The following is a 144,179-nucleotide window of genomic DNA, read 5'->3' as shown; positions in this document are numbered from 1 at the left end:
TCAATGCATTTATTACTATTTTAATATTTATTAATTACCTCAATTAAACTAGTTATGACTTTCTTAAACTTATATTATTAATGGCAGAGGGTATCGAAGTCCCTCCACAGTGTCACACAATTGTCACATCATCGCAACGTAAGAAAAGGGGCATCGAAACCCTTCTTCATAACGCCCCGCTGTCGTTTAAAGCCCGTTGGGCGCTCCATTATATATACATATATGTGTGTGTGTGTCTGCGCGCGCGCACTCGTGAGAGAGAGAGAGATGGAGAGAGAGAACGGTGTCGATCGTTCCAAGGCCACCCCCTTCTGCTCCCCACCTTACCGTGCCCCACTACAGTGTTCCGCGCCCTCGGCACCCAAAAGATGCCCCCATACGCGCCCATAGCGTGAAGTCTAACAATTTCTAACTACCTCAATATGAATGACATATTTGAAAGCTGCGTGAAAACATGTTTTGCTTTAAATATATATTATAATTGTTTCAGGCGTGTGTGGAGAATCAACACGCCTTCATTCCTTTTGCTTTTGATACATTTGGGTCTCCTGCTCCTGATGCTGCTACGTTTCTAAAAAGAGTTCAGCGGGTCGTGCATAGTAACTCTACGACGCCAAAGAACGATAATTTTATTTTCAGTAGGATCGGTTTTGTCATTCAAAAGGGGGTGGCGGCGTAGCTTGTTGCCCGCTTACCTGCCTCTTTATTGTAATTGGAAAGTGAATTGAAATGAGTATAAGAATTGACATATACTTCATGTCTGATTTCACATATAACTTGTATCGAATATGCAAACATTTCATTTATTAACATCATATCATTTTTTAACTCGTATAATATACACGGGCTAGTATCCTAGTTATATGAATATGGTAGGGAATTAGAAATGTTATAAGTTCAGGCCGTATTAACTATTATTGAACCTTTTTATTCAAATTTATTGTATTGGTAAACATGTTCATTTCTTAATGGCTGATTTCTTTCATTCACGGTCCTTTTAACACGTATTCTGTTGTCTACAAGGTTACAGAGAAAAGGCTCACATACAATTAAATAAATTAATCATATGTTTTTTTGTGTTAGGAAAAACTAGTATAGCTACTATCATCTCAACAGGCTCATGCTACAATGTTTCTATGTTATGTTAAATTAGTTACTGTATGGTATTTAATTCTGATTCGAGTTAATCTTTGTACTACTAAGCCAAAATTAGTGCCGCTTATGAGAAAATTTTCGAATTTTAAAATAAACTAGGATTTAAAACTGCGCTTCGCGACGGGACCGTTATATCGAACAAAATACATAAGCAAAAACGTTAAATCATAAACTCATCGCAAGTCGATGCGAAGTCAGTTTGTATCAAGTTACGACATCGAAAATAAACAAAAGAAATAAACATGTCAATGCCAAAATACAACAAATTATCATATGTGGAACTAAAAAGACCGACATGTTACTGTTGCGAACCAACACAAATTCGGTTCATATCAGCGGTACCAACACAAATCATTAAAAATAAATTAGTAATCCAAAAAAAATATTTTAAAGGCGAGTAAAGTATCAAATAAAATATATAAACCATGCGATGATGAGATATTTTTAAATCATGAAAAAATCGGTCATTGTAAAGACGAACTATAAAAAAATATGAAAGCAAAGTTTACGAATATCGTTTAACCAACAAATTAAATATATAAAGCCGACACTTGCCCAAGTTTAATGTTTAAAAATATAGTTGGTTAAATATTTTAATTAGTTGATAAAAAAATTATAAAGGAAGTAAAATTATATTTTTATTTATGGAATTATGATTAATGAATTAGTGGTTATAATAATTAATAAAATATTAAAAAATAAATAGTAAAATGAATAGTAAATTTGTGAGAGGGATTTAATCCCCTTTTTAATATATATATTAATAAGGAGTTTAGTATCAAACTAAAAAGACAAAATGGCAAAACAGGTCCTTTATGTTTGCACACTTTTTCATTAGACATTCTTTGGCAAACTTAATGACACAAGACGTATTTCATGTATCAAATTCCTTTCAACTTACGTCCTTTGACATTAACCCAGTTAAAATTTTCTGTTAACTTTGGTCATGTGCTTTGCACATGAGGGTAGTGTGGTCATTTACCCTTTTAAGGACTATTTATGTAATTAGATTAAAGATTGTTCTTTTAATAATCATCTTCATCACCATCCACCCCATCACCACCATCAACTCCGGCCACCACCAACTCTGGTCACCACCATCCTCTCTCTCTAAACTTTGGCCACCATCATTCAACACCATCTTCTCTCTCTAAAAGATTTGTACTATTCATACTATAGAGGATAATATTACAAACACCAAATTCATTAAACCAAATCCAAACACCAAACCAAAACAATTCATTTCCCGTTATTAAAATTCATCTTCTCACAGTGATAACGAAATCTGCACCTCATCTTTTCCCCACCGAGCTTTCACGGCGGTAGGTTTCGCCGGAACCACCATGCGCGGCGGCGGCAGATTGATCACGAATTGAAGGTTTCACGCCACCATTGTCGGATCTGTAAACCATCTAACGCCACCACCGTTTAACCTCGCTGAAACCCCACTAAAACCCCCATATCCAACAAAAGCCCTAACCCGATTGATGACGAATTGAAATTGATTGGCTTGACGGAGTTCCAAATTTGGCGGATTGATGACGAATTGAAGGTGATTGGCTTGCCGGGTGGTGGCGGCGGGTGGCTGGGAGTTGGTGGTTGTGGGTGGGATGGTGGCCCGAGTTGGTGATGGTATTGGTGGTTGCAATGGTGTAGAGAGGGGATTGGTATGAAATTGCTGGTTAGAGAGAGAGAGAGAGAGGATACAACCTTTATCTTTAAATGTTTTTTTTATTTTTATCTCAAAGTTTAAGTTATCAACATAAATAGTCCCTGAAGGAGTAAAATACGAATTTACCCTCATGCATCTTGCAAATGATAAGATTTAACAAGAAAAATTAACTGGGTTAGTGCCAAAGGATATAACGTGATAGGGTTTTAAAACGTAAAGGATGTTTTCTGCTATTTCTTTCGATAAAGGACGTAAACATAAAGGACGTCTTTTGCCATTTTGTTAACTAAAAACCTTGTTGGAATTAACTTGGAAGTTGGTAGCTAGCTATCTAGCAAATTAATAATTAATAATGTCGACTAGGCCTGCAAACGAACCCAAGAAACCCAAACATAACCTGGTATGTTTGTGTGTGTGTGTGTGTGTGTGTGTGTGTGTGTGTATATATACATTTAACTTTACATGAACATGAATACGAACATATATTGAAACAATTTCTTTTATAATGTCCGTTCGTATAAAACCTAAATGAGCAATACATGAATGTAAACTAAGGGGCTCTGTCGGTAACCTACCACATTAGCCATCAAGAGAGTTGACCGATTTAAAGGCTTCATTCAGCATGTTTATAAATTTGACCGGTTAAGTGAGTCTATGACTGATTCAAAGGTTTTCTTTTATTGAACCAAACACACTTTGTTGCTAACTGATTCAGAGGTATTCTTTTAGTAAGCCACACACACTTTTGTGTTGATTGATTTAGATGTAGCCTCAAGAGGCTACGAAAGAGCCCCTAACACAAATTAATGGAACATAACAAACGGACATGATTGAACAAACATATAAATGAACACATATTAACGGGTGACCAAACATACATAAACAAACATAAACGAACACAAATGAATGATTAACCAAACGTAAATAAATGAGTGTAATAAAATGAAAATATATAACCATAAATGAACGAATAACACGTGTGTTCATGTTTGCTCGTTAAAATAAAATGAACATAGTATTTTGTTCAAGTTCATTTGTTTATTAACTCAACGAACTTTCCGTCAAACATCTCATGAACATTCGCTTGCAGGTCTATGTTGACAGTTTAGTATACAATATCGTCAAACTAAGAAAAAGAAACGGGTCTAATTAAGAAATTGGTCTCATAAAAAGTAAATGTGCCCATGGGCATCAGACATTTAATATACGGTAAATGTGAACAAGATACTCCATACCATTATCTAGTGTAGACGCTTTAATTTATAGGCACGGCGCGTCCCTTATATTAATATAGAATAAGCCGAACTGAATTTGTTGTATCAAAATGTCAAAATGGGTCGGCACTGACAGTCGACAATCTAATAAAACCTGACTCCATTAATTGTTATGACAAGATCAAATGAAATAAATCTCTACCTTACACTTGGTGAAGATCAAAGATGAACAAGATTAATTAATGTTAAACCAACTTCCAACTAACAGGTTCCAAACCAATTCTCCTCAGGTTAATTATTCGTTCATACGCAGATGCACACCGACACACACTTCTATAAATTGTAACCTTGGACAGCATATTCTAGCACAAACAAATTTACAAACATACATACATACATACATAAAAAAGCCATATATCATTTCCCACAATTAATACTTTGAAAATGGCAAAGATTGCAATGATGGTTTTATGTGCAGTGGTGACTTGCATGGTGGTGGCTGCACCCTATGCAGAGGCTCTTAGCTGTGGTCAGGTGTCCAGCAGCCTAGCACCATGCATTGTCTACCTAACCAAAGGCGGTGCTGTGCCGCCGGCGTGTTGCAATGGGGTAAAATTGCTCAATAGCGCTGCAAAGACAACCCCAGACTGCCTGTAACTGCTTAAAGAGTGCTTACGGCTCCATCAACGGCATCAACGCCACCAATGCTGCCGGCTTCCCTGGCAAGTGTGGTGTCAGCATCACTTACAAGATCAGCCCAAGCACTGACTGCTCCAAGTATGTACAAATGCTTCTATTTAAACTTATTTATCTGCTCCAATTATATTCATATTAATATGTGCTATGGCATTTGGTGTTTGCAGGGTGCAGTGAGGAGGAGATTATCATGCATGGAAAAAGGGGTGAAGTTTTAGAGGCATATACATATTAATTACAATAGACAAAAGAGCACTGTTTTAATTAGCTTAAAGAAGACATATATGACTGTGTGTGTCTCTTTGCTTTGTGATGCCTTTGGCTTTAAATAGTGTTCTTGTTATATAACTATTTGTGTCTTCATCTTATCTATAAACTTTCCTTTCTACGTAATCTTTTTATTTTCCTCACATGTTATTAATGATATAATCACCAAAACTTAATTTGAAAACTGATCAGCGGAATAATACAATGAGAAGCTTAGGGTCCAAGGAAACAGCTAACATCATGACCTGATATGATCTTAGAGCATTCCTAATCCATTCTTCAAATTTTGTGAGGGGGTTTTTCGTTTTTTAGAGATGGTTAAAAGTGGTTGTAAGAGGAGAAGAGAGAATATGTTACGGTTTATGGTTAAATTTGAAGAAACACAATGTTCACCTTTATAATTTTTTGATATTTTTAAAAGTGGTTGTGAGTGAAGAAGAGAGAAAATGTAATAATAAAAGTATAAAAGAAATATATTATCTATATCTATACTATATATAAAACATGAGTTAGGGACCCTTAAGTTTTAAGAGGTACCAAACTCATTGCTTTATATACAACACATAATGCATCAAAAATATAAATATTAAGGGTAGATTAAGTCTTTACAAACAAATGTTACGTAACTTACATTTTTTTCAAAATATATACTTACAACTTTGGATCCTCAACTTCACTACTTTTTTTGTAAAGTTTAATCATAGTTACACATATGCCTCCTAATTCAAAACTAACTATCCCACGACTTTAATGGCCATAACTTTTTTACACGTTAATATTTTTTCAAAAAAATTACATCATAAAAACGAACATTTTATTCTCTTTAATTTGATTATGATATTGCTATAGTTTTTTAGTTTAGAAAGTTAGCATGCTACGCGCTTACCATTTGGAACCGGGTAACATGTCGAGTCGGGAGAGCACGGGTCATTTGTAAAAGTACATTTGGGTTGGAATGAGTCGATACAAAAAAAATGTTTAATTTTGTTCGGGTTTGATAGAAAGGGGCAAGGTCAGAATGCTGTCAAGTCGGAACAGGTTTAGGGCCAAAACGGGTTGATTTAAAAATATGACTTATTTCAAAATTACTGTATTGTAACATCACGGAAATTTTGAGCCAAAAATGTCAACTTTTCAAAATCTAGGGATCAATTCTGCCAAATTTCCAAACTCCAAGGTTAAAAATGGAAATTCTGATTTCTTGTCTTATCGCGATACGCGACGGGACAGAAGACAAGCCCATCGCGTATCGCGATGGGGCTAGGTCAAAGCTTCTGGAAGACGTCAATAGCGATACGCGATCGCTGTTGAACCCTACGTCATCGTGTATCGCGATGACGTGGTCTGACAGGTTATGATACGTGTGCCACGTGGCACACGGTGGCACCGTCTGCCGCCACGTGTCACCACGTGGCAACACGTCCGCCACGTGTCGCCACGCGGCATAACGTCTGCCACGTGTCGCCACGTGGCAGGTCTACGTGGTGACGCAGATGGCCTGCATCACGCTACGCGATGGGCCTGGCCAGGACGCCATCGTGTATCGCGATGGGGTCCAATTTTTGCCTATAAATAGAAGGCCACGGGTTCATCACAACCCACACCAAAATTTCTCACACTACTCTCTCTCTAACATCTCTCTAAGTCCCGAAGTTTGTGCCATCGATCCACCTCGAAAACCATGCCCGATTCCTCGATTCCCGTGCCATACCTTGATATTCGTACCACCCCCGACGACGTTCCAAATAAGAAGGTGGTGCTGTTTTTACATCCCAACGATCATCTCGAAGAACGTGCCAAGAAGAGTTGGTGTCTCGTTTGGTGTGCTCGAGTGAAGTGTTGATCAAAGCGAGTATTGAAAAAAGATCAAGCGACGTCGAAGTGCTGCCCGAGTGTCTAGGGATTTTAAGCCGAGTAAGGTAGGCATAATGCCCGACCAAAATAATAATAAATTATTATAAAGGCTTAATACCTAAGTCGGAATTATACTCGATGCTTATAAAAAGAGAAAATATAACAAAGGAAAGAAAAGAAGAAAACATTAAGAATATTTATATGTGTATATAAATATGTGTAAAGCTTTGTTATATATATTATTTAAGTAATAATGAGTATTCTTAAATAATAAAGAAAAGAAAGATATACGTTTCTTAAAAAAGAAGAAACATAGGATTTTTATAATAAACTAAAGGTTTATAAACATTACTTTTAAACTAAAGGTTTTCAAGTAAACAAGAATTGAACTAAAGGTTCATCGAGATAAATAAGACTAAAGGTCTTAAGCTGGATTGTATATCCGACTAATAAAAGTTATACTCGTACTATAGGTGCGAGATAGCAAGATAAGGACTCACGGACGGTGTTGGAAACCGATCCCTATCAAAAGGTGAATACGCCCCACTTTTATAAACTTGTTTTCAAACAAACAAATGTGTTATGTGTAAAACTTTACATGAGACTAAATGTCTCTAAAACATTATAAATAAGAGTAAAAGCCTAGCCCTCAGGCTGTAGTATACGTTTGTCTGGATCCTTACATATGTGGTTAAATGCGGTGGGCACAGCACACCACGCTTGGTCACGACCTCCAGCCACGATGGGCCGAACCTAAGTACGTTCGAGTGAGACTGATCATGTGTATATTTATGGTACCTAAGTACGTCGAAACGCTGCGGTGTTTTGTTGGGCTGACCTAGTGTAGAGACTCGAGTTTATAATGATATTGTTTTAACTTTGTTATTCCAAAGCCAAGATGGGCCGAGGCTTGCGTAACCCTCGAGGGGTAACAAAGTAAAAGAAATTATTTTTGCGTCAGCATATTCACCAGCAATCATTGCTGACGTATTTTTATAACATTTTGCAGGTAACCAAGAATAGAGCTTGAAGGAAGAAGGGCTCAAGAATCCGATGGCTCGGATAATTTTGTTTAAATATTAAAATATGATGATTTTGTTAAACAAGTAAACAAGTAAACTTATATGGAACTTTCGTTCCATATTTGTAATGTAAATATTTAATCTTAAATCCACATGTTTTTATAAAGTCTTCCGCTTAAACCCGTAACTCTGATATATTTACAAATGTGGTACCAACTGTCGAGTCACACGCCTAGGCCCAAGATGGGGGTGTGACAGGTTGGTATCAGAGCCATCGATCTTAGCGAATTGGGTATCATAAAATAATACCCAAGCTTCGATCCAAGCATAGGAAAAATATTTTACTTGTTTATTTGAATAGGGATAAGATTGGCTAGTAACCCTTTCTTTCCCTCTCTACATTCTAAACCACCCATCAAAGATGTCTTATGAGAAATTAATGGAGTATTATGATCGTGAAGAAAAAAAAGCAAGAAAATACTACAAATTCCCAAAGGAAATCATGAGTGAAGATTATTTTGAGGCTTTCTTCAACTGTGGCCAATACATTGCACGACCCAAACCAATATACTTCCTTGGAACTGAGCATTGTCCAATTAAATTACCCTATAGTCCGCCGACACAAAGAATCGAACCACCAAGGCACTCAAGCTACCATCCACCAACAATGCCCACATACCATCCCTCTGAAATACCGACGTACCACCCATCGGAGATTCCCACTTACCAACCATCGGAGATACCGCAGTACTTCCCCACTGGATACTTACCAAATCCACACCCATCTTATGCCTTCCTTTCAAATCGACCAATAAAGGAAGAACTAAGATCCCCATCCTCCGACTGGATGCAATGCCACTCCGATCAACGAAGGTGGCATACTGGAAGCGCTACCGCTCTTGAAGTCAACTTGCAACCCAACAATGGCAAAGGGCCGTCCCGCAAACCGAGAATGAGGGTAATGATGCCCTATGAAAGTTTCAAAATGCCCTCGATGATCAACGAGACCATCCAGCTTATGGAAGAGGAAGAACCTATGGAAGAAGAACAACCAGAAGAAGAAGAGGAGGACCCCGAAGAAGAGGAGGATCCTGAGGAAGAGTCTGAGCCGGAAGAAGAGCATCCCGATAATCCTAATGAGATATCAACATCAATGGATGGATCACTCACTTCCCAAAACCCAAGCTACGGTTCTGTCGATCCGTATGTTCAATACCTGGAGCAACTCAGGAACCAAGCTTCGTCAAGCATCCCACCGGTCCAAGGTGTAATTCCAACTAAAGAAGAGCAAGCTGATGAAATCAGTGAGCAAAACAAGGCTGCTAAAACCTTCTTCTACCTTGCATCTGACATGACTGAGGTCCCGTATCCCGAACCGAGGAACCACTATGAGATGGTGACACTGGGTTACCACGACCCACCTCCACAATACGGATACCCCGATAAGGTCCCACGGTCATATGAAGAACACCTGGATCGCACTGTGCACGAAACTGATGATTGGAGGAAGAAGGTGGTTGAAGAAGGGAAGAAAAAGAAGAAGATGGGAGAGACGCTTCTTCGTAAATGCAACAAGTTGACAAGGGTTGTTAAGAAGTTTATGAAGGATTGAGAAAATAGTGATGATGGCGTGATGTCGAGAGATGAAGTTTATGTGATGTTATGTGTATGTGATGTATGGATAGGAATATATATACATCGAGTATGAATGTATATATATGCGTTTGTTGTAATAATCTATACCTTATATGGTATATATAAATGTTGAAATAAATAAAATGTATGTTTAATAAAGAACATTCGTTAAATTTCAGATCTAAAGAATAAAAAGAAAAAAATAAAATGTCTCAACAAAGTAATAACTTTGAGGCTTCCCGAAAGGAAGCCGAAAAACGAGAAGAAAAAGGAAAGGGACCCGTAAACAAATAAGAAGAACCGATCCCTGATAAATACATGAAACAAATTCAAACATTAGTAAAAGATGCTGTAAGGGCCGAAACTGAATTTAGATCCCAATCGAGACAAACGAAACATTCACAATCTGTTCATCCTTCTCGAAAATCCGTTTCAAAACCCCGTTCTAGACCTTCACGTATGGATGAAGTGTACATGAAACAAACGCTGATGGTGGGGTTCGTAAAAAATTCAAGAGACTCAAAATAGGTTGATGTTTGTTCAAAGACTTTAAGTACTATGGGCCGAAAGAATTCCATGGAGATAAAGGAGCCATCACTACCGTGAGGTGGCTTGAAGAGATGGAGACGATTGTGATTACGAGCAAGTGTTCCGAAGAAGAAAAGATTCAATATTCTGCCCTGATGTTTAAGGGTGAGGCTTTAGAATGGTGGAACACATTAATCTTGAGTAGAGGAAGGGAGGTTATGTATAACATGTCATGGAACGAGTTTAAGGAGTTGTTGATGATGAAATTTTGTCCGATGCACGAGACAGACCAAATTCAAACCAAATTCTTGTCTCACAAGGTTGTTGGAACGAACCTTCGTGAGTATAACGCGAAATTTCACGAATACTGTTGATTGGTTCCCCAGCTGGTTACTCCGGAATCCAGCAAAGTTACACGCTATATTTGGGGACTACCACGAGAGATTCGTGAAATGGTGAGGTCACACTTTCCACAAACCACTGACTCCGCGATGGATTTGGCTGGGTACTTGATGGGCGGAATGATCCGTAATATAGAAGAGGACAAGAGGGTCGTGCCAACACAAGACCCAAAGAAGGAAGGAAATACCCGTTTCAAGGGTAAAGGAGTTGACCAACGAAGGTCTGGCTTCAACCCCGGCATCCCACAATGCAAAATCTGTAAGAAATACCATAGGGGTCGATGCCATCTAACTCCACGACTCTGTGAGTCATGTCACAAACCCGGCCACGCCACGGCCGATTGTTGGAAGAAGAAGATGACCTGCTATAATTGTAAAGAAATGGGACATCGCAGTTTCGAGTGCCCCAAGAATAAACCCCAACTGGTGATGCGGGTGGTAGCGGTCAAAAGAACGAGCCCAAGAAGGGCAATGCAAGAGTTTTCGTCCTTGATACGAAGAAAGCGGCCGACATGCCGGAAACCATTACTGGTACGTTCCTTGTTAATAATGCCTATGCTAGAGTCTTGTTTGATTCAGGAGCTAATTTAAGTTTTATAGATTATAAATTTTGTAGTCTATTAAACGAACCTTTAATCAAACTAAATAAAACTCTAAGCGTCGAGACCCGCTAATAGCGAAATCGTTAAAATCTCCGAAGCCTTAGAAAACGGAAAAATCTTATTAGCTGGTTACGTTTTGCCTATTCAATTGCTACCCATGACCCTTGCTGGTTTTGATGTTGTATTGGGTATGGATTGGTTATCCGATAACCATGCCCGTATCCTTTGCAATAGCAAGACCATTGAACTTCGAGCCCATGATAAACGAACTATTCGTATTGAGGGGGATAAAAATGCTGGCCAAGTTAGCCTAATCTCCATGATAACGGCTAACAAATGTTTGAATCAAGGATGCTTAGCATTTATGGTCTACGTCACCGAAGAATCACAACCCAAAGAAATAAAAAACGTTCATGTTGTTTCTGACTATGCCGATGTCTTTCCCGACGAACTTCCTGGTATTTCTCACGATCGTGAAGTAGAATTTAGAATCAATCTCATTCCTGGTACTGCTCCGTATCGCCTCACGCCAACCGAGATGAAAGAACTGAAGAAACAACTTGACGAGCTTCTCGAGAAAGGCTTCATACGACCAAGTTCATCACTATGGGGAGCGCCGATACTCTTTGTCAAAAAGAAGGATGGATCCATGCGAATGTGCATCGACTACCGAGCCCTCAACAAAGTTACAATCAAGAACCGATATCCACTCCCTCGAATCTATGATCTGTTCGATCAACTTCAAGGTGCAAACTTCTTTTCTAAAATCGATCTTCGTTCCGGCTATCACCAACTAAAGGTTCAATCCGAAGATATTCTTAAAACCGCGTTTCGAACAAGGTACTGCCATTATGAGTTCACCTTTATGCCATTTGGACTTACTAATGCGCCGGCTGCATTCATGGACATGATGAATCGTATTTGCAAGCCTTACTTGGATAAATTTTTTATCGTTTTCATCAACGACATACTCATTTATTCTAAGTCTAAGGATGATCATGAAAATCACCTTCGAACATTACTTGAAATTCTTAGAACCGAGAAATTGTATGCCAAGTTCTCAAAATGCGAGTTCTGGCTGCACGTGATGCAATTTCATGGTCATATTATCAACGTCAATGGTATTCAAGTAGACCCCGCTAAGATTAAAGCTATCTCTAAGTGGGAGATCCCAAAGTCGCCAACCGAGATTCGAAGCTTCTTGGGATTGGCCGGCTATTATCGAAGGTTCATCGAAAACTTTTCCCCAATCGCTGTTCCCCTACCCTCCTTGACTCGCAAGAACATCAAATATGAATGGGGAACAAAGCAACAAGAGGCGTTCGATATACTTAAACAAAAGCTTACCCAAGCTCCTATACTGGCCTTGCTAGAAGGTATTGAAGATTTCGTTGTCTTTTGCGATGCGTCTCATTCCGGCTTGGGATGTGTACTAATGCAATGCAAGAAAGTTATCGCTTACGCCTCTCGTCAACTCAAGGTGCACGAAAAGAACTACACGACTCACGATCTAGAGTTAGGCGCTATAATCTTTGCACTTAAGATATGGAGGCACTATCTCTATGGAGTAAGATTTACCGTGTACACCGATCACAAAAGCTTGAAACATATTTTCGATCAAAAAGAGCTTAACATGCGCCAACGACGCTGGATGGAAACTCTAAACGACTATGATTGCGAAATTGTCTATCATGAAGGTAAGGCCAACGTTGTGGCTGATGCCTTAAGTCGTAAAGAGCACGAAAAGACAAAAAGAGTCCGAGCGTTAAGGCTAGAACTTCAAGTTGATCTTTTTGAACAAATCAAATCGGCTCAAATTCAAGCGATCAACGAAAACCAAATCTCCGATGAAAAACATAACGGCACCATTGACTTGCTAGTCAAGGGTGACGATGGTATCCTTAGACTTGGAAATAGAATTTGGGTACCAATCGTTGGAGCTTTGCGTGAGAAAATCTTAAACGAAGCCCATAAGTCTAAATACATGATGCATCCAGGAAGCGACAAAATGTACCATAATCTTAAAGCAAATTATTGGTGGAATGGAATGAAAAGGGATGTCGCTTCGCATGTTGTGAAATGTCTTACTTGTTTGAAAGTCAAGGCTGAACACCAAAAGCCTTCGGGACTGCTCCAGCAACCCGAACTTCCCGTATGGAAGTGGGAGTTAATTACTATGGATTTCATAACCAAACTCCCGAAAACGACTCGACAACATAATGCTATATGGGTAATTGTGGACCGTCTAACAAAATCCGCACATTTTATACCTATCAATGAGTCGTACTCAATGGATAGATTAGCGCGTATTTATGTAAACAACATCGTTGCTTTGCATGGAGTACCGCTATCTATAATCTCTGATCGAGACAGTCATTTCACGTCTCACTTTTGGAAAAGTTTCCAACATGTACTTGGCACAAAACTTAACCTTAGCACCGCCTATCACCCACAAAATGATGGGCAAAAGCAAAAGGACAATTCAAACGTTGGAAGATATGCTCTGCACATGTGTAATAGACTTAGGTGGAAGTTGGGATGACCACTTACCCCTAATGGAATTCTCGAATAACAATAGTTATCACACGAGCATTCAAGCCACACCATTTGAGGCATTATATGGTCGAAAATGTAGGACGCCTGTGTGCTGGTCTGAAACTGGAGATAATCAATTATCTGGATCTGAGATAGTCCAAGAAACCACCGATAAAGTTATTCAAATCCGTGAACGACTTAAAACGGCACGTGATCGTCAAAAGAGTTACGCCAATGTCCGTCGTAAGCCGTTAGAGTTCAATGTCGGTGATAAAGTACTTTTGAAAGTCTCGCAATGGAAAGGCGTAGTTCGCTTCGGCAAGAAAGGAAAGTTAAGTCCTCGATTTATTGAACCCTTTGAGGTACTTGAACGAATTGGAACTGTTGCATACCGATTGCGACTACCCGAGGAAATGCAAGGGATACACGATGTATTCCATATCTCGAATCTGCGTAAATGTTTAGCCGATGAATCTCTTTTGATGCCTTTAAAAGATGTGCAAATAAACGAGAATTTAAAATTCATTGAAAAACCAATTCAAATCAAAGATTCAAAACTAAAGAAAATCAAAAGACGAACCTTGAAAATCGTGAAAGTAAAGTGGGACTCGCGAAGAGGGCCCGAGTATACTTGGGAACTCGAGTCGGAAATGGGAAAGAAATATCCCCACTTATTCTCGTAAAGCAATCTCAAGGACGAGATTTATTTCAAGGTGGGATGATGTAACATCACGGAAATTTTGAGCCAAAAATGTCAACTTTTCAAAATCTAGGGATCAATTTTGCCAAATTTCCAAACTCCAAGGTTAAAAATGGAAATTCTGATTTCTTGTCCTATCGCAATACGTGACGGGACAGAAGACAAGCCCATCGCGTATCGTGATGGGGCTTGGTCAAAGCTTCTGGAAGACGTCAATAGCGATACGCGATCGCTGTTGAAACCTACGTCATCGCGTATCACGATGATGTGATCTGACAGGTTGTGACACGTGTGCCACGTGTCACACGGTGGCACCGTCTGCCGCCTCGTGTCACCTCGTGGCAACACGTCCGCCACGTGTCGCCACGCGGCATAACGTTTGCCACGTGTCACCACGTGGCAGGTCTACGTGGTGACGCAGATAGCCTGCATCGCGCTACGCGATGGGCCTGGCCAGGACGCCATCGCGTATCGCGATGGGGTCCAATTTTTTCCTATAAATAGAAGGCCACGAGTTCATCACAAACCACACCAAAATTTCTCACACTACTCTCTCTCTAACATCTCTCTAAGTCTCGAAGTTTGTGCCATCGATCCACCTCGAAAACCATGCCCGATTCCTCGATTCCCGTGCCATACGTCGATATCCGTACCACCCCCAACGACGTTCCAAATAAGAAGGTGGTGCTATTTTTACATCCCAACGATCATCTCGAAGAACGTGCCAAGAAGAGTTGTCTTCTTGGTGTCTCGTTTGGTATGCTCGAGTGTAGTGTTGATCAAAGCGAGTATTGAAAAGATCAAGCAACGTCGAAGTGCTGCCCGAGTGTCTAAGGATTTTAAGCCGAGTAAGGTAGGCATAATGTCCGACTAAAATAATAATAAATTATTATAAAGGCTTAATACCTAAGTCGGAATTATACTCGATGCTTATAAAAAGAGAAAATATAACAAAGAAAAAAAAGAAGAAAAAATTAAGAATATTTATATGTGTGTATATAAATATGTGTAAAGCTTTGTTATATATATTATTTAAGTAATAATGAGAATTCTTAAATAATAAAGAAAAAAAAGATATACGTTTCTTAAAAAAGAAGAAACGTAGGATTTTTATAATAAACTAAAGGTTTATAAACATTACTTTTAAACTAAAGGTTTTCAAGTAAACAAGAATTGAACTAAAGGTTCATCGAGATAAATAAGACTAAAGGTCTTAAGCTGGATTGTATATCCGACTAATAAAAGTTATACTCGTACTATAGGTGCGAGATAGCAAGATAAGGACTCACGGACGGTGTTGGAAACCGATCCCTATCAAAAGGTGAATACGCCCCACTTTTATAAACTTGTTTTCAAACAAACAAATGTGTTATGTGTAAAATTTTACATGAGACTAAATGTCTCTAAAAACATTATAAATAAGAGTAAAAGCCTAGCCCTCATGCTGTAGTATACGTTTGTCTGGATCCTTACATATGTGGTTAAATGCGGTGGACACATCGCACCACGCTTGGTCACGACCTCCAGCCACGATGGGCCGAACCTAAGTACGTTCGAGTGAGACTGATCATGAGTATATTTATGGTACCTAAGTACGTCGAAATGCTGCGGTGTTTTGCTGGGGTAACCTACTGTAGAGACTCGAGTTTATAATGATATTGTTTTAACTTTGTTATTCTTAAGCCAAGATGGGCCGAGGCTTGCGTAACCCTCGAGGGGTAACAAAGTAAAAAAAATTAGTTTTGCGTCAGCATATTCACCAGCAATCATTGCTGACGTACTTTTATAACATTTTGCAGGTAATTAAGAATAGAGCTTGAAGGACGAAGGACTCAAGAATCCGATGGCTCGGATAATTTTGTTTAAATATTAAAATATGATGATTTTGTTAAACAAGTAAACTTATATGGAACTTTCGTTCCATCTTTGTAATGTAAATATTTAATCTTAAATCCACATGTTTTTATAAAGTCTTCCGCTTAAACCCGTAACTCTGATATATTTACGAATGTGGTACCAACTGTCGAGTCACACGCCTAGGCCCAAGATGGGGGTGTGACATGTATATTTCAGGTTTGTCTTTTGATTTGCGTTACATGTTACGCAGATACCATTGTTTAGATGTATCGGGGTCGATAAACACATCCCCAACGCCACGTAACGCACATAACCCAATCTTGGTAAGAGCTCAACCTAACGCCTTACACCGTTAATCGACATGAATTACACGTGTGGTTTTGGTTAAGCATGTTTTAATGTCGGTAATGTACATTCCCGTCCGGTTACGCGTGTTCAATCTTCGATTACACGCAATTGGCTTTGCACGAGTTACGCGTCCAATTTTAGGCTACGTACGCACTGTCATGAGGTGACGTATGTACCGACACGGACTATGCGTTCAATGTAGGATTGCGTGCGCGCTCCGCTGCATCGCACGGGCACACAACTAGTTTAATTAAAAATGAAAGAGAAAAGATGGGGTTTTTGGTGTAATTAGAGCATTCTTAACCCATCCCCTAAAATCATGTGAGAGGAATTTGAATATTATAGGGTGAGTTATATTTGGCTGTGAATGTAAATTATAGGGTATAGAGAGAAACAATGATTTTTTGTAAATTTGGGGAAACATTGTTTGTCTTTATTTGTTTTTTAATATTTGTTGAATTGGTTCTGAGTAGAGCAGAGAGAAAAACTGTAATGATAAATGTGTAAAATATATTTTTTAACTAAGCATGAGAAAGAATTGTAGTGTTTTTTAAAGTAAGTATAGATATAGGGATGAGGGACGGGCTGAGAATGCTTTAAAAATCACTATAGTTCTCTATCCTGATTAATTAAGTAATATATTTTTATAGTACAATTTTATCTCTCTTATACTCACAACCAAATCAACAAACTGTCTAGCTGGTGAAGATATTTTACCAAATTATATTTTAAATTAAAAGACGTACCCAACCAAATGCTGACATCTTAGCTAGTTTGATAGGGTGGTTGTCGGCTCTCATATAGCTGAGTTAGTACGTTCTCGTCAGGGTTAGCCTGAAGGCTTGGCGGGGTAGTCGATGGCCACAGGCCTGACACTCCGCTAGGCCCGGATTTTTTTTTTCAAAAAAATTTATATGTATTTTTGCCAAAAAATATATATAATCAATGTTTCAACACAATATCATAATCACTAGTTTGGTCTAGTGGTAAAGGGGTATGACATTTAACCAAAAGGTTTTTGGTTCTAGTCTTACTTGATACAATTTTAAGTTTATTTTTATACAAAAGTTTTTTATACAACTCAAATCATAATCAAGTAAGCCAATTTAAAATTAAATTGTTCTATGTGTAGTGGTGGCTGCACCATATGCAGAGGCTCTTATAGCTGTGGTCAGGTTTCCAGCAGCTTAGCACCATGCATTGGCTACCTTACCAAAGGTGGTGTTGTGCCACCAGGATGTTGCAATGGGGTAAAATCACTCAATAGCGCTGCAAAGACAACCCCTGATCGTCAGGCAGCCTGTAACTGCTTAAAGAGTGCTTACGGCTCCATCAACGGCATCAATGCCGCCAATGCCGCCAGTCTCCCCGGAAAGTGTGGTGTCAGCATCCTTACAAGATCAGCCCTGGCGACTGCTCTAAGTATGTTTAAATATTACGCATGTGCTTCTATGTGAACTTTCTTTAAGCTATAGTGTAGTATATGTTAATGTGATACACTTTTGTACTTTGTATTGATGTGCATATGATGAATTTGTGCAGGGTGCAGTGAGGATGAGATAATTACGCATGGAAGAAAGATGGAGTTTATTGAAGCATATAAATTATTATAATAAACATAACGAGCACTGTTTTGTTCGAAGAAGGCATAAAGGACTTTTAATTATCTTTGGTTTGTAATGTCATTTTCTACAAATAGTGCTTGTTATACAACTACATATGTTTCCAGTTTGGTTATAAACCTTCGTTTATGTCATCTTTTCCCTTATAACAATAAGAGCATGTACTTGAGAAAATACAGTGAAAAAGGATCGATCTAAGGCAATTGGCGTAATCTAATCATTAACATATTTTTTTCCTGAAAATGTACGAATTGAACTTGAACCAGCCGACGATAAATGAACTAAAATCTCCCAGAAAAGAACCAAACCTGATTGAACTGCTCACCTAGCTAGCCATGAAAGCAAAAACAAGAGAACTAGCTAAATGACGATAATTTGCTGTTTTGAAGAAAATTTTTTCAAAATAGGAAATTATATAAGTGTGAAATGGTTTCTAGGAAGGAGAAAAGTTGTTGATGGTTTATAGGAGATCCGCCATTTAAAATGGCGGATGTTAAGTAACATGTAGACCATGCCAGATTTTGTCTGGTGAGTTGGACAATTACCAGGTGTCCCGCCATTTCAAATGGCAGATTTGATACTTTTTATTCGTGTTCCGCTATTTGAAATGGCGGATATCCTTTTCTATGATCCACCAGTTTTGACTGGCAGGTCATAATTCCTAACGTAGGCTACCGCTATATGTCAAAATGTATTTTGATAGACATCCGCCGTTTGAAATGACAAATGTCTTCTTGTCATTTTTAATTGTAGATGTGAATAGTGAATGATCTATGCTAGGGCTGACATATCGTGTATACCCGTACACGATAAGACACGAACACGAAATGGGTATACCTGTACACAACACGAAAACTTATCGTGTACCTGTAACCCAAACACGAACACGAACCTGTTAATACCTGATATACACGATAATACACGATAGTACACGATAATAGCTGTTTAGAAACGCATATTTGACAACCTTTTAGCGAAACAAAAGTCGACGAAAGTTCATAAAAGTCTTAAAATAAAACATAAATCCATTCTCCTTAACAAATTTAAGACAAAAACATATAGAATTCTAATCAAAACATATATTGAAAACAATATCAAGTTCTAATCTTCCAACTTCCAAGTTTCAATTGGTCTTTTTTCTCAATCTTCAATTCCAAGCAATCAAACCTACACACAAAATAAGTATAGTCAATTAGTCATATTAATCATGGACAACTGGACATATTCATATACTTTTATCAAGTAACATTATTAGAAAGTTTTAGAGTGAGATACCTTAGGATTGTTCATTGTTTTTAGCGAGCAACACTACTTGAAGCATTTGGAGTTGGTACCTTAGGATTGTTACCGAGTTTGAAGCATTTGATTCACAACTAATGTCGCTTGACATTATATATATCTTCAGTGAGCTCTTCCACACTAACTTTGTTAGAACCTACAAAGTACAAACAAACATATACATTATAAAATTAATATAATATCATGTATAAAACTTACAAAAATCAAGAAAAGATGGACATTACAAAATTCTCCATGTAACCAATCTTTATGCATATTAGAGCCTCAACGGTAGCTTTACTAAGTGAAATAATTAAACTAAAACAGCCCTAAAAATGGATTTTATAATCAAAAGTTCAAAACCAAATAAGTGAAATAATTAAACTAAAACAACCCTAAAGATGGATTTTATATGTTTACCCAAACTGACAAACCCTTTGGTACAAAACAATAATATGAATTAATGACCGATTAAAGATGGATTCAACAATAACTTACCAAGAATGAGTGATGAACGGAACTGGAGGCGACAGGTGAACAGAACTGAAGAATAAACGATGAATCGATTTAGTAATAGCCTGAATGAATGATGAACGGAACAAAACAGTAACTTACCAAGAATGATGAACGGAATTGGAGGCTAGAGAGAGTATAGACGGTTGGACACGAAGGGTGGAGGCCGGATAGAGTATGGCGGCGACGGGTTATGGCCGGCGTGAGAGGGACGGCCGGCGACGGATTTTGGTGATGGCCAGCGTGAGAGGGTTAGGGATAAAGAATGTGTGTGTGACGGCTGTGACTTGTAAGGAAGAATTAGGGTTAGGGATATTTTAATATGAGTTATAACTATATAAATTATATATATTTATTTAATTAAATAACCAGGTATTAACAGATACCTAACAGGTAAACATGTATTATACCTGTTTAGACACGAAAATTAACAGGTAATTTCGTGTCTACCTGTTTAGTACACGAAACCTGTTAAGGTCTTACCTGTTACCTGTTAAAGTCGTGTAGGTACGTGTCGTGTATTCGTGTCTCGTGTATAAATTGTCAGCCCTAATCTATTCAGTGGCGGACCTACCCTTGTGGTAAGGGGGTCGGCCGTCCCTTGTGAAGAAAAAATAAATAGTGTTATTGTAGTCTTAAAATTCTAACCGACCCCTGTGAAATTTTAACACCGACCCCTATGAAATTTCCGAGACCCCATACCTTGTATAATTTCTGAAAGATGGTTAGCTATTTTTTTCGGTCACAGTGGTGCAACGGTGTTGCACAGCTGGACATTGGTGAGAGTGAGACGTTGATGATGAAGATGTAAAAGTGACCTAATAATTTAATATTAGTATATTGGGCTTTTAGTTGGGAAGGGATAAGCCCAGTAAAAAATAATAGGTCCATCACAATTTACAGTCACACTATATTACTATCACACTCAAAGGTATATTAATTAAGAGTTCTTGGTAGTTTTAACTGAACCTTATTAAGGAAAAGTATATATTAATATTTAATGATAAAATTAAAAAATAAATTTAACCACTTATTTTTTACTAATTTAATTACATTGAACCTGGTACATTGTACTGAAACGATATGAAATAAGCCTACCTTCTCTCGTATCGAATTTTTTGGGACCTAGCGAATTAGATCTACATTTATGTTCTGATATGCGTAAACAAATGAGTGATGAAAATATAAGCGATAGTTGTATGCACGTGAAGTCTGATAGTTGTATTTTAATTATACATTTATAATAACGTTTCACGTATTTTTTTTGGTTTTATAATATTTTGTTTTATTATTTTTTTTATTTGACCCGACCCTTTTTGACCCCACTGGAACAACCAAACTGGACCCAAAAAAAATTATATACATATTTGACATGACCTGAACAACCAAACCTGACCAAATTTTTTTTATATAACTGAGTACCAACTTAAAAAATTTCCGACCCCTGTGAGAAAATTTTCTGGATCCGTGTCACACCCCGACTTAGGGCTTAAGCGTGTGACCAATAGTTGGTACCTGTTTTGAAAATATATCAGAGTTTTAGCGGAAGTCTTTATATATTTTTAATCATTAGTTTATTTGTAAACTTTTATTTAATATAATAAAATATTTGATTTATTAGAAAGCTCATCGAATAATAAATATTTGAGGGTTTGATTTATAAGCCTTTGTTTTATTTTATAAAACATTGTTTAAATATTGTTTGCAATATTTTTAATAATTTAAAACTGAGCCATCTCTACCTTGCAGGTGTCTATCTTCTTGGATGACTATAATTCCTTGCTACCTGTACTATCTTTATTTCCTGAAATGTTGGCAGAAAAATACGTTAGCGATATGCTGGTCAATCGTTGACTCTAAAAACATTTTGTAATTCTTTCTTTACTTGACAAGATAGTTTTCTAGAACACACTCAACAGAAACATCTATTATTTCTGGGATTTGTTCCACTTGCCACATGCACACAATTTTCGGTTATCTAGGAGTTGACACCCATTGGAGAACTTATATTATGACCTCTAGTCTGCGGCCACGTAGCCTTGAGTGAAAAACTAGATTGATTATGTTTGGATCCAGACACATGTGTACTCGGTCTGAGTTTTGTTTTTATCATGTTGGGTCCATATTTGGTGGTTTGTACTTAGTATGTTTGTTGGGTTTCGTATTGGGCTATGTATGTAAACCGAGATCCATAAGGATTCTAGGTTGCTAGTTCAGTTTTTGGTGAGCAGAAACGTAAATCATAGCCACCATCTAGAGAGCATTACAGATTGTGTAATCTCATGTACCAAACGGTTTAATAATATAATCGTGTGCATTTGGAGTATTACATCGATATTTATATTATTTCGTATCATTGTTCTTGAATCACCACTGTGTTAGGATTCCGCACTAACATCATTTTCGAGTTGATATCATAGTTGTAGTGATCCAGATTCGGGACTTACATATTCTCTATCTTGTATTTTAATAGGGATCATGTAATCCCAAAATCTTTATTTGACTATCTTTGTTTAAGATAAACAACCTGTTTATCTTGACTGAAAAATGTTTAACGTATTCACCTGTGATTGTCTTTTCTGAATGATGTGGTGATCTCGTCTGAAAACATTTGTGAATGAATGAATGATTGATTGAATGATTGACCTATAATAAAATAAGTTTATGTAAATGTCCGGATCGTCTTTTAATCCGGCTACAGACCTTTAGTCTGATTTTGATAGCTTAAACCTTGATTGATCTATTATATGAATGAAATATTTTTTATATGAAATCTTTCTCTTTATTTGCTAACCATGTGCTATGTTCCTTCTTCAAGAAGAATTTTCTATGATATGTTTCTTCTTCAAGAAGAAACGTCATTTTCTATACTCCTTGTTTATAAAATTTTATATTTCTTAATCAATAAGAAATACTATTTTGACTATAACCTTTGTATGCAAACATTTACTTTTCATTAAACATTTCAACTATATCCTTTGTATGTAAAAGCTTAGGATATAGTTGAACGAAATTTTGGCGGGAAAATTTTTTTTGGGTGATTTTCGGTGAATTTTTGGCGGGAAAATCGGAAAAATTTGTCTTGAACAAAATTTTTCCTAGACGCTTCTTTTGAGTGGGACATCTTTCTTGAGAATTTTGGCGATCATATATTTTCCGAAAAATTTGGCGGGAAAATTAGATCAATTCCTTCAAATACTCAATAGATTCTCCAAAACTCATCTGTAGGCTCCTGGACGGATCGTACACGGGACGTCGCTAACAACGCAGGTGCGGAATCCCTGCGTAGGTAGATACGAGTGTAGAGTATGTAGAGATCGAACACACAAGCAATAAACCAAACACGTTATATTGATAACAAACACGTGACCCGAGGTCACTATTACAGACAATGACACGAACACGTTCACTGAACAACTGAAACGAAAACCCTAAACGACCTTCACTAACTGTTTCTGCTGAAACAGTATATAAACACGACAACTTCGCCATAGGCGAAGTTGTCAATAACTTCGCTGATTCAACAAGTTCGCTATTCAACAAGTTCGCCATAGCGAACTTGTTGACAACTTCGCGTATTACACAAATAAACATAATCAAAACAAAATTGCATTACAGACTCGATTACAAATGCTAGACTATGAACTACTGACACACATGTACCAACAGACTCTCCCTTGGCAGTAGCTTCATATCTTGATCTTCAAATCTTGAGTCTTGTAATCTTGCATCTCTACGCGTGCGCCCCTTCTCTAACACATACCGACACCACCCGTTGATATTTCCTAGCTTGATCCTTCCAAGCAGGAATGTAGAAGATCTTCTTCTCGTTGAGCACTTTCAGATCAGCCTGCGATAGATTAACAAGATGCATCGGGTCGTAAACCCGAAGTACTTCTTGTTCATCCTCATCTTCCATTACCGCCTCAGCTGTCTCACAATCCACGTACCACCATTTTAGATCTTTGAGCACATCCTTGGGCATGAACTTCATCGGTACTTCTTTAAGGCACCGGATCGGTTTGTATTTCATAACCATCCAAGGTTTTCCATCAACTCTCAGACCTCTATCCTTGTCTTCGACAAGTTTTCCCTTTTGTGGTTTCAGTAGCTCAAACTTTTTCTCTTTAACGCACTCTTTCCACACGATCTTCGCAATGATTCTAGCCATGTTGTCTTCACTTCTGTTTATCAATCCCAATCTGGCTAAATCTTTTACTTCACATTCTGGCAGTGTGTTTAGAGATCTCAACTTTCTCTGGAAGTACTGAATGCCATCGTATCTCTTGATCACGAAGAGCCGCAGCTGCTCGTCGTATAACCAGCAGATAATACCTTTCTTGGCTTCCGCGTATCCCTTAATATTGTAACTTTTTCTGAACATCTTAGGGACCGCCGGCTTCTTCGTCTTTACGAACCAGTGGGCACAACCCTCCTTCCATTTCGGTTGTTCCTCCCACTCAGCATCTTCCTCCGCGTTCTCATCACCAAAACCTGGTCTCTCAACCTCCGGAATCTCGTGTTCCACGGAGTCATCAACAATCTCACCTTCTTCTAACACGTTTTCAACCGTAATCTGCTCTCCAATCCTCTCGATCTCATCAACAGGCAGCACATCATCTTCAATCATAAACTCATCATCCTCCTCATCCAGCTCTTTCAATGCGTCGATAACATCTTCAACATCAGCATCATCATCAACCGCTACCACGTCGTCACCAGCTGCATTTGTAGACTCCCCCTCAGCTGTGGAAGCCCCAAGAGCCTGAGAGGTTCTTGGCAGCTCACCACCTGCACCTTCCGGTGCATTGGGATCATCGTCATGATCTTCTCTCCGTTTCGTCCTCAACTCATCACCCCTACACGTCTTCTCCCCCTGAGATGCCAAGAATGCCTTGAAGGCATCTATTACTTTTCCGTGCTCAACCAGGAGGGCTGCTTGTAGTCGATTGGATTCCACTAGGCTTTGAATGGTCTTTGTCTGATCAGCAACAATCTGCTCTAGTGATGTAATCCTCTCGGAATCTGAAGTAGGCGTTGGAGTTGGCGGGACATCAGCAGCAGAAGTGACCGCAGGTGGTACACTTGGTAACCCTGCAGTAGTAGTGATGGTTGACTCCACAAATCGTGCAACTACCACCGGTGGATTAAGCGGTTGGGGTGGTAGAGACACAATTGTTGGGGTCGACGTCTCGACAGCAGTAACCTGTGCTGTGGAAGGAATAAGAGACATACCAGACAAGGCAGGTGGAGCAAAACGTACCAGCCTCGAAGATTCTCCAGCTCCGGAACCCATACCTGTCCGTTCTCTTCGTGAACGTCTGAGCACAATCTGCACTGCCTCCTCTTCATCAACTTCGTCCTCATCCTCGTCTACAGTTCTCGGCCACTTTCCCGTAGTTCTCTCCCGAGACACCATAAGTCGTCTCGCTTCAGCAAACGTTTCGTCTAGATCGGAGTCAGCTACCGAAGTAACTGCTCTAGTAACATCCACAAACTGAGGACCCGAGACATCCATATCAAACACACCATGTACGCCAAAGGCAGCATTAAGATCAACGTCTTCAGCAGTAGACACAGCAGTAGATACCGCAGCTGGCACAGCAGCAGAGGCAACAGTAGATACAACAGGCGCAGCTGATACAGCATGAGGTGCTCCCGCCTGATGTGGTTGGGGGTCTCTGAACTCGTCCCCTCCTGCAGGAACATACTCCGGATTGATGAGAATCCGAATAATGGAGTATGCCTGGGACGCAGCTCAGGCTTGCTACGAGTGCTCGAAGTGCGGCACTGAGCAAAGATACGTTTCGTCACGCATTCGACGTATCTAATCGGGCGTCTCTGCGGTAGCGACGGAGCGACATGATTCAAAATCATTTGTAAGAAACGAGGATACATAGTGAATCGCTCGCGCGCCACAGCCCTTCTCTGACGATCGATCTCGTAGAATATTAGCTGACTAAAAGAATATCTGCGGTTGTAAGTCAGCGCTATCATGGCCAACTGCATCGTCGCGCCCATCCCATCTGTTCCTGCCTTCCTGCCGGACATGCATACAATCAACACATGCATCAGGAAGCGCCACTGATCCAGCAGAAACCCTTTCCTCCTCTGCGAGTCCCCCAGCGGACCCGAATAACCCATCCTCAAATAAGCTCCATCCCGGAAAGGAGCTACGAACTCCGTTGGGTCATCTCTTGTTTCTTCACCGAACTGCAGAGCCAACCGTATGTCTTCCGAGGAAAACTGTATGTTATGACCATTTACGGTTGCTCGCATCACCGGAGGCTCAGGCCTGCAATCATAGTACACTGTCTGCCAAAAGTCTTCAATGTTAGGCAGAGAAATGGGCAGTGTATTTGTGAGCGCGTGAAAGACTCTTGATCGCAGGAGAAACATGATAATCTCCCTGTAGTCTTCTACGCCTCGTGCGTCTGGATCTAAAGTGATGTACTGGTTATGGGCTGGAAAGAATTGTCGTTGATCATCACCGTCGTCACCACCAGCACCTCCAACAGCAGCCATATCTGCACAAAACAAAACAAGTTAGACAATGTGTAAGCAACTCACAAGTTCGCTAAGTACCACGAGCGAAGTTGTGATTAAACCAGTACAGGCGAACTTATAGGTGAGGCGAAGTTGGGAACAACTTCGCTTCAACTGTAAGTTCGTCAAAAAACTGTTAAGTAAATTGGTATAGGCGAAGTTGATGATAACTTCGCCTTATCACAACATCGCCACAGGCGAACTTGAGTTTAAGGCGAAGTTACGGATAACTTCGCCACAGGCGAAATTAAGCTTCAAGGCGAAGTTACGGATAACTTCGCCACAGGCGAAATTAATCTCCTGGCGAAGTTGTGGATAACTTCGCCTAAACCTTAACTTCGCCTGAAACTGAAACGGCGACTGTTCAGATTCAAAGGTTTAGATCCGATGTTTTCGGACCGATTTGACGATCCAGTAGTGAAGAACAACATAGATTAATGATATTGAGACGTAAAGGACGTCCATGAACACGTAATACTCGGTTGAAAAACTAGGTTTTGAAGGTTCGACGACCCGAGGTCTCGAACCGGGTAAAACTATACCGAACGAGTAAGTTTGTGAAAGATATTGACAACACATACCGTCAATGAACACTAGAAACTGAAACAAAGATCGAAATCGGAGAGTAAACAAGATCTTGGATAATATGGTTTTGATAGTATGTTCGCCGGAAAATTGCAATATATGTTACTGTTCCCGTTTTAAAAGCCTTATATAGGGCAGAGTTGGTTCAGGCGAAGTTACGCTTAACTTCGCCTCGGCGAAGTTAAGAACAACTTCGCCGAATTCAACAACTTCGCCCGTAATTTTCAAAATCAACCCTTTAAGTTTGAAAAATCTTGCACTTAACATTAGAAGTTTCCAAAAAGAGTTAAACAAATATGATCAAGACCCAGTAACCAGTTTTACAATAACACAACTACAAAAATAGAAAAACTTATAAAAATTTTCGAAATAAGGGATCAAATTTCAGTCTAGTCAGGGACCACTATGTGTTTAGAAAAGATCCCAACTGGAATCATACTAACTATGTGACTGTCACTTGGATCCGTGTTTAGCTGTATTATGACATAGAGAAACAGGTTGTAAGCATGTAAATAACTTAAATGGTTTTCATCGTTTCTGTGATACGGATTAAGGTTCAGTTAAGCTCAAAATTTTAAGTGGGTACCAACTCAGAGATAATGATGTCTTCTATCTATTCTCAAAGAGTATTTGGCTATACCCAAGTCACCCCGAGTTGACTTCGACCCATAGTGTCTGATTAACTTGTATATACTCGTTGTCTGCTTCCCGTTCTCTTCTTACTCCAGAATTGAGAAGTCTTGATTGCTACTATGTCTCATAGGTACCAAAAAAAATATACATGTATAATAATAAATAAATTTTATTTTATTTTATTTATTTATTTTTTTTAACCAAACATTCTTATTGACTTCGGAGTACTAAACCACTGCAAGTCCCGAATCTGGATCACTGCAGTGTCTTGATATGCTTTCTTCACGGGAATCAGAACACTCACGGGCTCGTGTATGACTGGGTAGTTGCTTTTCTGCCTATCCTTCGAAAAGATATGTATGAAGACATACAAAACTCTTAAGGAGTTTCCACGTAAATTCGAGTAGTTTAAGTTAGTATCACATACACTTTTACGCACCATAAAAATTACCATGACATCCAATGACTGTTCTAAAGCCTTTTAAGCCTAATAACTTCACTAGTTAAGCACACACAATCAGTATATATATCATTTTCCAAGGTTGGATCAATTTTCTGTTAAACACAGCAAAGAACTTCTTACGAAGTATTAGACTTGAAAAGTAATTTCATTTCCCTGTAAAATTTTTGAATTCAATCGCCCCGATCATGTCAAAGTCGTCAGGTAAACGGCAATCCTGAAGATCCAATGGATCAACTGGACCGACCACATACAAGTATGTGTCCTTCTTACTAAGAATGACCGACTAATTTTCAGCAACTGAAAGAACACACGTCATAACTGCCCCGGTCACTTTCAGTCTTCCGGTTAATGGCTATCCTCATTCTCTAAGTCGAAACGAGGACCAAAACATATCCGAGAATATGTCCATCAAACTGAGATAACCGACTAATTTTAAGCAATAATGACACAAAATTTTTTTTTTTTTTTAATAAACACAAAGGCATGGTTACTAGGGATTGATCATCCCGTTCAGCTCAATTAGGTTTTGAAATCTGGATTTATCAAACGCTTTTGTAAACAAGTCAGCAAAATTTTCAAGTGTATCAACTTTTTCGATCTTGATCAGTTTCTTCTCAGCACAATCCCGTATGAAGTGATGACGAATGTCAATATGCTTAGTTTTACTGTGCTTCACGAGATTGTTAATTACTGAGATGGCGGCAGTGTTATCAATTAAAATAGGAGTGAGTAAGAAATTCAGACCATAGTCGCGTAATTGTTGCTGAATCCACAAAACCTGAGAGCAGCAGTTGGATGCTGCCATGTATTCAGCTTCGCATGTTGAAATTGCAACTGATGTCTGTTTCTTGCACTGCCAGGAAACTAATCTTCCTCCAAGAAACTGACAGCCTCCTGTTGTTGACTTCCGACTCTGATTGCATCCCCCATAATCAGAATTTGTATAAGCCACCAGTTCAACGTCTCCTCCCTTTGGGTACCACAACCCTAGCTTCGGCTTGCCCTTGAGATACCGTAGTATCCTCTTTGCACCTTTCAAATGAGATTCTTTCGGATTTGCCTGAAAACGTGCACAAAGACAAACAGCAAACATTATATCAGGCCTAGAAGCAGTTAAATACATTAAAGAACCTATTATCGCCCGATACAGAGTTGGGTCCACATCTGCGTCACCATCTGATTCAGCACCCAATTTGTGATTGACGCAGATTGGAGTATCATATGGAGAACTGTCCTCCATCTTGAACCTTTTCAGCACATCATGAACGTACTTCGTTTGATGAATGAACATCCCGTCCTTCTTCTGATCAACCTGCAATCCTAGAAAGAAAGTTAGTTCACCCATAGCACTCATCTCGAATCGTTTCTTCATGACAGCCTCAAAATCCTGACACATGGATACTCTTGATGCAGCAAAAATGATATCATCCACGTAGACTTGAACCAGTAGGAAGTCACATCCTTCTCTCTTCACAAACAACGTACTGTCAATCAATCCCCTTTCAAAACCATTTTCCAGCAAGTAGTCTGATAACGTTGAATACCAGGCACGAGGTGCCTGATGTAACCCATATAACGCCTTGCTCAATCTGTATACGTGATCAGGAAAGTCTGGGTCAGGAAAACCCGGAGGTTGCTCAACATACACAACCTCATCAACTTTCCCGTTTAGAAACGCGCTCTTCACATCCAACTGAAATACCTTCATCTTTTTAAATGCAGCAAACGCCAAAAACAATCGAATCGCTTCTAACCGGGCAACAGGAGCGAACACCTCATTGTAATCAATACCCTCTTGCTGATTAAAACCTTTAACAACCAGCCTCGCCTTATTTCTTACGATAATTCCCTTATCATCTCTCTTACACTTGAACACCCATTTTGTGCCTATAGCGTGCACATTCCTTGGTTTTTCAACCAAAGTCCAAACTTCCATTTTCTCGAACTGAGCCAACTCTTCTTGCATGGCTTCGACCCACGAGCTGTCCTTTAAAGCCATTTGATAATTCTTTGGTTCAATTTGGCTTATAAAGCAGGAGTACAAACATTCGTTCAGTATACCCGTTTCCTTAATGCTTGTATAAACACAGGTGTGCTCATTCAAGCTACTTCTGGTTTGTACACCGGAGGACACATCACCTATAATATTCTCTAATGGATGATCTTTGTGAATTCTCGTGGTCGGAACAGCACCGACATGCAAATTATCTTCCAAATTTGAAGAGATCTCATCTATGGTTGTTTCTGGTTGAGAGTGAAAAGGATTAATAAACTCTTCTTCAGTTGAGGCCGCAGGGGTATCGATAGGTTTTGATGTGGAAGGTTGAGATTTCTCAAACATCTGATGTTGCAATAGATTCTCTTCCTCATCAAGTATCATCTTCGTCACAGCTCTTTCGTCTTCTTCAGAAATTTCCAAATCAGGTACGTTAAACGACTTAAAAAGTTTAACATAGTCGAAAAGCTCAGCAGGTCCATTGCTTGGTTTTGGCGGTTGGTAACTAGTAATGTCGGTGTTACAAACCACCTCCACCTTGCAAGTCGACGTATTGAAGACCCGTCTGTTGGGAGTCCCAACAACATAACCGACTAGGATTCCCTCATCGGCTACTTCACCAAATTTCGAATTAGTCTTCAAAATCGAACAAGGAGACCCAAATGGTTCAAGACCGCACAAGTTGGGCTTCCTTCCGTGCATAAGCTCGTAACAAGTTTTTCCAAGTCTCTTAACGGTTAACACCCTATTCAGAACATAGCAGGCTGTAGCAACTGCTTCAGCCCAGAACATCACAGGAAGCTTCGAGTCTGCCAGCATAGTTCTGGCTCCTTCAATTAACGTTCTGTTCTTCCTTTCAGCCACTCCATTCTGTTGTGGAGTATACGGAGCGCTGTATTGATGTTCAATTCCCTTCTGAAGACAGAAGATTTCCATTTCAAAGTTCTTGAACTCTGTCCCATTGTCGCTTCTGATGTATTTAACTGATTTACTCATGACGTTTTCAACTTTTGTAATTAGATTCTTCACCATCTGAGTTGTCTCGTCTTTTGTTTTCAGAAAATATACCCACGAGTATCGCGAATAGTCATCAGTTATCACCAAGCAGTAAGAAGTACCACCTAGACTTTTTACATTCACTGGACCGAAGAGATCCATATGAAGTAGTTCTAGAGTACCTGCAATAGAATTAATCTTCTTGGTGAGATGGGATTTCTTGTGTTGCTTTCCCTTCTTGCATGCTATACATTTGTCTTCAAAGTTAAAACTTTTTAAGGGAACGCCCATCACAAGCCCATTTTTGACAATGAAGTTCATCTTCCGAAGATGAATATGTCCCATTCTCCTGTGCCATAATTCTGATTCTGATTCGTTTGCTTTTGTCATTAAACAGGATTCTCCAGTGGCCATTTTAGTAGACCTCATATCCATCACATATGTATTCGTTTCACGTGGAGCTTTCATTACTATCCATTCGTCTGGTATTTGAAAACCAGGCTTCAATACGATCGCTTCATTCTTCGTGAAATGGACAGTGTAATCTTTATCACAAATCTGCGACACACTCAGCAGATTGTGCTTTAATTCCTCCACAAAGTTTACATTCTCAAGTGTCATTCTCCCATTCGACACAGTTCCTCTACCGGTAATCCTTCCTCCGCTCTCACCAGCAAAACTAACTCTTGCTCCCTGAACAGGTTTTAAATCTTGCAACAAGTGTTTGTTGCCCGTCATGTGCCGAGAACAGCCGCTATCTACAATCCAAAGATTGTTGGCAGCCCTGTTCAACTGTTCCTGCACAATAAAACAAAGAGTTAGAATCTTAGGACCCAAGACCAATTGGTCTTGGATCGATACGTCCCGTACCCTGGCTTTCTCAAGTTAGCATCAGGATAATTTCTGTAAGTCCTGTTAGGGAATCTCCCTGCAGATTGAGTGTAATGCCTTCCAAACCTATGAGAGTTGAAAGTGTTATATCTTGTGGTTTGGTTGTAAAACTGAGGTTGGTTTTTATGAAAACTTGAATTCGTTACATTTTGGCATTTTGTAAAGTTTTCATTTTTAGCAGTAGCAAAATGACGCTTATACTCAGTTTTATTTGGCTTCACACATCTGAATCTCGGCTTCAAAGGGCAATCTGCAACTAGATGTCCTAACTTGTTACATCTAAAGCAACATCGACTCTCCATTTTCTTATCAAATGTTGGTTTGGATGTAGAGGCAGTGTTACCAGCCGTTCGTCTCACATAAGGTGGGACGTACGGATTGAGTGGAGAACTCTTTTTAGAAACTTTATTTTTATCTCCATCGGTGGGTAACTCTACCTTCTCTTTTGTCTGACCAGATTCGGACAACTTATCCGAATCCGATGAGACTGGACTCGAAACAGAAATATTCACACTAGAAACAGGCGAACTTGTTTCGCCACAGCTAACACCTGGTTCTACACTTGTAATCTTGATAGGAGTTGTCTGAGGAACCTCGAAATCAACAGATTTCTGAACACTCGGATTATAAGTATAGTTGTGGTTAAAGGGTGGTGGAACTTCGTGATAACCGATTCCTCCCCTCTTTGCAGAGGTACCTTGATCACTCACGAGGTGATCAAGGATGGCTGAGGAAATCCTGAACTGCTCAAGTTTGCGGTTCAGTTCCACCACCTTCACCTGGTGGTCAGCAATCTGTTTATCCCGATCAGCAATCACTTTAGTTTTTTCTTCTAAAACTTCATAACTAAGATCAATTATTTCAATTTTCTCAGCAAGTTTAGTTTTTAAGCTTTGAATGTCTTTTTCACATGCTTTTATTTTAATTTTATAACTTGTTTCTCTTGCTTTCGTAAAATGGTGATCTTCTTTAATAGTTTTAAAATCAGCATCTAAACGGACGTACTGATCAGTCATTGTTGTTAGTTGCTCAGACAAATTTTCACAATTAGTACAAATATTCTTATTACTTACCTCGGAGCGAGTGTCCTTGTCATCAGCCATGAAAGCTGTTTCTTCTTCAGTAGCTTTCTCATTTCCATCAACCTTCTCACATTCTTTAACTTCAGCCTCAGCCATGTTCACTTGCTCACCAGAACCACTTGAATGCAGGTTCCAGTTGTACTCACCTGCTTCTCTGGTCAACATGGCGTTAATCTCTCTGTTAACTCCAGAGTGTTGTGTAGGCCGACCTTGTCCTCGTTCAACCCTCTCATTTCTGCATTCCTTGGCAAAGTGCCCGTACTGTTGACAATTATAGCACCTTACCTTGGATTTGTCGAACCCGGGCCTACCACCAACAAACTTTCTTCCAGTTTTGTTCATAAACCGTTTTACACGCCTCACAATCATTGCCATTTGCCATTGCAAATCCATCTCCTCCAGATCATCAGCATCGATCTGGTCGTAATCCTCATCTAAAGCCGCAGGGTCCACAATCTTCCCCTGGATGTAGTTTTCGTATGAAGCAATAAATGACGCATAGACTGCAAATTGCTCTTCAGCAGATTTTACACTCATAGGCATCTTGGAATAATTATTGCTTGAGGCATTTGCAGAAAAACCACTTGAGGATGCTTGAGGCTTTGAAGTACTTGATCCTCCAGCAACGAAACAGACATCACCATTCGAGTTTACAGAAATGTTTCCTTCATGAGACGAGTCAGAACCTGACTCCCCTTTTGAGTAATAAGCAGCAGATTCAGGCCTCGAACTTGAGCCTGAGTTAACCTTTGCACCATACATACCAGGGTCTTGTATCTGATCTGTTGGTGTTTCTTTTCGAACCATATTAAGCTCATAAGTTCTGAGCTTGTTTACTGCCGTTTCAAGATCATAATTAGGAAAGTCTCTGTCTTCCCTCATAAGAACGGTGTACATTTCCCACTTCGGTGGGAGAGCATCGAGAAGCTTTTCAACGATCTCTTCTTCTCGGTAAGCAATCGAATAATTGCTAAGCTCTGTCATTAGATGATAGTATCTGGTGATAATATCATCCAGTGATTCGTTCTTCAAAAATTTGAAGACGGAGAACTGGGTTTTCAAAAGTTTTATCTTCGATGCACGGATACCCACATTCCCCTCGAATCTATTTTCAAGAGCATCCCAAAGCTCTCTCGCAGAAGTGTACTTTCGGAAAGTGTGGAGAACCTCTTGAGGAAGTGCCATTGTTATAGCTGCATGGGCCTTACTCTCAGCCTCATACATTTTCTTTTCTTCGTCCTCCATTTTGCTATACTTCTTAACCACATCCCGGCCTTCGTATTGCATAGTTGGAGGGATATATCCATCCTGGATGCACACGCACATTTTGGCATCCTGGTATTTAATGTATTGAATGAATCTGTCCTTCCATGCCACGAAGTCAGTTCCTTTCATCAGCCTCGGGGCCTTAGTGGCAGACCCCGCTTCTACTTCCATCTTGACCAAATCGGAGATGTTAATTGACGACATCCTTGCGAAAACCTGAAAAAACCTGAAAATAATAAAAAAATATTAAAACAGCTCAGTAGGCGAAGTTAAGAATAACTTCGCTTGAAAGTTAACTTCGCTGAAAAGAGAACTTCGCTGGGTCTTAAATTCGCTTGACTTGGCGAAGTTAAAAATAACTTCGCTTAGAATGAGCGAACTTAGGAGGTAAGCGAACTTGGGTGGAAAGCGAAGTTGCGGATAACTTCGCTAAGGCGAACTTATGAGGTAAGCGAAGTTGTGGTTAACTTCGCTAATCCTTATATCTTCGCCGAAACCCTAATTCCAGTGACGGCAACTTCGCCTGAAGAATGGTAACTTCGCCCGAAGAACGGTAACTTCGCCCGATGAACAAGGAAACTGTTCAGATCTGATTTCGTCAATCCAGCAGTTTCCGATCAATGCAATGGCTTGAAAATGACTGTCAAGCACGAGCAAAACACAATCCCAACAAAAACACGTCCCGCGAATAGGTCAAACGAGACGTTTTCTACACCCGCGTGAAATCCCGAACCTCACAATCGAGCCGATGGCTCTGATACCAATTGTAGGCTCCTGGACGGATCGTACACGGGACGTCGCTAACAACGCAGGTGCGGAATCCCTGCGTAGGTAGATACGAGTGTAGAGTATGTAGAGATCGAACACACAAGCAATAAACCAAACACGTTATATTGATAACAAACACGTGACCCGAGGTCACTATTACAGACAATGACACGAACACGTTCACTGAACAACTGAAACGAAAACCCTAAACGACCTTCACTAACTGTTTCTGCTGAAACAGTATATAAACACGACAACTTCGCCATAGGCGAAGTTGTCAATAACTTCGCTGATTCAACAAGTTCGCCATAGCGAACTTGTTGACAACTTCGCGTATTACACAAATAAACATAATCAAAACATAATTGCATTACAGACTCGATTACAAATGCTAGACTATGAACTACTGACACACATGTACCAACATCATCTCAATGTTTGGAATTACTCTAAATCAGAGTTCGTATGAGGTAAGTTTTCGACCATGTTCTTCAAATTGTGGTGAAAAAATAGAAATGTTTAAACTTCATAACGATAACCTAATTAGAGATATGGAGAGAATAAAATCAGAAAATTTCAAACTTAAGAAAAATGAAATAGGTTTTCTAGATAAAATAGAAGCTCAGAAGAAGGACATTTCTAAGCTTAAGTCTGATTTTAGTGTAAAGTCTTGTCATCATCTTGATGCCAAACAGGAAATCATTGAATTGACTACTAAACTGGAAGCCTCCAAGTTAGAAATTTTGAATCTAACCAGTAAGTTTGAAATGGCTGAACTTGATTTTAAAAAATTCGATGGTTCCAGTAAAGTGGTTAACTCAATGATTGAATACCAATTGTAGTGGAAGGAAAATGAAGGTGAGGGAATATGATACAGTCAAGTTCCCCCACCTTACAACCAGAATTATGTTCCTACCCCTGTCACTAAAGAACGAGAAGAAAGGGTAAAAGACATGAAGTATGGTAAACAGGTTCAATACGAAATTGTTGGATCAAGATCCCTAGAGGAAATCAAGCCTGTTTTTAAATGTGTGGACAATTTTGATGCTTCTACTTCATGTGCAGATATAGTGAATGATGTTGCTTCTGATAGTAAAGGGGTTCAGGCTAGTGAAAATGAATCTTATTCTAACGTGCCATCAAACTCTATTGACACCACGACACAAAATTGTAATAATAATAATACACAGAGTTGTGGCAACAAAGGGAAGACACATAAGAAATCAGCACAACAAGGACAGTCTCGTCCTCATAGATCCTTCGGATGTCCATGTGTTGATAAATCATTGGGTGCTTTTTATATCAAGAGGCAAACATGTTACCACTGTGGCACGCCAAGACATATAGCCAGAAATTATGTTCATCGTCTATATGTTCCCTATTACAAGCAAAATCAGAAGGCTGTGCCAAGGGGCAAGAAGAATGGAAAAACCTTTCCTAAGAAGGAATTCCAACATGAAGCAAGTGCTTCCGTTGACATTAGAAGAAGGATGAAGGCGTGTTTCGTCTGCGGGAACGGTGGGCATTTGGCAAAGGAGTGTCACTACCGTGCTGTTAATAGACAAGCTTCTCAAGTGAAAGGTAACAGGTTTGAACCGAATCCGGTGGTTAAACAAAATGCTTATTTTAGAAAACCACGTGTATCTATACAGTGGGTTACAAATATTCAAGGATTCAAAGTTAATATGACAGGTTTACACTCAAATGATTTAGAAACTGTTAAAAGAAGAATAAATTTTCAGAAATCAAAGAGTGTTGAGAGTTCTAAGAATTCGAACTCGAATTCGGATTGCTACACTCCAAAGTCTGTTCTTTCAAATTTCACTAAACCAAGACAGATTTGGAAACTTAAAACTCAGCAAACAGACTCTGTATCAACAAATGATTCTGTTAAATATGGGAATGATATGAGTTGGCAAGAGGTCACATATGTTGATGCTCAAGGAAACCCCAAGACATTTATGACTTGGGTTCCTTTGTCCAACTTCGCGATGCGTGTAGGAACAACCACAAATTCATTTTTTAGTAAATGGGTTGTTCCAGGCACATGACAGAGCAAATATCCATTGTTTTTAAATCTTTAAACCATGAAATGGATTATTTGTTGCCTGGAAGAGATTTTAGGGTGATAGAACGTTTTTAATCTGCTCTCTAAGTGTGTAGGAACAAATCAGGGAATACATTGCACACTAAAAGGCTTGTTCCAGACATTCAACTCGCAAGGATGCAGAATCTCAAAACAAGCTTATTCCTAGGGGAAGATTCTCACAAATTAAAAATGATGTCTTGAAGATAAAAGGTAACCGTATCACTTTGGTATGAAAGATTGATCAATCAAAAAGATTTTAAAATTTTAAATTTAAAAAAAATATACAAAAATATGTTCACGTATAGTTTTTCATGCATAGTGTATTTTGTTTCCCAAAATTGAGAAAATGACTTGAACGTGCATGAGAAATGATATACATCAGTTGGCTGACTATCACACTTCTTCATAAAAGTTTTTATTAAATACTACGGTTCGACGATTGAGTCTTTTTAGGTTAAATTTGTACATAAAAGTTTTCCTTTCTGTCAAAATTTTTGCACAAATATAGGGGGAGAAAATTAAAAAAATTCAAAAAGAGTGTGCGTGCGTTCTTATAAAATTAAAATTTTAAATATGTTTTTACACACTTTTGTTTAAAATTATGTCGGTTGCTCAAGTTTGAAGAACATATACTTGTATACGTTTGGTCCGGTGATCTACTTGTAGATTCACAGGATAGCCATTCATCTAAAGACTAAAAGCATCCGGGGCGATTATGATGTGTTTTTGTGTTTTGAATTATGTCAATTAAAATTATGTCGGTAATTCCAAGTTGAAGGGACACGTATTTTCATATGTGTTTTGGTCTTGTTAACCACTAGTGGTCATATGGGATAGCCATTTACCTGAAAACTAAAGAGTGGCCGGGGTGACTGAGTTCTTAACATGTGTGTCTTCTGTAACTTTCTGGGAAGTGATATCATTATTCAGTTAACAGCCTTTTAGAAGCTTCAAAGTATTTTTAAATGAAAATTGATCCAACACTTGGAAAATGATAGATAAATTGTTTTTGTGTGCCTAATGGGTGAAGTTATTAAGCTTAAAGGCTCTAGAACAGTCATTGATTTGTATGGTAGCTTTCCATGATGCGTAAAAGTTGAAGCAAAAAAATACACTAAATTTGTATGGTAGCTTTCCATGATATACACTAAATTTGCTAAACTTACTGTGGAGAGTCATTTTGAAGAAATGTGCATGTCTCCATATACATCTCTCCGAAGGATAGGCAGAAAAGCAATTACCCAGTCATACATGAGCCCGTTAGTGTCTTGATCACCAAAAATATTATGTTTCTAAGTTTTTGCTGAAAAAAAAGGGTAGGGAAAAATATATAATAAAAAATAAAAAAAAAGGATTATTGTGAAGCAAAAATAAAAAAAATCATCGTATTTAAAAGCTTAAAGGGTCAAACTAGAACTACATAGATGGGGGCATAAAAGTAAGTCCTGCCATGTCTCGAATGAAAGGCCTGTAAGTCCGGATGGCTTGTAAGTCCAACGTTCAACCTTAAAGCTTAAATTATTGTTTGTTTATCTATAAAAGTCTTTTGATCAAGCACTAGGGGGTTGGAGTCAAATTGGGGTGATCTGGGGAAAGCCAAATACGCTTTGAAAAGAGATAGGAGGCATCACAAGTCCATGAGTGATGTCCATCTAAGCTTTATGCCGAACTGAACCTAATTCATATCACTGATGCACTGAAAATCATGCTAAGTTCGTTATACTTGCTATCAACCTATTCAGATCTAGTTTGAATCCCTAATCCATTCCCACACTTGTTTTGAACCCCGATTACCACCTGAAACCACCATTTTCGCATCCTTTAAACCCCCAACCTGACCACCATCATCGTCTTTCAAATTTACGTCTCCACCACCACCACATGTCATCTCTCTCCACCACCATCTACAAAAAACACCACCCCAACCAACAAATAAGCACCACATCTCCCATAGTAGATCCATAATATACTTACCCGATTTCACCCACTCCAACGAAAACTCACTTCCCTAATTTCACGTTTCAGCCGTTAATTACACTTATGATATACCCGACGATTGTTTAGCCTTAATTTTCTAGTTTCTAAACTCTGGTGACATTCACAGCCGCCACCACTGTTTCTGGCGAGGTTTGTGTGTGTGTGTGAGAGAGAGAGAGAGAGAGAGAGAGAGAGAGAGATGGTGATGATTTGCAGGAGAGAGGGAGAGAGGGGGGGGGATTTATTTTATGTAATTTTATAATTATTTTTAGTTATTAAATAAACATGTAAAATGACCACACTACCCTCATGTGCTTTAAGTTAACGGAAAATTTTAACTGAGTTAGTGTCAAAGGACGTAAGTTGAAAGGAATTTGATACATGAATTATGTCTTTTGTTATTTGTTTCGATAAAGGACGTCTACTGAAAATCAGACCAAACATAAATGACGTATTTTGCCATTTTTTATATTCATATTTATTGTATTTGTTAACATGTTCAATTTTTTAGTGGCTGATTCTTTTCATCCACAATCCTTATTACACGTATTCTATTGTCTACAAGGTAACAGAAAAAGGCCCACATACAATTAAAGAAAATTTATCATATGTTTCTTTTTTTTGGGTGTTAGGAAACCATCATATCTCAAGGGCCGCCAAAATTATGTGTCGCCAACGGTGACCAGCGAGAAAATTTTCAGAGTTTCAAAATTAAAAAAGTAGTTTGGTATCAAGCTAAAAACCTTACTGGAATTAACATGGAATTTGGAAGCAATCTAGGAAATTAATAATGTTGACCGTTTTGGATTACGATAGAATCAAATTGAGAAAAAGAAATGGTTCTGATTCACACATACAAACATTTAAGGTACCGTAAATGTGAACAAGATTAATTCTCTAGTGTGGACGCTTTAATTTCTAGGCACGGCACTTTCTTTATATTTATTAAGAGCCGAACTGAAGTTGTTGGATAAATGTCAAAAACGGTCGGCACTGACAATCGACATAGTTAGTTTGTTCGCAATCGAAAAAATCCTGATTGACTCCATTATTATGACGAGATCAAATTGAATAAATCTCAACCTTACACTTGGTGATGAAGATCAAAGATGTACAAGGTTAATTAATGTTAAACCAACTTCCAACTAACAGGTTCCAAACCAATTCTCTTCAGGTGTTATTCGACTATTCGTTCGTACACATATGCACACCGACAAACCCTTCTATAAATCGTAACCTTGGACAGCATATTCTAGCACAAACAAACTTACAAACATACATACATACATAACAAAGCCATATATCATTTCCCACAAATACTTTGAAAATGGCAAAGATTGCAATGATGGTTTTATGCGCAGTGGTGACTTGCATGGTGGTGGCTGCACCCTATGCAGAGGCTCTTAGCTGTGGTCAGGTGTCCAGCAGCCTAGCACCATGCATTGTCTACCTAACCAAAGGCGGTGCTGTGCCGCCGGCGTGTTGCAATGGGGTAAAATCGCTCAATAGCGCTGCAAAGACAACCCCAGACCGTCAGGCTGCCTGTAACTGCTTAAAGAGTGCTTACGGCTCCATCAACGGCATCAACGCCGCCAATGCTGCCGGCCTCCCCGGCAAGTGTGGTGTCAGCATCCCTTACAAGATCAGCCCAAGCACTGACTGCTCCAAGTATGTACAAATGCTTCTATTTAAACTTATTTATCTGCAACAATTATATTCATATTAATATGTGCTATGGCATTTGGTGTTTGCAGGGTGCAGTGAGGATGGGATTTTCATGCATGGAAAAAGGGATGGAGTTTATAGAGGCATATATAGATATTAATTACAATAAACATAAAGAGCACTATGTTAATTAGCTTAAAGATGACATATATGACCGTGTGTGTCTCTTTGCTTTGTGATGCCTTTGGCTTTAAATAGTGTTCTTGTTATACGTGTCTCCATCTTATCTATAAACTTTTCAGTTTACGTAATCTTTTTCTTTAATCTCACACGTGATTAATGATTTAATCACCAATGAAGTTAAAAAACTAGGAATATGAATAATCAACACGCAGGGCCTGCCCAACGATTTGGTGGCGTAAAGAGAATTCTAAAAAATGGAACCCTTTCGTGGAAAACAATTAATAATTTTGCCAAAAATTCTTATAAGTCGAAATACATATCAATATTGGATAACGACATGCATTGTAAGACGTAGAAGATAGAAAGTCAGACCCACAAAATCTGGACTTTTTCTTCATTAAACAAACATGAAATTGTGAGTATTATAACTGATTACCACCGAAATGTTTGCTACATTATTTCCTCTAAAATAAAAAACCATAAATAAATATGTAAAAGGAGCCATTAAAAAACTATAAATATGGATGTTGTTTATGCCTTAAGGCATTGTAGTTTATTAAGAATAAATTATGGTAACATCATGTAACAACACAGTTGTCTCACTTACTTAATGAGGTTGATAGTAAACAAAGTCTTTAAACATCAAGGATTTAAAAGTTTTGAGTTCAAGCTTCTGTAAACACAAATTAGTTGTTTCCAAGAGAAAAAAAATTGTTCTCTCACTTAAATGTTAACCTAGCACCTAGATCCCCCCCCCCCCCCTTTAAAATATGAGCCCAAAAACTAGGACTTTGGTTGATAAAGCATAAGGGCCGATCATGTGAATACAAGGATCAGAAGGGTCTAAAGAAACTACCTTATCTAATCATAGACATAAAAATAAATTATGAAAAAATCTATAAAGTTGTCTAGTTGATGAAGATATTTTACCAAATCAAATACAACATTAATTTTAAAAGACATACCCAACCGAACGTTTAGTTTAGTAGAGAATGCACCATTCTAGTAGGCACACATGAAAAACCAACTAGACATTTACCATCATCTAACATGCGATCTTATATATATACGAGAGTCAGATTATCAACTTTTCAACTACACAACATGCGTCTCCACCATGAGTTTGAGAGAGCTCAATTACCAAATTTTCATCTACACAAGATCCCTGACTCCTTAGTATCCGGCTAAGGTGGTTGTTGACTCTCTTATAACTGAGTTAGTACGTCCTCGTGCAGGATGTTGGTTGGAGATTGTGTAAACCTAAATATTTTTTTATTATAATAACTTTTATTTGTGTTATTCAAAATGTCAGCTAGAATGGTGTTTTATTTGTCGATTAAATGAAGTGTCTACCTTAGATTTGGCTCCTTTTGATTTTGACTAAACCAAAATTCTTTTATTTTGTATTTTACTTCTTGGTCAAAATGACAATTTTGAAGATTAACTTTTTCTGTAGTTAAAAGGAGCTTGAGCCACACATAATACACACATATAGAGAGGTACCCACGTAATTCAATCGAGGTCACAACACATAATTAGGTAGCTTGGTGATTTATATTTTATTTATAGAAAAACAATCATCCAATTAACTAAAAACATAGTTAAAAAAAACTAAAGAAACGTTATGTAGCAATAACACACTCATATTAAACGTAAAAATCAACAATTATTACGGTGTATTTTTTTCTAAATGTAATATAAAAAGGCCATTGACGTTTTAAAAAGATGGGAAAACTTGAATGTGATATATAGATGAGTGACATTTAAAGGATTGTATCGTATGTAACTATAAAAGTTACAATTACTTAAAACAGATTAAAATATCGTATTAATTTACGTTGGAAATTCCTTCAGGGTTAAATACCTGGATATTCGGTTTACAAAATATTTGTGTCATTCATTTACAAGGATTTTAATAAACAAGATTGAGCCATTTCGTTAATGACTCCTAATACTTGTAGATGCTGCTTAATCTTAGTTACCAGACATGTTTACAAATTTTGCCAGCGATATGTTGGTGAAACGTTTGACTGACTCTAAAATATTTTTTAAGTTATTTAAAATATAAATATAATTTTCTGTATAGCTCGGACACAGATAAGGTGGTTGTTGACTCTCATATAATTGAGGAAGAATGAAGGAGATTCTCAAACACAAAAATAGATCCAATAACTTTGAAAGAACTGAACAAGGAGCCTTATGAGATGAAAATCTCATGTACATCAATGTTATTATTGAACCTTTTTATTAAAATTTATTGTATTTGTTAACTTATTCATTTCTTAATGGCTGATTTATTTTCATCCACAATCCTTCTTACACGTATTCTATTGTCTAGAAGGTTACGGAAAACGGCCCACATACAATTAACTAAAGAAATTTATCACATGTTTTTTGGTGTCAGGAAACACTAGTATAAATAATCTCAACGGCCTCCTGATACAATGTTTCAACTTATGTTAGATTTGTTACCGCGTGGTATTTACTTCTTACTCGAGTTGATCTTTGATGTTTTCACTAAGCCAAATTTATGCGTCGCTAATGGTGACCATTGAGAAACCTGTCAAGTTTTAAAGTTATGTATGTAGTATAGTATCACTAAAAACCTAGCTTGTGGAATTAAAGTTGGAAGCTATCTAGCTAATTAATAATGTTTACTAGGCATGTCAACGAATCCAACAAACACGAATGTAACATGGTGTGTTCTTGTTCGTTCATTAAACTTTAACTGAACATGAGCACTACCATATAACCGTACAATTTTTTTATAATCTAAACGAAACATTCGCGAATGTAAACGAACACAAAAGAAAATACACAAGCAAAGGAACACAAATGAACAAACAAATATAAACGAATGTCGTACATAAATAAATGAACGAGCAAAACGTATATTCTTGTTTATTTGTTAAATTGAATGAACAAACATGTTCATTCATTTATTAAATAAACAAACTTTCCACTGAACATTACATGAATTCTCGCTTACTGGCCTAATGTTGACGGTTTTTAATTACAATAGTCATTAGTCAACAGAGTCAAATTGAGAAAAAGAAATGGGTAGGAGTACTAGTGAAAAAGAAATGGATTTAATAAGAAGTTGGTCAAAGTACGTATTTAGGTACCGTAAATGTGAACAAGATACTGCTTACCATTCTCTAGTGTAGACGCTTTAATTTCTAGGCACAGCGGTTTCAATATGTCAAAAATGGTCAGTACTGGCAGAGTTAGTTTGTTCGCAATTTTATAAAATCTGATCGACTCCATTATTATGACGAGATCAAGTCGAATAAATCTCAACCTTACACTTGGTGATGAAGATCAAAAATGAAACAAGGTTAATTAATGTTAAACCAACTTCCAACTAACAAGTTCCAAACCAACCACCCTCAGGTTACTCGTTCATACACAGATGCACACCGACAAACACTCCTATAAATTGTAACCTTGGACAACATATTCTAGCACAAACAAACTTACAAACACACATAGATAACAAAGCTATATATCATTTCCCACAAATACTTTTAAAATGGCAAAGATTGCAATGATGGTTTTATGTGTGGTGGTGACTTGCATGGTGGTGGCTGCACCCTATGCAGAGGCTCTTAGCTGTGGTCAGGTGTCCAGCAGCTTAGCACCATGCATTGTCTACCTAACCAAAGGTGGTGTTGTGCCGCCTGCATGTTGCAATGGGGTAAAATCACTCAATGGCGCTGCAAAGACAACCCCTGATCGTCAGACTGCCTGTAACTGCTTAAAGAGTGCTTATGGCTCCATCAACGGCATCAACGCTGCCAATGCTGCCGGCCTCCCCAGCAAGTGTGGTGTCAGCATCCCTTACAAGATCAGCCCAAGCACTGACTGCACCAAGTATGTACTAATAATATGTGCTTTTGTATTTAAACTTCTCTTAATCTGGATAATATTTGGCTTGTGCATACATTAATTCATACGCTTTTTGCACACACTGTATATATAGAATACTTCTACTTGTTTATATCTTACATATTGTGTTTGTATTTTCAGGGTTCAGTGAGGATATGTGGGATACTTTTGGAAGTTTAAAGAGGCTGTAAATTATAATAAAAAATAAAGAGAACACTATTTTGTATCTTTGCTTTGTAATGCCTTTGGCTTTAAAAAACATATAGTGTTCTTGTTATGCATGTTGTGTTGCCAACTTGGTTTTAAACCTTCCCTTTTCCGTATTTTTGTTTTATTTCTCTACATCTCAAAGACTGAATCGGTAAATCAAGAACAAACAAATTGGATAAACTCTCAAATATTAGATCAAGAAAATATTAACTTAAAAACTTGATTGCATGTGTTTATATAACCTAACAAACTCCTTATTAAATACAAGCTCAACCAATATCTAACCATGAATTTGAAATAAACTTTCCTACTAGTACACATTAACTGGTAATCCCAAAAGTACCCCTAATCACCGTCTTATGTGATAGGGCTCAACCCAGTCCATTACCAAACTCAAAGAGGGTCCGGAATTATTAGCTAACGTACAATTCCATATGCTATCAATAATCTAATATTTATTAATGTTGAAAACTGGTAATAAGAACACTGATGGAGAACAAGACACCCATATGGGTATATTGTATGACTTCTAAACCATATGGTAACATCACCTAATTCTATGTGGGTAAGATGTATGATTTCATTCTATGGCAAACGTTTGTCACACAAAACTGATTAATTGTTAACCATAGAAGAATTAAATAAATTAATAAAGTTTTAGAGTACTTGTCAATGGATGCTGCCAACTTTGTAGTTTGTGGGTAATTAAAAGTAGAAATGACATGGTAGTACATGATTAACAATACCTATAAATGCCCCTTTCCCGGTTGACATGATCTAGAAACTTTGTTGGCTTTTTGAATGTTAGTTGCGACCCAAAAGAAAGAAATGTGTTACTTGTATTGAATTACAAAATTCCAAAAAAAATGGTGGTTAATGTCGTTGCGATGACACAAGCTTATTGAAAATAAAAGTTTTTTATAGAAACATGTGTCAACAGAGAATAAGATTATTGAATGAATGAAAAAAAAATATGACATATTTTTATTTATTGTGACTTTATATTTTAATGTTGATGATATATTTTGTTACTTGTTTGTGGTCGTTTGGTTTGGGATGCATCCGTCATGACGAACGCACATGACATGGTGGATAATAACATGAATGAAAAGAAAAAAAACATAACAAAATTATATTGCATGAAAACGCATAACACTTATAATACGTAACATATTTTTATTTATTGTGACTTTATATTTTAATGTTAATGATATATTTTGTTATAATACTGATATTGCATTTTGTTTATCTAATCCAATAACCAACCCTACCGCTGTGTTCCCGAGTTCATTTATCAAAAGAATGAAAATGAAAGGAAAGGAAAGTTTTTCATTTCCATTCTACTCTTTTCTTTCACTTTCCGTTTCACTTTCCTTCAAATTTGGAAAGACACACTTTCATTCCATTTTACTATTTTAACATCCTCCTTTTCTATCATTTTTTTTTCTTAATGAATATCTAGAACACCTTTTTGTTATTCCCTAATTGTGTTTTAAACTCGTCTTTTAAGTACTGTTATCTGCAAATATCAAGAATCTTTTCGGTTTTGTTACTGCAGTTGGTGTAAACTCGGCGTGCTCATCATCCTTGTAAATGCTTCTGATCTTTGATTATGGTCTTCAACAGATTGCTCAATATGCTGCTTTTTTTTTAGTTTTGTTTTTTGATTTGCCTTTAAACTTTTGGGAAGCAAATTTTGGTTTTTATGTTGCAAAACAACTGATCTTTAACTCTTGATTTGTAAATCGAATGAATGATTACTTACCAAAGGTTTTGTTAAGGTTCAATGACATGTTAAGAAATTGTAAAACATATTTTGATTAAATAAGAAATTTACCATCTTCATTTTGTTTGACTTCAAGTCCGAGGAAAAAACTTAATTCACCCATCAATTAAAAATGAAAAAAACAAATATTATTAAGATTTCTCTTTGTTATAAAACTTCAATCACCGTTAACAATAATGTAAACAAATGCTAATGTGCCTTCAACTTTTTTTAAAACACATTAGTAGTTTATATCTAAACGTTTAGATTTATTTAGAGTTGATCACGGAGATGGTCCGTGTGGTTTGATTGAGCAAACATTTAGTTATTAAAATTTAAAAAACAAGTTTGGGGTTTGTGGTTACTATTGAAGGCCGATATCAGTATTATACTGCAATATATAGTTTAAGTGATAGTTAATTAGTGATAGTTAATTTGTCTACCGGTAGCTAATGAGCTCACTACGTTGTAAACAAGGTACAACAAACGTTGGACGTAACTTTTCAACTTAATATGTCTGTCACGTGTAACAGGCCCGGCTCTAAGAAACAAAAAAAAAAAAAAAAAAAAAAAAAAAAAAATTGGACCGAAGGCGAATCTAAATTTGGGCCTTAAGACTTAAGTAAAATATAAACTCGATAACGCAAATAAAAAAGCAAATCATACGATGATAATATTAATTTCAATACACAAAACATAAATATTGTAGCAAAATAATCTAATTTACATACCTAAACGAAACGCGATGCTCGCCTTGCATTTCTTGAAGCAAAACTCTCGATCAACTCTTGATAATCTATGCTTCCAACACATCGCTCTCAATAGATATCATCGCCAAGCCATTAAGTCTTTTTTGGGACATTTTGGATCGCATGTAAGTCTTCAACAACTTCAATTTTGAAAAGCTTCTTTCGGCTGAAGCCACGGTTACCGGAATAGTCAACAACACTCGATATGCATTTACCGCGTTAGGAAAAAAACCATGTTGCACCACATTGTTTAAAGCATCTAAAGGGGTGACAATATCACTAGATAAAAATGTCTCAAACAACTTCAACTCCAAAAAAAGTTCCTCGGCATCAATATCGGACTCTTCTCCATGCTTCAATGCTTCTTGAAGAGTATAACAACACGATTTAAGTTTTGTTTCATCAAGCGCCTTCAACTTTTTGGGAAACAAAAAACCAAATAATTTTTCGTATTGTTCATATTGTTCGAATCTTGTTTCAAGAGAAGAAATCGATTGGTCAACAATACATAAAAAGTAGTTGACTTTAACGTTTTCCTCGGGTGAAAACAAAACTTCTTGCTCACGAGACCCGTCAAACTGTTTTTTCCTAATAATCGGACGACTTTGAGAGAATACCGGATCAACACCCATTTCAATGGCAATCTTTTTAGCATCAACAATTGCCTTAGGAAACCCCACTTCTCTATAATTCTTGAAATATTTGATCAATTTCTTCACTTATTTAATAGCAACACCGAGAATCATATCCTTGGCTTGCAATCTTTTGCTAACGAAATTCACCTTTGATAATATTTCATAACAAATGACAATTGCTAAATAAAATTCATACTCACCAGATTCATTCTTTGTTAGCGTATGAGCATCGCTTTGAGTTTTATTATCCCATCGGTATCCCTAATTTCAAGCAAAGCTTCTCTTACATCCAAAAGTTGAAATCTAATCGGTTTAACACTATCCACACGACTTTCCCAACGAGTAGGACACATTGACTTAAGAGTGAGTCCTTTAACATTGTCTTTCAAAACCGCCCACCTCTTAGTAGAATTAGCAAAGACGCTATAAATCCGTTGAATGACACCAAAGAATTCTCTAGATTTAGTGCAAATGTTAGTCATGTCACATAGTACAAGATTAAGACTATGACAACCACATGCGGCATAAAAAGCCCTAGGATTTATATCTAAGAATCTCTTTTGAACTCCTTGATGTTTTCCTTTCATGTTCGATCCGTTATCATAGCCTTAACGACGCATATTATTGACATCAAGACCAAGAGACTTTAATTCCTCAAGTGTAACATCAAAAGTCCTTTACCGGAGGTATCATCAACAACTAGAAAACCTAAAAATGATTCCTCAACGGTAACCAAATTAGATTTTAAATTGATATTGGCATACCTCACAATTATAGACATTTGTTCTTGGTGACTTATATCCGGGGTGCAATCGAGGATGATAGAATAATACTTTGCTTGCTTTATCTTCTCGGTGATTTCCGATCTAATCCGTAGTGCTAGTAAACCGATTAACTCGTTTTGGATATTGTGACCAAGATAATGTACGTTGAGTTCGTCACTCATAATACGTCGTACACGTTCTTTTATAATTGGGTCGAACTCTTCCAACATCTCAACCAATCCCAAAAAGTTTCCATATTTTTTGGTATAACTTCTTTAAGGATCCAAATGCTAAACCATTTTTGCGTTTTTCATTACCGGATAGGTATTTATATTTAGGAGGCATTTTCCTAAAAAATAATATATATATATATATGTGTGTGTGTGTGTTAATTCAATAAACAAAAACAAAGTAACAAACTAACAATTAACAATCAAACCTATTGTTGACATAAACTGATAAAACTGACAAACTGTTAGTCTGTTACTAACTCTAACTGGCTAATTCCCTAACTCACTAACTTTTATAATAAAAGTATAAAACTAAATAACTAAGTAATCAAATAAACAAGAAGTCAGAACTCAGAACTAACCCCTGCTGGGCGCTGGACGGACTGACGGAGTCGGAGCAGGGCTGGAGCCGGCTGCGGCGGTGGTGGACTGGTCGTGCAGGCTGCCGGCGGTCGCGGTGGTCTGTGGCTGCCTTTTTGAGTTTTTGTGGTACGTCTGTAATGTATGGAATTAGAATTTGGAAGATGGTGTGGTGGTTGTATTTTTTTTAAAACCTTTCAGACTTCCGTGATGCCTCCCTCCTGGCTCTTCTAAATTGTAATGGGTTAGGGCCTTATGGCATACAAATAATTGGGCTACAAACATTTTATAAGGGCCTAAACAATTTTATTTTTTTTATAAAATATAAAAAAAATTTAAAAATTTTCGGGCCTACCGGGTGGTCGGGCCTATGGCGGTCGACTACCCTGCCATAGGCTTGGGCCGGCCCTGACGTGTAAGTGATTGAGTTGGACCTATTGGGCCATGTAATTCATTGATATGTAACGAGTTTATGGGGTTACATTTGTGGCTTTATTATATTTTGTAATGTCTTGGCTAATAAGTTAGGTTAGTCTATATAAATCAAGTTATGGTTAATCATTATAGATTGTGGTGTGACATACAACCGAGTTAGATTTTCTAATTAATAAACAAGAGTTATTTATTTACTTTATGTTTGATTATTAATCCTAGGCTTGAACAAACAACATTTCGTAATTTGATATATAATAACTTTAGTAACCACTAACTTTTGCTACCAGATGAACTTAAAAGTGCTTTCCTACCCACGTTGCAACGTTTCACCCAACCATTATTATGATAAAACACCTATATAAAAATATCATTTGATACAATTTCACCATTTAAATTTCTCGCTACAGAACACTCTAATTGTAGCCAGCGTTGTTGACTTTGAAACAAATAAAAACGAAATAAAAGGTATAACAATAATTCATAATTCTAGAAAATAAAAACGTAGATGATTAATTTCCACTATCCCTGGATAACAGGAAACCGATGATTTTACGGTCAAGAATATTGAATTGAATATATAGCAGCTAGATACGGTGTGCGTCATCCATATGGCAGCTAACCCATCCATCGATGTGGCGTATTCTCAGCATACGTGATCACACTTGGTGCTGCTTGAAGATGGCACGTGTTTGCCTTACGTGGGTCGGTTATTAATATATGTTATACCAACCATCCTAGATTTCATCTCTCCGACCATTGTCATGCAAAATACAAAATAAAAACAAAACCTTAAATCAATCCCATATATTATCCCTTCCCGCACGCCAACAAAATATACAGTATAGATTCTTGCCCATCTTCAGATAATATTATATACATATATATATCTATATCCAAATCTAGAGAGAGAAAGAGGGATGGGAGAGAAAGAAGGTGATAACGGTGGTGGTGGTGAGTCGACGATGGTTAGAAATGATGACTCGGTGGATAGGGTGAGAGAGATGCAGCTATCGATAGCGGCTTCGTCTTCGGTGTTTCCGGGCTTTCGGTTTTCGCCTACAGACGATGAGCTGATATCGTATTACTTGAAGAAGAAGCTACAAGGATGTGATAATTGTGTTGATATTATCCCCGAGGTTGATTTCTGCCGTCACGAACCATGGGATTTGCCAGGTTTATTTATTAGTTTAGTTAGTTAATGTTATGTAATGCTAATAACAGTTTAACCTCTTTAACTAAACACAAAAATATAAATAAAAGATATCAAAGGACGTCCTTTGGTTTGGTGGTGGTGCGTACGTGACAAACAAAAATAATTAAACACAAATATATCTAGCAGTTATCTTGATTAAAATAAATTCAAAAACAGAGAACATATATATACTCTAAATCAAACACGGCAAAACTCGTTTAGCCTTTTTTTTTTTGTTACAACTCATTTACTAAAAAATTACAACTCGTCAACATGTTTACAAGTCCTTTAACAGGGTTATCAATCACATCCCGTTTACAGTTTATTACTGACCTGTCTAACCTGTTTATTACAACCAATTTTGATTGTAACTATATTATTAACATATGTACAATTCGAACTTGTTTATAATTACCAATTTTATTTTATATAAAAGAAAAAAAAAAGTTAGATTACCAAAGTAGTCAAAGTTGACCAAAAGTTTACAGAATTAGACATGGGAATATAGCCAAAAGTAGTTGGTCCTCATTTTCAATCAGAAGTCGTCATATCAGTAGAAGCTCTACTAGTTGACGGCCTGGCTAGGATATGAGACGTCTAGGAAAGCGGCCAAGCCGAATTTAGAGCATTTATGACGTCTTCTTTATCTTTATAATTACACTAAAAACATTATATTTAAATTAAAATTCTTTACATCTTTATCATTTTTATTTGTCACCTACAATTACTTTCAAATATATTAAAAAATAAATAAATATATTAAAAATAAATAGAAGATTTACTATCTCCTTAAAACTTTCTCCCACCTCAACTCACAACCACCCCTAAAAACTTTTAATTTTAGAGGAATAAAACTTTTAATTTTAGAGATTATATTAAAAAATAAATAAATATATTAAAAATAAATAGAGGATTTACTATCTCCTTCAAACTTTCTCCCACCTCAACTCACAACCACCCCTAAAAACTTTTAATTTTAGAGGAATAAAACTTTTAATTTTAGAGATTCCTCTCTCACGTAACTATAGAATAGAATTTATAGAGTATAAAAATTATACAGGCTAGAAATTGCTAGCCTATGCTTTTGTATGAGACGTCTAGGAAAGCAGTTGACCCCGTAGTTGACACAACTACGATTTAGCCTACACTTATGTACGACAGCTAGGAAAGCCTTAGCTGAAAATGCTGACCAAGGCTTAACCTGTTGACGGGTATGATTTAGCCTACACTTTTGTACGACGGCTAGGAAAGCCTTAGCTGAAAATGCTGACCAAGGCTTAACCCGTGCTATTGGGGGACGGCTAAAAAACAATGTTGCAAACTTTTGACTTTTTTGGTAATTCTCTTTGGGAAAAAAAATCTGAAAAACCCGTAAAAAAACGGGTTGGTGAGTTGACCCGATTATGTTTGATTGTAGCTTATCAGCCCGTTTAAAACTCGTTTAGCTTTCTTATTACAACCCAACCCATTTACAACTCGTTTAGCTTTCTTATTACAATCCGTTTACAAATTTATTACGACTACCAACCCGTTTACAACTTTGTTTATTACAACCGGATTACAGTTTTACAACTCGTTCAAACTATTATTACGACTTACAACCAGTTATATTTTTATTCCATTACAACTCATCAGCTGTTTTAAATCATTTTACTTGTTAATAGATATACTCCGCAAAGCTTAATCTTAAAGGAAGGCATAAGTATTAACCAGATAACTAATAAAATAGTAAGTCTAGAATATTTCAATTCGGTTGGGCAATAATTATACATATGTATATCTAGAAAACCCTGTTTCTGGGTTTTAGCATATTTAAGAACACTACATCTTGCCTTGGGAGACAGCATATTCTCAAAACATATCTTGCAAGTCAAGTTTCAGGGTTCCTTTACATGTGGTTTTGACTTTTGCTTAACCACCAGGTCTTTCCATTATTAGATCCGATAATGAGTGGTTCTTCTTTTCGGCCCGAGGAAAGAAATATCCGAACGGGTCACAAAGTAAACGGGCCACCCAGTCCGGGTACTGGAAAGCCACCGGCAAAGAACGGAATGTAAAATCAGGTGCTGCTACTATTGGCACGAAGAGAACCCTGGTTTTCCACATGGGTCGGGCCCCGAAAGGAGAAAGGACCGAATGGATCATGCATGAATATTGTATGAGTGACACCTCACAGGTAGAATACTATTATTGTCGTGTGTACAAAAGTAAGAAGAGTTTTCATTAAATTGAGAGGTTAAATGGATGCTGTTTTTATGGTGTTTATAAAGGAAGCTTTGGTGGTCTGTCGGCTTAGAAGAAATGGCGATTTCCGTTTGAATGAATCTTCAAGGGGTTCTTCTGATCATAGGCTATCGTCAGCTGCAGATAATGATTATCTTGATCAATCTGCTACAAATGAGTATCTCAATAATACCCAGATTGATGGAGACATGTTAGATGATGGGAATGCTATGAAGTCGTGTTCTATGGAGTCTAAGAGCAGCTACAGGTCGCATTCAGTTGAACAGAATGGTTCGGAGTCTGTGTCGGGTCAACAACATAATGACGACTCACCAGATGGTGGTTTTTCGACTCCATATAAGGTCTGATTTCTATCCGTAGCCTGTGTGTGTTTGTTCATATCTCTGATGTGGGTTGGCCGGGTTGGGTTGTTAAATTTGTAGTTTTTAAATTCTTTAAACAAAATATTTAGTGGCAAAGTTATGAATGTGAATAATATCCTGAAGATACTATTGTAAATGTTAAAAGAAACAGTTTAGGAAGGGAGGAGGATATCATTAACATTTTTCGACCCGGTCCATTTATTTTAATCTCGTTTATGACTCATTCTACCTATCTTGATCTTGATTATATGTGATATAACCCGTTTAAAAATGTGTCAACTTGGGCCGACCCATTTAATTAAACGGGTCATGTGTATTTGATATAAACGCACTATGGTATCATATTTCGCACTTTAGGATTGTGATACCTAACCTGTTTGATACATGTCAACTTGGGTCGACCCATTTAATTAAACGGGTCGTGTGCTGGTTGTCAAGATTAGCCCGTTCAGTTAAATTGAAATTGATCGACCCGTTACCCTGTTTTCGGCCCGTTTAACCATTTTCAACATTTTCAAATTTAGACCTTTAATCTATCATTAAAATTCCCAAATAATGCTTTGACTTTTGACAACCCGGTCAAACCAACACCTTTTCTGTTTCTTTCATTTCAGAAAGTTGGATTATCATGTAACAGTTAATATATAGTTTTCTTGAATTATCATGTAACTTACCAACTAATCTAGTTTTGTAACCGAATTCAACAGGAAGGGAACAACGAAGATGACTGCTTTGCGGATATAATCAACGACGACATAATAAAACTCGACAAATCAGCCTCGCACTCTCTAATGATCCACGGCGTCTTGACGGGGACAAAGTACACCGAAATGTTACCGCAAGAGACCTTGTCAGCCCAGGGAACAGCAGTGCGCAGAATCAGACTGCGGGACCAAAAACATGGAGCCAGACCACCGCTTTACGGCCACCATAACAACCAGAAATCTGACAACAAAGAATCAGGATGTATGTTTAGTCTCCTAACTGGCAATGCCAATTGTCTCGCAAAGTTCCATCCAGCATATCTGGTTTTGTTGTTTTTGTTCATACTGTTGGTTGCTTGGAAAGGTGATTATATGGATGCTTATAAACAGCATTTGGGTATGGGGTTGGAAGCTTCCAGAAGGCAGTTAAGGTGTTGGCTGCGTAAGGCTGCTGACTATATATAATGGTCTGTAAGTATGTTGTGTATCTGGTGTAAAAGATGGCTGGTGTCCAGGTGTTTGTGAAATAGTGGTTAGTATCTTTGTATGATGGTTTGGGATGTCTAAAAAATACTTGATGTAAGCAAAATCAAATGGTGATGTAGAAATATAAAGGATATTGTCTACCTGCTAGTCATATGTAAGTGACTTGATATAACAAAATAAAGAGATGGCTGTTTTTCTCTTTTAAGGTTTTGGGATATGAACTTGTTAGGAGGTAAATGTGCACTTTCGCAATTGAAAAAACAGTTAGCCAATTTAGCCAGTCTTGTGACTGAAATTGCTAGTTGAACAAGTGAAACTTATTTATGTAGTCTTGTCGCAAGACTGAACTAGCGACCGTATATAATATATTCAAAGTTTGTGACGACGATACTAGTGGCCATATATAATATATTCAGAGTTTGTGACGATGATCATAGAAAAACTACAAATTGATCTGGCGTGTATTAGTTAAAAGAAAAATTACAAATTATCATAGAAAAACTATAAATTTAAAAGAAAAATTACATATTATCATAGAAAAACTACAAATTGATCTGGCGTGTATTAGTTAAAAGAAAAATTACAAATTATCATAGAAAAACTACAAATTTAAAAGAAAAATTACAAATTATCATAGAAAAACTACAAATTGATCTGGCGTGTATTGGTTAAAAGAAAAATTACAAATTGATCTGGTGTGTATTAGTTTTTTTTAATGGCATCTATAGTTGAACTTGGTCTTGGATTATATTTGAGGATATTCCAAGTAAACATATAACCCATAAAAACTCTTATATGATCTAGTATGACATTTAAGTCAAATGTAGTGAGTGTAGGCTAAAGTCATTGTAAATTATGGTCAGTTGTGTAAACATCAATAAAACATACACATATGGCCTATTAAAATCTAATTTGACCCCTAGTGTGCTCCACTAAGAGTAATGATATATTTAAGAATCATTAAAGCCTATTAAGATACATATAATCTATTATAACTTATTATTGTATAGTATGAATTGTTACAACTTCATCTAATCCATTAAGACCTAATAATATGAGTTACTAAGACTCATCACTAAAGTCGTATCAGAGTTTTAAGAACAATTAATAGACCAATTATAAGAGCATCCGCAACAATAAATCTTCAAAAACCGACACATCAACGTCACGTCAGATTCTAAATTTTTCTCAAAACTCCAAACTTTCTTCTACAGAAACAAACCACATTAAAATATTATTATTAAAACTATATACATATCATATAAGGTTGTACAATACCTGGAATCTAATAATGACGAACGAAATCTTAGGTACGTTTCTCTTTACTACTTATATGAATTTGGTTTATTTGTGATGGATGTTCCCCATTATGTGTTTTCCTGGTGATGGTGATATCTTTTAAAAACATTGATCTTAGTTTCTTTACAAGATAAGAGATTGGTGATGAAAGCTGTGATAAGCCAAAGATAACAGTGGACAAGGTTATTAGAGCACCTTAAAGGTGCGTGTGACTATTACAAACTCAAAAAGACTGAAAGTAGGATGTATATGTGAATCCCTAGAAGTGAAACAACAGCAGAAGTAAAAGATGTCAATACATACCTGAAAAAAGGAAAATTAAAGCTAGACATAGAGAATGATGAACTTTTGGTATAGTGCTTGCTGGTGGTAATGCTGTTTGTATTTAAGTTTACAAAGGATGAAAAGATGATACTAAACTGTTGTTTGTATATTGCAGGTAGTTCGAGCTATGTTTACTTTGTTTTGGCTGTCAGGTAGCTATTCTACATGACCCCCTTTATACAAGGCATAGAGGCTCTTACTCAAGGATGTTTTGAGGTATTGCTATTAATGTATCACAGGCCCGGCAAACAGGTCGGGCGGGTTCGGGTTACGAGTCAATTCAAATTGGGAGTGAATATTTGTTGTTGTCATATATTTATTTATTTATTTACTATTTTTATTTAATTCTATTTACCTGTGCACGCATATTATTTATAGGACATAAGACAGTAACTACTTTTTCGTGTATTAATTTGCAGCATCCAATTTTTTAAGGGAATGGATGTTTTCTTGATTCTTATCTTAGGCTTTTGAAGTCTCCTGAGTCACTAGCGGTAATGTTAACTTCCAGTTCCAGTTTTACTTCAACTTTGATGAAATTTTACTTGCATAAGTTTATAAGTTAACAATATCATTCATTCATTTGTAGGTTGACTATGCTATGTAATAACTCAAGCTAATTGGTGTTTTGGATGAAAACGAAAGTCTTACCATATCGGGTATGCTGGATTTGTGGATTTCATCATATTTTGCATTAACTATCTCAAAGTAGTTTTTAGTTTATCAAATATGGCTGTGGGTCAACCCACAAGTCCACAACTTGACCCCAATTGCCTCTAAATATGGAGATGAAAGTAAGTAATTTCTAAGTCTGTTAAATGGGTGATCAGCCACTTTGGTGTCAAAATGGTAAGATGATTAACGGTTACTTGTCTCAGTTTCAAAAGCACAAATAGGATGTATTTGGTTTACCTGTTCTTATTGAATGAAACTAAATGTCTTATTTGGTCTTTATCAGTTTGCTTTGGAATTAGATCTTTCTCTACAGACCCCGAAGCCGGTGGCAAAATTCTAAAGTCATAAATGAGTGAAGTGAAATTTGGAAGTCACGGGCCATCACTACTAGAACAACCAACTGGGACAACAAAAACTACTCTTTTGTAACAAACACTAAACAATATGCAGCCAGGATGTATGCCCGCCTTTTCTCAATTACGGGTCATGTTAAATTTGCATTTTGTAAGTATATGTGGATATGTGGCTGGTATATCTTTTGTTAGTAACATAAGTTTGTTAACTTGCTAGATCAGTAGGGCAATTAATAAGTTACGCATCTTAGACTTGCTTCAATGTCTTATTATTTATTAGTAACATATCTATTTTTTTTTTAATTAAACTAATCATGTAGATAGTAATGTAGTTGGTGTTTGTTCAAGAATTTAATTTATAGGTAAAGTTGGTGTCTGTTAGAAACTAAGCAAAGTTATTTAGTTGGTAGTAAAGTTGTTTGCTATTGGTAATTGCATCGATAGCCACACTGATTCAATGAAAATGGAAACTGATATTATAGAAACACTACAATATATCACACAGGTTTGTTTATTAGATAAACGAACATAAGAACTGCTCACTGAAAGTTTGATTCGTTTACAAGCTTATTTATGGGTTAACATTTTAAAAAACTAAGCTTATAATGAAAGGAAGATCATTAATAAAGGTTATTATTGCGAACCATTTTATCGGGGTCTAATTTTATTCCTATGAAAATTTTTAGGTAATATGATGTTTATTCATAATTAGTATCATTACTCACTAAAATCAATAACGTGACATGGAATTTTATGATGTAGAGGGTTAGGGCCCGTGAGGTTCAAATTTGGTACACAAGTATACAAATGTAAGATGTAGTGAAGGTAACATGTTGAATGAGGAAGAGTCAAAGTTACTTACAAGTAGTTAAAACTTGAAGTTAACCATATCAAGATTTAATTCTCACTATTATACTGCAAATTACAGAGTAAAAACAACTTTAGTAACAAAGGTAAATATGTAAAGTAAGAAAGTATCATTTTAGAAGTTTTAAAAATCTTCTCATGGGGTAATTCAACGTAATCTCTCATTTCTTTCTTTAAATCACAATGAAACATATTGAATGTAGGTAGAGCTGTTCACGAACCGAGCGAGCGTCTGCTCGGACTCGGTTCGAATTGAAACCGAGCGGCTCGGATCGGTTCGAATTTAAGTAAACGAGCGGAAAAACGTTGCTCGAACTCGGCTCGAATTGAAACGAGCGGCTCGGATCGGCTCGTTTTCGCTCAGATTGGAATGAAGAAGACGAGATGACTAAAATTTAGGATGGAGAACAGCCTGTGATTAACCATTAGCGAGCGATTATGATTCTCCTATTCAGTGACGTGCGGTGTGGATAGAGTGGAGTGGAGTGGAGTGGAGTGGAGTGGAGTGGAGTGGAGCCGTGCCGTGGCATCGACTGTCTGTGACGATATGGGTAGAGAGGGTGATGCCCTGATGATGGATGGCGGCTGTGAATGAAGAGGGAAGGCTCATGTTATGAAATCTAACATTTGTGTGATAACCCTACATCATTATCTTCTAATATTTAATATAATTAAATTGAATTTATTCAATATACTTATAAAAATAATTAAATCTTTGTACAAATGTAATAATATGTGTGTATATATATATATATATTATATGATAATTATATATACATATTTATAATGAAACAAACTATAAATATTCGAGCCGAACCGAATCGAGTGAACCCTTGTTCGTTGCTTGGCTCGTTTACAAACCGAACCGAGCAGAGCGGCTCGTTTACAATCGAGCGAAAAAACGAGCGAGCATTTTCCGAGCGAGCGGCGAGCGAGTTCGAGCGACGAGCAGTTTGGAAGGCCCTAAATGTAGGTTAAGTAATGGTCAATATCAGTGAGCATGGCCAGGCCCGGCCCAACTGTATACCAAACCCAAACTAGAGTTTTGTGCCCCCAAAAGTTTAAGGTCACAATTTTAAATAGAGATATAATATTTGGCTTTAAATAATGTTCAACCGTGGTGGTAGTTTGTCACCCTTTTCTTTTTTGTGATGATAACTAGGGTTCGAGCCCCTTACTTCTCAACATGATTAATATTTTTTATAACCACTTGACTTCTCAACATGATTAATATTTTTTATAACCACTTGACTTCTCAACATAATTAATATTTTTTGAGCCCTAAGAAATAGAACAATTAAAGCCCAAATGCATATAAAGTTTCTCTCTCTAGTATTTTACATACCTCTTTTCTATTTCTTTTAGTATGTTGAGTAGCCTTTTTCTTAAGTAATCTTAAATTAAAATATGTATTAATTTAATGAATAAGTATGTTGTTAAAATTAATAAATAATAATATAAGCATATGCAGTAGTTCCTAATTAGCGATCAAAACTTGTTTCAAGTTCATAAGGTTAATATTCGACATTATCATATCCAACTTATTTTTTCTCAAAATTAAAATGATATGTATGTATCATAAATGTAAACGTCAATGTTGAAAAAGACCAATTTATGTGTTGTTGTCCACATGATATTTTTTAGTATTCTGCAATCAAGTTGTGTCATGACGTGTTTGAACATATTTAAATTATTGTTGGTTCTTTTTATAAGAAAAAAATAATCATGTACTAGGTTATATTATAAAATAGAATATTTAAAGAGAACTGAAACTATTTTAATTAAAAATTAACGTATTCATTTAATTGAATGTGAAGCGAGATGAATTAAACTCTAAATTTATTAGAAAAGGCCACAATTTTTTACTCGCGTTAGACCACCAAAATCGTTGGGCCGGCCCTGAGCATGGCCAATAACATACTCGAGAAATTTTCATAGAGGGCTTGACAATAATTTTAAAGGGGTGATCACGATTTACACACACGAATAACACTAAAAATCTCTTGTTAAGAGGTAGCCTGCTACTGAGCATGGCCTAAAGTAGTGATACAACATCAAACAAGGACACAGATAGTCCATTAAGACTCGTTATGGCATGTTACTAGTTACAGTCAAAACATTTGAAAAAAATACAAATACGAGAAAATGACTTTGGCACAAAGTCCAAATTGATAAGACCCACGGGCCATGAGTATCATTTTAAACCTATTACTAGGATATAGGACCCTCGCTTCCCGAGGGGACCTTTAAGTCGAACAAAAAACATAAGTAAAACTATAAACCTGTTGTCGACGTGAAGCCAGTCTGTATCAAGTTACGACATTGAAACTAAACAAAAGAAATAAACCTGTTAATACCAAAATACAACAAATCATATCATATGTAGAACCAAAAAAACATGCACGTTACAGTAATGTACTAACACAAATTAGGTTAGTATCAACGGTACCAACACAAATTCATAAACATAAATTAGTAAGGCAAAAAAATATTTTAAGGCGAGGTATCAAACGTTGAAACACGGATTTAAAACCATGCGACGATTGTATGTTTTTAAATCACGAAAAAAGTTTCGGTCATTGTAAAGACGAACTATAAAATATAAGAAATTAAATATTAAGAAAATCGTTTAACCAACCGACAAATAAAACATGTAAAGCCGACACTTACCCAAATTTAGTGTTTAAAAATATATATTGGTAAATATTTTAATTAGTTAAACAATGTAAAGTAAAAGAAATAAAAACCGTCATTTGAATTTATGAAATTATGATTAATGATTTAGTGGTTATAATTAATAAAAATATTAAAATATTGAATAGTAAATTGAATAGTAATTTTGTGAGGAGAATTAAATCTCCTTTTTAATATATATACTAGGTTTTATGACCCCGCGCTTCGCGACAGGACTGTTAAATCAAACAAAAAAAAACATAACTAAAAATATTAAACCATAAACTCGCTGCAAGTCGACGCGAAGCCAATCTGTATCAAGTTTCGGCATTGAAACTAAACAAAAAAAGTAAACCAGTCAATGCCAAAATACAACAAATTATCATATGTAGAACTTAAAAAACCAACACATTACAGCTGCAAACTCGTATAAATTCGGTTAGTATTAGCGTTACCAACACAAATTCGTAAACATATATTAGTAAGGCAATAAAAATATTTTAAATGCGAGGTATCAAACATTGAAACGCAGATATAAAACCGTGCGACGATGGGATATTTTAAATCATGAAAAAAGTTTCGGTCATTGTAAAGATGAACTATATAAATATGAAAGCAAAGTTTAAGAAAATCGTTTAACCGACAAATAAAACATTTAAAGCCGGCACATGTCCAAGTTTTGTCTTTAAAAATATAGTATGTTATAAAATTTTAGTTAGTTGAAAAAGAAAATTAAAATAAAGAAAATAAAAACCATTGGTTTTATTTATAGAATTATTGTTGATGATTTAGTAGTTAAGTCATACGTAGTGGGCGGTAATATGGGGCGAAAAGGGGCGATATTTTGGTGGAACACCTCCCCCCCTGCCCGGCGATAATTGGGCGAAAAGGGGCGGGGGCGGGGTATTATTGTCGCCCGTTGAAGATGATAATAATAATATTTTAATAACATGACCATTGTCAAACGGTCAATTTTTTTTAAAAAAAATTAAACAATATATATATATATATATATATATATATATATATATATATAAACATACACCCTTATTCTCCATTTTATACAAAAATCATACCCAATTTCTTACAAAAATAAACAAAATGAATCCTAGAAACAACCCGAACCAACCGAACTACCAACTCCCTGCTTTCGGTCAAGCGTATGGTTCACAATCGAGCCAACCGAACCAACTGAACTACCAATTCCCTGGCTTTGGTCAAACGTATGGTTTGCAATCGAGCCAACCGAACCAACCGAACTACCAATTCCCTGGTTTCGGTCAAACGTATGGTTCGCAATCAAGCCAACCGAACCAACCGAACTTACAATGGAACCAACCGAGCCAACCGAACCAACTGAGCTATCCGTATCAACTTTCCGACCCGAACCTAAACATGTACGCCAACTTTCTCGGCCCCCAAAACACAATGCCGGCGTTCGGGTCTACACCACCGGAGTCAGAGCCGGTGACGGTACCGGATACGCAAACGTCACGGGCCTCCGGTTCAAGCAAAAAGCCGACCCGTAAACACAAAAAATAACAACCGGGGGAGACGATGGCAACGTGATCCATACAAGCATTGGAACGAGGAGGAGGAGGTGGCCCTTGCAAGGGCTTGGATCGTCATTTCGGAGGCTCCCGACGTCGGTAAGTTTTTTAATATTAAGTATTTATTAAAAATGTATTTAGTGTTTATTAAAATATATACTAATTGTTACAAATAATTTTAATTTGTAGCTAACTTTCAAGTCACCGGGGTGTTTTGGAAGAAAGTATTTGAAGCTTGGCTCGCGATAATCGGTAAACCCGAAGACTACCGGGGAAAAGAAGCGGTTCAAGCCCACTAGAAGGGGCTTAACGCCGATTGTCAAAAATTTGCCGGGATAATTAACCGGTTGCAGGGGTCCGGCTGGCGTAGCGGGCATAACGACGTCGACATTATAGGTCAAGCCTTGAGCGACTTTCGAGCTCAGGGTCACACTGTTGAGCGGCCCGGGAAACCGTTCAAGTATTTGAGTTGTTGGGAAAAGCTACGTCGTTGCTCGAAATGGAATGTGGTACCAACCGTTCCGGCCGCCCGACGAGCCGGCTCATCCCGGCCTTCAAAAAGGTCGAAGAGATCGTCGTCAACAAATCCGAGCACACCAAACACATCCTCCGATGCTCGTAGCTTCTTCCTCGACGACACGGTCAATTTAGCCGATGATTTGAATATACCCGACGAAGATGAGGTAGAGGAGTTGCCTCGACCACGCGGGAGATCGAGAAAAAATAAGGGGGAAGGTTCGTCGTCAACACGATTCAATACAGAGCCCGTTGAAATAAACGAGTTGGTCGGTCGTTTGGAAACAAATGCCACCGTAATTGGAGGCGACCTTCGAGCATCCAACAAACAACAAGAAAAGCTGAACCAGACGTTCGAATTAAAAAAATGAAAGACGACTACGAATCCTTCAAGGTGGAGGGGTTTCACGAGGATGCCGCATTATTGATGCAATGCCGACGTGAAAAAATGCGCGAATATTAGATTTTTTTTAGTTATGTTTTTTTTTATTTTTTTATTTAGTTATGTTTTTTAATAATTTTAGTTATGTATTTTTTTTAGTTATGTTTTTTTTTGTATTTCTTTTTAATTTTAATGCATTTTTATTTAATTATTTAAATAAATTGGTTTTTATTTAATTAGTTTAAGTATATAAAGAAAATAATAAAAAAACACACTGTGGGCCCAACTTGTAGCCTCTACACCATTACACTCCAAAAATAAATTTCCACTCCATGCTGACTGGGCGTCACGTGTCACAATTCGTCCCAATTGTAGCCCCTTCACTACATATAGCTTTATAAAAAATTAATAATTAATAAAATATTAAAATATTGAATAGTAAAATAAACATGGGATATGTGAATGGGGATAAAATCCTCTATTTAATATATATAATAATATAAAAACTGCTCCCACGTGTAAGGTCCACTTGCTTATGTAGCCAGCAAAGCAATGACGTCATCTCACCTAGTTTTATAAACTCAAAGTTTTAGTTGATTATTTAGACACACTCATACATCACACAAAACTCACTTCATATATCCACTCTCAAACCCAAAACATTAAAAAACAAATGGCAAAACCAATCGCCGAGCTTATATTCATCCCATTACCCGTGATCGGTCACATGAAATCAACAATTGAGATCGCAAAACTAATCGCAAACCGAGATCAGCGCCTCTCCATAACCGTCCTAATAATAAAACCACCCTCCGGCTTGGGAACCGGCTCGCCCATTGCCACATACATCCAATCATTAACCGATAAACCTATAACACAACGCATAAACTTCATCATACTTCCACAAGACGAAACCTTACAACACGTGACCCAAAAGCCCCCATGACTTTTGTTAACGACTACATTAACAGTCATTGCAAACACGTAACAAATGTTGTAGCCGATATAATAAGTCAACTGGGTTCGGGTCAACTTTCCGGGTTCGTTATTGACATGTTGTGCCCCGGTATGATCGACGTGGCAAATGGTTTTAATGTCCCGACTTACGTGTTTTACACGTCTAGTGCTGCTAATTTGGGGTTTCAGTTGCATATACAAATGCTTTGTGATGATCAAAATAAGGATATTGTTGAGTTGACTAACTCGGATGAAGATGTTAATGTTCCGGTGTTTGTAAACCCGGTGCCCACGAAGGTGTTTCCGTCCGGGTACGATACGATAGAAGGGGTTGACTATGTTTTGTTGACTTCTCGGAAGTTGCGTGAAGTGAAAGCAATCATGGTTAATACATTCTTGGAATTTGAAACGCACGTGGTCCACTCGTTGTGTTCTGACACGAGTGTACCGTGTGTTTACCCTGTGGGGCCAGTACTTAATTAATAGAGTGTCAGGAAAAATTCTGATGTCATAAAATGGTTGGACGGTCAACCGCGGTCGTCCGTGGTTTTTTTATGTTTTGGTAGTTTGGGATGCTTTGATGAGGTCTAAGTGAAGGAGATCGCTTACGCTTTAGAGCGAAGCGGCCATCGGTTTCTGTGGTCCCTACGGAAACCGCCTTCGCCAGAGCAGACATCTAGAAGTTCTGGCGATTACGAGGATCCGGGGTCAGTTTTGCCGGAGGGGTTTCTAGAGCGGACTAGTGGGACCGGGAAGGTGATAGGGTGGGCCCCGCAGGTGGCAGTGCTGGCTCATAGTGCGGTTGGGGGGTTTGTATCGCATTGCGGGTGGAACTCGGTGTTGGAGAGTTTGTGGTTCGGTGTACCATTGGCTGTGTGGCCGATAGATGCTGAGCAACAGATGAATGCGTTTGAGATGGTGGTGGAGTTGGGAGTTGAGATTAAGTTGGATTATAAGAAGGATTTGATTGATCCGAAAAGTGATATTGTTGGAGCTGAAGTGGTTGAGAGGGGAATAAGGAGGTTGATGGATGATGATGGGATTAGAAACAAAATGAAGGAGATGGGGAAGATGAACCGGGTAACTGTTACAGCGGGTGGTTCCTCGTACAAATCTGTTGGTCGGCTCATTCAGGATTTTAGTGGGAATGTGTCGTGAATGTGATCGCGTTCGTGTCTGTTTGTGTTTCTAATTCAAACTACTTTTTTTATATGTGAGATAATGAAAAAAATAAATTCCAGAGGCCATTTATAAAAGGGCAAATGAGCGAAATGTCCACCTTTGACCGTTCCCATCTGGTCGTTCCATCTTACCTGCTCCATCATGTCCAGCACAAAACCAATGGGTCTGTCTATTTATTCCACACCAATAATAGGACGCCACATGTATAAGACCTAGTAGCGGACCCAGGATTTTTTGTCAATGGGGTCCCAATTTTTTCAGTTTACAAAATTTTTCGGGTCGGTCGTTATTCGGGTCGGGTCGAGGCGAGGAACATAATAAAACAAGGAACTATGGTGTCATTGGAAACGAGTAAGTAGAAAGAATCTAAATTACAAACTAGATGAAACATACACTTTTAATTCATACCCGAAAAACATGAACGTAATCTATATATATGGTCTTACATAATTGACCAAAACATGAAAAAATAACTCTAACACAAATAAATGATTAATTATAATACATACACAAGGTAAATAATAAAAGAATATGCAAAATCCATGTTAACATTATATATGTTGTATGGTGATAATGACTATATGAGAGAAACTAACAAAAAGCACAAATACCCTAACTGAATAACTAAGACTAGGATATTAAAAAAACAACAAAAAAGGAGTATGGTGGGGCTTGAACCTACAACCTCTCACAAGTAAAACATGGGACTTTCCACTGTACCAATTCAATCTTAATAGTATGGGTTCCAAGTATTAATTTTTATGGGGTCCTTACAAAATTTAATATACCGTCTCTAAGTAATTTTTAAAAAACATCGGTGTCCCGGGACCCCGATCGGACCTATGTGGGTCCGCCCCTGATAAGACCTGCCTAGAATGTTTCCAATTGGCTGCCCAGTTTTCCGACCGTTTGACAAAAATGTTCCCAGCACGGCCTAGTTTTGAAATTCAGGGAGCCGACTAGTTTTTTTCAATTTTCCAAATTCCAGGTGCCGACGGTTTTTTTTCAATTTTCCAAATATCATGCACGGATTCCAATGGCCGCTAATGCAACTCACAAGAATCAAGTTCCATGGTACGGATACACATCTTTTGAGTTTTCTAAACAGGAGAGGCTCGGAGGGTGTGCGAGCCTCCCCTATATAAAAGCAAGTGCTTTAAGAAAACACATATTGTCATTTATTTTTTTCAAACATCTTGTAAAACACTATTTTCTGATTATTTGTATTTTCTGCACAGTGATGTGATAATCTCTCTTAAAATGCAAACTCCAAACACCTCGTTGATAAAAAGGCGGCTTTTGACTTTATTATATATTAGATTATTGGTTGATATATAACATCGCAAGTGATAAATTCTATTGAATAAAGGAAGTGATACATGCGATTCCACTCTTACTTGGTCATCAGCAGATTCTGGCCCTTGTAAGTGTACCCAGGTAAAACCTTTATAAACATTATCATCAACAAGAAAACAGGTGTGCCACTAGATAACAATAACTTGAAAAGGTTCAACTTTAAGCGCTGCAACTTGCAGAAACAAAAATAAAAATTGGAAAACAAGAAAAACTTCCTAGTAAGATGCCTAAACCTCAATGATTAACAAATTAAGGATTTTGAATTAGGTAAGCACTATCATGACAACTTTAAATAGCATATTACTACTTTTTTGTTATTATTTTAGTAAATTGGTCAAAAGTACTGTAACGTGTACTCAAATGATCATAATGTCTTATATCATATTATCTACAACAGATTATATTATTAGCTTAGCAGTATAATTTTCATAATCGTATTTAGGCCTGTAAAGAAACTGGACTTTCTATGAACAATTTGTTGACCATTCGGAGGGAAGTTCGTTTATTTAATAAACGAACGAACATGATCTTTTTGTTCAGTTAGTTAAACGAACGAGCATGAACGCATGTCTCGTTCGTTTATATATGTTCTTGAACGTTTACAAGCCTAGTCATACTTATACACTAACGAAGTGATACACAAGAGACAACTCTTACTTGGTCATCAGCAGATTTTGGCCCTTGTAAGGGTGTTCCCAGCTTAAACCTTTATAACCAATTAACCATTATCATCATCAACAACAAAACAGCTGTGTAACTGAAGTACACATCATCACTTGATTATAACAAGTTGAATAAGGTCAACTTAAATCCCTGCACTTTACAGTAACAACATTGCAGCCTGCCAATATTTCTAATAACACCTCAACTAACTTCATACATATATAACCCCTGAAACACACAACTACATAAAATTACATCTCAATTTAAACTGATATTTATAACAGTATTAAGAAAACAAGCTTTCAACTATCTGATACAATATCAATCGCGAGTCAAAATGGATTACCAAAACTATATTCAAGCCATATGAATTTGATAAGTAAAAATTGTACCAAAGTAAACTTTGAATATAGTTTTTTAAACATATGTAAAAAAATCCATTTTGCCCATTTGACTAAAAATAGGGTTGTAGTTAAAATCAGAAGATTCTCTTATTTGACTAAAAACAGGGTCTTGCTTTAGAGTTAATTCAAAAGTTAAAGTATGTGTATATTAAGGACTAGTTTGTTTCACAAGACAAGTAAGTAATGCAACATTCTTTGGTGCAAAATATAACCACATTTAAAGCTCAGTTTAGAGAAGGCAAATTGGGTGGGTTGGGTAAAGGGTCAACAGCCAACACCAGCAAATTAAGGTTTGGTGTTAAAAGCAGGGCAAAAAAACAATGATAATCAATTAAGTAGTTTCTCTTTTTAGTTCTTATAAAAGCTTTAAATGCAGAATTCTGCAATATGGTCACATCATAACTGAAAACAAACTGAAATTACCATGGGCACGTTCTTTTTACGAACAGCGGCTATGTTGGCTGGCATATGATTGCACAAACTTTGAATTACTCTGTCAACAACAAGCTCAATATTAAACTTACCAAAGGGTGAGAGAATCTTGCATGGTGATTACTGTATAAAAAGAAAAACATAAAAAAGAAACTTAAAAGAGAACACTGTTACACACAGCATAAGTCACTACTCACTAGTGACCAAAAAGTAAACCAAAAGACGCCTCGGTCTTGCTTTAGAGTTAATACTAAAAAAGACTTATTGACTCCAACTATGATAGGCATAATTGTCCTTCAGACACGGTACCTAACATAAGAACAGAAAAGAACAGCTTTTATTAGAGTGTATAATTGTTGATGTCAATAAAAAATAAAGAATATTGTTTAGCTTGTTCGTGTTCGTCTTAGTATATACAAACCCAAAAGTGAATAAATAATAAATTAGTTCATTGTTAAATTAAGAATATTGTTTGGTTAATGTTACGCCAACTATGATGTCAATTATCTCTCTCTCCTAAACTCAACAAATTATCACAACCAAACACCTTCAAGTCATTTAAATTAAGAAGAACCTTACTCGCAAATTCTAATGATTCCCACAAGTAGCTTATTTCATCACAGTTGATTATTAATAATGTTTCAACTGCCCCAAGATACTTCATAGCATCTCTCCACATCACATCATTAAGTCCTGAAATACATTCTATTTTTAACTTGATGACTGCTTGAGCTATTTCAACCAATCTTCTCAGCACAACATTGTCAAATGCATGTAACTCTAGATCATTCAATGAAGGTAGTGCTTTAATTGAGACTTCAACCAAATTAGGACACTCACGTAATTCTAGAATGTGCAACGAAGGTAGCTCTTCAAGTGTGACTTTAACCAAATTAGGACAACTTTCTATATAAAGCTCTTGCAAACATGGAAATACAACACCACTATCAGTTGACCATTTCTCCCATCCTCCCATATTTTTAAAACGAAAAATTTCAAGTGAAATAAATGCACTACCATTCCCAAGTAACTCCAAACCCACAGCTTTCACCCCATCTAGCCCTTCAATAGACAACTCCTTAAGTGACCGTAGCTGCCCAAGTGGCGGTAGAGATGCACATTTTTTACAGTCATGTATTGACACATGCTTCAGAAATTGAAACGAGGGATCTGCAACCCATTTTGGAAACTCTAATCCACCATATGACACAATGTTAAGTTGTTTTAAATAATCATTATTGGGCTTCAACGCATCAAGGACTTCTCTTTCAAGCACTTCATTTCCTGACACGTCACTCCATACAACCTTTAACTCACTAAGCCTCTTTTGTGAAATGTTCGCCTCTGATGCGTCTCTTGCATTTTGCACCTTGTCCATACCGACAATAGAAATTTTCCCACTCAGATTATTTAACTCCTTAAGTTTGGTTATTTCAAACCCACTTTCACCTCTGATAATGAACTTGGAGAGAATTTGTAGGCTTCTCAACTCCCCAATCCCCAAGGGTATGTGATTCAAATTTGGAGTATCCCTAATGTCAAGATGTCGCAAGTTTTTAAGCTTTGAGAAGTTTTTAGGCAACTTAGCTAACTCATCACATCCAAAAACAATCAACGTCTCTAAATTATAGAGATTGCTAACATTTTCGGGTAATTGTGTGATTCGAGTTTTAGATAGATTAAGATATCTCAAGTGCCTCAAAGTACCTATGGAATCAGGTACCTCACTTATTTGAAAATCACTCAAGCACAGAACCCTTAACAACGGCAATTCAGGAAGCAAGTCAACTAGTACCTTATTTGATAAATAGAACCAACTATGATCTACAACCCCAACTGACACTGCCATGAAAGTTCTCAAAGTCTTAGCTTTTTTAAATGCCTCGAACTTCTTGTAAGGTGCATATCTCTCACGAACGAATGACATATGGCGATACATTTCCAACGCTTCCTTCTTGATGTCACTCTCCAACCTTAAGAAAAACTCACCTGCAACCGATGCCGCCAAATCACTCATTAGGTCATGCATCACAAACAATGATTTGTTACTAGGTGCATGCTGAAAGAATGATCTTGGTAGCAGCTCATCAAAGTATTCATGACCCAAGGATTCTCCTGTTGAATCACTTGAAGTTGACTGGTACAAAAACCCTTCTGCCATCCATAATTGAACTAGTGGCTCCTTGTCAAACACGTAGTCTTTTGGGAACAATGAGCAATATGCAAATAATTGTTTCAAACGTGCAGAAAGATCCTGGTAACTTAGTCTAAGAGCTGGGACAATTTCATCCTTAATGGGTAACCCCCATATCTCACTGTCTAATACTTTCTTCCAATACTCTACATTTTCTCTTTTTGTACTCAATAAACTCCCAAGTGCTTTCAAAGCCAAAGGCAAGCCAGCACATTTTTCCACAATACCAATACCGTATGGTTTGAGTGACAAATGTGAATCAAAGTCATTCACACCTAATGCATATAGAGCAAATAAGAACATAGCATCATCATGTGGCAGGCTCCGCAGCTGGGTTAGATTACTATAACCCAACTTTTCAAGCAACTTATATTTCTGTGTTGTCAAGATGATTTTACTTCCACGCGCACATGCATAAAATGGGCCAACCAAGGTTTCCCAATCTTGCCGCCTTTCACTCCATACATCATCTAAAACCAATAGAAATTTTTCTCCTTTAGGCGTTCTTTAAGAGCTTCTTGAAGCAGATTAAGATCTGCAAATTCCTGTGTTTCCCTTGTCACAGATTGAAAGATAACTTTGCTAATACCGAAGCTATCAAACTCATCAGAAACGCAAACCCAAGCCTTGAGTTCAAAGTGATCCTTGACTTGTTGTTCATCATACAAAAGTCTAGCTAGAGTCGTTTTACCAACCCCACCCATACCAACTATGGGAACAATGCTAAAGTTTTGAACACCTCCTTCATCCCGCAATAACTCGCGGACGAATGCCTCTTTCTCAGCTTGCCGCCCAGCAATACTAGATGCATGGATCATAGAGGTTTGCAATCCTCTATTTATATCTTTTGGCCTAGTTTCCTCTTTCACAACTAAACCAAGAGTATTTTTCTGGTCTACTAGTTCTTGTAATCTAGCCGTAATGTTTTCAAACTTGTCATGCGTCAATGAGAAATTAGTGCAACATGTTGGGATTAGCTTTCTTACCTTGCTGGCCATGCCTTCTGACTCACAGTTGAACTCACGATGCATAGCTTCGGTTGCCAAATCATCGAGAACGTCATCTATGTCATAAGCCAGATGGTGTAGCTCATTAAGCCATCGTTTCACAGATTGATTGGTTAACTCTTTCTGAGAAGCATCAGTAAGCAAGTCTTGGATATGGTTCAAGGATCTCTGCAACTTCTTGACTGCAGCATCAATTCCCTTGTAGTGGTCAAGTTTTTTGAAAGCTGCAGTGGCCAGCTTCTCAAAGAGCACACCCAGTAAGGCAGAAAGCACGATTTCAGCCATGATCATGATGAGATTGTAGTATATGAATCGAGTGTTTTTGTAAAGCTTTGTGTTGTTTACAACAAATCAACAATCATTCTGTGATATTTTCAAAGGTTGCATTATTGGTCCCATGCAAATTTGCATTGGCCAATAAGAAAAGAGGATAAGCAAATAGGCCTATCTCTTATCATGTGGATGAATATATCTAATACAGACCTTACACAAAAAAATTAAAAGAATTAAGGGTTGCGTTATCCTACAAAGGGTTATAAAAATGAGAATGACGAGAAGTCATAATTGATTGTTATGTGTATAAGCGGGGACCAAAGTGGAGAGAGAATAAATGGAAAACACATATTTTTTTTTCCACGTGCAATATATAACTTTTTAATACTGGCAAAAAAAAAGTTCCCCATAACAACAAACGTTATAATCTTTAATATGAGTATAACTTTATTTATAAAAATAAAATAAAAATATAACATATTGCGTCTCTCTATTTATCATAGTGTGAGTCGCTGTATGTGCTAATTAACCCCTTTTATTCAAATTAAAAATGTAGAAAAAATGAAAAGGCGAAATAAGGTTAAAGAGCGCGGATTTTTTTGTAGGAAGGAAATCAAGAAAGTAAACATTGTTTTGTTGGCATAATTTAGGTTGTGCAGCATTTTTTGAAAGTCAACAACAATCAACTGCTTAGAGCATTCACAATAAAGAATTTTTGAAGTTTTTTTTAGAAAAAAAATGATAATGAGAAAGAGAGATGATATGATGTGAAGGAGAGATAGTGTTGACAGATTTTTGTAGAAGAATGCATGAATAATTTGTTGTGAGATAGATGAGTGAGGAGAAAGATAGTGTTTTTGTGGGGTCAAGTGCCTTGTAAGCACTAAAAATACCCACTAAAGCACCATCTATTGGTGATGATAAGTGGTGGTAAAAATCACATACTTAGATAAATGTGTTGTTTCATGCCAATTTTATTAATAATTTGTCACACCCCGGTTTAGGGCCTAGGCGTGTAACCAATAGTTGGTACCTGTTTTGTAAATACATCAGAGTTGCGGTTTATTTTGGCGGTAGACTTTGGTTTGAATATAATATTAATTTATTTGAAAACTTCTTGGATAATAAATACCCGAGTGTTTGATTTATAAATCGTATTTTGAATCTTGTTTATAATGTTTTAATGATTTAAAATTGAGCCATCATTACCTTGCGAGCATCTAACTCCATGAATGTCTTGCTACTTGTGCTGATTTGTATTTTCTGAAATGTGGGGAAAAATACGTCAGCTATATGGTGGTGAACACGTATGACTCAATAAAATATTTTGACTGACAATTACAATACAATCATAGTTTTCTAACACTCAGCAGATGCACGACCACATCTGGGCTTAGTACCACTCCCCTACACACACACAGTTGTTCCCCCGAGCTATATGCGTATAGCCCCTACAAGGAGAACTAGTTATGACCGTTAGCCCGCGGCCTACCTGGCCATTGATTGATGGACCGAAAAGTTATGTTTGGATCCAGACACATGTGTACTCGGTCTGAGTTGCCTTATTTTCTATATTGTATTATAATGTTTTAGAGAACATTAAATCTCATGCAAACATTGACTGACTCATTAGACAAAGACTCGTTTATCTTATTGAGCATAAAATATGTTTTGACTGATTGAAAAGGTTAACGTATTCACCTGTGATTGTCTGTTCTGAATGATTGGTGATCTTGTTTGAAACCTTGACTGTGAATGATTGATTGACCTATTATAAAATAGGTTTGTATAAACATCCAGATCGTAACTTGATCCGGCTACAGACCCTTAGTCTGGTTTGATAGCTTTATACCTTGATTGATCATTTGTTTGAATAAAATATTGAGACATATAGTCTTTATATTTATTTACCAAATCATATGTTGATTTTCTTCTTCATGAAGAAACATCTGTAATCTGTTTCTTCTTCAAGAAGAAACGTTCATTGATTGTTAGTATTGAATGTAAAATCTTATGTTTCTTAATCATAAAGAAACAATGTTTTTACTATATGAAATGCTATGTTTCTTATTCGTTAAGAAACTATATCTCCTTATGAATGTAAATTGATGTTTCTTAGTTGTAAAGAAACATTACTATAATTCTTTGTATGTTTAAAACTTATGTAAACATCATTTTGATCAAGGTTTGGGCTATATCCCTGGCTGTGGTCTAAGCCATATAATAATAAAATAATAACTTAGGCAGAACCATACATTGCACGGGTATTCGGAGTTTGATTACCTAAGATTGATTGAGCAGTACTTCCACTCTCTATCGCATTCTAGAGCTTAAATTGTTGGAACTTTAGAGCTTGGCACGCACTACGATGCTTGGCACGCAAAACGAGGCAACATATGGTGGCCGTCGTGTTGTGCACGTACTTCGAGATAGATTGTCGGGTGGCACGTACTTCGAGGTATCGTCGCTATGTGGCACAGATTACGAGGTGATGATTGTCGGGTCGGCACGGAAACCGAGGTAGTGAGAGAGTAATTCTAGAGAGAGAATCTAGAGAGAGAGAGTGGAGAGGTGTGTGGGGAATGGGCTCGCGGCCTCCCATTTTATAGCTGATTTTGGATCTCATCGCGGTACGCGATGGGACTCTTCCCTGACTCCGTCGCGTAGCGCGACGCGTACATTCTGCCACGTGTCCCTGAGTCATCACGGCCCATCGCGGTACGCGATGTCCGTCTTCTTGGACTCGTCGCGTAGCGCGATGGGTCTCTGGAAATTATTTTTCATTTTCAGTCCCTGTACTTTAGTAGCTTGTCATATCTGGTCTAATCCTCGTTGTCCAAAAATACTAAGGAGGCTCTTGGCGATGCGCCCATCGCCCAACGCCAGAGCCCGTGCCCGTGCGTGTGCGCGTCGGGTGCTTGGCACCCTCCGCTAGGACCACTAGGTGCATGTTAGGCATATAAGAATATAAATATGGAAAATCTCTTCCTTATAAAGAGCTTCCATTTCTTTACCACTTTCCATGTGGGATGAGTTTTTAACTTCCTTATTTATACCCATGTGGAATTCTTCCACTTTCTTGCATTTTTCAATGTGGGATGGAATTTCCTTATTCCATATCCTTAACATAAGATAACTTCCTTTATGGAATATTTTATTTCCTTATAAAATATTTTATTTTCTTTATTTAATTTTTCTCATATTTTATAGAATAATTTTGATCCTTCAACTTCACTAAGTTATCAAATTTGGACCAAAATTTTAGGGATATTACATAATTATAATGATCAAAAAATCCTATTGAGACTCTTTAAACTTTCATAATCATGTCGGTGATTACACAAGTTGAAAAAGCAAAAACCCCTTCCAAGTTTGATAATTATTTGACACTCATTGATGAGTTCTAAAAGAGTGTTATGAAAAGGATATTCAAGGTTATATATTTTAGTGTCACCTTAAATTATTCAAGAAACGTATGAAGTTTGTTGGGTTAATTAGGTTCGTTTACGGGTCAACACATTATCGGATCATCGGTGTTGGTTATGGGTTATCCAACTTGGTCTTGATTGACCAGAAAATTAGGAGCTGAAGAAGTTAAATAATAAAGAGTGAGAATCGGGATTTGACCGATTCTAGTGGAAGTGCACGTTGTAAAAGAATTAGTCTATTTCATGTAACAGTTAGTTAGAATAGAAATAGAAACTTTATATTGTCCACGTTTTCTTTTGTATGGCTATATATAAGCCTTTCATGTTCACAATATAAAATATTAGTTTTCTTCAATTCCGTATCTCCACATCAATATCATCACATCTTGATCATATACGTGAGTTTTTATTCTTTGTGTAGTGTGTGTATAACCCGAGCCTGAACCAACAAAGTTGAATAGTTGATCAGGAAACAAGACAACGTCCGAGTTACAGAAAGCTAATAGAATAAGATTGGAAGAATTCAAACTCAAATCCATGTAACAAAGCACTGAGATTCAAGAAACTTGTGTACCTTAAAACTCACAATATATATAGTCCCCACATATAAAAACTGCCTCTAAAATATAAAATTAAATGAATGAATCATGAGATGCGTTTCTTCTACTTCGTTTGCAGTTGGTGTTAGTGGTAAATTTAAAGATATTGCAAGAGGGGAGGGAATAAGGGACGGGAACTTAGACCACTCTCATTGCCAACCTAATATTGGGTTGGGTCACCAGATGGCTTCAAAGAAAATACAAAACTCATTTTAATCAACCTGGCTCACGACCTGCTCGTCCAAGTAACCTGGTTTGCAATCCATTTTGCTGCCAAATGTCACCAAAACATTGGCCCATATTTGTTTTCTTTTTTCTTTTTCTTCTTATTATCAATTAATTCTATATACAATATATTTTTGTATAACTTAAATTATCTAACTTATAAAAACAATATAAAACATAGCCGTATTTAAAATATTTTATGAATATTTCGATATAAATTTGGTTGAAAACGGAGTTCTTTCTATATATTTAGGTTGAGTTGTGAATGTGAATGAAATTTTGGATTAGGTTGGGTTGTATAGGTCGATGAGAGAGAAATTGCTTTATTTATTAAATGTTGTTTTGTGAATGTGAGTAGTCTTAGTCATATTTGAAACTTAATGTCACATGTGTTTTGATCAAAATAATATGGTTTTGTCATGTTCAATATACAAGTTTGGATGTATGGAAGTCAACTACTAAGTTTTCAGCCGTTGGTTCTGAACTTGAAAATATACAACGAAACCTAGGTACTTGGCTATTACATTCATGTACTATGTACTACAGTACGTGCTACGTGCTATATCAGATATAAATTAAAAACTACGAACTTTTTAAACAAATTGAAAAGAAAATTGTCAGAATAATATAATGAGATCACCTAATGATGGACCCACTAAGTAGGTAGAATGCTAGAAAGGAAGATTGGCTTACAGTCTTCCCAACTTGTTTAGAAATAAATGGTTTATATATGACATCACATCCCAACTTGTTTAGGAGATTTAGATTTCATTCCATATTATTTAGAGGTGTTTGGAATTGCATTTGGAAAGCGAGTTATTAAAGAAGCAAGTCCCAAATTGCTTATATAAAAGTAGTGCTTTGAGAAACCACTATGCGTGCTAGTGGTATAAAATATGAAAGGATAGAATGATTTGCTTTTACACAAGATCGTGTTTTAAATTTATAAAAGTGATTTCTACAAAGACTAAACAAACACAAAATAGGCAAGTGTACCTATCGTATATGTAGAATAGTAATGGTAAGAACCAAGTATCGATCCGTGGACACACAAGTTTCTAATGATAAATCGTTGTTTTACTTCAATCGGAGGTTTTAATCATTTTGGGGTTGATTTTTAAATTTTTTATAAAATATAAATACTTATATGTATAGTATATAGGTGACCGAGACAAGAGATTCTAAACGAGTTGTTCAATTATGCGAAGGTTACCATCTAAGATCAAGAATCCACTCCATTTTTAGCGTTGATAATTAATATGTAGACATGTGATAGACTTGTCGTAGCAATATATGATAGATGGCTCCTTAAACCTTAAGTGAGCATCTTCGGCACTAAGGAGATGGTATGCGCATTTTAAAGTCCACCATTTCCTAATGTCATACCATCTCAATGATGTCGATTTGAGTTGACAAGTAGTTTCGTAAAGTAGAAAGATTAGGATTGATTTCGATTTCTCAAATACCAATTCTAACAACTTCGGGTGGTTGTAGTTCATCACACAACCTCCCATTGGTTGATTTATGTAGGTTATAATTACACATTCCGTTAACATATGGTTTCTTTAACTAATTTGATATCCTAAGCAAAGCCATTTTCGGATTACCAAGGTTTAGAAAAATACACCATAACTTATATCTCATCATTTCTAAGTACAATATAAGGATCCATGTTTCGATAATGTATCAAAGTATTTCTATCTTTCAAGAACATGAATCGATCATGAACGATTGCCAATGATATTGACAACCACCAACTTTGATTTAGTGATTTAAGATGGTGAAACATTTCTCATCAAAAGATAATTGTAATATAACCATGTACTTTACTAGACTACATCACATGTCTTGATTAATTATCAAGTAAAACAAAGCTTCTTCATAGATTTAAGATGGTAAAAGGAGTTTAGCTCATAATGAGCATAATGATGAACATTAAGATGATTGATAACAACAAATACATGATTAAACTTAGAACAATCTAACCAAGTGTAGATGAATCCTTCTTCTTAATGATGGTAATGATGGTTGATGATGATGATTAGTGGTGATGACCTCCAAGCCTTCAAACTCTTCACTAGATCTTCAAAGTGAGTGTTAGTGTGTGTTTTTATAAGTGAAAACCGGAGAGAACTCTTTTCAAGGCACACTTGATGAATGCAACATGAGCCACTATTTATAGGCAATCTGGACGATGAGGCACGGCCCCGTGCATGATGAGCACGGCCCCGTGTATTTTTATGACATGTGCCAGATTTGTTTTGTCTTTTGTGTGAGGTGGCAACGGCCCCGTGTTATTTAGTGACATGTGCTCAATTCTTCTTTGTCTTTTCTGCATTCCCGTCCACGGCCCCGTGCATGCTGAGCACGACCCCATGCTTTTGCTTCCAGATTTTGTCTTTTCTTGTTTCATAAGCATGGGGGCGTGTTTCTTTGTTTTCTTGTGTTTTCTTCTGTTTTTCTTCGTCTTTTTGCTTGTTTCTTCGTTTGAGGCTTGGTTTCACCTGAAATTATGTTTTATTATGATAAGTAGTCTTTTATGCTATGTTATTAGATAGAATTGCAGTTTTTAGAGATTATTTGATGCCGAAAAGATGTATATTTCTATGTACATCAAACATCCCCACACTTGAACATTGCTTGTCCTCAAGCAATCGTCTTATAAATGTTCTCTAAAAACAGCAAATTTAGATATTAGCTATTCCTTAAGTGAGCTCCAAGAAGATGAAACAAAATAACCAATCTTTTTGTTAGTGATAAAAGAGAAAAATTTCTGTTTTTATGAGTTTCCGTTTATGCAAAACGTCACGTTCTTACAATGTTCACTCACACTCGGTTTTATATCTGATTATACCTGTGATGTAGGTATGTGAACACTCTTAGCCAAAATGCAACCTGTGTTAAATAAGCTTGTAACAAGTTCAAATCTCCACCTTTTGAAGGGTCGCATAGATCAGAAGGTAAAAAGGGGTTTTGGTTTAGTGTGAGTAGGGATTGGTATTTTGTGGTGGTTTAAGGGTTAATGGTAAATACATCTTCTACTGTTCTTTGGGAGTTTGAGATGTCTTCATTGGTTAGCTTTTTTTTTTAGATGCCTAATGACTCCTTTAAGGCCAGATCGTCAAGACCGGTTTTATCGAGGATGTGGATCAATTCTTCCTCAACCTTGTTCTGAATATAACTTCCAACTCTAATGGATCGTTCGGCTTTGAGCCTAATAGCCCCCACCCTCATTAGTTCGGTATATTCATGCTGAGACTGAGTTTGACTTTTTCTACATCTTCCTTCGTGGGACCAGTTTCCGCAACCTAAGCATCGTTCATATCTTTTTTCTCTTCTCTTCATTGCGTTTTTGGAAATTCCACAGAATGGTGGCCTTTGTTCGTTTTGGCGCCACTTTTTCCTCACCTCATTGCTAAAGAGAAAGATTCTCTCCCTAATTTCTGGAGGCAACCTAGGTTTTGTGAAGTGTATGCAGCAAAGGAAATTGAAATCGAAAGAATGCATTTCCAGTTCTTTAGGGTCTGCCGGTAAAAGACCAGTGTTGTATTTTACCGGTGGAAATGGATAGGGTGATCGGGTTTTTGGTAATGAGTTTGTGTCACTATTACCTTCTTCTTTATACAACGCTTCGTGCGGTCTTGAAATGAATAATTGGGACAAGTTCTAAATCACACGAAACATATTGACTCACTCAAAGCTTCCGAAAAAATATTTATATGGCATGAGGTTTGTCTCAGAGTAACGGAGGAATTGGGTATTAACGCCATATTTTGCATAAATTTATTCTCAATATTACAAAACATTTTCTTACTTTTTCACTTTTAAATTATTGGTTATTTGCAAAAAATTTTCTTGGAATTCTTTTTAGGTTTAGAATAATCTTTGTCTGCTGCAAAAATATTTGTTTTAGAGAATTTTTATAATTAGTTGGACAAAATAATTGGTCAAGTAATTCCCCTCCCCACACTTGAATCTCACATTGTCCTCAATGTGATAAGATTCATGGAAATATAAAAATTCTAATTGAGTATTATGGGTAAAATGGAGAGTTACTTCCCTACGGGTTAACGAAATTTCGACAGAGCGTCCCCTGTTTTTCGTCCGTTTTCCTGTTTTTGTACCTGTGTAATATAAAACTACAAACATCCACAAACAACCAAGCATAACTACTGAAAATTGGGTATGGAATCATCCATCCCTTGCCCTATCGGGCTAGATTAGTACCTAATAAAATGTCTTTGGCACTCATGGCCATAGTAGTATCCAAACCAACACAAACAAAAATAAACAAGTACGACGAAAAGTAAATTGTTCAGACACAAATGATAATAAGTTCATGAAGTAACACCAACCCATGTCCGTGCCCATGCCCAACTACCTGTGCCGTCAGTCATCAGTTACCCGTGTCCGGGTCAAACGGTCCCCACTGCCTGTCCATGCGATAGCCCAATCGCTCAATCTCTCGCCTCGTTTCTTCATACTCGGCTGCTCGTTGTGCATCGGAGGCAGCCATTTGCTCGTTGATCCTGTTAAATGAGGCGGTAGTGTTAGCTGAGAATTGATCGATTAGTCCATATATACCCTCCAAAGAGTATCGGCTATCATATGATGAACTGGGGCCGGCCCCTGATGAAGATGGGCCTCCTGTCTGATGGTAGGTGCGGCGGCGGTGTTGTCTGGGCGGTGATTGTCGTCTCTCATGCACATCCTGTATCATCATATCTGACGGGTCTTCTGGGTCCCAAACCTGATTGTTCTTGTCACAAAATCTCCACATACCCGAGCTGATTTGCTGAACCATCTGCATGCTCTCACAGTAATCAAGGTTGAGAGCTATCGAGTCTGGGCTCGGGTTTCCTTCTGTGTCTGCACCATAGGCTCTGTAGAGGTTGTAGATCCAGGGACCACCAAAGATCGGGGTATTTCCTCGGGCAGTGGCATTTGACATGAAAAGCTTGCAGAATAGCATAGTGATATTGCATGGTATTTCGTTTTTCATGTAGTACAATGCCCATAGATCCCTTAGGTTGACAACCCCTTAGCTCTGACCTCTAGCTGTGACGGTATGACTTAGCAAACGGTGGATGTACCTCATGAGTGGGTCACGCAGTGCTGTGCTCTTCGAAACGCTCGGCTTATAGCTCGTTGTTCCATAACTCAACTGTTCCCAAGCTTCGTCCCTAATGGCACCTGCTTCAGCCTCGTCATCCTCACCTTCATCTGTAAAAGTCGTTTTGGCCTTGAACCAGATGTCTGTGTCAGTTTCCTCGGTTGTGTAGATACGCAAATCGATTCCCAGTTGAGTGACAGAGGTTGTATGCCAAATACCCCCACATCGGAACTCTATTGCCTTGGTATCCCACATGTCGAACCTTTTGTTCTTCATGTTGAATGAGGCTAGAAACTCCTTTGTAAGTTCGGTTACTGAATCCCCTGTTTGCTCAAAAACTCGTTTCCACAGTCTTGTGACGATGTTCTGGTAGCGCTCCCGTTGGTTAACTTGTCTGAGGGTTTCTTCGCATGCACGGAAGTGAGATTCAGGATATCAATTATTGAGATAGGTTAATCTCTCATTTGCCGATCGGTCCTTAGTCCTCCGGTTTCCGAAGACTAGGAATGCATGAAACTCTTCCCCATACTCGGCCATCTGCAATTTAAACTTAAATTAGTCCAAATTCAAAAAAAAAATTTCCAATTTGTTGAAACAGAGAGCAAAGCACGGTGGCGTGCTTTCAGAAGCACGGCCCCGTGCTGCTGCTTCTGGTTTTTCTTTGAATTTTGACTTTTTCTTGACCACGACTCGTGTTGTTTTTGGGCACGGCTCGTGTTTCTAATACCGATTTCTAACTTACTTAGACTCGAACATTCGTTTCTAACTGGTTACATCAATTGGGTTTAATGGTTTGTCAGGTATTTATTCTTGTGACAACTGCCCCAATCCGACCCGACCCAGGTACCCGTTTTCGAATCCGATTCTTTTTATGATTTATGATTTTGATTATTAATCTTTGTAAATTTAACATTTAATAAATTATATATATATATATATACATTTTTATAATACTTACTAATAATAATAATTCCTTCCCGCCCTTTTGTCTCTCTTGTCGCCGTCCCGCCCTTTTGTCTCTCTTGTCGCCGTCCCGCCTCTTTTTCTCTCTTGTCGCCGTCCCGCCCCTCTGCTCAACCCTTAAGCCTTGAACCCCTTTTTCTCTTAACTCTTTGCTTGTCCTTTGGTTCTTCCCGCCTAAGGATGTCTGCGCAGCTCCACGCGCCAGACTCCTTACAAGGAAGCCTGCGTAAAGACCAGTTGTTCCTGCGATACGCGAGGCGAACTGTTCTCGCAGCGCGCTAAGAATTGTAGTTCTTCTCGCAGCGCGCTAAGAACGGTAGTTCTTCCCGCGACGCGCTAAGAATTGTAGTTCTTCTCGCAGCGCGCTAAGAACGGTAGTTCTTCCCGCGACGCGCTAAGAATGGTAGTTCTTCCCGCGACGCGCTAAGAATGGTAGTTCTTCCCGCGACGCGCTAAGGATTTGTAGTTCTTCCCGCGACGCGCTAAGGTTTGTTCTGTCTGCCTTCGCCCTCGCGCGTGCGCTCGAATCTTCTCGCGCCAGACCTTAAGTCTTTTCTTCTGTTTAGGTCAGCCTGTATTCTTTTGAGATATCTTATCTTTTGTGTGAGCACTTTAGGTCAGTTCCGACATCTGTCCGAAAAGCCACTTTCGGCGCAGCATGCGCACCAATCCTATTGGTTGACAGAAAAAGTGACTGACATAATCTTTTGAAATCTTCTTTTGCATGCCTTGAACAGTGTTTTATCTGACACCTCCCTTGCTTTATCTGTAACCTGTCAGCCCTTTTTCCTGTTCCCCTGCAGCTGCCGGCGTATCTTTGATATCTTTTGCTTTTGGATTCTTATGCTTTTTAATATCTTTTGCTTGATTTGTTTAGATCTTTTCCTCTTTTCTAGGGATTGTGTTCCCTAGGGTTTGCCTATAAATATAGCTATTTTCTTAACACTTCACACACTACACTTAAACTCTCCCCAAACCTCTCTCCCTTTTGCTCTCTGCTGTTGTTCCTCAGCCGCCTCCTCTCTCTTGCCTCCGTCTTCTCTTCTGCCCAGATCTCGGTAAATATATGTATATTTTGTTTAAGTAACTTACATATATTCAAGACATAAAAACCAATCGTTAAACCAATAACCTCTTATTTATAGGTTAACTTGTGCTTATTTAAAAGTTGGTTCTTGCATTATCTTTCAACACACCTTTTTCAGGTGAGTAATCTCGTATCTAATCCCTTTTTATTTTTAATGTTTTGGGATGTTCATGTGTTCGTACAAACTTGAGTCTTAAACTTGTTTACGAACTTTTGTCGCGCAAAACCCCATGTGTTATGGACGTAGACTTGGCTGTTTATTTGTATGTGTGGATCATTAACCGTCTTGTCGGCCTATTCCGCAGTTTTCATGGATCCATTAGATGAACACGGGAGAACTATCGTTTATGATTTTCTCTTTTGTTTACACTTGCACAGTTTTCTTGTTTTTGTGCTCAATTGGGAGCACGGATTGAACTATGAGCTATGATCTAAGGCTTGATCCCGATCTGATTACACCCTTGTTGAACACCAGTTATACACATGATGCGCGCAGATATTGTTATCTATTTATATCTATTAATCTTGATTTCTCACCGACACGCAAGTGTTGACGTTTTATTTTAACACATGTTCAGGTTTGCTGTAGCTGTTTCTGGAAGCTTGAGGACACATAGGATGTTTTCTTTTCTTTTGGACCTAGTTTAAAATGTAACAAGACAAGTTTATGTTATTTGAATATTCTAAGTTATGATATGATTTATGTTACTTGATGTCATGTTCTGCGCGTGCGCAAGGAAATGTATTTATTAAATATTGACACCCAAATAGTGTCGCGAGTAATGAAACAATACGTGGCGCCCCGATGTATAATCCGCCATCGGTCGGGGTGTTACAGATTGGTATCAGAGCTCCGTGACTTTAGGATAGGTGGTTAGACGTAACGACCTAGATTACCTAAGAGTCCCTTCTCGCGCATGAGAAATATCTCATGTTTGCGCGCTAATTGTTATTTACTCGATACTTATAAAATATGCTTGCGCATACGCAGCACTTGATTTCATGTTTTATTCGCGATCTTTCGATTTTTATTGTTAAATTTCAATCTATTTCTTTACTTACATATTCGTTTGTTGTGGGGATTGAGAATCCGAGAAGTCATGGTGGTACATGAATAGTTGATTTTCAATGCTCATTAACTTTATATTTTAAATTGAAGATTTGAAAAGTCATGGTGATACATGAATTGTCAATCTCCAATATTCATTTACTCGATATTTTAAATTGAAGACTTGAAAAGTCATGGTGATACATGAATTGTCAACCTTCAATGCTTGTTTGCTCGTATATTTTAAATTGAAGATTTGAAAAGTCATGGTGATACATGAATTGTCAATTTTCAATTCGAATTCATTACCTGTATTAAGTTTGCATTTAAATTCATATTTTACTTCAAAGTTTGATAGCATTTAACTTCGCGAAACAAGCTTTACGACGATATACTTTGCGCTAAAACGATTTCCCATACCCAGATATTAACAAAAATTAAAACTTTTATAGAATGCCTCCGCTATCTCGCTGTCATCAGAGGAGAGAAGCCTCGCGCAGACGTAGACAGCAACGTTCCCAGGAAATGGCCGCCGCAATAGCCCAAGCCTTAAACCGAAATAATCCCAACCCCTCCGGATACAATATTAAATCCTTTAATGCGGGTAACCCTCCAAAATTCACCGGACTTGAAGGAGCCACCGTGATGCTCCAGTGGCTCGAGAAAATTGAAAACACTTTCCTCCATACCCAATGCCCTCCAGACCGACGAACCTTATACGCCTCAAGTGTCCTAGAATCAAGGGCGCTTACTTGGTGGAACGGAGTAGCTCACGCGCGTGGCGCAGAGGCTGCTTCTAGCATGCTCTGGGAGGAATTTAAGGAACTTTTGACTAAAGAATTCTGCCCTCCCAACGAAGTAAAGCGCCTTGAGGAAGAATTTTGGAACTTGAAGCAGTACAGTGGCGAAGCGCGCGAGTACGCGACGCGCTTCCACGAACTAAGTTTGCTTGTCCCACACCTAGTTACCCCTTCCCGCCGAGCCATTGAGAAATTTCTTGGGGGTCTCCCCATGGAAATCCAAGATTCTGTATGGGCCAGGAACCCACTAACCCTCTCTGACGCCATCGAGTTGGCCGCTGTGCTCAGCGACAACCATGTCAGGGCAGGAACCCTGTTCCTGCGGGGAACTGAGAAGACCAAACCCACCAAGACTGTCCCAGAACCAATAGAAACCAAACCAGAACCCTCAAACCGTAACAACCTCAAGCGCAGGCGCAAAGCCTATGCGCTTACCAACCCGCCCATTGTCCAGCAACCCACCTACCAACCTCCAGTTTACGCGCCTAACCCACTGTCGACCTACCCAACACCTCCTGTAGTCCACAACTATGCCTTAACCAATCCAGCACTCCCTGCCCCGCCAACTAAGAAACCCTACACAGGAAACCAACCCTTTTGCCCAACTTGTAGACTTCACCACCCACCTCAAGTCCCGTGCCGACAATGTAACCGATGTGGCCGTACTGGTCACACTGCTGAGAACTGTAGAGTCCTTCCATCCAACCCAATCGCGCAAACACCACCAACTTACCCGCTAAACCCACAACCAACATACCCTAATCCACGACCCAGGTCGTGCTATAACTGCGGTGACCCCAGTCATTTCCGGAACGCGTGCCCGAGACTACAAGTTCAGATTACGCAAGCGAACCCAGTTAACCAAATTTCAAACCAAGTGACGCGCGGCCGAGCTTTTAATATAACAGCGCACCAAGCGCAAGCGAATAATGACGTGGTTAATGGTACATTTTTACTTAACGGACAATATGCATCTATACTTTTTGATACTGGCGCCGATAGAAGTTTTATTTCTCGCGCATTTGAGCAGAAACTTGCGCGACCGCGCATAAACTTAAACGAAAACTTTTCAGTTGAATTGGCTAATGGTGAAACTATTTTAATAAACTCCGTGATCAAAGATTGCACGCTTAACCTTAACGAAAACGATTTTCTAATCGACCTCATTCCTATGCCACTTGGAAGCTTTGATGTTATTATCGGTATGGACTGGCTCTCGCAAAATCGCGCCGAAGTAATTTGCGCCAAAAAGATGATTCGCATTCCTCGAGAAAATGGTGATCTGCATATCTACGGCGAGAAACCCTCTAACGGTCTTAAACTTATGTCATGCACTGAAGCCCGAAGACTTTTGCGGAAGAAATGTGTTGCATTCTTAGCCCATGTGGTCAAACCCGATGAAGGAAAGAAGAAACTTCGCGATATCCCCATTGTGCGTGACTTCCCTGAAGTCTTTCCCGATGATCTTTCTGGTCTACCTCCTGCTCGGGAAGTCGAGTTTCGTATTGATCTTGTCCCTGGTGCATCCCCCGTAGCCAAATCTCCTTATCGTCTTGCACCCGCTGAAATGCAAGAATTAGCAAGTCAACTTCAAGAGTTGACCGCTAAAGGATTCATTCGCCCTAGCTCTTCGCCCTGGGGTGCTCCGGTGTTGTTCGTTAAGAAGAAAGATGGTACGTTTCGCATGTGTATTGATTACCGCGAGCTGAACAAGCTCACCATTAAGAACCGGTATCCCTTACCGCGTATTGACGACCTCTTTGACCAACTCCAAGGTGCCTCTTGTTTCTCCAAGATCGATCTCCGTTCTGGCTATCACCAGTTGCGTATCCGCGATGAGGATATTCCTAAGACTGCTTTTCGAACCCGCTATGGCCATTTTGAATTCCTGGTCATGTCCTTCGGTTTAACCAACGCACCCGCCGTTTTCATGGATCTAATGAATCGGGTGTGTAGGCCTTTCTTGGATAAATTCGTGATCGTGTTCATCGATGATGTTCTGGTGTATTCTAAAACCAAGGCCGAGCATGAGCAACATCTTCGGTTGGTGTTGCAAAAGCTTCGAACCGAGCAACTCTTTGCCAAACTCTCCAAGTGTGAATTCTGGTCGGATGAAGTACAGTTTCTTGGTCATGTTGTAAACAAGATGGGTATTCATGTCGACCCATCCAAAATTGAAGCAATCAAGAACTGGATTACACCGTCCACTCCTACCGAAATCCGTTCCTTTTTGGGCTTAGCTGGTTACTACCGGCGATTTATTTCGAACTTCTCAAAGATCGCCTTGCCTTTAACAGCATTAACGTGCAAAGGCAAACCATATATTTGGGGCTCGAAGCAAGAAGAAGCCTTTCAAGCGCTCAAGCAATTGTTGTGCGAAGCTCCTGTTCTAGCGTTACCAGAAGGTACTGACGACTTTGTCGTTTATTGTGATGCCTCCAACCAAGGTCTCGGTTGTGTACTTATGCAACGAGGCAAGGTTATCGCTTACGCGTCAAGGCAACTCAAAATTCACGAAAAGAATTATACGACTCACGACCTCGAACTTGGTGCAGTTGTATTTGCATTAAAAATCTGGAGACACTACCTCTATGGGACTAAGTGTATCATCTACACAGACCATAAAAGCCTTCAGCACATTTTTGATCAAAAGGAACTTAACATGAGACAACGCCGATGGAACGAACTCATCAGCGATTACGATTGTGAGATCCGATATCACCCTGGAAAGGCTAATGTGGTAGCCGATGCGCTCAGCCGAAAACCCAGCCAACTTAACTGTATCTTGCCGCGCCTGCAGCTTCACTTCGCGCCGATTCAAAGCAATCTTGAATCACGCATTCGCGACGCGCAGCGCGCATCCATCAGCAATGGCAACCTTCGCGCCGAGTTAGCGTGTGGCGCGGAAGCGCATTTTGTCCCTAACCTGAATGGAATTCTTTGTTATCTCAATCGCATCTGGATCCCCAATGATGAGAATCTTCGCTCTGTCATACTGAGTGAAGCGCACAAAACTCGTTATTCCGTTCATCCTGGCGCTGACAAAATGTACAAAGATTTGCGCCTTTCTTTTTGGTGGCCTGGTATGAAAAAGGATATTGCTGTGTTCGTAGCTAAATGCCTAACTTGTTCTAAGGTAAAAGCTGAACATCAACGCCCATCTGGTTTGCTCGAACAACCTGAAATTCCTACATGGAAATGGGAAAGTATAGCAATGGACTTTATCACCAAGTTACCCTTGACCGCAAGCAAACATGATAGCATTTGGGTAATAGTGGATCGATTGACCAAGTCTGCCCACTTTCTGCCCATTCGTGAAACCTACCGTGCCGAACAACTTGCGCATCTTTACGTCAAGGAAATTGTCTGCCGTCATGGTACTCCTTTGAGCATCATATCCGATCGCGATGGCCGTTTTATATCTCGCTTTTGGAAATCTCTCCAATCTGCGTTAGGAACTCGTCTGGACATGAGTACTGCATATCATCCTCAGACTGACGGACAGTCTGAGCGAACCATTCAAACCCTTGAGGATATGCTTCGATCTTGTGTTCTTGATTTTGGAGGTAATTGGGATTCACACCTACCTCTGGTCGAGTTCTCTTATAATAACAGCTATCATTCCAGCATCGGTATGGCCCCATTTGAAGCACTTTACGGTCGAAAGTGCCGTTCCCCGATTTGTTGGAACGAAGTGGGTGAAGTTCAAATCACAGGACCCGAACTAGTTCAAGAGACAACCGATAAAATCGCCAAGATCCGTGATCATCTGCTGACTGCCAGAAGCCGACAGAAGAGTTACGCAGATCGCAGGCGAAAGCCTCTCAAATTTCTAGTTGGTGATCTTGTTCTCCTCAAAGTGTCGCCCTGGAAGGGTGTTGTCCGCTTTGGGAAGAAAGGTAAACTTGCACCTCGTTATGTTGGTCCGTTCAAGATTCTCGCGAGAGTAGGTAAAGTGGCTTACAAACAGGACCTGCCGCCCGCGCTCAGCAATGTGCATCCAACTTTCCATGTATCCAATCTCAAGAAATGTTTAGCTGACGAGAACCTCCACATACCACTTGAGGAAGTTCAAGTTGATGAGTCTATGCACTTCGTTGAGAAGCCTGTTGAGATTATGGATCGCGAGGTGAAGAAAACCAAGCGCAGTCGCATTCCTATTGTTAAAGTTCGTTGGCAGTCCAAGCGCGGAGCCGAGTTCACTTGGGAAAGGGAAGATCAGATGAAGATCAAGTACCCGCACCTTTTCTCTGCGCAACCTACTTCGAGATAAATTTCGGGACGAAATTTCTTAAAGTAGGGGAGACTGTGACAACTGCACCAATCCGACCCGACCCAGGTACCCGTTTTCGAATCCGATTCTTTTTATGATTTATGATTTTGATTATTAATCTTTGTAAATTTAACATTTAATAAATTATATATATATATAAATTTTTATAATACTTACTAATAATAATAATTCCTTCCCGCCCTTTTGTCTCTCTTGTCGCCGTCCCGCCCTTTTGTCTCTCTTGTCGCCGTCCCGCCTCTTTTTCTCTCTTGTCGCCGTCCCGCCCCTCTGCTCAACCCTTAAGCCTTGAACCCCTTTTTCTCTTAACTCTTTGCTTGTCCTTTGGTTCTTCCCGCCTAAGGATGTCTGCGCAGCTCCACGCGCCAGACTCCTTACAAGGAAGCCTGCGTAAAGACCAGTTGTTCCTGCGATACGCGAGGCGAACTGTTCTCGCAGCGCGCTAAGAATTGTAGTTCTTCTCGCAGCGCGCTAAGAACGGTAGTTCTTCCCGCGACGCGCTAAGAATTGTAGTTCTTCTCGCAGCGCGCTAAGAACGGTAGTTCTTCCCGCGACGCGCTAAGAATGGTAGTTCTTCCCGCGACGCGCTAAGGATTTGTAGTTCTTCCCGCGACGCGCTAAGGTTTGTTCTGTCTGCCTTCGCCCTCGCGCGTGCGCTCGAATCTTCTCGCGCCAGACCTTAAGTCTTTTCTTCTGTTTAGGTCAGCCTGTATTCTTTTGAGATATCTTATCTTTTGTGTGAGCACTTTAGGTCAGTTCCGACATCTGTCCGAAAAGCCACTTTCGGCGCAGCATGCGCACCAATCCTATTGGTTGACAGAAAAAGTGACTGACATAATCTTTTGAAATCTTCTTTTGCATGCCTTGAACAGTGTTTTATCTGACACCTCCCTTGCTTTATCTGTAACCTGTCAGCCCTTTTTCCTGTTCCCCTGCAGCTGCCGGCGTATCTTTGATATCTTTTGCTTTTGGATTCTTATGCTTTTTAATATCTTTTGCTTGATTTGTTTAGATCTTTTCCTCTTTTCTAGGGATTGTGTTCCCTAGGGTTTGCCTATAAATATAGCTATTTTCTTAACACTTCACACACTACACTTAAACTCTCCCCAAACCTCTCTCCCTTTTGCTCTCTGCTGTTGTTCCTCAGCCGCCTCCTCTCTCTTGCCTCCGTCTTCTCTTCTGCCCAGATCTCGGTAAATATATGTATATTTTGTTTAAGTAACTTACATATATTCAAGACATAAAAACCAATCGTTAAACCAATAACCTCTTATTTATAGGTTAACTTGTGCTTATTTAAAAGTTGGTTCTTGCATTATCTTTCAACACACCTTTTTCAGGTGAGTAATCTCGTATCTAATCCCTTTTTATTTTTAATGTTTTGGGATGTTCATGTGTTCGTACAAACTTGAGTCTTAAACTTGTTTACGAACTTTTGTCGCGCAAAACCCCATGTGTTATGGACGTAGACTTAGCTGTTTATTTGTATGTGTGGATCATTAACCGTCTTGTCGGCCTATTCCGCAGTTTTCATGGATCCATTAGATGAACACGGGAGAACTATCGTTTATGATTTTCTCTTTTGTTTACACTTGCACAGTTTTCTTGTTTTTGTGCTCAATTGGGAGCACGGATTGAACTATGAGCTATGATCTAAGGCTTGATCCCGATCTGATTACACCCTTGTTGAACACCAGTTATACACATGATGCGCGCAGATATTGTTATCTATTTATATCTATTAATCTTGATTTCTCACCGACACGCAAGTGTTGACGTTTTATTTTAACACATGTTCAGGTTTGCTGTAGCTGTTTCTGGAAGCTTGAGGACACATAGGATGTTTTCTTTTCTTTTGGACCTAGTTTAAAATGTAACAAGACAAGTTTATGTTATTTGAATATTCTAAGTTATGATATGATTTATGTTACTTGATGTCATGTTCTGCGCGTGCGCAAGGAAATGTATTTATTAAATATTGACACCCAAATAGTGTCGCGAGTAATGAAACAATACGGGGCGCCCCGATGTATAATCCGCCATCGGTCGGGGTGTTACAATTCTAATACCCAAAACCCGAATTGTTTCTTTCAATTAATCCCTAACCATTAAACAATCTACAATCTATTCATCATAATCAATCATAATAACCCATACCCTTTCGGGGTTTGACCCGATTTGGTCGATTTGAACAATTTTAGGGTTAATCTAAACCTAGAATGACGAATATGAGTAATGCAATTGTTAAATTAACATACCTTAGGTTTAGAATCGACGATTAGATGAAGAAATTCGTAAAATGGTCGAGGGTCGGCGGTTTTTGGTTCAGAACGCAGTGAAATTAGGGTTGGATGTGTGAGAAAGTAATTTTATTAATGGTAAAACTCGTAACTGCTGTTTGACCAAAAACACGGCCCCGTGCAGTAGGAAGCACGGTACCGTGCTGCTAAGTGCAGACAGTACTGTTTTGTTTATTTTGTTTATTTTTCGAGCTTGGTTTGTTTTTAACTGGTTTTTATTTTCTAGTTATTTTAACATGGTAATTAAAAATCCTAAATTTCATTAAAACATAAAACTAAAGACATAATTAAAGATAGATGAAAAGTACAACAACAATTCTCGGGTCCTAACACATAGTACTAGCGGAAACAACTTAAACACGAAACAAAGTCAGAACTTCAACGGCTACCACCCCCGAACAAGTCCTGGATGTGTGGTGGTGCTCGTTTGGCTTCCAAAAGTTCGTCAAGCTTTTTGTTGAGCGTGACGAGTTCTCGGTTGAGAAAGTTAAGTTTGGAAGTCACATTTTTGTGGTGGCCATCCACAACATGGAAGTTCTCGAACCTGAGCAGGTCGACTTTGTTAATCATCTCGACCACTCGAGCCTCGGTTTGCATGTTGCTCTCAACTTGGTCTCTTACGATGCATTGGAGCCTCATGATTTGTTCCTCAAGGAAGGAAGATTCATGTTGTTTCCCTTTCTTCACTGGTTTCCATTCAACCCGTTTTCCTTCCATTTAGGTAGTTTTTGTTTGGTGTGAATGGAATAGTGAATTTATGCACGCATTATATAGAGACTGGAAAGTTGAACACGGCACCGTGTTCTTGGAAGCACGGCCCCGTGCTGCTAGAAGAATAAATGTTTCTGATTCAGAGAATTGTACAGAGTCAGCGCGTATCATGCTGAAGATTCTGGGTGACCACGGCCCCGTGCTTTGGGAAGCACGACCCGTGCTTTTTGTCACAGTGATTTTTCTTTTAATTTTCAACATGATTCATGATTCTGAATTTTTAGAGTGATGTTTATTATAATAATTTGGAAGTTTGGTCATCTAAAAATTACTTTTCATTGAAAAAAAAAAGATCCTAGAACAGTTACGGGATAAGCCCGGGTTTCCTAAGAAAAGAAAATAATCGGGTTAAGCCCGAAGTCCTAACACATTGTGCTTAATGCACTTTTTTAACATATAAAAACATAAAATTAAGTTTCCTAGAGCTCTCCGAAAGGTGCTCCTCCTCCGAATGGTCCTGGTGGTGGAAAATACGTGAAACCAAGAACTTTAAACTGGAGTTGTTCGTTAATGTCTCAGAGTTCCATTTTCATGTTTTCCACTGATTCTGTGAGTTGCATGAGACGCATCTCTGCGAGGACATTCATTTCAATGAGTTCTCTCACAAGTTCTTGAAGTTTTAAGAGAAGCTCGGTTTTGGAAACATGGCGGACATCGTTTCTCGGATGTCGGGAAACGGGAATTGCATCACTCACTTCAGTTGGCATGCTGAATTATCTGAGGTTTTTGGTTTTGGTTTTGGTTTTGGTTTGTGCTAGGAATGCAATGACACAAGGTGCCTTTTATAACCAAACAGGATACCAAGCACGGCACCGTGCTTTTAGAAGCACGCCCCCGTGTTTTTGTTCTAACAATTCTGTTACAAACCAGTCTGACTAAGATTTTTGCAGCGTAGATGCCGGCCCGCATTTTTAGGCACGGGACTGTGCTTTAAGGAGCACGCCCCCGTGGTTTTTCTGAAATTTTTTTTAAACAATATTTACAAGGCCTACTTTTGTGAAGGTCTTGGCCAGACCTTGTTTCCTTAATTTTTAATTTAAAAAGTTTGGAGGGTTAGTACCTCCAAAACTTCTTTAAGTGGACCGTCGATTTATGGTTTTAATCGATGTCCATTGACCTTGAACTTTTGGCCATTTGAACTTGAAATTTCGATGGTTCCATAGTCAAAAACTGTTTCAATTACGTATGGACCTGTCCATCGGGATTTCAGTTTTCCTGGAAAAATACATAAACGAGCGTTGTATAACAGTACACGATCACCGACTTTAAATTCCTTGTTTCCTTTTAAATGGGCGTCGTGTATTCGTTTAGTCTTTTCTTTGTAGGACTAGGAATTTTCGTAGGCCATCGCTCTCAGTTCCTCGAGCTCACGAATTTGATCTTCCCGGTTTGCTCCGGCGGGCGTTAGATCACAATTCACTGCTCTGAGAGCCCAATAAGCTTTGTGTTTTAATTCTACTGGTAGATGACATGCCTTACCGTAAACGAGCTTGAAGGATGTCATTTCTATGGGAGTTTTGTAAGCCGTCCTGAGGGCCCACAATGCATCATCTAACTTTTCTGCCCAATTTTTGCGATTCATCCCCAACTTCTTTCCAAAATTCTCTTAATTCCTCGGTTTGAGACCTCCACCTGCCCACTGGTCTGTGGGTGATATGGTGTTGCTAGTCGGTGGTGAATCCCGTATCGTGCTAAGACCTTGTCCATCAGGGTGTTATAGAAGTGAGTACCTCTGTCGCTGATGAGGGCTTTTGGAGTACCAAATCTTGAGAATAACTTTTTTAGAAATCGTACGACTACTCGAGCATCGTTGGTGGGAAGAGCTTGTGCCTCCGCCCATTTAGACACGTAGTCGACTGCTACAAGGATGTATTTATTTCCGAATGAGTTAGGAAATGGCCCTATGAAATCTATCCCCCATACATCAAAGATTTCACAAATTTGAATGCCTTTTTGAGCCATCTCATTTTTCGATGAGATGTTCCCGGCTCTTTGACAAGCATCGCATGCTTGGATTAAAGCATGTGTATTTTTGTATATAGTTGGCCAGAAAAATCCTGCATCAAACACTTTCCCGACCGTGGTGACAGTACCGTGGTGTCCGCCTGTTGGTCCTTCATGGAAGTGTTTGAGAATGTCTAAGGCCTTCTTGCCTGCTACGCACCTACGAATGACTTGATCTGCACCTATCCTAAACACATATGGATCTTCCCAGAAGTAAAACTTAAGGTCAGAGAAAAATTTCTTCCGTTTTTGGTGGGTAAGTCATTTTCTGAGGATCCTACAAGCTAAGTAATTAGCGAAGTCGGCATACCAAGGACTTTCGTCTTTTTCCTCTATCACTTCTTGAATGTGCATGAGAACTTCATGTGGGAAATAATCATTGATAATTTCCTTGTGGAGTTCTTTGGAAGTTGGACATTCTAAATGTGAAAGATGGTCTGCGACTACATTTTCTGCTCCCTTCTTGTCTTTAACTTCGATGTCGAATTCTTGGAGTAATAGGATCCATCGGATGAGTCTAGGTTTGGCATCTTGCTTGTTGAATAGGTATCGTATTGCGGCATGATCGGTGTAAACTATGGTTTTGGAAATAACTAAGTAGGATCTAAATTTTTCAAAGGCAAATACTACGGTTAATAATTCTTTTTCAGTTGTGGTATAATTTTCTTGTGCATCGTTAAGAGTTTTACTGGCATAGTAGATTGGGTGAAAGTGTTTTTCTTTGCATTGTCCGAGTACGGCTCCAACTGCAAAGTCACTTGCATCGCACATGATTTCGAATGGAAGGGTCCAATCGGGTGTAGTCATGATTGATGCATTGACGAGTTTGTCTTTTAATATATTGAATGATTCAACACATTCTTTGGAGAAGACAAACGGTGTGTCTTTCTCTAGAAGTTTGGTCATAGGTCTTGAAATTTTTGAAAAGTCTTTTATGAAGCGGCGGTAGAAACCGGCGTGACCTAGAAAACTTCTAATTGCTTTGACTGAAGTCGGTGGTGGGAGTTTGGATATGGTTTCTATTTTGGCCCTGTCGACTTCTAGTCCGTTTTGAGAAATCTTGTGACCTAGGACAATGTCTTCCTTTACCATAAAGTGGCATTTTTCCCAGTTGAGCACTAGATTTACTTCTTCACACCTAGCTAGCATTTTGTCTAGGTTTTTCAGTCAATGATCGAAGGAGTCTCCAAAGACTGAGAAATCGTCCATGAAAACTTCCATAGAGTTTTCGATCATTTCATGAAAGATGGCCACCATGCAGCGTTGGAAGGTGGTTGGAGCATTATATAATCCAAATGGCATTCTTCGGTAGGCGAAGGTTCCGTATGGACATGTAAAAGTAGTTTTCTCCTGGTCTTCAGGGGAAATGGGAATCTGAAAGTATCCGGAAAATCCATTAAGAAAACAGTAGAACATCTTTCCAGATAGTCGTTCGAGCATATGATCTATGAAAGGGAGTGGAAAATGATCTTTTCTTGTGGCATCATTAAGCTTCCGGTAATCGATGCAAACTCGCCAGCCTGTGATGGTCCTCATTGGTATTAGTTCGTCCTTTTCGTTCATTACGACTGTCATTCCTCCGTTCTTGGGTACTACTTGAATGGGACTTACCCAAGGTGAATCTGAGATCGGGTAGATTAATCCGGCATCAAGGAGTTTGATTACTTCTTTCTTCACCACATCTTGCATGTTGGGATTGAGATGTCTTTGATGTTGGACCACAGGTTTGTATTCTTCTTCCATGAGGATTTTGTGAGTACAAAAGGAGGGACTAATGCCCTTGATATCCATGATCTTCCATGCGATAGCCTTCTTATGGTTTTTGAGAACCTTAAGAAGTTCGTCTTTCTCTTCTTTAGAAAGGTGAGATGAAATAATTACTGGGAGTTGAGAATCTTTTTCTAGAAATGCATATTCGAGATGTTTTGGTAGTTCTTTTAATTCCAAGGCTGGTGGATCTTCGATTGATGTTTTTGATTTTTCATTGTTTTCAATGACTTCGTATATCGTTTCTGATTCTTCGGGGTAGTTGTTATTGAAATTTTCATTTTCTAAAATGGGTTTGTTTAGTGTTTTGTCTAAGACTTGTGTTTCTAGGGGAGTATTGATGGAGGAATCTCGCATATGGCAACTTACGATGGAATCTATGATGTCAACACAGTATAAAGTGTCATCGTGTTGTTGCGGATATTGCATAGATTTTCCTATATCAAAAGTGATTGCCTCGTCATTGACCCTAAGAGTGAGTTTGCCGGTGCAAACATCAATGATAGCCTTTGCAGTGGCTAAAAAGGGTCTTCCTAAAATTAGAGGTACGCTTTTGTCTTCCTCCATGTCTAGAATCACAAAATCTACTGGGAAAACGAACTTGTCAATTTTGACAAGCATGTTTTCAACAATGCCCCGAGGATATTTAATGGATCGGTCTGCTAACTGAATGCTCATGCGGGTGGGTTTTGGTTCTCCTATCCCTAGTTTTGCAAAAATCGCATAAGGCATTAAATTAATACTAGCTCCTAGGTCAGCTAGGGCATTGCTAACAGATAAATTTCCTATGAGACAAGGGATAGTAAAGCTCCCTGGATCGGTCATTTTTGTTGGTAGCTTGCTTCGGAGAACAGCTGAACATTCTTCACTCAAGGTGACATGCGAGAGCTCCTCCAGCTTCCTCTTGTTGGTCAGTACTTCTTTGAGAAACTTGGCGTATTTAGGCATTTGAGCGATAGCTTCGACAAAAGGGATGTTGATATGGAGTTGCTCAAAGAGTTTTAGAAACTTCCCATACTGGGCTTCCAATCGTTCCTGCTTCAGTCTTCCAGGGTATGGAATAGGTGGAACATAGGTTCGAACTGGCTCCTTAGGCAGTACTGTGCTTGTTGGGGTCAGCCTTTCTTGCGTTTCATCAGGAGACTTTTTCTCCAAAGTTCGTGAAACGGTGGTTGTACCACTCCTGAGTGTAACGGCGTTAGATGTTGCATTCGGATTGGTGATTGAATTGTTTGGAAGAGTGCCAGGTGGTCTTTCGGATAATTGTCGAGCAATTTGCCCGATTTGGGTTTCTAGGTTCTGAAGTGATGCTTGTTGACTTTTGAGATCGGCCTCATGCTTCAGTAATACTCCGCTGATATCAACAGCTCTTGAGTCGACTTTCTTCTCGGCTTCATTTGTTTTGGTCATTAATTGGATTAACATTTCTTCAATCTTCGAGTAGTTTGGGTTTTGATGGCTATTAGAACTTTGATCTTGAAATTGAGGTTTAGGTTGGAAGGGTTGATTCATTGGTCTTTTCTCAAACCCGGATAAAGGTTGAGTGTTACCTCCGTCTTTCCAGCTGAAATTCGGGTGGTTTCTCGATCATGGATTGTAGTTATTGCTGAAAGCGTTGTTCTGTCGAGCGATGAAATCGACTTCTTCCATGGCCATAATGACTTGTTTACAGTCACTCGTCTTGTGACTTCCTCCACAAGTGTCACAGGTAAGTCTGGTTTTTGATAGTTCGGCTTGAAGTTGTTCGAATTTTTTAGAAAGGGCTTCAAGCTGGGCTGTGACAAGAGTGTTGGAGTCGACGTGGTGTATTCACTTATGGGTAGGTGTAGATCTTGGTGGGTTGTAAGCGAAACTCTTCTTTGCGGCCTTCTCCAGGACTTCAAATGCTTCGTTAGGTGATTTGGATCCCAGGTCTCCCCCAGCGATCTGGTCGATGGCCTGTTTGTTTTGACTGGATTGTGCGTCAAAGAAAGTTTGGACTCGTAACCATACGCTCAGTCCATGATGTGGGCACCTTCTTAGAAGACTTTTGTATCTTTCCCATGTTGTGTGTAGCGATTCATCATCATTGGTTCGGAATCCGGTAATGCTGGCTCGATATTTGGCAGTTTTATCGGGCGAAAAATATTTGAGGAGAAACTGTTTAACCATCTTGTCCCAAGTGGTGATGGAACCAGAGGAAAGAGATTCTATCCATTCTAGGGCTTGGCCCCTTAGAGAGAAAGGAAAGAGCTTGAGTTTGATTTGATCTTCTGAACAGTTTTGGATTTTAAAGGTTCCGCAGATTCGTAAAAATCGAGATATGTGAGAAAGAGGGTCTTCGTCGAGGAGACCATGAAATTGAACTGAATTTTCTACCATATGAATGGTGCTAGATTTGATTTCGAAATTTTCGGTGATTTCGGGAGGAGCCAATCCATTGCTGTAGCCTTCGAGAGTCGGCTTGGCATACTGGCTCATGTTCGGCTCATTGTTCTGGGCTGCCATCATTTCTTCGGTTTGATTTTCTCCTGATGTGGTGGCGTCTACTGATTCGTCTTTGATTGCTTCTGCGGTTTCTGTAGCCCGTTTACGAGTTCGTCGACGAAAGAGTCGTTCCGGTTCAGAAATTGAAGAAACAAGCTCACGCTCAAAAGTAGAGGACATACATGAGGCTAAATCAAAATTACGCTAAAGTAAAAGTTAATTAAAGTCAGTCTAGGTTGAACTATAAGTTAAGCTATTTTAAACTAAACTAATGTCTAAGTTAGTTAAACTATTTCAAAAGTAAGGTAAATAAAGGTTAAAAATTAGGCTAGCCGTAAAATTATATAGTTTAATATTTAGTAAAAAGATAAAATAAAATAGAAGTTAAAAATTTGTACGATTATAGACAATGATTAAATTAAAACTTGGATCGTTCTTAGAAACGTACCGTGTATCCCCGGCAACGGCGCCAAAAACTTTTGATGCGTACGTGCTAGTGGTATAAAATATGAAAGGATAGAATGATTTGCTTTTACACAAGATCGTGTTTTAAATTTATAAAAGTGATTTCTACAAAGACTAAACAAACACAAAATAGGCAAGTGTACCTATCGTATATGTAGAATAGTAATGGTAAGAACCAAGTATCGATCCGTGGACACACAAGTTTCTAATGATAAATCGTTGTTTTACTTCAATAGGAGGTTTTAATCATTTTGGGGTTGATTTTTAAATTTTTTATAAAATATAAATACTTATATGTATAGTATATAGGTGACCGAGACAAGAGATTCTAAACGAGTTGTTCAATTATGCGAAGGTTACCATCTAAGATCAAGAATCCACTCCATTTTTAGCGTTGATAATTAATATGTAGACATGTGATAGACTTGCCGTAGCAATATATGATAGATGGCTCCTTAAACCTTAAGTGAGCATCTTCGGCACTAAGGAGATGGTATGCGCATTTTAAAGTCCACCATTTCCTAATGTCATACCATCTCAATGATGTCGATTTGAGTTGACAAGTAGTTTCGTAAAGTAGAAAGATTAGGATTGATTTCGATTTCTCAAATACCAATTCTAACAACTTCGGGTGGTTGTAGTTCATCACACAACCTCCCATTGGTTGATTTATGTAGGTTATAATTACACATTCCGTTAACATATGGTTTCTTTAACTAATTTGATATCCTAAGCAAAGCCATTTTCGGATTACCAAGGTTTAGAAAAATACACCATAACTTATATCTCATCATTTCTAAGTACAATATAAGGATCCATGTTTCGATAATGTATCAAAGTATTTCTATCTTTCAAGAACATGAATCGATCATGAACGATTGCCAATGATATTGACAACCACCAACTTTGATTTAGTGATTTAAGATGGTGAAACATTTCTCATCAAAAGATAATTGTAATATAACCATGTACTTTACTAGACTACATCACATGTCTTGATTAATTATCAAGTAAAACAAAGCTTCTTCATAGATTTAAGATGGTAAAAGGAGTTTAGCTCATAATGAGCATAATGATGAACATTAAGATGATTGATAACAACAAATACATGATTAAACTTAGAACAATCTAACCAAGTGTAGATGAATCCTTCTTCTTAATGATGGTAATGATGGTTGATGATGATGATTAGTGGTGATGACCTCCAAGCCTTCAAACTCTTCACTAGATCTTCAAAGTGAGTGTTAGTGTGTGTTTTTATAAGTGAAAACCGGAGAGAACTCTTTTCAAGGCACACTTGATGAATGCAACATGAGCCACTATTTATAGGCAATCTGGACGATGAGGCACGGCCCCGTGCATGATGAGCACGGCCCCGTGTATTTTTATGACATGTGCCAGATTTGTTTTGTCTTTTGTGTGAGGTGGCAACGGCCCCGTGTTATTTAGTGACATGTGCTCAATTCTTCTTTGTCTTTTCTGCATTCCCGTCCACGGCCCCGTGCATGCTGAGCACGACCCCATGCTTTTGCTTCCAGATTTTGTCTTTTCTTGTTTCAGAAGCATGGGGGCGTGTTTCTTGAGGCATGGGGGCGTGTTTCTTTGTTTTCTTGTGTTTTCTTCTGTTTTTCTTCGTCTTTTTGCTTGTTTCTTCGTTTGAGGCTTGGTTTCACCTGAAATTATGTTTTATTATGATAAGTAGTCTTTTATGCTATGTTATTAGATAGAATTGCAGTTTTTAGAGATTATTTGATGCCGAAAAGATGTATATTTCTATGTACATCAAACATCCCACACTTGAACATTGCTTGTCCTCAAGCAATCGTCTTATAAATGTTCTCTAAAAACAGCAAATTTAGATATTAGCTATTCCTTAAGTGAGCTCCAAGAAGATGAAACAAAATAACCAATCTTTTTGTTAGTGATAAAAGGGAAAAACTTCTGTTTTTATGAGTTTCCGTTTATGCAAAACGTCACGTTCTTACAATGTTCACTCACACTCGGTTTTATATCTGATTATACCTGTGATGTAGGTATGTGAACACTCTTAGCCAAAATGCAACCTGTGTTAAATAAGCTTGTAACAAGTTCAAATCTCCACCTTTGGTGCCAGAATTAAGAGGAACCACATTTGTTTGTGGAGCCTTTGGCAAGCCCGGTGTGCTTTTCTGGACCGATGCATCAGCCGGCTTTATAGCAGCACTAGTAGATGAAGCAACAGGTCTTCCTAAAATAATTAATTAAACAATATAAAGCATAGTTATTAAAAGCCCTCGCTTCTTGCGCCTAGGCCCATTTTTCAGGCGAGGCTCAACAAATGCGCTTCTAGTTCCTAGGTGAGCGCTTCGGCATTGTCACAACATAAAAGCCAAGCAAAAGAAATGCAAGGGCTGCTACAGAAACTTAGATCTAGGAGAAGTCAAAGGCATTATATTGATATGTTTTGTTGTTCAAGTTTTGGAATCACATTTGAATCTTGACTATTTTCGAACTTTTAGTACTAATTAGATGATATTAAATGTTATATAGTAGCTTTTGTTTATTTTATTTGAAGAATAGTATTATTTTTCATATGCATAATACATTTTAAATGTTTTATTTAAGTGCGCATATTTTTCCTCAGGCCCTCGCTATTTTTGCGCCTTGTGCCTAGGCCCTAGGTGAGGTCTATGCGCCTTGAGTGAGCCTAACACATTTGATAACTATGATATAAAGTTCACAAAAAATGCACGTACATAACTAAAGTCTACACAAATCCATTAAAATTCTGTTGTCCTCACCTCCTAATCTGAATGTAAAAAAGATAACCATTGTTCTATATAATAAGTAGAGTTAGAACTCAAACAATCAACTCACCTTTTTAAACACTATTTTTCAAAATAATGTAAATGTTACAATATTTGATATTTGATATTATGTTACTCCACTACAGGCATGGTTGTAAGAATCCCGACTAGGCGCCAATTAATCCCGACTAATCCCCGATTTATTCCATTAATCACTAGTCCCCCATCCCACTGCCCGACTAGCGACTGCTACAACAATGGCTACAGGTCTACATTTTCTTTTACTGATTTTATCATCAGTTGATGTAAATACAAAATGATTTGTAAACTCATCTCCAAACTGAAACAAGTTGTCCAGTGAACGACGATAAAACTTCATTTTATATTAGGCGAAATGTCTTTAAATTTGAGCATAATTTAGCTATTTTCACTAAAACACTATCACAAGGAAGCTTAATTTATATACTCAATCAATAAACATACCTCTTAATGCATGTTGAATATGTGCAGTCGCTTGACCACCAGCCGAAGAATTCGAAGAGCCCATACTCGCATTCACATTCGGATTCAAAGCATTCACCCTAGCTTGTACTCCTTGTGCATTACTACTACCTACTTTCTTATAACTACAAAACAAGCCCTAATTTAATAATATACTGTTTTGAACAAGTAAAAACCCTAAAAATTACTTTTACCTTTTACCGGAATGAAATGCAGAGCCGCCTCTTCCGCCACCACCACTACCGTATCGTCTGTAGTGAGGTGGCACGTTTTTCTCGCCTCTGACGGACATATATTCAGTACGGAATAATATAATAATAATATATGTATCACCTGAAAGGAGGTAATCTACGATTATTTGACAAATGATAGTGATATTGCTACAGCATTATTATATAAAGTAAATGTGAGAGTTTGTAAATAAATGAGTTACCGGAGGTTAGGGTTTAGTGATCGGTGTACCGGCGATCGGAGTGGCCGTGGAGGAGTTGAGACTGAATGAAAGATGGGAGAAATGAAGGAGGAAAATGGGAGAAATGAAATCAGAGAAATCCAATTCTCAGCTTTTTTTAGAGAAACAAAATCAGAGAAATGGAAATGGTTTATTTCCATTTCTCACCTCTTTCTTTCATAAACAAACAAGAGAATTCTTTCCAATTCCATTTCTCACCCCTCAATTCCCTCTACCAAACACCCCCTAAAGGTCTAAAATCAGAGTATCATTCCTCAGGCATAGAAAGTACTAATTGGCCTTTGTACAATCATAATTTAAGTGATTCATGGATTATACATATTCATAAAGTTGGTAAATAGATTGTTTGATACAAGTTAAATACATTTGTTATATTTAATTTCTTGATTTTTTATGAATGATTGTTTTGGGTTTTGTGAAACTTAAATTTGATTTATATAGTCAAAAGTTGGTAAATAGATTGTTTAATACAAGTTAAATGCATTTGTGTCAAAATTTGTTACGGGTCAAAATGAGAAATATGAGTATTTTTAAAAGTTTGATAATACAAATAGATTTATCGTCAGATTTGTTACGGGTTAAAAGTGTTGACTTGAAAATGTCAATCGGATGAAAGTTAGAATTTTAAACATGATTCGGGTTTCAAATTTATTTTCATTGACCTTTTTGAAAATAATCAAAGGGTTCGGGATTTGGCAAATTGACTATTTTTCCCTCGACTATTATAATTAAAGAAAAGATAGTGAGCACTCCGACATGTCAACCCTATGCATATCAATGTTTCTAACTTTTATCAAATTTGAAACATTTGTGTTAGCATTAACTTTTCCTTCAATGGTGATCAGAACGTTATATAGTTATATGGGAAGCGTGTCATGTAAAACTATGCTCAAATGAAGCAAATTATTCATAAAATTGAATAAGTTAACATGTTATTTTTTATGTTGTCGATTCGAGAAACCTCCTGAAACTTATCAAGATCTTTTTCATAGTGTAGCTCAAAAAAACATAATTATTGAAGAACATCCATCATTATAACTTAATGCTCTCCTTTCCTTCTATGGGTTGTAAATTGATAAATATATCAATAAAGGTAATGCTCATTCGGTATTTAAGCCGGTGGTCAGAACTACTATTGTATGAGAAGTCTTCTTCCTAAACTCTTTCAATTATACATATATGATATTGATAATGAAAGTTTCAATGAAAGGAGCATTCTCGGGTACATTTTTTCACGTGCATTTATTAAGTTCATTTTAAAAAAATCATTTTGTGATACAAATAAAATCATTTATGTACACATAGTATAGATATAAGCATAGATATAACACATTTTTTTATATATGTTATATAAATCTTTGCTTTACTTGTAATTTTATAATTTGTATAGATTGTGAATAAAAGTGAAAAGTTGGGTTAGGTTGGGTTGTATGGGTGGAAGAGAGAGAAATGAATTTTATATTAAAAGTTCGGTCGGGTTTTGCATAAAATTAGTCTAAGAGACGATAGAGGTGCGATCACACGATTTTTATATAGGAATAACACTAAACATCTCCTAGAGTATGTCTACCGCTTAAAATGGTCTAAAGTAGTTATTCAACACGGACATAAACGGTCCATTAAGACTTGTTATGGCATGTTTGATTGTTAGTAGTTTTTTTTATCAATCAAAGCCCGTTTGATGAGTCTCCTAGATACTTTCAATGACCTCAAAATGCCCGGTGATTAATGGCATTCCAAGAGACTTGGTAGCCTACTTCTTAATGAGTCATAACCTCTTAATGATTAAGAGGTAACCATAAGGTAGCCTTAAGTCTAAATGACTAAGGGGCTATCTTTGAATGGTTACCTCTTAATCATTAAGAGGCTATGAGTCATTAAGAGGTAGCCTCTTAATGAATGTTAAGGCTACCAAAGATGTGAAAAATTTAGAAAAACGAGAAAATGACTTTGGCACAACGTCCAAACAGATAAGACCCGTGGGCCATGAGCATTACTTTAAACCTTTTATATTAAAATTGTTCTCTCGTGTGTGTAACGTGTAATGACATCATCTCACCTAGTTTTATAAACACAAAGTTTTAGTTGATTTAGGCTATATCACACAACACTCACTTCATATATTCACTCTCAAACGCAAAACATAAAAAGAAAAATGGCAAAGCCAATTGCCGAGCTTATATTCATCCCATTACCCGTGATCGGTCACATGAGATCAACAATCGAGATCGCAAAACTACTCGCAAACCGAGATCAACGCCTCTCCATAACCGTCCTAATAATAAAACCAACATCCGGCTTGAGAACCGGCTCGCCAATTGCCAACTACATCCAGTCACTAATCGATAAACCTATAACACAAGGCATAAACTTCATCATGCTCCCACAAGACGAAACCTTACCAACACGTGACCCAAAAGCCCCCATGACTTTTGTTAACGACTACATTAACAGTCATTGCAAACACGTAACAAATGTTGTAGCCGATATAATAAGTCAACCGGGTTCGGGTCAACTCTCCGGGTTTGTTATTGACATGTTGTGCCCTGGTATGATCGACGTGGCAAATGGTTTTAATGTCCCGACTTACGTGTTTTACACGTCTAGTGCTGCTAATTTGGGGTTTCAGTTGCATATACAAATGCTTTGTGATGATCAAAATAAGGATATTGTTGAGTTGACTAACTCGGATGAAGATGTTAATGTTCCGGTGTTTGTAAACCCGGTGCCAACGAGGGTGTTTCCGTCGGGGTACGATACGAAAGAAGGGGTTGACTATGTTTTGTTGACTTCACGCAAGTTGCGTGAAGCGAAAGCAATCATGGTTAATACATTCTTGGAGTTTGAGACGCACGTGGTCCACTCGTTGTCTTCTGACACGAGTGTACCGTGTGTTTATCCTGTGGGGCCAGTACTTAACTTAGAGAGTGGTGACAGGAAAGTTTCTGATTCTGATTCAGATAGTGATGTCATAAAATGGTTGGACGGTCAACCGCGGTCGTCAGTGGTTTTTTTATGTTTTGGTAGTTTGGGATGCTTTGATAAGGTCCAAGTAAAGGAGATCGCTTACGCTTTAGAGCGAAGTGGCCACCGGTTCCTGTGGTCCCTACGGGAACCGCCTTCGCCAGAGCAGACATCTAGAAGCTCTGGCGATTACGAGGATCCGGGGTCAGTTTTGCCGGAGGGGTTTCTAGAGCGGACTAGTGGGACCGGGAAGGTGATAGGGTGGGCCCCACAAGTGGCGGTGCTGGCTCATAGTGCGGTTGGAGGGTTTGTGTCGCATTGCGGGTGGAACTCGGTGTTGGAGAGTTTGTGGTTCGGTGTACCATTGGCTGCGTGGCCGATATATGCTGAGCAGCAGATGAATGCGTTTGAGATGGTGGTGGAGTTGGGATTGGGAGTTGAGATTAAGTTGGATTATAAGAAGGATTTGTTTGATCCGAAAAGTGATATTGTTGGAGCTGAGGTTATTGAGAGGGGAATAAGGAGGTTGATGGATGATGATGGGATTAGAGACAAAATGAAGGAGATGGGGAAGATGAGCCGGGTGACGGTTACAGAGGGTGGTTCCTCGTACGAATCTGTTGGTCGGCTCATTCAGGATTTTATTGGGAATGTGTCGTGAATGTGATCGAGTTCGTGTTTGTTTGTGTTTTTAATTCAAACTACCTTTTTTATATATGAAATAGTGAAAAAAATAAATTCCAGAGGCCATTTATAAAAGGGAAAATGAGCGAAATGTCCACCTTTGACTGTTCTCATTTAGCCGTTCCATCTTACCTGCTCCATCATGTCCGGCCCAAAACCAGCTGGTCTGTCTATTTATTCCACACCAATAATCGGACGCCACATGTATAAAACCTAATGTTTCCAAATGGTTGCCCAGTTTTCCGACCGTTTGACAAAAATGTTCCCGGCACAGCCTAGTTTGGAAATTCAGGGAGCCAGCTAGTTTTTTTCAGTTTTCCAAATTCGGGGTCGGATGGTTTTTTTCAATTTTCCAAAGATCATGCACGGATTCCAATGGCCGCTAATGCAGCTCACAAGAATCAAGTTCCATGGTACGGATAAACATCTTTCGAGTTTTCTAAATGTTTTAGTACTTGTTATGACTATACAGTTATTGGGTACCTGTATTCATTAGTAATCAATATGCTAAACTAGCACCCTACGCAAGAGCGGATCTTCTTAGCAAGGGAATATGCCCCCTCCTGTATTTGGGCTTAAAAATGACAAAATTTTGCACGCATTCTTCTTTTGTCAGTTATGCATCGGTGGAACAAGGAGGAGGGTCTGGTGACCCTCCTGCCAGCCGAAGTTTTTCTGAGTTTCTCTTAGTAGGGGAACTTGACAGAGAAACTTTTGTAGATGCTGACCCTTCAAATTACCTCTAACTGCACTGTAGTGAGAGAGGAGAGAACTGTATATATCTTTTTATTTCTGGTAAGCATTTTGGTTTTCGGTCAAGTTTATTACTGATATCTAGCTGTGTGGGAGTGTTTTGAGTGTTTGAAATTGTTTGTCTGGTTATTTGTTAGTGAATAATCAAACAGTTTATAGTTTATTTGAAAAAAAAAACATAAGCAAATAGATGGTTTGTATATGATATATCACATCCCAACTTGTTTAGGGGATTTAGATTTCATAGTTTAGAGGTGTTCCGAACTGCATGTGGAAAGCAAGTTCGTCTCAGATTGCTTATATAAAAGCAAGTGCTTTAAGAAAACACATAATCATTTTTTTCAGACATCTAATCTCTCTTAAAATGCAAACTCCAAACACCTCCTTGATAAAAAGGCAGCTTTTGATTTTATATATTAGATTATTGGTTGATATATAACATCGCAAGTGATAAATTCTATTGAATAAACGAAGTGATACATACGATTCCACTCTTACTTGGTCATCAGCGGATTTTGGCCCTTGTAAGTGTACCCAGGTAAAACCTTTATAAACATTATCATCAACAAGAAAACAGGTTTGTCACTAGATAACAATAACTTGAAAAGGTTCAACTTTAAGCGCTGCGACTTGCAGAAACAACATTGCAGCCCTCTGAGTTTTCGTTTCTCAGTGACAACATCTCAACTAACTTCATTGTTAAATAATCCCTGAAAGACAAATAAACAAAAGTTAATAAAATAAGATCTCAACTTAAATTGATATTTTTACCAGTATCAGGCAAACAAAGTTTCAACTATTTGATACAAATATCAAATGCGAGTAGAACTATATTCAAGCCATATGAACTTGATTAGTAAGATAATTTAAAACTAGAAAAAGGATTGTACCAAATATAAGTTTTTAATATGGTTTTTGTGAAAAAAAAAATTCCATTTGACTTAAAATAGGAAATACTAACAATCAATGATTCATGACTTTTACATATTCATAAAGTTCACCACCATTTGTTCTCGTCATAGTAAAATAAAAAAGAATAATATAAAACTGTTTGTTAGAATAAAATAAAGAAAATTAAATGAATTAATTTTAAATCATTATAGAGAGAGAGAGAGAGCTTCATGAACACTGTATGCGGATGCAGGGGATGTGGGAGATGAGACACTAGTCACTACCGTTTTTACTGTATCTTTGTTCTAGTTTTGGGCACTGAATTATTTCCAACCTCAAAAGTGAATATGGTGTTCACATTTACACTTAATTAGCTCAGTTATGCTCGTTCGTGAACTGTTCATTCATACAATTAACGAACGAAGATAAACGAATACGAATACAAACACGTTCATGATCTTAACAAACACGAACAAGAAAACCCCGTTTTTTAACTTGCTCGTTTCGATCATTCGTTCAGCTAAAGTTAACGAACGAACAAGAACATACTTCGTTCATGTTCGTTCGGTTCGTTTACGGGCCTGGTGCTACTTCAAAGTTCAGATACTACAAGGGTATATAAGTAAATTATTACAAAAAGTTTAATAATCGATTAAGAACATACCTTTCCAAGATTTGCAATAGGTGAAGGGAGTGAAGACCAATCAGTCAAAGTCAACCTCTTATTACTAAGAGAAACCTTAACCATGTTTCTTGGCAACACATTATTAGAAACCTCTGATGACGATTTCCTCTCAGACGATGATGATTTATGTTTATTAATTAATTGATGATTATCAATCGAAACTCCAGTTTTAGTAACTTTATTAACCGGTGTCTGAAACTTAGTTTCCTCTTTAGATGGCATCCTTTAACTTATTGATTTTCTTGAAGTCTGCATCAGAAGATTATTTATTTGCATCCATAAATCAGAAACGAGAACCGATAATTAAGAAAATAAAAATTGGAAAACAAGAAAAACTTCCTAGTAAGATGCCTAAACCTCAATGATTAACAAATTAAGGATCTTTTTGTTATTATTTTGACTGAAAATAGGGTTGTAGTTAAAATCAGAAGATTCCCTTATTTTCTCGTAGGAAGTTTAATATTCACCAAACAGACAAACAATGTTCCTTGAATTAAAATCAATTCAAAAGTTAAAGTTAGTGTACATTAAGGGCAAGTTTGTTTCACAAGACAAGTAATGCAACATTCTTGGGTGCAAAATATAACCACATTTAAAGCTCAGTTTAGAGAAGGCAAAATGATGGGTTGGGTCAAGGGTCAACAGTCAACACCAAAGCAGGGCATAAAAATGATAATCAATTAAGTAGTTTCTCTTTTTAGTTCTTATAAAAGCTTTAAATGCAGAATTCTGCAATATGGTCACATCATAACTGAAAACAAACTGAAATTACCATGGGCACGTTCTTTTTACGAACAGCGGCTATGTTGGCTGGCATATGATTGCACAAACTTTGAATTACTCTGTCAACAACAAGCTCAATATTAAACTTACCAAAGGGTGAGAGAATCTTGCATGGTGATTACTGTATAAAAAGAAAAACATATAAAAGAAACTTAAAAGAGAACACTGTTACACACAGCATAAGTCACTACTCACTAGTGACCAAAAAGTAAACCAAAAGACGCCTCGGTCTTGCTTTAGAGTTAATACTAAAATCACTTATAGAGGGTATAATAACATGTCGTTTTTTACCTCGCTTTCAAATCTATGTTCCCACCAGTATGATCATGATGATGATGACTGTTTAAAATTTAGTTGAGATTTCAATTATTCCTACTCAAGGCATCTACTATTGATAGAGATTTAGAAGGATCAACAACTCCAACCGTTCCTGTATCTAAATCATGCAAAAGATAGGCATAATTGTCCTTAAGACACGGTTTCTAACATAAGAACGGAAAAGAAAAGATTTAATACTTGTGTATAATTGTTGATGCCAACAAATAATAAAGAAAATTGTTTAGCTTGTTCGTGTTTGTCATATATTCGTTCATTAACAGTATAAACGAATCATTCATGAACATAACTGAACGAACATAATTGGCTAAAACTAGTTAAAAAGCAATGTGAAGAACAATGTGTTGGGCGGTTGGGCCTAAAAACTTTATTAAGTATACTGAGTTGTAATGGATCCAAAAAAATTTAATATCAACGAATGTAAACGAGAATTTAAAGAAACATAAACAAATTTAAATGAATGAACGTAAACAAATAATCACAAAGATAAACGAACGAGATGTGTATTCATGTCCGTTCGTTTAATTAAATGAACAAAAAAATTTGTTCATGTTCGCCATTTAAGCTAAATAAACAAAAAAAATTGTTGATGTTCATTATTTAAGCTAAATAAACAAAAAACTTTGTTAATGTTCGTTTTTTTAAGCTAAATAAACAAAAAAAAATTGTTCATATTCGTTTTTTATGCAAAATAAACGAAAACATTTGTTCGTATTTGTTATCCAAGCTAAATAAACAAAAAAAAATGTTCATGTTCGTTTTTTTAAATAAATAAACTAAAAAATTTGTCTTTATTCGGTGTTCAAGCTAAATAAACAAAAATATTGTCCATGTTTGTTATTTAAGCTAAATAAACAACAAAAAAAAAAGTGTTGATGTTTGTTGTTTAAGTTAAATGAACAAAAAAACTGTTTGTTTGAATAAAATAAAGAAAAACAAATAAATTCGTTGTTAATGTTGAATCATTAGAGAGAGAGAGAGATAGACCTTGCAACTATATAAGGATACAGGGGATGTGGGAGATGAGACGCGAGTCACTGCCGTTTTTACTGTATCTTTGTTCTAGTTTTGGGCAGTGATTTATATTCAAACTTAAAAGTGAAGGTAAAATCGTTTCTGGTAGATGCATCATGTTTGGGCATCGGATAAAAGAGAGATGTTGGAGGGAGGTGTGGGGTACTTGCGGATATAAGGACAATAATAATAATAATAATTTGTTCAGACTATGGCACTCGTAAAAATAGAGATGTTGGAGGGAGGTGAGGTGTTGGAGATGGGATACTTGTTTCAGATTATAGCATAACCAAAACCGTAGATCTTGAAGGCAAGTGAGGTGTTGGAGTTCCATTAATGAAACCGATTCCGATTTCTCAAATCCCCATATTTCAAGAGAAGTAAGAGATGAAGGAAGAAGATGAGACAATTCGCTACAACTATGATCTAATTCACCACCAACGTGTAACTCCAGCTCAACAAGTGATGCTGCTGGCATGTTCTCTGGCCCCCACTCTGAGATTGGCTTCTTTAACTTGCCTATTTCTAAGAAACGCAGATTGGTAAGGAGATACCAGTAATTGATTTACAACTTCTTACAATCAGATCCTCAATGTTATCTGGACACCAGCAACACTTCATTTTGTCACAATGAGATACATCCAACCTCCTAAGAGATGTTAGTAGGCTGCTCCTACAATGATCCCCCCTCTTCTTTCTCTCCTAAACTCAACAAATTATCACAACTGTACACCATTAAGGCATTTAAATTCATAAGAACCTTACTCGCAACCGCCTCTGATTCCCACAAGTATTGTATTTCATCACAATCACTTATAAATAATTTTTCAACCGCCCCAAGATACTTTATAGCATCTCTCCACACCACATCATTAAGTCCTGAAATACGTTCTATTTCTAACTTGGTGACTGAAGAAGCAATTTGTACCAGCTTCCTCAGCACACCACTATCACACGTATGTAACGCTAGAACATTCAACGATGGTAGTGCTTCAACTGAGACTTCAACCAAATTAGGACAATCATGTATTTCAAGAACGTTCAATGAAGGTAGTCCTTTAACTGAGACTTCAACCAAATTAGGACAATCTTTTATATAAAGCTCTTGCAAGCGTGGAAACACAACCCCACTATCGGTTGACCATTTCTCCCATCCTCCCATATTTTCAAAACGAAGAATTTCAAGTGAAAGAAATGCACTACCATTCCCAAGTAACTCCAAACCCACAACTTTTAACCCATCCAGACCTTTAATAGACAACTTCTTAAGTGACCGTAGCTGCCCAAGTGGCGGTAGAGATGCACATTTTTTACAGTCATGTATTGACACATGCTTCAGAAATTGAAACGAAGGATCCGCAACCCATTTTGGAAACTCTAATCCACCATATGACGCAATGTTAAGTTGTTTTAAATAATCATTATTGGGCTTCAACACATCAAGGACTTCTCTTTCAAGCACTTCATTTCCTGACACGTCTTACAACCTTTAACTCACTAAGCCTCTTTTGTGAAATGTTCACCTCTGATGCGTCTCTTGCATTTTGCACCTTGTCCATACCGACAATAGAAATTTTCCCACTCAGATTATTTAACTCCTTAAGTTTGGTTATTTCAACCCACTTTCACCTCTGATAATGAACTTGGAGAGAATTTGTAGGCTTCTCAACTCCCCAATCCCCAAGGGTATGTGATTCAAATTTGGAGTATCCCGAATGTCAAGATGTCGCAAGTTTTTAAGCTTTGAGAAGTTTTTAGGCAACTTAGCTAACTCATCACATCCAAAAACAATCAACGTCTCTAAATTATAGAGATTGCTAACATTTTCGGGTAATTGTGTGATTTGAGTTTTAGATAGATTAAGATATCTCAAGTGCCTCAAAGTACCAATGGACTCAGGTACCTCACTTATTCCAGAATCACTTAAGCATAGAACCCTTAACAAAGGTAACTCAGAAATTAAGTCAACAAGAATCTTATTTGATAAGTAGAACCAACTTTGCTCTACGCCCCTGAAAGACATTGCCATAAAAGTTCTCAAACATCTAGCTCTTTTAAATGTCTCGAACTTATCGTAACCTACATACTCCTCACAAATGAAAGACACATGGCGATACTTATCCAACGCTTTCTTCTTATTGTCATTCTCCAACCTTAAAGAAAACTCATCAGAAACAGATGTCGCCAAGTCACTCATTATGTCATGCATCACAAACAATGATTCGTCACTAGGTGCATGTTGGAAAAATGATCTTGATAGCAGCTCATCAAAGTATTTATCACCCAGGGATTCTCCTGTTTAATCACTTGAAGTTGGCTGGTACAAAAACCCTTCTGCCATCCATAATTGAACCAATGGCTTCTTGTCAAACACATAGTCTTTTGGGAACAAGGAGCAATATGCAAATAATTGTTTCAAATGTGCAGAAAGATCTTGGTAACTTAGTCTAAGAGCTGGGACGATTTCCTCCTTAATGGGTAACCCCCATATCTCACTGTCTAATACTTTCTTCCAATACTCTTCTTCTTCTCTTTTTGTACTCAATAAACTCCCAAGTGCTTTCAAAGCCAAAGGCAAGCCAGCACATTTTTCCACAATACCTACACCGTATGGTTTGAGTGACAAATGCGAATCAAAGTTATTCACACCCAATGCATATAGAGCAAATAAGGACATAGCATCATCATGTGACAGGCTTTGCAGCTGGGTTAGATTACTATAACCCAACTTTTCAAGCAACTTATACTTCCGTGTTGTCATGATAATTTTACTTCCATGAGCACATGCATGAAACGGGCCAACCAGGGTTTCCCAATCTTGTCTCCTTTCACTCCATACATCATCTAAAACCAATAGAAATTTTTTCGCCTTTAGGTGTTCTTTAAGAGCTTCTTGAAGCAGATTAAGATCTGCAAATTTCTTGATTTCCCCTGCCACGGATTGAAAGATAACTTTGCTAATACCGAAGCTATCAAACTCATCGGAAACAAAAACCCATGCCTTGAGTTCGAAGTGATCCTTGACTTGTTGTTCATCATACAAAAGTCTAGCTAGTGTCGTTTTACCGACCCCACCCATACCAACTATGGGAACAATGCTAAAGTTTTGAACACCTCCTTCATCCCGCAACAATTCGCGGACCAATGCCTCTTTCTCGGTTTTCCGTCCAACAATACTAGACGTGTTGACCATAGAGGTTTGCAATCTTCTATTGATATCTTTTGGCCTAGTTTCCTCTTTCACAACAACTAAACCAAGAGTATGTTTCTGGTCTACTAGTTCTTGTAATCTAGCCGACTTGTCATGTGTCAACGAGACATTAGTGCAACATGCTGGGATTAGCTTTCTTACCTTGCTGGTCATGCCTTCTGACTCACCGTTGAACTCACGGTGCATAGCTTCGACTGCCAAATCATCGAGCACGTCATCTATGTCATAAGCCAGATGCTGGAGATCATTGAGCCATCGTTTCACAGATTGATTGGTCAACTCCTTCTGAGAAGCATCAGTAAGCACATCTTGGATCAGGTTCAACGATCTCTGCAACTTCTTGACTGCAGCATCAATTCCCTTACAGTGGTCAAGTTTTTTGAAAGCTGCAGTGGCCAGCTTCTCGAAGAGCACAGTGAGGAAGGCAGAAAGCACGATTTCAGCCATGATTATGATAAGATTAATTGTAGACGAAATGGGTTACTTGTTTTGGTGATTTCAATTTTATGGTAAAGGCTTATAATTATGTTGGTCAACCAAGCAAATCAACGTCAGGACAATAAAAAAGTGGGAGTAGGTGTGGATTTCCAGTTGTCCACTAACGATCCTACTGTATATTAAAACAAATGAGGTTGCTGCTACATACCCCTGGTCTATTGGACGATTTCATATCCTTTCAAAATTATCCTTCACTTCTCTATTTTTCTTATCATTTAAATAAATCAAAAAGAAGTTTTATTTCTAATACTTAAAATAGTTAATGTATTCTTTTAATTCAATATTCAATATATTACCGGTTTTTAAGTTTCAATCCTTTCAACCTCTTTGCATCCTTTCCTTCATACTCAACCTTACCTAATCAACAAAATCAACCATTGGCTATTATTTCTCAGTTCAATCCGACAATGATAATTCTGCATCTCAATCGGACAATGATAATTCTTCATCTCAATCTGACAATGATAGTTCTGCATCCGACATATTCACTTTACACCGTCGTACGTCTAAATAAGGGCGATACTGGTTAAACGGAATACTCAATTATATGAAAAGAATCATTGATCTGATTACATCCCGGAAACGATTTCAATAGATCCATGTCGATTGTTAATCAGATCTTCACTTCGACGGCTACCCTGCCATCAATCGATGTTTTTTACGGTTAGTATCTTATATTGTTAGGATAGTATGTTTAATTAACCTAGGTTAATAATTTATATTATTCGTTAAGGTATGTGTAATTTACCTAGGTTAGCATTTTATATTCTTAATCTTAATTGTTAATGTTAGTTGATATCTATAATTGATAATTTCTATGTTTCATATGGTTAATAGTTAATGGTTATTAGTTAATTTATACTTCATTATATGTCTCATTGCAGATTTCAATTTCAATTACATTATATGTGTCATTGTTAAATTTTTAATGTATCATTGTTTCCAATTTTTAATTTTAGTATTTATTAAATTTTTAATGTGTAATTGATTCCAAATTACAATGATATTATTTTGATTTGTATTGATTCATATCATTAATAATACCTAACAACTTTTCAAATTCAAAATTTGAATTCGTAGTCAACTTAATTTCTAATTTTGTAAACATGAATTATATCAGCTATGACTTAAGGTTAATTTTCTAGGATTTGTTCGTTTGTATACCCTATTTTTTTAAATGTCAACGTTATATTAAACCCTAATTATGTTGCTTTGTTAATACATAAACTAATATTTTATAGATTGGTATTAATATTAAACGGATTGTATAAAAAAACCATTTCAATATTCCTTAATACATTTAATTGAATTAAATTTTAATTTAATAGAATTAATAAGAAAGGGTTGCTAAAAGTAAGGTTTAACATTTCCTCATTATATATTCAAACGGTTTCAATATTAGTTGTGACTATTTATCAAAAAAGTAATGTGCTATAAATAAGGTTTGACATTTCCTAATTTTTTTTGTTACATTACATATATCTTTGGTAGTTTTCTAAATTTTGAATTACCATTAATCAAATTTGAAAAACATTCCATGTTTAGTAGATAGAATCTTCGAAAGTTTAAAAGTGTTGCTTTACTTTAGTTATTGTTTTGTGTTCAGATTCTTATTCAATTTTCAATTTATATTTGCAACTATTTGTTTGTCTTATGCACATCATGTGTTGATCATGGTTTGTTTATGTCGCAGGAAATCTATTTCTTTGTCACCAATTGATACAACAGAAAGGTATTTGGGTAAGTGTTATGTTCTAATTTTGGTTTATACATGATTCAAACTTTTGACTATTGGTCAGAATTAACTTTGGGTTTAATATGCTTATTATTGTATCTCTGTGTTATAGGAAACACGTTTGGTTTTGGAACGATGACATTGCTTGGTAAAATTTTGGTGAGTTAACTAATAAAGAATTACTATACATCAACAAAACGAAGGTGCCTTCTCAAATTTTCAAACATCAAGGCTAATGATGATGTGACATTCACATCTCTTAATCTTGCTAGAATCTTCCATAAGAAGTTAGGGCAGGTAAGTTATCACCATTTTGTTTCACTTTTACTTAGAACTAGGATGACTGATGAGCCACTAAGTATCCTCTATAAACTCACCACACATAGTTGTTTTCTATATCAAAAATCTTATGATATTTTAGAAATATGGATTTATGGGGGTGTTTGGGATTGCTTCTTGAAATTGCTTATGGCTTTTTGGAGAGGCAGAATATCCAAAATGCCCCTCCAAAAGCACCTAAAAGCTCTGGAGCTTTTAGGTGCTTTTGGAGGGGCATTTTGGATATTCTGCCTCTCCAAAAAGCCATAATCAATTTCAAGAAGCAATCCCAAACATGCTTATATACAAAGTTATATCGTTTTCTAAAGTGAGAAATTTACTATATGGACCTATATATCTTTAAAACATAAAAGTTTTTGTATATACTAATATTATTTAATAAATTGTTTGATTATAAGTTGAGTAAATACTAATATTTTGGTTTTTTCAGATAATGTACTTAGATGTTGGAGAGAGTTTTAGAATTCGTCAACTGGTTTTTCACGTTTGCGAAACCCTTCAGCGATTCCAGGTTCGAGATCTACAATTTAGCGAAATTCCAGATGCAGTAAATGTACATAATACGCGATTGATTAGTTTTCAGATTGGATTAAAGGATGATATGTGCCGATATGGAAATTGGTTATTCATAATTTCAAATGAAAAGTTATTTGTTGTTGTTGGATCAATCAAGTGAGGTAGTCTGCAGATAGTGTTTAAAGTTTGCAAGTTTAAAGTTTGTTCATAGATTTACGAAACAGGAAAGAGCAGTTTTGACCATGACAGTAGCATTCAAAAACTAATGACCTGACATGAATTTAGTCAATTGTTGTTGTTGGTCGAGGTGCTTTACAAGAGTAATTTGAGAATTTGTTATGATATCATAAATGGGAGCTTACATGTATACCTTAATTTTTATTATTATGGAAAGTGAAGTATTTATGCATATGGATATTGTGAAATCAAGCCAAAAGTATCTACTGAAATATCTTCATAAATTTGAAATACCTATAAAAACATGTGTGGCCAGGAAACAATGGTTGTGATAGTCTTATAGATGGATATTGTGAATTCGTTATTTTTATTAATAAAACTTTGGTTATGTTTTTGTTTATTTGATTTGTTAGCACTAACAGACTTTAATTAGTTTCTGTAAGTATAAACCTAAATTTCTTATTTTCTCTAATTATATTATTTTCTCTAATCATGTAATTTATATAAGAAGCATGTAATTGAAAGTTTATGTATTATAGTTTTAAATTTTCCTTGTAATCATTTCACGATGTAATATCATTATTTGTAACTATATATGTTTCAAATTATATTGCTGTTTGAGAATGACTTGCAATTATAAATAATGTTGCCATTTGAAAATGACTTGCCATGATAAATCATTAATTTTTTTCATTGGTCAAATATAAGTGTTTATAATGTTAATTACCTACATGCAAAATTTTATCAAAGTAAATAAAAAATTAAAAAAATCTTGTATGAAGCTATAAAAAAACCTTTTATAAGTAATATTTAAATAACTATATTAATATTCAAATATATAATCAGATTTGTTTTCTTGACGAATTTCTTAATTTCCACCCGTGTAACACACGGGTTAGTAACCTAGTATAAAAATAAAAAGAAGTTACTTCTCCCTTTCATATTTAAAAGACATAGCTTTTGTAATTGTCCTCTCATATTTAAAGATTTATAAACATAGCTTTCGTAATGTGACAGCATTAAGACACCAAGTCTGAAATTGCCCTTTGTATATATCCACGGGCCATGAATTGTGGCCGAAGTGACCATTGACACGAGTATTTGTAATTGTTAACTGTAAATAGTCATTAGTCTAGGCCGCTTCTTTTATGTTACTAGTATTTACTTAAAGGCCTCTCAAACTCTATAACAGGAGTGGTCGTCTTTTGTAATACATAAGAGTTTATATATTAATCAATTCCAATACCAGTTTACAGTAATATAACATGGCAACACAACTTATGCTGCTACAGTGACCACTTTAATGCGATATATGTACGTGTCAGAAAGAAAAATCCAGCCTATAAATACAGCAATCTTAAAGAATCATACCCTCTACCTAATATTCTTGACAGCTTGGACATTAGACCAAAACCCCTTGTGATGAGAACAGTGTTTTTTTCTGTGACAACCCCAGAACAAAAAATTTCTAACGATGTGTTTTCAGTTGTGTTGCAGCTCAACTAGGTTTTCATGGCTGCAGCTCGGCTGGGTAACAACTACAATACTGCCCTTACGTTTTTGTCTTGAGTTAACGCTTCTATTATAAATATTCGCTACACATAAGGGGAAGTTTGTCATCATTTTTAATGTATGAGTTATTTATAGCAAGAAGATTACAGTCGAAAACAATAAGAACAAGTAATGATTCATTCTTAGCTGTATAAAACCCAACACTATGCATACTTGCTAACTCAGCCTTCCAAAATGCTACCAGCCCTAACTTCTTATGTGCAGGACAGGAGAAAAGGGTATCATGGGAATTATTCAGAAATTATCCTTGGCTTGTCGAATCACACCTAACGCTTCCGCGTCACTTGCATGTGCTGGAATATTCAATACGCGACGTATTTCTTCGCTTGAAGTACGCAGAAAAGGATTACATAATTTCTCCTTCTTTAAGGTAGTTGGAATCTAATGCATAAAACCAATAGTCAGCGAAAAACCAACATCAAAATTTAATCCAAAAAAAAAAACATCCCGAAAAGAGATCATAATGATGCATAGGTACAGGTGCAAGACCTGGATTCTGGTTAAACCAGGCCATTTTCAGTACCGGTTAGCATGGCTTGGGTAATGTTGGGTTGACCCACATAAACCTTATTCGTCCATTATTAAGAAAAATATATAAGATAATTACACAAACAGTATTGTGTATCTTTAAATAAAATGATCTAGGAGGATATAAACATTTAAATTAAAATCTGGGCGACTTTCAACTAATTTGACTCGGTTGAGATAAAAACACTACCAAAATCGACCCAACATAACCAATTTGACTAATAGCAACATTTTCCTTGTTTTTAAGTGTATTAATGTCAACATATAACGTATTCTGGGTTTGCATCCAGAATATTCCTCTATTTTCTCTTAGTATGTAGGATACTTACCAAACGGACAAACATGTAACTTAAACTAATATCAAGTCAAAATTTTAGGTTTGTATACCATCAAGGACAAGTTAGTTTCACCAGAAAAGTAATACAACACTCTTTGATGCAAAATATTATCACATTTAAAGCTCAGTTCAGAAATGGCAAAATGGGTGGGTTGGGACAAGGTCAACAGTCAACACCAGCAAAGTAAGGTTTAGTGTTAAAAGCAGGACAAAAAAGTTGATAACCAAGTAGTTTCCATTTTTAGTTTTCATAAGAGCTTTAGAAACCATAGTTGTTAAAATCGAGCGCTTTTTGCGCTTAAGCGCATTTAAAGCGCTAGGCGCATTAACTGCGAGTTGCATGCCTCAGATATTTAAAGCGCCCATTAATATGTTCCCAACCTTCCTATGCATATTAAATATCAATTAAACAACATGTTCCTATTCTCTAGGAGTACCTAAAAGTCTAAATCTCCACTATTAAAGCACCATAATTTGTTCCAAACCTGCCCATGTGTATTAAATATCATTTGACTTCTTACTAAATGATTACAATATTCAGAATTCGTGATTAAGTTTTAGTTTTTAATTTTTGGAAATCTGGATATTATGATAGATGTGTTAATGCTTCACTTGTGGATGGATCAAATTGTTCTTGGCAGTTAAAATGAATGCTTATAGAGTTGTTGAATTACTGGAATTATGAAAGATGTATTAATTATTAAGTTTTTTTAATTATTAAGATGTACTTGGTATTTCATGTTTTGGATTTTGGTGTTTGGTTGTTCTATGAACTATTTCAAGAATGAATGTATGTTTTCTTATTAAGATGTTCTATTTTAGTTAAAAAAAATTGTTTTTTTAATGTGCGTTTTTTTTTTTAAATCGGGCGCTTTTTTGCGCTTATCACCTAAACGCTAGGCCCAGCCTCAACGCTTTTGAGCGCTTATCGCATTAATAGAAACACATGATCACATCATAACTGAAAATGAATAGAAATTACCGTGGGCAAATTCTTTTTACGAAGAGAGGCTATGTTGGCTGCATATGATTGTAGTTCTTCATTCCCAGGCTCAATAGATAGTGCAAACTTTGAATTACTCTGTCAACAACATGCTCATTATTAAACTTACCACAGACTGAGAATACTTCGCACATGATTGTTGTTTAAAAACAAACAGAAAGAACTTGAATTACCAATGTATATTCATGCCCACAGTATATACTTGTGTCTTCTGGCAACAATAGTAACTTCTCAAGGGACAAATGCATCTGAAACACAAAAGAGAACACTGTTACACACAGCATAAGTCACCAGTGACCAAAAAGCAAACCAAAAGATGTCTCGGTCTTGCTTTAGGATTAACAATGTGTGGGTGGGTGTTTGGGGGGTAGTGTTTTTGACAAGATACAAGTGATAGATGGAAAGATAGGTTTAACACTTGTTCTATTCACAACTATAAGCATTTTAATATCGGAGATTACCTGTTCAGGAGTTCCTTCAAATAGTTTGCCACACGACAAGCTGAATAATGTGTCTCCGGTGAAAATAGCCCCGGAGGCTGGAAAATAGAAGCTAATATGGCCTGCCACCACAAAAACAAAGAATTAAAAATTCATTACGTCTATATGTATTTATTTAGCAATCAGTTGAAAAGCAAATTGATGAAAAACCTTTGGTGTGGCCCGGGGTTGCAATCACTTGCACCTCGTGTCCAGCAAACATCCATGTATCACCATCATTTAAACTGATATCAATACCAAGAATTCTATCCTTGTCTATATTCGATCCAATTACCTGTAAGATTGCAAGCACGATAGAAATTAATGTAAAACATATATGATTAAACAAACTCTCACATAACAAGGAAACTATACTAATAATAAGAAGGATAGTAATAAGAACAATAATTACTCATCACACAAGAATTGTAATGTTTGATTTAACATGTTGATTAGTAGTTATAGACGACTGATTACCAAGTACCTAAAATGCTACAATAATAATCTTAAGCGTTCAAATTACAGTAAATAAGATAGCCAAAATGAGTCGTAATTACTTCCATAATGACGACTAGAGTATAAACAAGTAAGAATTTTTAAAAAGTCCCTGATGGAATGTAAGTAGCAGTATGAACTTGACAACAACAAAATGTAAACGAACCGAACGCTCAGTGAATCGGGTGCCGCCGGGGGGAGGGGAGGAGTTTGTTTATTTAATAAATAAATGAACATGAACAAAAATCTTTGCTCATGTTGTTAAACGAGCGAACTAGAACACATGACGTGTTTGTTCATTTATGCTCGTAAAGGTTTGTTTATGTTCATCAGTTTACCTTTGTTTAAGTTTGTTCATTTATGTTTGTTAATATACTCATTTAAATTTTTTAGGCTCATAACATAACAATTTAGTCTAGTTTTAATAGATTTTAGGCCCAGCACATTTTTACTTACATTTCCATTTAACTTGTTTTAGCTCAGTTATGTTCGTTCATGAACCGTTCGTTTATATTGTTTACGAACGAACAATAACACGAACACGTTCATTTTCCTAAAGAATGAACACGAACAAGAAAACCCCGTCCGTTCAATTGTTCGAGTCCGAACGGTTGTTCAGTTAAAGTTCAACGAACGAACATGGACATCTTTCATTCGAGTTCATTCAGTTCGTTTACAAGCTTACTCAAATATTAATTTAAAATGTATGCAAATTAGGTCAAGTTAAGCAAAAAAGTTTAATCACCAAAACATTACAAATTGCTCCAAAAATCATATATAACTCACCTTTGCACCATACCTTTCTTTCAAATCCACGTTCCCACCAGTATGATCATGATGATGATGAGTATTTAAAATGTAGTTGAGATTTCGATTATTCTTGCTCAACGCATCAACTATTGGTAGAGATTCAGAAGGATCAACAACTCCAACTGTGCCTGTATCTAAATCATGCAAAAGATAGGCATAATTGTCCTTAAGACATGGTACCTAACATAAGCACAAAAAAGAAAAACTTTAATACGGTGTATAATTTGATGAAGTTAGAGCATGTTTGTGTTTGTTTGTTTAACTTAAAGATAGGCATAATTGTACTTAAGACACGGTACCTAAAATAAGCACAAAAAAGAAAAACTTTAAAGGGTGTATAATTTGTTGAAGTTAGAGCATGTTTGTGTTTGTTTGTTTAACTTAAAGATAGACATAATTGTAGTTAAGACACGGTACCTAAAATAAGCACAAAAAATAAAAACTTTAAAACGGTGTATGTTTGTTTAACTTTAACCGACAAACGATCAAACACGAACAAGTAAACGAACATTGTTTCTTGTTCGTGCTCGTTCCTTAAAAAAATGAACACATTTGTGTATGTTTTAATGTCTGTTCATTAACATATAAAATAAAGGTTCACAAACATAAACGAATGAGCATAACTGAAGTACTAAACATAGATGAACAAACATAACTAGGCCAAACTAGTTATAAGCATTGTGAAAAACAATGTGTTGGGCCTAAAAAGTTATTAAAATTATACCAAGCAGTAACGGGCCCAAAAATTTTAAGTGAATATATTAATGAAGTAAACAAATGAATTTAAACACACGTGAACTAACGAACATAAATAAATGAACATAAACAAAAATTAAATGAATGTAAACGAACATTCATGAATAAAATGAACGAACGAGACATGTATATACGTTCGTTCATTTAACTAAATGAACAAAAAAGAATGACCTGTTCACTTAACGTTTAGTTTGTTTACAAGCCTAGGAGCTGCAAAACTGTATGAAACAAAAACTTACCAGTTCGATTTGCAATGAAGAAGACATGTTTGAAATGCTACACAAATGAGAAACACCAAGCGATCGACTGACTCCTCGTATGGTTTTAAACGGAAACGAAAATAACTGCATAAACCCGTACATAAGGTTTTTCCTAAGGCAGAGCTGCCTCATACCTGGCCACATGCAATCCATCCTTCTCGCCTAACATATTAAAAACAATTAATAAAAGTTTCAAATTGCAATACGAAAATACAAATGACAATGCAGTTAATGCTTAAAAATACCGAATATCGGTCAAGGACCGACATTTGAGACATCGGTTATCACGGTGGGATATCGGTAATTTTAATATCATGCAGAATTTATGTATATAGCAATTTAACACTAACAATTCAGTATACTCTCCTACCATTAACAAATTAAGCTTTTGCAAATTACAAAACAATGACAATTGTAACAAGTAGGAACTAATTACGACTTAAAACACTATAAATTTTATAATTAAGACTTAAAAAACTGATATCAGTCAATATTGATGATAATATCGGGACCAACATTTTGCACCGATATTTTACCAAGGGACCAATAACTGATATATCCGGCAATATCTACTGCACTAATACATCAAAAGCTAACGCATATTATTGGCATCAAAAAAATTATCCCCTACACTAATACACAGCGTTGTATCAGATTAGCTACTTGCAATAAGAAATACACAAAAGCCCTAAATTAGAGAAACGTACTCTAATTACGTTACGTGTGACCTAAACTTATCTAATTCGATTAATCCACAGCAATTGAATCCGTAAATCTAAATGACGGTGACGATGAAGTGAATTGAGTAAATAGTTATAATTATACATAAAATTGATGATACGCAACTGACATATGACGCTACAGATATTAATGAATGATAATAAATTGAATGATTGAAATAAAATGAACAGTCGATACTAACAAGAGTGAATTAGGAGGAATATTCAGATTGCGATGTATATATGTGTGCTGAAATTGAGGAAGAAGGATAAGAAGAAACCTGAGGAGATGGAAGTGCAGACATGGCGGATGGAAGGAGTGATCTGCACAGTAATTGCATTTTGGTGGGTGTGTCACTACTTTTGCTTTAAGGGGAGGCACTAACTGGAAGTGAAGAGAGAGAAATATGAATTGAAATTAAATGATGAGCATTAATTAATTAATTAATTAATGGGTATGGTATGGGTTACATTACATTACATTACACCACCACGCCTTTTCCTTCCTTCCGGTTTTTCTTTTTTTTTCTCACTTTTCGATATCATTATCATGGATGATTTTCTTTTAACTACTAACGAATACATTGTGACTCAATGTTCGGGTTAACTCAAATACTCAATGATAAAAGGTAACCTTATATGTATGTGATTACAGACGGCGTTGGGTATCTCAAACTCATCTCTTATTTCAGGAAAACCGTCCCATGAAGGCTCACTGTGATAAAAACTGATTATGATTGGATTCAAACTTGAGACCTTACAGTCTTCAGCATAAATCTTCACTTCTTTCTTTTCCAATACCAGTTAAGCTGAAGGTCGTTGATTGGTATCATATGTGATTATTATTGTAATAAAAATTTGGTTTTCTTATCCGATTTTTATCTACTATTTATCTATTTTATAACTTTTAAATCTAATTTTATGGGAATAGAAATTTACATAAATCGTATATTACTTTAATGGTGATACCTTAAGTGGTTGTATAATTACATATCTTTTTCCCTACTATGTTTTCCACACAAGAGGTAAAAATATCACGTGGTTTAATGGCTATTTTGAAGATCCAAAGCAAACTAAAGTTATGAGAACTTTTTCAGAATAGTTCGGTTCAAAATTGGTTGGGTCAAAGAATACAGTCCAGATCTTTGAACACGACGCCACTAGGAAGAAGTATTATCTTATTTCATTTCTTTTATTACCTTGTTTTCACTAATGGTTAATAAAATTGTTTTTAACAACTTAGAAGAACATAGATATGTGAGAGATACTTCAACAAATCTTGCATCATGTATTAATTTTGCATCTTGTTTCATATTTAATATATTAGTTGGAAAAACTGCAAAGAAAATTATATCAAGTCTAACTCATAATGATTAAGAGTTTACTAGGATGATTAGTGGAAGCAGCTTCATTCCAAATTGAAACCGAAAAACTAAAATGAAAACCGAAAAAACCGAAACAAAACGATTTCAAAAGAATCCAAAAACCAAAGTTTTGGTTTCAGTTTGATTTTAGCCCAAAACCACAATACGCGCACCCACTACAGTAGGGACAAGCTAAAGTCTCTAACCAACCATCACCTGCCTCATACAGCGTTGGTAAAAATTCATCGGCACTGCCCCTCAAGGAGTCAAAGGTATGACCCACACATAAATGCACGGCCCAAAAGTTGTGGGCCTTGGTTATAATTGCATGCAAGATCCAAAAGTTTTGCTAGCTATTCACGTCAGAGGTGCACAAATCAGGTTTTTTCTAATACCCGGGTTCGGGTATGGACCGGTTTCGGATATGATCGGGTATTGAAAAATCGGGTATTGAGAAAAATCGGCTAGGGTTCAGGTAGGGTATTGAGGAGAAAAACTCAACCCTATGTAGCCGGGTAGGGTATGATCGGGTTCGGGTATTGGAACCGGGTACGATCGGGTATTAATACCCGATTTTGAATTTGTAATTTTATATACATTTTTTATATTGTTTAAAATTTAAATTTGCTTTGTAACTTATAAAATTAATTAAACTATATTACAAAAACCATAAATTTACTTAATGACAAATTCTTTACTTAATAATATGCATTTTACAAAAATTTAAACATAAAAGTTGTGAAGTAAACGTAAAAATATACTATAAAAACTCATGTATTATTTCGGGTATTAGAAAATTAGTATCCGGTATCGGGTATAACCGGGTATCGGGTATAGGGTATGACCGGGTCCGGGTATTTACGGGTATAAATCGGGTACGGTTCCGGGTATTGACCTCAAAATGCATACCCTATCCATACCCTACGGGTAGGGTCGGTTCCGGTTTCGGGTATAGAATACCAGGGTATAAAATAAACCGGTTTCGAATATTTTTTCGGGTCCGGTTCCGAATACGGGTTTTTTGTGCACCTCTAATTCACGTCACATTTGTGGTCCTTAACACCACGTTACAACCCGTGTATCCTTACTAAGTTTCTTTTATTTTCTTTTTATATTTGACATTGCTAAATTAATCTATAATATATATAAACGAAAACATAAAAATTCTACGTGTCGTGATGTGGCCGCTTCTCCTTTTGGAGTCTCCAGATTTGCTTGATTTTTAAATGAAGGCTTCTCATGCATTTGACCCGAATTCACGGGTATTGGTCTTATCAAACCCAGATATTTCTTAATTGGGTTATAATATCTTTAAATTAAAAACCAATATCACCAAATATTTGATATAAAAATCCTACTTAGAGATATACTAAAAATTAATATCTAATTTATTTAAAAAAATATATATATTATTTATAATTAAAAAACCAATTTATAGTAAAAAGAATAAACCAGTCTTGGGTCTTATCAAACCCATATAACTTTTAAACCGGGTTATAACTTATAACATTTCATTAATTTGTGAAACAGTTTAACATCAAACCATAAGTATATTATTAACTTTTATATAATAAATAAAAATCAAAAATTAAATAATTATTAGAAACAAATAATATAAAACATCCCCCGTAATATGAGAGGATAAAAACTAGTGTATATATATATATATTAAAAAGGTAGAATTTATCCCAACGAAATTACTATTTAATTTACTATTTAAATTTATAATATTTTAGTGTATTTTATTTTATTTTCTTATCAGATTAGAGCATTCTCAACATATCCCTCATCAACATCTCGATAATTATAATAAAAAAATACTATATTTCTTTCTTTTGCTTAATTAAATAATATTTTTATATACATCTGTCATTACAGTTTTCTCTTTTTTCTACTCACAACCAATTCAAAAAATGTTAAATAATATTTTTTTATATATCAATCAGTACAGTATTCTCTTTTTTCTACTCACAACCAATTCAAAAAATATTAAAAAATAAATAGGGACATACTTTGTTTCCTCACATTTACAAAAAATCAATACATTTTCTCTCCCCACCTTATAATTTACACTCAAAACCATATCCTATAATTTGCAAAGTTTCCATGTGACATTCGTAAATCTTGGGTCAATCGTATTTTCGTTTCGTATTCGTTTATTATGTAAACCGACCTGTTTTGTAAACCGAAACCCTCAATCAAAATGGTGGATTTTATGTTTCATATTTGTTTTACACTTGTTGGGTCTCAAAAACATCCTTTTCGGTCCTTAAGACGCGTTAAAAACACTTAAAACGAACTTCAGGGGCCAAATTATCATTTTTGAAACTTTGGAATTTCTTGGCCGACCACCCTATCGCGCCACGCGATGGGGGACATCCTCCATGGTCACGTACAGTAGCAGACCAAGTATGCAGTTTGGTGTTTTATTGTTTGTTCTATTGTCCATCCCTCCTATTATTTCATTTTCTCACTTAAATTCAAGAGTCTTTAAGTTTATTTTTCTTTGTTCTTGGCAGTTTGACTTTCAAAAGGCAAACTGACCATGTTCTTGCATTTTATTTAGCTTATATAGTATTATTAATACTTGAATATGGTTATACAACATATATAATATACAACTCTTGTTACCTTTGGTGGTCACTTCCCCGGTCTCGGTCGGTGGAGTGTCGGGCCTCGTAAGGCAAAGCTTCATGGAGGACGTTCGTGGTCCTTGTTATATATTTTCCGCATCTAACCATCTAACTTTATTATTGCTTACTAACCATGCTTAACTTCTGCTCATTTTAGTTTGTATATCATATTTATGAAGTTCCATGGTTATAGGTTTATATAGACTAGTCTCGGTTTAACCGTAAATAACTCTAAACCGTAAACCGAACTTTGTTTACTAGTTTTGTTAAGTAATTGTTTAAACATGTTTTATGTAGATTTAAATTTCTAAAATCATTTATATAAGTTCTATGGTTATGGGTTTGTAGAATCTTACCTCAGTCTTAACTAGAAACAAGAGCTGGACCGAAAACCGAACTTTCGTTTAAAGACTTTATTGTTAACTTTTTGGTTAAGTATATTCAATTATAAATTATTATACAAGTTCTTTGATATTTGGGCATGTGGAAACCATTTATGAACTTATTGTGAGATGGAAACCGAACTAAACCGATTTTCACTCGCTTAAGACACACAAGTGTATTTTTAGCTATCAAGACTTGTATAAATTCTTAAAAATACTTTATAAGCTGATTTTAATTATTTTCTTAAGTACTTGGAAATGTTGGATCCAACTTGATCTCATAACAAAGTTTGGACCGACAAAACCGAACACTCGCTTAATGGACGTTGTTAGTTCTAAAACAATAGAACTACATACTTGGTTAAGTCTTATTAAATTTTATTGAGTTATCTCATAACATTCATTATTTTGGAAAATTGACTTTGGGTTTGACCAATTATCAAGACCCGAAACACTCGTTAAAACCCGTTTTGTATACATATATATATATATATATATATATATATATATATATATATATATATATATATATATATATATATATTATAAAGGGGCTTGCAATCTTGCATTTTTACCCATCTTATTAACTAACATAGGTTGAGTAAATATTAAGGGCTAGATACCTTAACCCGGTTTCGAGCAAACTTATATTTTAAAAGACTATTATTATGTTTCTCTTAAATATTTACTTTTTTTAAACCTTAAACTTTAAATTGTTTATTTTTCCTATCGGTTATTTTATTTAAAGACTTCATAGACAACCTTTCTAATACAATACTTCCTTTCACCTAGACCTTGCTCGTTAAACCTCATCCTTTCGGTTACTCGTCATTTTACCGATCAAGTTTATTACCTGAATGTGAGTACTTTCATCCCCTGTTTTCCATATTTCGTTTTGGGGGTGATATTGCATACTTATTCAAACTAAATGTTTTATACTTGAGTCTTAAACCACAAACTTTATTGTATACTTTACTTAAATATATGCTCGATTTGGTGTTATATGCTTACATGCTTAATTGCTAATGTGTTTACCACTTTTGGTTGGTTGATTCATAAATCCGTGAACTATCTGGTATTCTCTTATAGCATGGTGTCGTTAATGTATTCTTATTAACGATCTCATGAAAATCCGAATCTATTTGGTATTCTCTTAAAGACAGTGTTGTTAATGTATTCTTTTTAACGATCTGATGGAAATCTGAATCTATCTGGTATTCTCTTATAGATGGTGTCGCTAATGTGTGCTATTTAGCGATCTCACTTATCCAAATTGTTGCTATTATTTATTGTTTTGTATACAAGTTGTGGAATTTCTTATTATATACTTATTGTTCAAAAACTTTGAAATTGCTCACCAACTTCGTGTTGACAAACTTTATTTTATGCAATGTTACAGGTTTGACTTTTGTTGACTCGAGGACTTGTTGAAAAACGTTATCAAGACTATTAGGATATTAGCAAAACGAACAATATATATATATATATATATATTTGTTTGCTTGTATTCAATTTGTTTTGTATGAACAAGTTATGTGATTCTTTATGATTTGATGAATTTAAATGAGTTGATTGAATATCATCACTTTAATAGTGTCTTGTGTTTTGGGCAATCCATTGCACCCCGGCATGTTCCGCCGCCTTTGGTCGGGGTGTGACAGATTGGTATCAGAGCCACAATATTATAGGATATGTGGTTAGACGTAACGACCTAGTATAGTTTTTGCTTTAGGGTCCTTATACGTGTTGCCTATACATGTTTCCCCTACTCGATTGTTCATTACACTTATTTATTTATATATACTTATTTATTTCATCAAATCGTAAATATACACAAACACTCGAAACAATATAAGGTATCCTTACCTTACCTTTATTTAATTTTATATATACACATACACACATTCTCATAATAATCTAAGGTATCCTTACCTTACCGCGAAAACATTGTTTTTATTTGTGCTTTATGGATCACGAGCTTAACTTGGATCCCGTTGTTTCAAATCTCCTTAAAGATTGTCTCATATGAGACGACCACTTTAAGTTGTCGAATGCGAGCGTTCCGGTCGCCATCCAAGTTTTGGTGTTGAAACATAAAAGCCTCGGTGGTAAGTGGACTAGTGTTTTGACATCCCGTTGTATCTCGATTTATTACTTTTTCATTATCGTTATTTGAGTCGAAAACATGAAAAATACGCGGTGGTACGTGCACATGTTTAGACCCCAACAAGTTATTTTTGTAAAAAGGTTTTTAGTGTCGGAATATCAAGTCATGGTGGTTCATGCACGATTTTTCCACAACCTAAATCTTAAGACATTATTTACAAATTTCAAATATTTAAACAATTTTTCCTTTTACTTTGTCATATAAATTCTCATCACAAGTTCTCATTTATAAATGATGTTTTCTTTTTATTGTGAAAGAATTATTTATATCTTGATTTCACATGGTAAAGTTTCTACACAAATTTTCTCATTTTGATTTCACACCGTGATTTTTGCTACAAAAAGTCATTTATTACGATCTCTTCAATGTAAGTAAAATAATAATAATAATAGTAATAATAATATATTTTGAACTATTTATAGTGATCTTAATATGCCATCTTCGTTTATTAAGACTATTTATAAACCCAATTTTTATCATATTAATTTCATCATATTAAAAAGGTTTATGATAAATTTTACCTTAAATTTTCAAGTAAATTCCCATTATATAGATTTTAAATTGTCTTTAAAGATTCATACAAGGTTTCGTAAAAAAAATTTGTTTTTATAACGACCCCGTCTATTTTGAACTATCATTTCACAATATCGATTATTTAAAATCTCACGACGTTTTACTTTCACTATATTATATAATACACGTGGTAGAATTTTCATCACCCAAATCTATTTTCATAACAATTTCCATTATGCAATTCATGGTTCATTATAACTTTTCACAAATAAAATTTGCATCATACGACTTTCCTCGTAGAGATGGTCAAAAAAACCGGTTGGGGAACCGGTTTACCGGTTTAAACCGGAAACCGGTTTTTACGAAAACCGGTTTTTTAAAAACCGGTTTGACCGGTTTACAAACCACCGGTTCGTATTTCGGTTACAAGTTTTAGATCCAAAACCTGTTAACGAACCGGTTAATGAAAAAACCGGTTTTTTTTAATAACCGGTTATGGAAAAACCGGTTAACCGGTTTATAAAAAAACCGGTTTTTGACCGTTGTGGAAAAACCGGTTAACCGGTTTCTCCATAACCGGTTAACCGGTTAAAAACCGGTTTTTGAACGTTGTATAACGGCTATATGCCCGTTTTTTTTTTTGACCGTTTTTTTTTACCATTTTACCCCCACAAACATCTATATATAGTTTAGGTTGGGCATTGGTTAGATCACACTCGATTATACAACTCCAAACGCTCTAAACGTTTATTTCATACGCGATTATTTTGTTATCTCACGCTCAATTATACCACATTACCACTCCATACGCTCTTATTTCGTAGTCGATTATTATGGCCTCCCAAAGTGCTGCTTCATCCGTCAACATGGGTGCCTCGAACACGGGAGAAACGGTCGTTCGGGTCATCCCCACGAAACGAAACCATGATGTTTGGCAACATTTCGACCTATGCGAAATGTCTAACGGTAGCCAAAAAGCTCGATGCAAACATTGTTTGAAGTTTTATGGCAAAGATGCAAACTCCACTTTAAAAGCGCATGTACAAAGGCCCTTTTGCAAGGCCTTGAAGGACGAATCGGGAAGTAGTTCGCAGCCGGAGATGACGAATCAAGGAGCGGTGTTTACGTACGACGTTGAAGCGGTACGTCTAAAGTTTTCAAACTTTGTGATTCAACAAACACTTCCTTTCAACCACTTCGACAACCCTCAATTCACGGAGATGATGCAAAACTATGTTCAACCACGCTACCAACACGTAAGTCGTTCGACCCTTAGAAGAGATTGTCTTAAAGCATGGAAAAACGCTAAATCCGAACTAATTTCATACTTTTCAAACTTACAAACTGATGTAAACTTAACAACGGATGTGTGGTCGGTACCTCATGGTTCGCCCGACTCATACATTTGTTATATCGATTAGGAGGACTCGACTCACTGCACCAGCTATAGAGATGTCGATTTGCTACAAGGATTACTTGGACTCTTTAGATAGGGCACAACATCAACGCTCACTCGAGGGGGAAATGGAGTATGAAGCGGGCTTGTATGAAGACGAGGTCAATGAAGGACACACTCAACCAATAACCGATGAAGAAGCCGCGTACGACGATTACCTAAGAAATAGCTCGGGATCAGGTAGCGAAGAAAATTAGTTAAAGAAACAGCAAACATGGAGGCAAATCATGAGTAAGAAACAGCAAGTTGTTCATGTAATCGTGTCTAAGCATTCTTTAATGTTTGTATTTTTGAGTTACGAATATGCGATAACGATTTAATGTTTGTATTTTTAATGTAAAAACTATAAATGAAAGTTATGTGTTTTTAATCTTTAGTTTGCTGAAAACACATTCACCAACACACACTCATACTCATCTTCCAAGCAAAGAACCCTAACAACGAAAGTAAAGAATGGCTTCGGTCAGTCCGTTTTGCCTTGTAGTTACCGGTTTGTTTATACTGTGAAAAAATAATGGTTATTAAAAAAAAAAAAAAAAAAAACCGGTTAACCTAAAAACCGGTTATTAAAAAACCGGTTAATAAAAAAACCGGTTTATTAACCGGTTCTAACCGGTTTCTAAACCGGTCCTAACCGGTTAGACCGGTTAGGGTTTTGACAGAAAAAACCGGTTACTAACCGGTCCGGTTATTAACCGAACCGGTTTTTTTCCGGGCCAAAAAAACCGGTCCGGAAAAAAAACCGGTCCGGTTAATAACCGAACCGGTTTTTTTAAAAAAACCGGTTTGTGCACCTCTATTTCCTCGTTTTAAATTTCTTATGGTAGTTTCGTCTTGATTTTTCAAGAAATTCATAAACTTATAACTTGTAATTTTCTTGAAATTCTCGTGCAAAACTTCATAGAAATTATATTTTAAAGATAAAAATCGTTTATTTTCGATTTCTCGATTCACAATGACGATCATTTTAACTTACCATGATATTTTCGTTATACGATATTAAATAACGAACTTGGTAAAAATTTTCATTATGCAACTTTGAATTCCCAAAACGACATTCATCATTCATATGGATATCTCATAACAAATTTCGACATTCAATTCACTTATTTTAATTTCCTCATAAGCAAAATTTTATTTTAATCGTTATAAAATGTTATAAAAATTTATTTTGCTTCCTCATGACAATCGGCTTTATTTTTATAATAAACTTTAAAATAAGCAAACCTTATTATCCTAGTTTCCCATGATATTTCCCACTACTTAATTTTAAGCATTTCAAGAACGATTTACGTTATGCTGGTTGGTTTATTTCAAAATTTTCTCATAAATTATTTTACAACTTAAGCCGACCCGACATATAGCAACAACACCCATTTTAGTGAAAAGCTTTTAGCAAAAAAAAAAAAAATTGTTGCGATTCACAAGCTTGAATCTTAATATTTTATTTTATACGTATTAACTTGTAATTTTAATTATCAAAAATTTCACGAATGTTTCAGTCATTATTTATAAATTATGATACTTTCAATTTAATACTTATTATTAGTCAAAATTTTCCTAAACGCAACCCCAACACCCGTATTCCATCTCAAACTACCACCTTAAATCAAACCATCATTCCACTTCAAAAGTTTCCCATGCACTCAAATTTTTCCTCAACATGAACGAAACCTAACACACCAACGTTATATCCTCACCTACTCAAACCCCAAGCAAATCCAAGATGTACAAAATCAACCCACAAAAAGCCCTAAATACCGACACTTTTACGCCATGAAAACCTATCAAACTTTCTACCCTGATACTTCAAAGACACCGACAAACACCTCCACAAATGCCTTGAATATATATACAAACCAAAGTTTACCCAACTATGGCTCAATCCTTCGACCCATACTATGTCAAATCACCAACCATGCCGCCACACCGTTTCCATCCAACGATAGAGTTTGATATCAACATAGCAACCCCAAACACTCCTCGCAAAATGTAAGTCCCCGTTACCGGTGCCTCACATTTGGACGTTGGATTTACTCATAAACGCAGTTCTAAATATCAGAGTTAATAAAAAAAACATATGCGGAATATAAAAACTTTCATAACATTACCGTAATAATTCATAACATGTCTTAAAACATTCATCTTGTCTTTCAAAATCAAAACATAATTATAAAACATAGCAGGTATTTAGATGCCAGGCTTTTATTCTTCTGCCATATGTCCCGCTCACGCCAGCTGTCGCATCCTACTCACATGCGTGCATACTAAAAGTCAGCTACGCTGAGTGAGTTCTAGTTAATCATGCATCATACAATACATACACTTACCTTCAATCATGCATCCGAAGATACATAATAATTATTTTACTAACTTACTTTTTTTACATAATTTCATACATACGTTCATACTTTATTACTTTCATACTATAATATTACTGTTCATTCTATCTCAGATATCATTCGGGTCTGATCCGTCTTCCCTTTGTCTATCTCAGATATTATTAGGGTCTGATCCCTTTCTTGTCTATCTCAGATATTATTAGGGTCTGATCTCTTTTTCCTTTGTCTATCTCAGATATTATTAGGGCCTGAACCCTTTCTTGTCTATCTCAGATATTATTAGGGTTTGATCCCTCTTTCCTTTGTCTATCTCAGATATTATTAGGGTATGATCCCTTTCTTGTCTATCTCATATATTATTAGGGTTTGGTCCCTTTTTACTTCTCTATCTCAGGTATTATTAGGGTCTGATCCCTTTCTACTCTATCTCAGATATTATTAGGGTCTGATCCCTTTCTTCTCTATCTCAGATATTATAAGGGTCTGATCCCTTGCTTCTTCTTCTTCGAGCATACTATCTTTATGTACCCGTAACATACATATACTTTCTTTAATCATTTATGCATATTCATATGTTGCACATATATCAATCATACACATTCAACTATCATACACATACCTCACTTGTCAATACGTGCAATATCCGAAGATCGTTCACGTACCGACAAGCTTTCATTCACATTCACGATACATAAATAACATATAAATCATACATGGCATACACTTACCATTTAAGGTAAGTGTACTAACTATCACATCGAGTATGCACACTAGGGGCGTTCATGGTTTGGTTTCAAACCGTGAAACCGCCCAAACCGGTTGTCGGTTTGGTTTCACGGTCGGTTTTTTTATTTAGCTTTTGGCCGGTTGGTTTCAATAATTTCAAACCGTAGCAAACGGTTTGGTTTACGGTTTATGCCGAAAACCAACCGTATAAAACCGAATCGAACCGTGAGAATTTATATTAGAAGTTTTAATTATTTCCTGTATATATGCATATATAAAAGACATAACTAAAATTAAATTATTTATCTAATTATATTAAAGTAAATCAAAAGTGACTAAGCCCATTTTCACATTCTCAAACACAGTTAGTCCTCTTCCCAGTTTTGAACACTAAAACCAGTAATAGAGCTTGTTTAAAAAACAAAAACAATTTGGACATTTTGTGTTTTATTTTGTTCATGAATGTAGTTAATTTTTTTTCTTTTTTTCTATTATTATTATTATTATTATTGTATGGGGGATATTTAACAACTTATTAAATCCTCTAAATTATGAACAACTGTACTTATATATGTTTCTGTAAAGGTGTATAAAGGTTCAACTAGCCTAAACCGTGAAACCAATCCGGAACCAAACCGTTACTAATGGTTTGGTTTGGTTCGGTTTACAAGTTCTATGGTTTGGTTTTGGTTTACAAAAATAAAAAACCGTTAGTAACGGTTTGGTTTACGGTTTAACCTAAAAACGGTGAAATCGGACCGTGAACACCCCTAATGCACACAGCCCCGAAAACATAACAAGGAAAATGGGGCTAGAAACTCACCTGGATCCTGTTGCGCTCGCCGTTTATTGTAATTCCTTTCTTTAATTGAGCACGGCTAACTGTTATTTATACATATGAGTTAATCATCGGCACACTTAATTAAGTGGGTTATTTAGTTAACTTATGCATCTTCTAAGTTGGGCTTGCTATTAGACTTAGGATAATGGGCTAGCTTGTTAATTTAGGTATGGATTTAGCATGGTGTGGACCTAGTTAATTCGGCCCAACAGTCTGTTAGGGTATCTGGGCCCAACTGGACTTAGGCCCAACACTCAACAGGGAACTCTTATGCTTGGCTGAAATCCTTCCTTAACCGAGAACCCATGTTTCCGGCCGAGAACGCAAGGTTGCCGAGAACTTGTGTTCTTGACCGAGAACACATGATCACCGAGAACCTTTTTTTGGCCGAGAACTCCTGTTGGCCGCCTGTTTGACCGAGACCATGAGGTTTGACCAAGGATTCTCAAACTTGGCCGAGAACCCCTAGCTCAACTCATTTTTTAGCTCAAATTTCTATCTTTTATTCCATTTTAGGCTCAATAACGGTTAACGGTCCAAGATTGCTCCTTTAGCTATATTACACCACCATTTCTAACTGTTTTAACATCTCCTAACCCCCACGGCTCAAAGTCTAGCTCGTTATTGCCATAAAGCTCGAGCCTTTAAGCCTAAAACGTTCTTTAAGCTAGTTCTAGGGTTTTATTCATGAACCGTATCTAACCATGATCCTTTTCGTCCGTATTAATCATCAAGTTTGCTACTTTATGAACTAACTAGACCCGATCTACTCTAGGTTTGAATTTCATGATTATTCGTTCATAAAAACGTAAAAGATCAAGAACATACCTTTATGATGTTCCTAGGTTACGGCTTGGCTTGTTTGTCAATCTTTATTCTTGTATTATGCTTGTATATAACGGATCTACCAGGATTTGGCATGGTTTGATCTTGGATCTCGCCCTCTCTCTCTCTCTCTTGCGGCCGAAATGGAAAGGTTGTGTGTGTGTTATGGAGGTGTAGGGAGAATAAGATTGATAAGATGGATGAAAATGGAAAGATTTAAGGTTTAAGGGGTACTTATACTCCCTTAAGCCCATGGACCTAAGGCCTATCTTTCCTTTTTAGTCCATGCTTAATTCTCTTTAATTAGCCTACTTATCTTCCCTTTATACCATTTTACTATTTATTTATTAACTCAAGTAACTTTTCCGTCATAACGAGTCAATATATTATATTATTTATTATACAAAATTTTGGGATGTTACACAAAATACATGTACAAACCAAATCTCAACCCAAACTAGTCAAGACTCATCCAACCCATCAATTTAACCCGAACTTAAATAAGCAAACCTCAATCCAAATGGCCCAACCACTACTCACACAAGTCATCTAATGCCTAACCCACTCAAACGACCTAAACTCAACAAACCCCATCAACCCAACTCAAGAAAACCCAATTTCGCAAGACACCCGAAACACACTCACTTTTCACCAAATTTCCAAACCATTCACTATTCAAAGCAAAAAATCTCTCCATACACACGCAAGCTTCATTTTTCACTTAAATATTTTTTTTAATTATATATATACAACTAGCGTATTTATAACGACCGCATGTGCTCAAATAATCATTTTTTTAATTATAAACTCTTTCAAGGATAACGATTTTATGTATTATGCACATATTTTATAAATAATCTTTGTAGAATATAATATTGTCATGACAACAAAATTTGATTATGAGGAATTGTTTTCAAAGATTATTAAGCAATTATATATGTGTTTTCAAAAATCATAAATATTGTCATCTAAGGTTTCATTTTGAATGTTGAATTCAAGATTTATTCAATAACAAGTTACAACTTTCAGTAATTTGCATAAACTCAAGGATCATGACTTTACAAAATCCTTTTTAGAACACTCATAAATGCTTCATACATTAAATATTGTAACATAAATTTTGTTCGATAACGGTTTATACGAATTTTTACTCCTTATTATCACAAGCATCGTTTCTTTCATGATTTATTATAATTGCGACAGCTTTGCGTATGCTAAATTCCTTTAGCAATTTAACTTACAGGATTTTCATTTGATAGCAATTTAAATGTCTCTCTAGCTACGCGTTACCGCGATGCTTTGTTATTACATACATTTTCTTGGAAACGATAAAATGGCTTTACTTGAGACTTCATTTTGGATGTTAATTTTATAATTTTAAAAGAGCATATAATACGCGATTTACATATTTCGTCCTTTCTCCGAGTCTCACTGTTATTACGATTTCCTTTTCAATTGACGAGATGTTTCGATAGTAATTTTATGCACATGAGATTTCATTTTGTGTTTTGATTATTCATTACCAAATTCAAGTTTTTCAATAACAATTGGTGTACTACTTTCAAAGCCTCTCTCTCGCTATAAATTTGTTTACACTTAAACGGTATTTCATGACTATGTGTTCATGTTTGGGTATTATACTTTTAAAGCAAAACACAATTCTATGCATTTTGCCACATCATTCTTCACTAATCAACGGCCTATGTGTGGTTGTTCGCATGTTTTGGCGCTATTGGAAACTATCACTATAATCATTATTATGTAAATGGATTCACAATAGAAGCCGTATTCACATTTTATCACATTTCATCGATTGGTTTGTTAATCAAAATTCTATATATTTTAAGTTTGATACATGTATACATCACCCCATAGAACTCACCAAATTCTCATGTTATCACATTTCACACAATTATATCCTCAAATACTTATAACCTCAAGTTTGTTCACGTAGGAAACTCATCATACGATATAATTGTTATTGGTATCGTTGTTTATCCCAACCTCATGTATTCAATATTTGGAATTTTTTCGTTTACACTTATGGAGTCCTCATTATCGGATTTCATTTATCAGTTTATTAAGTACCTCGATTTATAGACATTGACATTTATCTTGATGACTTTTAAATTCAAGTCTCATTTCATATTGGTTACCCTAAAATTTTATTTGTTAATTTATTTGATTCGTCGTTACCTATTTAAACCGAAATGTTATTTCCACCTGGATTTATATCGTATGATTTTTGTTGTTTCAAGTATTTATCCCATTTTTTTCTCTCTTATTTAAAAGTCAATCCCAAATATTTTTAACTATTGGTTTGTCAGTATTGGTAAAATGCAACAGATTTTATTTATGTATCTATTATTTAAAGATTTCAAAATAAATATGTCTCTTAAACCACACAATGGAACGAACCATGTGAACCATACGACGATCTAAATAATTATGGGTGCACACTTAATTATCGAAATCCTCATATGGAAGCCATAGTAAGTACACTTGTGTGCGATAACTCAGACCCGATAATTATAGCAGAAACACGGTAGAAATGCGAGTTATGATAAGGGCATAGTGGATACGCCGCTGGTACATCATATATATAAGTGTCTTTATTATGCTTCTCATTTGTGGCGTTTTTCCGAGTCATGCAAGGATTTGACGTTATTCTTTTGTCTAAAATCTTTCTAATAATTGCCTTACAAAAAACGACATTCGTTAGTAATTACCTCTATATTTTAAGTTTATTTTAATTTCGGGACGAAATTTCCAAAAAGTTGTGGATACTGATATGGACTAAATTATATATAATATTATAGATATTTCCTACATTTTAAATAGCTTTTGACGTTGTTTGATTTAATATTACTCTCAACTGACACATATTTAAAGTTTAAAGGTTTCATGAGACAACAGTTTAAAACTAAATAAATGATTGTGTGAATGCATTGTAAGTGTTGAAGTCTTGGAGTTCAAATTTTACAAGACATATGGGCTGGGCCCACAAGAAGATCAAAGGAAATAAAGAATTTGTGACCATAAAATAAACTAGTGGGTTTTAAGATTTGTTGGAGCTAAAATAAAAAAAAATAAAAAAAAACCCTACATTAATAATAATATAAGGAGATCGGCAAAAAAGACACAAGGATATATATATTATTTTGGGTTTGATTTTGGTAAAAAGAGGTGCCAACAGAAAGCAGGAATCATAATATATATATATATATATATATATATATATATATATATATATATATATATATATATATATATATATATATATAATTGGCGACGGATCTAAAAGAAGTCGAAACATAGGGTGATTTCTTTTAATTGGAATTTTGAAGTCATAACAAGAAAGAATTTTTGGTGGACAATTGCTCTCTGGTCACGTCAACAAACAAAGAAAGAATTAAACAAGTATTTTTTTTTATATATCTTTTCAATTAACAATAGTCATATATGTTTTATTTTTGTTTCGTATTTAATTATGAGTAGTTAAACTTTTACACTGCCTAGGTTTTGGTTGAGTACTATGTTATATTAATTGTTTGACGAACTACTATTGATTTTTGGTTGATTTGGTATTATGGTAAAAGTTTTTAATTGGTTTGGTCATAATATTGTTGAGTAATTAAATCTAGTTTCTTACTTTAACCACTTGTGTTTAATAATTTTTTGTGATTGTTAGATACATGATTAGGTTGTTTACTTTGTGTTTTCAACTTGTTTGCGGTTTATGGTCGAAACAACCGTAGGAGTAATTTATAAAAGTTTATTAGATTTTTATTGTTCTTCACTAGAGAGGCCGAGAGGCAATTTAGTGTTGTGTCATCTTTGTCTTTTGCGGGTTTGGGTAATAATTGCACGGGAGTGGGTTATCCTAGGTCCCTAAGATTATTGGGATACAAGTTTTGTTCAAGTTAATAAAAAAATACCCTCTTTATATTAATATATATTGTATCCGAAGAGACCGGGAGGTGATTTGGGTTTCGGGGTACCATAATATTATTAGGTAAGGTGAGACCGGGAGGTGAACCAAACCTTTAACAATTGAGCTTAACATGTCATTAGAGTTCTAGGGTGTCGTCGGTGAGGCCGGGAGGCGATCTAGCGTACTTTAGTGGTCTTTAGTGTCATATTTTTTTAAGATATTGTTTTTCAACCAAGTCAAGTTCGTTAGCTATATATTAAGTTTAACTAGTAGGATTCCATTACCTAGGTAGCCATTTCTCGCATATTAGTAAAACCCAATTTTTATAAAGTTTATTTTTAGTTAATTTTAATTTTTAAGTTTTATTAGTTTATATAATATAAAAAATATCCAAAAAAATCAAAAGAAAGTCTAGGTTAGTAATCTTTTAGGTTTAATAATTAGAGTTTACCCATAGTGTCCTAGGTTCGATATTCGTTCTTACTTGCTAGCTACATTGTGACCGGTATACTTGTCGATTGTGTGGTTTTTTTAGGTGAATTCGGTAAAACTTGGTTTTTAATATTATATACGTTTTTCACACATAAGATACTGTGACATTCGTCAATTTCGGGTCAATCCTATTTTCGTTTCGTATTCGTTTATTATGTAAACCGACCCATTTTGTAAAACGAAACTCTAGATATATTCAAAATGGTGGATTTTATGTTTCATATTTGTTTTACACTTGTTGGGTCTCAAAAACATCCTTTTCGGTCCTTAAGACGCGTTAAAAACACTTAAAACGAACTTTAGGGGCCAAAGTGTCATTTTTGAAACTTTGGAATTTCTTGGCCAATCACCCCATTGCGCCATGCGATGGGGGACATCCTCCATGGTCGCGTATCACGACTAGTAGCGGACCAGGTCTGCAGTTTGGTGTTTTATTGTTTGTTCTTTTGTCCAGAACTCGGTTTTTACCCTCTAAACCTCTTGTTAACCCTCCAAACCTTGTCCCATAAATACAAGACCCTTTCCCACATCCGTCCCTGCTATTATTTCATTTTCTCACTCAAATTCAAGAGTCTTTAAGCTTATTTTTCTTTGTTCTTGGCAGTTTAACTTTCAAAAGTCAAACTGACCATGTTCTTGCATTTTATTTAGCTTATATAGTATTGTTAATACTTGAATATGGTAATACAATATATATATATATATATATAATATACACCCATTGTTACCTTTGGTGGTCGCTTCCTCGGTCTCGGTCGGTGGAGTGTCGGGCCTCGTAAGGCAAGGCTTCATGGAGGACTTTCGTGGTCCTTTATATATATTTTCCGCATCTAACCATCTAACTTTATTATTGCTTACTAACCATGCTTAACTTCTGCTCATTTTAGTTTGTATAACATATTTATGAAGTTCAATGGTTATGGGTTTATAGAGACTAGTCTCGGTTTAACCGTAAATAGCTCTAACCCACAAAGCGAACTTTGTTTACAAGTTTTGTTAAATAATTGTTTAAACATGTTTTATGTAGATTTGAATTTCTAAAATCATTTATATAAGTTCTATGGTTATGGGTTTGTAGAATCTTACCTCAGTCTTAACTCGAAACAAGAGTCGGACCGAAAACCGAACTTTCGTTTAAAGACTTTATTGTTAACTTTTTGGTTAAGTATGTTCAATTATAAATTATTATACAAGTTCTTTGATATTTGGGCATGTGGAAACCATTTATGAACTTATTGTGAGATAGAAACCGAACTAAACCGATTTTCACTCGCTTAAGACACACAAGACCCGAACCAAGAACCCGGCTCTTGTTTCGAGCCAATTATCAAGACCCGAACCAAGAACCCGAAACACTCGTTAAAACCCGTTTTAGTGGTGTGTGTGTGTGTGTGTATATATTATAAAGGGGCTTGAAATCTTGCATTTTTACCCACCTTATTACTTAACATAGGTTGAGTAAATATTAAGGGCTAGATACTTTAACACGGTTTCGGGCAAACTTATATTTTAAAAGACTATTATTATGTTTCTCTTAAATATTTACTTTTTTTAAACCTTAAACTTTAAATTGTTTATTTTTCCTATCAATTATTTTATTTAAAGATTTCATAAACAACCTTTCAAATACAAGACTTCCTTTCATCTAGACCTTGCTTGTTAAACCGTATCCTTTCGGTTACTCGTCATTTTACCGATCAAG

At 36.8% G+C, this 144,179-nt stretch overlaps 5 protein-coding genes, 1 long non-coding RNA gene and 5 pseudogenes across 8 annotated transcripts; 6 read left to right on the top strand and 5 right to left on the bottom strand.

Moving 5' to 3' along the window:
- Positions 1 to 4,435: 4,435 nt before the first annotated feature.
- On the top strand, positions 4,436 to 18,064 carry LOC143530262 (non-specific lipid-transfer protein-like; annotated as a pseudogene). The gene is made up of 2 exons (XR_013134826.1): positions 4,436 to 4,818; positions 18,029 to 18,064. The product of XR_013134826.1 is annotated as a non-specific lipid-transfer protein-like (transcript).
- Positions 18,065 to 40,325: 22,261 nt separating this feature from the next.
- On the top strand, positions 40,326 to 41,028 carry LOC143530242 (non-specific lipid-transfer protein). Its single transcript, XM_077025835.1, has 2 exons — positions 40,326 to 40,859; positions 40,946 to 41,028. The coding sequence occupies exons 1-2, from the start codon at positions 40,519 to 40,521 to the stop codon at positions 40,953 to 40,955; spliced, it is 351 nt and encodes a 116-aa protein (XP_076881950.1). The 5' UTR covers positions 40,326 to 40,518; the 3' UTR covers positions 40,956 to 41,028.
- A 3,442-nt stretch (positions 41,029 to 44,470) lies between these two features.
- LOC143529507 (non-specific lipid-transfer protein-like) lies at positions 44,471 to 45,234 on the top strand. The gene is made up of 2 exons (XM_077025288.1): positions 44,471 to 44,912; positions 45,069 to 45,234. Exons 1-2 carry the CDS (start codon positions 44,572 to 44,574, stop codon positions 45,076 to 45,078), a joined length of 351 nt encoding a protein of 116 aa, XP_076881403.1. The 5' UTR covers positions 44,471 to 44,571; the 3' UTR covers positions 45,079 to 45,234.
- Positions 45,235 to 47,698: 2,464 nt separating this feature from the next.
- On the bottom strand, positions 47,699 to 48,873 carry LOC143529786 (uncharacterized). The gene is made up of 2 exons (XM_077025500.1): positions 48,574 to 48,873; positions 47,699 to 48,343 (listed from the first exon to the last, which is right to left on the bottom strand). Exons 1-2 carry the CDS (start codon positions 48,871 to 48,873, stop codon positions 47,699 to 47,701), a joined length of 945 nt encoding a protein of 314 aa, XP_076881615.1.
- A 2,023-nt stretch (positions 48,874 to 50,896) lies between these two features.
- LOC143529496 (NAC domain-containing protein 40-like) lies at positions 50,897 to 55,331 on the top strand. Its single transcript, XM_077025277.1, has 4 exons — positions 50,897 to 51,248; positions 53,190 to 53,443; positions 53,538 to 53,852; positions 54,581 to 55,331. The coding sequence occupies exons 1-4, from the start codon at positions 50,993 to 50,995 to the stop codon at positions 55,040 to 55,042; spliced, it is 1,287 nt and encodes a 428-aa protein (XP_076881392.1). The 5' UTR covers positions 50,897 to 50,992; the 3' UTR covers positions 55,043 to 55,331.
- An 8,918-nt stretch (positions 55,332 to 64,249) lies between these two features.
- LOC143530220 (anthocyanidin 3-O-glucosyltransferase 2 pseudogene) lies at positions 64,250 to 65,817 on the top strand (annotated as a pseudogene).
- A 1,693-nt stretch (positions 65,818 to 67,510) lies between these two features.
- LOC143530234 (uncharacterized) lies at positions 67,511 to 111,386 on the bottom strand. Of its 2 annotated transcripts, none has more exons than XR_013134816.1 (3): positions 111,348 to 111,386; positions 68,688 to 68,771; positions 67,511 to 68,088 (listed from the first exon to the last, which is right to left on the bottom strand). It is a non-coding gene; the product is annotated as an uncharacterized LOC143530234 (long non-coding RNA). The 2 variants fall into 2 exon arrangements; XR_013134817.1 differs by lacking the exon at positions 111,348 to 111,386 and adding an exon at positions 108,787 to 108,894.
- On the bottom strand, positions 69,617 to 72,386 carry LOC143530196 (putative disease resistance RPP13-like protein 1; annotated as a pseudogene).
- LOC143530214 (anthocyanidin 3-O-glucosyltransferase 2 pseudogene) lies at positions 105,359 to 107,072 on the top strand (annotated as a pseudogene).
- Positions 111,387 to 111,911: 525 nt separating the features above from the next.
- Positions 111,912 to 115,136, bottom strand: LOC143530207 (putative disease resistance RPP13-like protein 1; annotated as a pseudogene).
- A 4,194-nt stretch (positions 115,137 to 119,330) lies between these two features.
- LOC143530230 (putative hydroxyacylglutathione hydrolase 2, chloroplastic) lies at positions 119,331 to 125,242 on the bottom strand. Its single transcript, XM_077025828.1, has 8 exons — positions 125,083 to 125,242; positions 124,062 to 124,244; positions 123,043 to 123,246; positions 121,933 to 122,056; positions 121,744 to 121,844; positions 121,456 to 121,530; positions 121,262 to 121,360; positions 119,331 to 119,795 (listed from the first exon to the last, which is right to left on the bottom strand). Exons 1-8 carry the CDS (start codon positions 125,140 to 125,142, stop codon positions 119,649 to 119,651), a joined length of 993 nt encoding a protein of 330 aa, XP_076881943.1. The 5' UTR covers positions 125,143 to 125,242; the 3' UTR covers positions 119,331 to 119,648.
- Positions 125,243 to 144,179: the final 18,937 nt, after the last annotated feature.

Source organism: Bidens hawaiensis, unplaced genomic scaffold (assembly GCF_021521415.1).
Source record: "Bidens hawaiensis isolate Kalapana, Puna unplaced genomic scaffold, B.hawaiensis_p1.1 tig00000636_1, whole genome shotgun sequence".
In the NCBI taxonomy this organism is placed as follows: domain Eukaryota; kingdom Viridiplantae; phylum Streptophyta; class Magnoliopsida; order Asterales; family Asteraceae; genus Bidens; species Bidens hawaiensis.
The sequence above is the reverse complement of the archived record's forward strand: the minus strand, read 5'-3'. Positions and strand labels throughout refer to the sequence as shown.

Coding starts and splice junctions, on each gene's coding strand:
- LOC143530242 (XM_077025835.1), top strand. CDS start 40,519: ATGGCAAAGATTGCAATGATGGTTTTATGCGCAGTGGTGACTTGCATG.
- LOC143529507 (XM_077025288.1), top strand. CDS start 44,572: ATGGCAAAGATTGCAATGATGGTTTTATGTGTGGTGGTGACTTGCATG.
- LOC143529786 (XM_077025500.1), bottom strand. CDS start 48,873: ATGAAAGGAAAACATCAAGGAGTTCAAAAGAGATTCTTAGATATAAAT. Junction 48,344..48,573: donor TTAGATTTCAACTTTTGGAT/GTAAGAGAAGCT, acceptor AAATATTTCAAG/AATTATAGAGAAGTGGGGTT.
- LOC143529496 (XM_077025277.1), top strand. CDS start 50,993: ATGGGAGAGAAAGAAGGTGATAACGGTGGTGGTGGTGAGTCGACGATG. Junction 53,444..53,537: donor GTATGAGTGACACCTCACAG/GTAGAATACTAT, acceptor GTGTTTATAAAG/GAAGCTTTGGTGGTCTGTCG. Junction 53,853..54,580: donor GTTTTTCGACTCCATATAAG/GTCTGATTTCTA, acceptor CGAATTCAACAG/GAAGGGAACAACGAAGATGA.
- LOC143530230 (XM_077025828.1), bottom strand. CDS start 125,142: ATGCAATTACTGTGCAGATCACTCCTTCCATCCGCCATGTCTGCACTT. Junction 124,245..125,082: donor CTGCACTTCCATCTCCTCAG/GTTTCTTCTTAT, acceptor TTAATATGTTAG/GCGAGAAGGATGGATTGCAT. Junction 119,796..121,261: donor GTAAAAAGAATTTGCCCACG/GTAATTTCTATT, acceptor TTTATGCATTAG/ATTCCAACTACCTTAAAGAA.